Source organism: Protopterus annectens, chromosome 16.part0 (assembly GCF_019279795.1).
Source record: "Protopterus annectens isolate FY-2018-M chromosome 16.part0, PAN1.0, whole genome shotgun sequence".
Taxonomy (NCBI): domain Eukaryota; kingdom Metazoa; phylum Chordata; order Ceratodontiformes; family Protopteridae; genus Protopterus; species Protopterus annectens.
The window spans coordinates 213,412,763-213,556,941 of record NC_056750.1 but is presented as its reverse complement, the minus strand read 5'-3'; positions in this window follow the sequence as shown (position 1 = coordinate 213,556,941).

The following is a 144,179-nucleotide window of genomic DNA, read 5'->3' as shown; positions in this document are numbered from 1 at the left end:
CCCTTATTCTGCAATAGTTTAACCTTTGTCAGTCCCTCTAAATAAGTCTTGTTACTTCTTAATCATACCTCTATTTCTTTTATTTCCAGCTTAATTTTTAAACTCCACTTTCATTTTTCCCACTCCCTAGCTATATTTCCTGAAGAAATTTTTATCTTCCCTGATAACTCCTGAATAATTTCAGCTACCCATTCCTTAAATTCCTCTCTGTTTAACAGACAGGTGGGGAAGTGCCTCATTTTTATTTCATTACCCTGCATTTTACTTTAGTTATTATTGGCACATGATCTGAAATACTTATTGGATATGTTTCAAAACTTTCAATTAAACAAACATATTCCTGTGAAATTCTGTCTAACCTAGCCCAGTTTTTGTATGATGAGGAGTAATATGTAAATTCTCGCCAAGGCCCTACTACTGAATTCACATCTTCTACACTAAATATGTTCATAAATTTCTTTAAAAATCTACTCTCCTTTGTTATATTTTCCTTTCTGGGCCCCCCAGACACATCTTCACTGCTGCAAATCAGATGCCAATCCCCACCTATAAGTAATATTCCTTGCTGAAAGCTGATTATTTCTCCCAGGATTTTCTTAAGCTCCACTGTAGCAGTTTTAGGTGGAATATAAATGTATGTCAGCATAATCCTCCTCCCTTGCCTGTAGCACTTTACTACTACAAATCTACCATTATTATCTTTTCCCCTTTTCTATCAACATTGGAGCTCCTTTAGCAATTCATATAAATACTCCACTTTTCCTTTGTGCCAGATATTCCACTGAGTACCATCCTGAAATCCTTTCTTTATCAAATTGACATGCTCAGTTCTTTCCGAATGTGTGTCCTCTAGCATAGCTATTCACACTGTGCATTTCTTAATATAGTTTACTATTCTTTTCTTTTTTGCCTATACCTGTGAGACTATGCCAATTCAACAATAATATTGAATGTGTTACCGTTATGATAAGAAGTTACTATTCCCACCTGTTACGTATAACAGTTTTTTAAATGTCTAGCTGACAGGTTGATCTTTTATACAGTTGTTCCTTGTCATATCCATTTGAACTTGTGTCACATCTTAAAAGACTTTGCTTTAATGAAAAACCTCAAAAAAAAAAAACAGAATTATTATCTTAGTACAAGAACACAGAACTATGCACATCTTCAAACAATGAAGTTTAACCCCTGTAATAGGAACAATTGTCCCAGATTCACAACTGCACTCAAAGGCTTTAACTGACCTATAATTAAAGTTATCCACGCTAAGATGTATGGTACAGCCTGTTATTCTACTTACATGAAGTGCTGCTGGTTTTGTCTTTTCTTTATTCCTCTCCCAGGTGTAGAAAACAACTTGAATGCTTTCAGAAAACATTATCTTTCCGACATTGAAAGAACAAAAATATTCTTGTTTTTTATTGCCCTCTTACCAGCTTGCCTCCATAGAAACATGAGAACCAGATATACAGTTGCCTTCAACTACAAGCTTCTCATGTTGCACTGTGAACATTTAGTTGCTACAGGAAAACTTTTCATAACATTCAGTGTTATCTTATTTACTTGGTTCCACTTACAACTTGTTGTTAGATCAAGCCAAGGGCCTTAATTCAGTCATTCCCCTACACAAAAGTAAGAACAAGCATATCAATTTTACTTATATCATGATCTGCATAGTTTTGCAACCCTTCTCTCACCTCAACAACCCAAGATTACAGCCTATCTTAAACATGCTTTTGTCCAAGTTTTCTTCTCTTTTTACATTGCAGTGCCTACATTTTCTAAATCTAAACAATAAGAAAGAAGAAGAAGAAGAAAAAGAAAAAGTCCTGTTTACTTTAGTATCCCTATAACACCCAAAAATAACTGAAAATTATTTATTATATAGCAAGCAATGTATGTCATATTTTATAAAAATACTGTTATGAACAAAACTTGTTTTACTTACAGTTACACCGCTCCTTCCTCTTTTCCTCTCCTTAATGTTCTTCCAAACATTAATGACATGAAATAGGGCATATGCTTTGGAGTCCTCATCAAAAAGTCCAATATTTCCATGTTTTCTTGTTCACCCATATTTCACAAATGTGATTGTTGCTTTGTAATACCACATGTATTACTTAATTTCTGATTTGCTTGTTTTCTTCCTGTTGCTCTCCATCTCCCAGCTCCAGTCTCTGGTTCTTTTCTAATGTACTCCAGGTATTTCTAGTCAACTCCTGTGGGTTTCTCTGTCTCTCAAGAATTTTCATTTGGAACACTGGAAAAGGTTTCACTTGCAAAGTCTCTCTATGAGATTTATTATCAGAAGAACAAGAAGCAGAGTCCCATTCTGTTTAACAGCTCACTTTTTATTAAACAAATTTTTGTATTTCCTCCTTAGCATGTTGTGCATCAAAAATGACTGATCCTTCATGAAACAATATTCTGAAGATATCTGGGTACAGCAGCTTGAATTTCACACCTGCCTCTAGAAATTCATTGATTGCTAGAATACATTTACTCTTCTTCTGGCTGGTATACAGTGAGTAATCATTTTCCATAAAAACTCTACTGTCCCCAACTTGCAGTACTTTGCTATTCTGCAGAATTTTGTCAGAATCAACTTTTTCTGCTGGTAGGATTGCATCTTTGCCATCAGAGGTCTTGGCTGCTGTGTCATGGCCAAGTTTAAAGCATAAACACAATGTGCCCTTTCAACAACTCCTGTTGTGTAATACCATTCTATTTGCTTATTTGTGTTTTCACAAAATGAATAAAGTCAGTTCTTTCCAGTTTCTCTGGTAAAGCAGAAAATTTCAGGTTTTCCCTATGTGATCTGTCCTCTAATTCTACCTTTCTGAAACTTCTCTTCTTGAGCAGTCTCATACTCAGCCAGACTTTTCTTCATTTTGACCTCTCATTTTTTGCAGTTTGATCGGTTCAACTGTGTATCGGTGTAAAGCTTGTTTCATGTTTTCAAGCCTTTTGTTATTTGAATTGATACACTCCTTCAGTGATTCACTTCTTTTAATCAGCTCTGAGCACGTGTCTTACTTTTTCCTCTAGATTACTGGAAGTCATGTCTTGCACCAAACTGGAGCTTGAACTGATTTTTGATGAACAGCTGCATGATTCTTCCCAGTCAGTGTTTGCTCCTCACCTTTAGTGGTTGATTTTCTTTCAGGCTCTCTAATTTTTTTCTTTGCAGGCATCCAGTGCACTTACTAGCCAATAACTGAATTTACCCAAAAAGGCAGGCAAATTTCTCAGTTTCTGTTTTCACACTAGGAGAGATGAAATTAAGCTGTTACTCAGTACGCAGCTATCTTAGAAGTCAACTATATGAATAAATGTTGAAACATTTTTGCAACAGAGGCTATTGAATATAAAGAGCAAACATAGCCAAAGACAGCCAGTATTCTGGGGACAGATGTTCTGAAAACACTCTACTGCTAAGGGGGCTATAGGCCATCCTAAGTCCTGTCATATGATACAGACAATCAACCCTTTCTTGGTTCCACAGTTACCTATCAAACTGACAGCAGGCCACCAAATGGGTCCAAAACCTCTCTCCCTTACTGTCAACACAGATGTTCCCCAAGGGTCCATTTTAGGCCCCATTCTATTTATTATTTTCACAAATGACCTCATGTCAACAACCACATTAGCCACAATAATACAGTATGCTGATGACACTACGCTCATCGTATCTGCCCCATCCCCACTAGAATTTCAGAAAAAGACACAAAAAGCATTCCAGGAAAAAGAATAATTTCTTACTAGCCATCAACTCATTCTCAACCCAAAGCAAAGACTAAGATAATAAACTTTACAAACAAAGCTAAAAAGTATATCTCTCCCCCACCCCTATTCTATCCACAAATGGTACAAAAATTTAACCTACTAACCAGGCCAAACTACTAGGTGTTATCATAGACAGCCACTTAAAATATGACATTCATAAATCCCAATCAATCAAAAAGGTTCATGCAAATCATGGTGCTCTCTACAGAGCAAAACCATTCTTAACACCTCAAGCAAGACTAGCCACAGCTAGAGCTCAGCTTCTGTCTACACTGCTATAATGCTCAATTATTTTTACCAACTTACGTATAAATGGCCATCAAAACCTAGAATCCTAATACAACAAAATAACTAAGTTTGCAACCAATCTCCCTCATAAAGCTCATCACTGCACTGCTCTGAAACAATTGAACTGGCTAGAACTGTCTCTCCTCTTAACTTTAAATCAACCTGTCCTCACCCACAAAATTATTCGAAACCCTCCCGCCTGCCCTGTCATCTCGTCCCTTACTCAGCCTCAAACTTGTAACAGAGACCTCAGATCCTCCAACAGACCACTGCTCAAAGTTACTCACTCCCGAAACTCCCATGTAAACTCTCTCTATTCAAACAAAATTGCTAAGTACTGGAATTCTCTCCCCTTAATCTTACAAAGTACCCCATCCTCTCCTGATTTCAAATGCAGGCTAAAAGAACACTTCAGTAACAACTGGTTATGCCCATATTGCTCTCCTGGATAATATCCTTTACCTCCACTCACATGTTTTTTCTTAACCTCTTCCCAAAATATTTCTACTCCCTCATTCTCTACTTTTACTCACTATATCTCTCCCTCGCACTACCTCTTTTACCTACCTACTTTTACCTCTTTATCTCCTAAGTGCTATATTCTCCCCTCCCTTTCTGCCTGAATCCTCTCCCTTCTGCTCACCTCCCATAAAAATATGTAACTTACCAAATGACCCTTTACAATTTCTTACAACTATGTAATCTAATATCCTAAGGATGTACTACTCAGTCGATTCTTTGATCTTTGTTATGTAGCTATTTTTAGTGCTAATCAAACATCTAAGGATGGACTACCCTGTTGATTCTCTGTGTTGTATGTAACTATTTTAGTGCTAATCAAATATCTAATATTGGATTGTATATTAATGGAGCTTTTCTCTCCGGGTCTCCACTGAAAACGGGCTACCAAGCCCAGTCGGACACTACCCGGTAAACAAATGCAAATAAAATAAAGTAATAAATAAATAAATATGGCTCCCGATGCCTTTGCCATAACAATGGCACAGTCAGAGTTACAGCTGGCACTGTAAAAAGGCCATTACAGAAGCTGTAATGAGAATTTTTTTTTTTCTGAAGCCTCCTTGGTCCCAAATCCAGGAATGTTTTCCATTCCCCCAAAGTCTGGTCCCCTAACTAGGAATGCAATTGATATAAGAGAGACATATAAAGTCCTAAGATGGCAGACGGGAAAATGTTCATACCCACTCTATGGAACACTTTGGACTCCTTATCAAGAGGTAAGGTGGAACAGTGCTGTGATTTTGAAAGCTACAGTGGATCAAATAGATCATACAAGAATCTGGTTGATCTGCATATCAGTCCAATCAGTCCAAATCATCTGAAGTTTACAGAAGATTCTACGAATCCAAATGCTTCCAAACTGTAAACATGGTATTTGTCAGGAAATAAGTCACAGAGTTAATACCCCAAGGTGCTTCATACTTCCTAACCAGACTATTTGTTATTCTTTAGTGATTTCACTGGGCTTGACTGTTTGTGACCTCAAGGACTTTAGCGTACTAGGTCTGTCTATCAACAATTGCTTCTTTAAATTCTTACAAATTCACATCCATTACTTTGGTAAGGTTGTCCACCTCCACTTCTTTTGTTTTCCATTCTTCTCAACAACATTGTCTTCTCTATTGAATCCTATCTGCATAACGTAGCTGAAGAATCCAAATTTTAGTTTTACTATCAAACATTACAGAAAAACAATCTGGGAAAATATACTCAATTATTAAATGATTTGTTCTTCTTGTAATCCATATAACTGTTAAAATTCTATAAAAATGAAAGTTATGTACTCATAACTATGCAGCCATGGTGTCTGATTTTTGTCCACTTCAACCATGAGTTGCCAGATCCAATCAGATCCAACTTCAGAACCGATCCAGAAGGTTTTTGGTTTCAGGGCTCTGATTCCTTCCCTACCCATAGTTCCCTGAACTTTACCTCAGTACCTCAGATCGAGTCCCCCCCCCCCCCACACCAGTTAAGTATTATACCCATATGCAGAGCAATGAAATCATATAACTTCTATTCAAAACTAACACCAGTATGTATGACAGAAAAAATGGTCGGGTTATGGGAACTGGCAGTTAAGACTGCTCACAGACAGGGAATGCAGAGTCAACCCGGTCATCAGAATCCTATTTGTGACAATTTGGAAGGGGCCAGGTGGGAGGGGTGTTGAACTGGACAAAAATCAAACAACATGGATCTATCATTATGGTGAGTAAATAACTTTCATATCCAGTGTTGTCTATTTTTGTCCACTTTAACTGTGGGACAGATTCCCAAGCATACAAACCTGGGTGGTATCAAGGAAGGACATTTCTGAGGATGGTGGAGTCAAAGGAGGAACATAATCTTGATTGTTCCTCCAACTTACAATGAGATGCAAATGTTTATACTGTTCACCAAGTAGCTGCTGCACAAACATCATCACTAGGGAGCCTAATTGCAAAGGCTGTCGATGTGGCCACTGCCCTTGTGGAGTGAGCTTTAGGTTCAGATTGTAAAGACAAGCCCATCTTATTGTAAACAAAGGAAATGCACTCAGATAATCATCTAGTCACAGCCACTGCTTTGCTTAACTTGACCTTTGGTCTGATTTTCTGGTTCTATGAAGGTTGAATCTCAGCTGATGATGAACATTCAGCATATGAAATGTGTACTCACCTTTGTTTGAAAATCTCAGAAAAAGACTGGTAGATTTATTAACTGGTTCAGACTAGTTTCAGATGCCACCTTAGGAAGGAAAAATGCACTAGATACAATGTAAACTCTGTCTTTCTGAAAAAAAAAAACAAATATGGAGGTTTATATGAAAGTGCTTACATCTCAGAGATTCATCTGGCTGAAGTAACAGCCAACAGAAAAATGATTTCCAGGACAGAAATTTTAAAGCAGCCAATTCAAAGGATGGGAGGGTCAGTGCTTGTAACATGATGGTAAAATCCCATGGAGGCACAAGATCTCTGATAGGAGGTCCTAGCAGAAAAATTCCTTTTATAAAATCTTTAGAGATTCTTAAGGAGTCTATAAAATTATCATTCTGACCGTTGCCATTTGCACTTTGATCGTTGAAAAATTGGAGCCATTGTGGAAAAGTTCCTACAAGAATTCTAAAATGGAATAAATTGGTGCAGAGGAGTTCAAAGCTTTAGGCATGGCCCAAATAGGAAATCTCTTCCACTTCCTGTGGTATACTTTTGTAATGGTCTGTTTTTGAGATGCTGAAATGATCCACACAACCAAAGCGGGAAGCCTGGTGTCTCTAGCTAATGTTAGAAATGGAAGAACCAAGCAGTCAATCTTGTGGCTTTCTGGTCCGGAGGAAGAAGTCTCAATGAATGTGTTAGGAGATCTGGATTGTGGTCCAGTATCCATGCAGACTGTATTAGTAGAGGCCATAGGCAGGGAAACTAAGTTTTTTGAGACCAGAAAGTGGCAATGAGGATCACCCTGGCCCTTGCACATTCTCGCTTTCAGTATGAACTTGTTTATTAGTAGCAAAAAAAAAGGCGTAGAAGAGACCTGAGGGCAATTGTGGACTAGAGCATCACTCTGTAACTGTCCCTGTGGTGGTATCATGGCAAAGTAACTGCTGTATTTGTTATTTAGTTGGGAAGAAAACAGATCACAGCAAGACTGGCTCCAGTGACAGAAAACCAAGGCTGTCACTGCTGGACTGAGAGAACACAGTGAGGCATCAGGACAGATTTGCTCAACTTGCTCACCAGTACACTGGATGACCACGGGATATGCATTGCTATTAGAAAGCATGAGAAGACATCACCCATTGCCAAATGCTCACAGTTTCTCAACACAGGGGATAGCAGTGAGTTCCTCTCTGTCTGTTGATGCACCAAACCACTTGCATTTTGTCCATCTGTACTGATATCACAACACTGGGGTGGACTCCTGAAAGAGCTGCAATGCTAGAAGGACTGCTGTCATCTCCAGGACATCAACATGAAGACTGGCCTCTGTGTGTGACCAAGTGCCCTGGACTGTCTTCCCTTTGAAATGCCCACCCACCCTAGGAGGGATGCGTCCATTGTCACTATCGCCACAGGGAGGTTTGCAGGGAATGGATGTCCATGTACTACTGCATGAGACTTTATCCATCAGGATATGTACATCCTGCCAACTGGGTTAAGCTGAATCTTGGCATGAACTGGATGATACAATTGGGACCATTGCACCACTAGGGTCTACTGAAGCACTCTCATGGAAAATATGGCAAATGGTACCACAAAAATTGTGGATGACATCAGTCCCAGAAAATGCAATATTAGTCTCACTGATGGAGAAGGATGGTAAAGAGCCTAAGCAGCAGTAATGCGCAAGGAGAAAACCCTGGATTTGGGAAGTTAGGTGACCTGCAAGCTTGTATCTAAGTGCCATCTGATAAATTCTATCTGCTGAGCAGGTGTAAAATGACTTTTGGTGAGACTGACTGTGATGCCTAGGTTTTGCAACAGTTGAAACAGATGGCCACAATGATTCGCTAATATGTTGCTGGAAGTAATGGCCAGAAGCCAATTGTTGAGGTACAGGAAGACTTGGATCCCTCGCAGATGAAGGTGTGCTGCCACCACTGCCATTTCCTTGGTAAACACTCTGAGGGCTGTGGTGAAACTGAATGGCAGGGCTCTGAAGTGATTATGACTGGCTCCCAGGTAGAAATGGAGAAATCTCCTCAAATGCTTGTCTACCTTGACATGGTAGAAGTGTCCTTGAGATTTATGGAGCACATCTAATTGTCTTTCCTCAGTAGAGGCAAAATGGAGTAAAGTGTCACCTCCAGAACTTTGTTTGTGTTAAGTACTGATTCAGATGGCTCAGATCCAGGGCCTGAGGTCCCAGATTGGTTGGATGACTCTTTTTTTAGCAGCTTAGAGATCTCTGCTGCTGCAAGTTCCCATTGACTGGGTGAAACATCATGAAATTTCTTCTTTTTGATGGGAGGAAGGGAAATGGTATAGAGAATCCTCTAGAAATTATGCTAAGCACCAAAGAGTCTGTAGTTATGCTTTGCTATGCTTGCGAGTACGAAGAAAAGTACCCCTCCGACCCCCTCGACTGCCTCCAGGATGTAACAGTCAGACAAACCTTCAGGGGTGCTGAAAGGGTTTTTTGGTAAAGGGACCATGAAAGTCCTGGTATTATGGTCCACCTCTGCAGGTGACATCCATTACTGAAACCTTCTCTTCCTCTGAAATGAGGGGGGGGGTCTATTGCCAGGACTGTCCTGGTAGGAGCTCTGTGACTTCCGGAACCGCACCTTCTTACCAGCCCTCTGATTCCTAGAGTAGGACCTCTGAGGAGTGCAGAAATGGATTCCAACTGAAGAGAGTCTTACCATCCTGTTGACTCCTAGTCAATGTGTCTTTCACTTTAGGTCCAAAGAAGTTAGACTCATCAAACAGGGCATTAATGAAAGATGTCCTAAAGCTTTCTGTAAAGTCACAAAGATGCATCCAGGTGTGTCGATGGATGGTAATGCCAGGGTCTGTTGCTCTGGTTGTGTCATTAACTGCATTAGAAAGCAATCACATGGCTATGTTAGAAGTAGACTGGAAGGTTGAAAGCTGGGACTCCACCATCTTTTGGACATCTGCAGGCAAAATACCTGCATAATACTTGGAAATCTTCTTGGTCAGGTCTTTTTGAAATCAGGTGACATGAGTTAAGTAGTTTAGCACTCAAAAGACAAAAGTCACTAAAGCTACATCCACCTCCCAAAGCAATCCATGGCCCTAGACTCCCTGTTAGGGGAATGGACCAAGGAGCTTTCTTCAGACAGTTCCTTATTTGTGGCCACTGCTACTACCATAGTGTCCACCAGTGGACCTTTCCTCCAGTGTTTGTGGTCTGCTGGTGCTGCTAAAGTCTTATCTGGTTTCTTAAAGATAGGCTCTACCATGTCAAGGTCCTACCATGCCCGTTGAGCCATAAAATCAATGAGTGGGTCAACAGGAAGTACCACCCAGGACAAAACAAGCTGGCTCCAAAGGCTTCCAGGGACACGGACTCATATAGAGAAGGATTATCAGTGGACCATCTCCCTTTCTGCTTCAAGTCAAGGATTTGCCAAAAGTGATGTCTTCAGAGTGGGATCTAGGGGAACCTTTACCTCCATCCAAGTTTGTGTCTTTGGTGATAGACTCTGGGAACAATCTAAGTGTTTCCTCTAGCACACCTGCTCTCTATGGATTGATTCCAGAGGGAGGTAGGAAGGTTCTGAATCAGACTGGGAACTAATGTAGCAAGCAGCCTGTGAAAACTGTGGAGACGACCGTCCCTGTTTAATGGGAAGGTGAGAAGCAGAAGTAGATGCTAGTTGGGATTTGGATGGAGGCAACCTGGAGAGAAGTGCATTTTCCCTTGGCATAAAAAGGACCCACTCAAAAGCCTCAAAAGCCGAGAATGCTATCAGCCCTGTCAGAACCTTCCAGTCCCCTGAAAGGAGAGAAGGCTTGGAACTGAAAAACCTCTACCCAGAGACTGACCTCGGTGCCAAGCTGTTGAGAGCCGAGGCTCTGAGGGGAAGAGATGGTTCCAACAACTTTGGTCTCTACTCATCCCCAAGAGCTGACCAACTTGGGGTAAAAAGTGGAAGACAACCTGTTGGAGTCTAACTAACCTGCACTACCAGCTCTGGCAAAGATGCTCCAGGACAGATAGGATCCGAGATACCAGGGTTCTAGGGATGGACCAGGCCCAGATAAGTAAGAGTAGGAGGGGTAGATGGTCCAGCACTTGGTAGATTCCCAGAAGACAGTACCGGGAGAACCTCAAGCATAATCTGCATTTGAATAACTTCCTCATCATCCTGTTGACATCCTGCTCAGTCAGGCTTCTAGATGACTGGGAAGATGACGCCACTGAAGATGTTGTGGAGTACATCCTTTCCTGAAGGATCGGTAAGTGCAGTCTGGGACTCACAGGGTTCAGGGAAAATAGGGACCAAGAAAGTGATGGATAGATGCAATGAACTGACAGTTGTGAACATCTCAGAATCTTTGGATCTGAACCAAACATAAGTATTGGATCCAGCCATCTCTTGTGGGACTTGTCCAATTTCAATTTTTCTTTCTCTTTTGATTTTTCTCTATTTTTATTCTGCTGCTTACCTTTCTTGACTCCTTTGTCTTTCTCCCTTTCGTTCTGTTCGTTCTTAGCATTCTTGTCTTTCCCAGCGGGAGAGGAAGAGGAAGAAGAAGAGGAAGTGGATGGCATGGCAGACCCTGTCTGGGTGGGGGGAGAAGGCCCTTAACAATAAACTTTTACCTCCTGGTGTGAAGTGTCTGGGAGCTAAAGCAGGAGCAGGCCTGACACTGAGTGTCGAGATGGGCAGTGCCCAAGCAATAGACACATAAGGAGTGCAAGTCTTGGGGAGGGAGCTTGTTGCCACACTATGAACAAATTTTTAAACCCATGCCCATCAGCCATGACCCAAAATGCCAAGGAAAGAACACTAATTCAGCTACTAATACTAACTATAAATATTTATCTATCTAAGAAAAGTACAGCACACATTACAAGCTAACCCCATACTAAGACGCTAGCACTAAGACCATCTGTAATAGCTACAAACAGTTATATAGACACACAGCACACTATAAACAATCTTATCAAAAAACTAACTCTAACCCTACAATTCTAAGGCAAAAATCCTTATCCTATTAAACTAAGTCAACTAGAAATTAAATAAAACTTCTCTTGGTACAGGAGGAGAATGATGGCAGTGAAATTTGAGCAAAACTGCACAAACAGGATACAGTTCTCTGCAGCCCTCAAAAATGTGTCTGAATACATCAGGTGGCAGACAATATCTGGGGTACTGACGTGGAGTTTATGGAATTATGGGTAGTGGAGGGGAGGAGACAGAGCCCAGGAACCGAAAAGCTTCAGGATCTGTGATGAGGTCGGATCCAGTCGGAAGTGACAACCCACAGCTGAATCAGATGAAAATATTCAACACTGGATCCACTGTTCAAAATAATTTATTTTACAGCTCATACGCTTACTTCAGTCCAGCTCTCATAGATGTATGCCATTATTGAGAAAACCATAGCTTTGCGCATATGGACCTTCGCTGACAATGTCATGCCTTAGCTCAATGGAACTTTACCCAGATTTGCCATTGCATTAGTGTCTGAGCTCACAAAAATTATATATCACTACCACAACTTCTGTATTGATCTGCAAAGAACTAATAGGGCTAGATGAGATAGATAATTTTATTTTTCTGATGTTAATCAACAAGCCAGATTTTGTGTTCTGTTCATATTCCTAACACAGTTTTGTTATCATAGAAATTGTCCAGTTGTATACTTCTCTATCATAACCTCTCCTGGATGAAAATGAAATTGGTCCTGTATGATCAGTGCTCTACTCCAGCTAAAAACAATAAAATAAAGAGGTTCTTCAACTCTTTTCTTTTAGCCACCAGAGATGTATCACCTGAATACTGTTAATATTGTTGATACTTCTCCCTGTAATTTTGATTCCAGCATATTATTTGTCTAATGCAGCATTTTGTGTGGTATGTTCAGTGTATGAATTATGCATGGTAACAATATATGGCCTTATTGCACTCCTTTCCCAATTTTGGACCACTTAAGTTATTCCACATTTGATCCTAATTGTTGCTTCTTGTTCTGTATACAGATTCCTCAGGAGGCCAATAAGGTGATCCAGTATTCCAATTTTGCTAAGAACTTATCAGAATTTGTTATGGTCCACACAGTTAAAAGCTTTAGAGTAGGCTATAAAGAAGAAATTAGAAGTTATGTACCTACCATAACGTTCCATGTTAGTTGTCTTCTTCTCGCCTTCTTTCTTGCTGGATGGGTTCGGAGCCGATCCTCGGCTCCGACTCGGCCACTCTAAAAGCTCGAGAGCTAGTTCCACTGGCTCGAGGCTCCCCTATATCCCACAATGCTAGGCGGTAACTCCTCAGATCTCGTTTGAAAGCTAAGGCCAGCAAGAAAATTCCATAAGGAACAAGGAAAAAAACTCCTCTAGGTCTGTCCTGGCTAGGGGGAAGGAGGGTGGGGCCTTAAGAAAGAAGGAGAAGAAGACAACTAACATGGAACGTTATGGTAGGTACATAACTTCTAAATGTTAAGTTGTCAATCTCGCCTTCATTCTTGCTGGATGGGACCGCGTCCCTAGCACCTTGTCCCGGGTGGCCTATCGGAACAGACTCTTGAGTACAGTGGAACCAAAGTTGGCTCGGTCTCTAGAGGCCAAGTCCAACTTATAATGAGAAATGAAGGTATGGGGAGAAGCCCAAGTAGCTGCAGAACAAATCGAATCAATAGGCAGCCTATCTATGGAAGTGGCTAAAGCTCTAGTTGAATGAGCCCTGGATTTGGATGGCAACTGTTAATGTCTTATCTCATACACTAGGGTAATCAACGAAGTAAGCCATCTAGAGAGAGACACTTTAGAAACTGGAAGGCCTATTCTACCTTCTGCATAAGAAACAAACAGTTGGTCAGATTTCCTGAATTGTTTGGTCCTGTCTAAATAGTATCTAAGTTGGCGATGAACATCTAAACAGTGTAACTTTTGTTCTGACCTATTAGAATAATTTGGGAAGAAAACAGGAAGCTCAATGGTTTGATTCAAATTTGCCAGTGAAGCTACCTTGGGCAAAAAAGACGGGTTAGTACATAAGGACACCCTATCCTTATGAAAAACAAGATAAGGGGGTCGACTACACAGAGCATGGAGTTCAGAGACTCTTCTAGCTGAAGTGATAGCTACTAAAAAGAGTGTTTTCCAAGAAAGTAACTTTATTGAACATGAAGCCGCAGGTTCAAAGGGGGAAAGAATTAAGGACGTCAGAACCAAGTTGAGATCCCATTGGGGAGGAGGATCTCTGATGGGTGGTTTGAGGAGAAAAACTCCCTTTAAAAAGGCTTTGCAGAGTTTGTGAGACATAATGGAGGACTCTGAAACTCCAACATGAAAGTTCGAAATTGCTGCCAACTGAACTCTAATGGTAGATGGAGACGAACCTGAATGGAAAAGTTTGGCTAGAAAGTCTAGAACTGATTGAATGGAAGCAGTGAAAGGATCTATATTCTTTGACTGCGCCCAAATAGGAAAAACGTTTCCACTTGTTATGATAAATCTTCCGAGTGGAAGATTTATGGGAGGCTATCAAAATATCTCTAACTGAGTGAGATATCAGAGGAAGCCTGGCTAAAGTAGGAATTGGAGGAACCATGCTGTGAGGTTCAGAGAAGGAAGGGAGTGGTGCAACTGACCCGACTGATGGGTCAAGAGGTCTGGAACTGGGTCCAGATGCCAAGGTTGCTCCAACAGATAACGGTGGAGAAATGGGAACCAAACCTGTCGAGGCCAGTAAGGGGCAATGAGGATCATGGAAGCTTCCTGAGCGATGGCTTTCTGTATCAGCTGAGATATCAGTGGGAAGGGAGGAAAAGCATACAGAAGTCCCCGGGGCCAAACGTGCACTAGAGCATCTCAGCTGGGGTGGCCTGGTTGGGGAAAGAGGGTGAAAAAATCGTCGCACTTGCTGTTTTGGGGAGTAGCGAAAAGGTCGCAGGAAGGCCGGCCCCACTTTCGAAAAACTTTCTCCAACAATGAATTCTTCAGAGACCACTCGTGAGGCATGAGAATAGCTCTGCTCAATTTGTCTGCAATCACATTGGACTTCCCGGGGATGTGCGTTGCTAACAGAAATCGCTGAGAAGAAATCGCCCATTGCCACAGTCTGAGAGCCTCTCGACATAGGGGGTAAGATCTGGTTCCGCCTTGTTTGTTGATGTACCACACTACAGACCTGTTGTCTGTCTGAATTGCTATAGTTCCCTTGGGAAGACAGTCTTGTAAAGCTTGCAACGCTAGAAGCACTGCTCTCATCTCTAGGACGTTTATGTGCAAGTGGCACTCGAATGGTTGCCACATGCCCTGGACTGTCCTGCCCTGGTAATGCCCCCCCCACCCGATCAGGGAGGCGTCCATTGTCACTGTAGCAACTGGAGGGGGAGGGACGAAAGGTCTCCCTAGGAGGAGCTGGGGAGATGTGATCCACCAAGAGAGGTGATTCTTGCACGACTGAGTTATCCGAATAGGATAGGACATTGGAAGTCTTTGGAAAGACCATTGTGTGAAAAGCATCCATTGTAAAATTCTCATATGGAAGCGAGCTAATGGTAGAAGGGGGATGGCCGCTGCCATAATTCCTAAGACTTTCAGGATCAGTCTGGCTTTGACTTTGTTGCTCTGCAAGACAAGAGTGACCTGCCTGTGTATGTCTGCTATTCTCTGCTCTGTGAGTCTGGCTGACATATTGACTGTGTCTAGATTTGCGCCTATGAAGGTAATAACACAACAAGGTGACAAGACAGACTTTTCGTAGTTTATTGAAATGCCTAGTGCCTGACATGTGTGAAAGGTGTAGTCTCTGGTGAGAAGTAAAAGATGCTTGGTGGGGGCTGTAAGGAGCCAGTCGTCTAAATAAGGAAACACCTGGAATCCTTGTCATCTCAGATGAGAGGCTACCACTGCCATGCATTTGGTAAACACTCGGGGGGCTGTAGTGAGACCAAAGGGCAGGGCTCTGAATTGAAAATGACTGGTTCCCAGCCTGAAGCGGAGAAACCTCCTGGAGCGTCGACTCATCCTGATGTGATAGTACGCGTCCTGGAGATCTATCGAGCACATCCAGTTGTCCCACCCCAAAAGGGTTAGAATGGACTGCAGCGTGACCATCCGGAACTTTGTTTTCTTGACAAAGTTGTTCAAGTTGCTGAGATCCAGAATGGGTCTCCAGTCCCCTGTTTTCTTTGGAACCAAAGAGAATTTGGAGTAGATTCTGGATCCTGTTTGGTCTGCTGGAACTGGTTGAATGGCTCTTTTTGCGAGCAGCTTTGAAATTTCTAAAGCTGCTTGTTCCCTTTAACTGGGTGGAACGTCTAGAAGGGATTTTTTGGATTGCTTCGGAATGAAAAGGAAAGGGATTCTGTAGCCTTCGGAAATGATAGACTGTACCCACTTGTCTTGAGTATGGGATAGCCAGGCTTCTGGGTACAGTGACAACCTTCCCCCGACTGCCTCCGAAGGTGGACAGTCGGGCAACACCTCAGGGATGCTGAAAGGGCTTGTCGGAAAAGGATTCTCAACTGCCCTGATTCTGCAGGCCCCCTCTGCCTCTAGGACGGCGTCTACCATTATTGTTCCCTCCTCTGTCTCTAGAGGGGAATCGACTCTGTGCGTCAGGCAAATTTCCTTGAGATTGTTTGCGGAACCACATCTTTCCCCCCTTCTGGCCTTTGGGGTAAGGTCTAGAAGGAGTAGAAAAACGGACTCCGACGGCAGAGAGAGTTTTGCCATCAGTCTCGCACCTAGTCAGGGTTTCCTTCACTTGAGGACCAAAGAGGGATGATCCATCAAAGGGGGAATTAGTGAAGGACGCCTTGAAAGGGTCCGCAAAGTTACATAGCCGCATCCAGGCGTGCCTACGCAAGGCTACACCTGTATCTGCCGCCCTACTTGCTCCATCCGCCGCATATGAAAGGAGGCGCATGGAGGAGTTAGTTATAGAATTAAGGGTTGCCAGCTGAGAGTTCATCCTATCCTGAAAACCCGCAGCTGTTGGGTCCTTCAACATTTCACTTGCTTCCTTGAGCAAATCCCTCTGAAGACGAGTGAAATGACACAGGTAATTCAGCGATCTCATAGTAAAGGTCGCTGATGAGAACATCCGCTTCCCGTACCTGTCCATCGACCTAGACTCTTTGTTAGGAGGATGAACAGGCACCGAAGGATCAGCTAACTCCTTCTTGGTGGCCGCAGCCACCACCATAGCATCAACAGAGACGCCTTTGGTCAAAAATTCTTTGTCCTTGGGGGCCATAATAAATTTTGATGGTCTCCTGGGGGTGGGTTCCACTGAGTCAGGAGCCGCCCAAGCCTTCTTTGCCACCACTTGCATAAGGGGGTCAAAGGGAGGGGACACCCAGGAGGTGGAAGGGCGAGAACCAAATGCCTCAAGATACACTGATTCATCCTCTGAAGGGTTGAGGGATGGCCAATTCCCCCTCTGTTTTAAGATTTCAAGGATGTCTACAAAGGAGACATCTTCAGAGGGGGAACGAGGGGAACCTTCAGAATCCTCTAAATCAGTGTCAGAGGTGACAGACTCAGGGGAGTCAATGTGCTTCCTCTTGCACTGCCTCTTCCTAGGGGGCTCTCCTACAGGATCAGGAGAGGCCTCGGAAGAGGAGGAGATCCCCACTGGGGAAACTTGAGGAGCTGGCTCTCTACGGTCAGGGATGAGAGAGTGAGTAGAAATCACCGGAGGCACCATGGGGGGAAGGGCAGAAGGAGCCGACTGTGGAGTTGAACCTGGTTCTAACCCGCTCCTCATGACCTCGAAGGCACCCCTGTCAGGCAGAGCCGGAGGTCTCCGTTCAACTGAAAACCTCCCCCAGCACCGACAGTGATGGCTCCGAGGCCGATGTCGGAGCCGAACTCACCAGCGCCGAAGCACCCAGAGGGAGAGCGGGGTCGGACAAGGGTTCGATGCCACTTGCCCCCTCGGAGCCGACGAGGGAAGTCCGGCACCGGGATTCTTCCAAGGAAGACATCGGAGCAGACGATGGAACCGAAGACAAAGGTATTGGTTCCGACGCCACCACAGTCTCGGGTCTGAGCCGCCCCGGCTCTGAACTCAAAAGAGTCAGAGGAGGAACATTTTGAGTGATGGGAATCGTTCTCAACTGTTGAGTCGGACTTTGAAGCATCTGGGCTAGTGCCTCGGACTTAAGAAGTCGACTCACTACTCTCTGAAGGTCATGGTCCAATAACCTGGAAGACCTAGAAGAGTGGGATCTATGGCTCCGTTCAGACAGCAACGGAGATGCTGGAGCCGAATGAATGGAGCCGATAGATGGAGATCGGGACCGTTTTCTAGATGTCGGTTCTGACAACTTGATCGGAGCCGACTCAGCTATGTCTTCCTCGGCTCCAGCCGGAGCCGAGAACACCGTAGGGGCTTTTATTCGAGATTCATCGGCTCCGGCCGGAGCCGATGTTCGAATAGCCTTAGGACCTCCAGAAGACGGCTCAGAGGCTGGAGCCGAAGGTCTGGAAGGCTTCGAGGGTTTCCCCGATGATTGAATCGAGGGACCCTCAGGCTTCAATAAACCCCTTAAAATGAGTTTATTTTTTCGCTCCTGCAGGACTCTAGGGCTGAAGCCATGGCAAACAGCACATGAGTCCTGCAGGTGCAAAGGTCCCAGGCAATACACACAAGAAGTGTGACCGTCTGTCAGAGACATCTTCTGACAGCACGAGTCACACTTCTTAAAGCCTGAGACCTTTGATTCCTTAGACATATCTAAGGGGAAAGTGTAACCACACAACACACACACACACACACACACATTACACTTAAAAAATAATTAAACTAACTTAAATTAAGTTAAATTAATAAAATCCCTACAAAACACAGTCACTCACTACTAGGAAGGGAGGGACTGGCCCTAAGGCCCGAGGGAAAATTTCTATAGTTTTTTGGAAAAAGGGGGTGGAAATTAACAGGGAATGGATAAACTACTTTACAATAACTCTATATAAAAAACTAACTTAAAATAAGGGGAAAAAGGCTAAGAAAACTAGTTTCTATACCAAAACTAACCTGAGCCGGTAAGAACGCACCTCGATCGCTGTAGCGGCAAACGAGATCTGAGGAGTTACCACCTAGCATTGTGGGATATAGGGGAGCCTCGAGCCGGTGGAACTAGCTCTCGAGCTTTTAGAGTGGCCGAGTCCAACCCATCCAGCAAGAATGAAGGCAAGATTGACAACTTAACATTTACTATTTTTCTGAAAATTGCTTGCTGTCTCTATTATCCAGTAGATGCTGGCAAGTTGATCTGTGGTGCCTCTGCCTCCTTGTAAAACCAGCTTGCATATCTTGAAGTCATTTGCCTATATATTGTAGGAGTCCAGCTTGCAGGATCTTGAGCACTACCTTAATAATATGTGAAACGTGTAACTGTTCAGTACTTTGAGTTCCCTTTAACACTGCCTTCTTTTGGGGGGGGATTCAAATATACACTAACATCTTTCAGTCTTAAATCCAATGGCCACTGTGTGTTTTATGAATTTGCTGGCAAATTCCAGGAAATACTGTAAGAGTATAAGGATTTAAACAATTCAGTTAGGCTTCTACCACTTCATGCAGCCTTGTCATAAAAAGAAATTATGTACTCACCATAACGTTCCAGCTATGTTGTCGATCTTCATTTATCCTTGACCTACGGGACTCAGTTCCGAGTCTCAGAACCGGCTTGGCCGTTACAACAGCTCGTATGAACCAAACACTCGTGAGCCAAGTACTTACCCAGAATGCCTCTCTCTACATTACCTCAGATTGACTTAGCAACTATAGTACAAGACTAGAAAAAGGAAGTACTATAACCATTGAAGAGGCTATGTCTAAGGTCATACATGAGGAAACAGATTACCAGGACTAAGGTCCATTCCTCAAAGAGTCTGAAGGAGGGGGAAGGAGGGTGGGGCTGTCAAGGATAAATGAAAATTGACAACGCAGATGGAACTTTACGATGAGTAAATAACTTCTTTATCTGATGTTGTCAATCTTCATTTATCCGTGACCTATGGGACAGAGTCCCCAAATACCTTGTATTTTGGGAGGCCTTATGGAAAGATATTCCTGACCACCATAGAACCAAATAAAGCTCTTCCCCTGGAGACCAGATCCACTTTGTAATGAGTAATAAAGGTATGTGGAGAGGCTCACATCGCATCTGCACATATATCATCCTTAGAAGCCTTGGAGCAAAAAATAGCCGATGTGGCTATAGCTCTTATTGAGTGTGCACTAACTGGGGCTGCCAATTTGAGGTTTTTCCTGTTGTAGATAAAGGTAATGCATTCTCTTAACCACCTTTGAAACTGATTTACTTATGGAAGGACCTGAAAAGGAAAAAAATTACTGGTCTGACTTTCTAAAATCTTAAGTTCTGTCAAGATAAAAACGTAATTGTCTGTGAACATCCAATAAATGTAAGCAGTATTCTCCCTTACTGGAAAAATTAGGGAAGAATACAGGCAATTCAATGGATTGATTAATGTTATTTTCAGATACAACCTTTGGAAGAAAGGGTGAACTAGTTCCTGAGGGATGGGACAGGAGATCTGGAACTGGGTCCAAAGTCCATGGGCATCGAAGTATGTAAGGCCAAGGAAAGGGGAAACAAACTTTTCAAGGCCAAAATGGGGCTATGAGGATCATATTGCTCTTCAACCTTATGGCTTTCTTCAAGAAAAGGGGTATCAGAAGAACAGGGGGAAAGGCACAGAGTAGACCTGGGGGCCAGTCGTGAAGGACAGCATTTCATGGGGTCTCCCCTGAGGGGGATCAGGGTGAAGTAGCTGCTGATCTTGTTGTTCTGGGGGGATCCAAACAGATCACAGCAAGGCTGGTCCCAGTGACGGAAAATCTCCTTCACTACTCTGGGATTGAGAGACCACTCGTGAGGCAGGAGGATACATCTGCTCAGTTTGTCTGCTATTATGATGGAGCTCTTCGGTATGTGCATTGCTACCAGAAAGCGGTTTGAAGATATCAGCCATTGCCACACTCTGAGAGCTTCTCAACAGAGGGGATAAGACTTTGTTCCACATTGCTTGTTGATGTACCAGACTACTTACATGTTGTCTGACTGTATCACAATCGTTCTAGAAGGAGGACGGTTTGAAAGGCTTGCAACGCTAAGAGCACTGCACTCAGCTCCAGGACATTGATACGATTGCGGACAAAGTGCCTTGGACAGTCCTTCCCTAAAAATGCAACCTCCACCTAATCTGGGGGGCATCCATGGTCACTATGGCCTGGGGATGTGGTGAAACAAATGGCCAGCCCAAAAAATTTCCTCGGATTCCATCCACCAAGACAAATCCTTCTTGCAGCAGTTAGCAATCTGGATGTGATGAGACAGAGGATGAGTGAGGATAGACCACTGGGAGGATAGAAGTCACTGTAGGATTCTCATGTGGAATCTTGTCAGTGGTACTAATGTGATGGCCGCCACCATGGATCCCAGTGCCTGTAAAACTAGTGATGCAGGAAAATCTTTATTGGAGAAAATAGGGTAAACCTGTGATCTTATTTACTGTAATCTGTGAGTAGGAAGGGAAGCTATGTAAGAAGTCATGGGCAGGCTCCTATGAATTCCATCTGCTGGGTCGGACTTAATTGAGACTTGGCAAAATTCACCATTACACCTTGACAAGAACAAGTGTGTCGGTTTAAATCTCTTGTCTGTTCCAGTAGATGCCTTATGGGGGCAGTAAGGAGCCAGTCATCCAGATATGGAAACACTCAAAATCCATGCAGTCTCAGGTGAGCTACTACTGCTGCCATACATTTGGTGAATACCAGGGGGGTGGGGGCTGTGGTGAGACTGAAGGGCAGAGCTTGGAAATGATAATGACTGGCTCCCAGTTGGAAGCGGAGGAACCTCTTGGAGTGTTTATTCATTTTTATGTGGTAATATGCATCCTGAAGGTCTACAGAGCACATCTAATTGTTCTTCCATAACAAGGGATGAATAGACTGAACCGTGACCATCCGGAATTCTGTCTGTTGAACAAGCTTGTTCAGAACAGAGATCCAAAATTGGTCTCCAGTCCCCTGTCTTTTTTGGCACCAGAAAGAACCCTGAGTAGAATCTGGATCCTATCTGGACTGGCAGGACTTCTTGGATGTGTCTTTTTTCTAGCAACTTTGAATTTCCAGAGCTAACTGATCCCTCTAATTGGGTGGAATAATGGGAATCTTTCTTCCTAGTTTTGGGGTAAGGTCAAATGGAATATAATACCTCTGGTAATGATCCTTAGCACCCAAGAATCTGTGGTTATCTTTTGTCAGGCTAGTGGGTACAAGGATAGTCTTCCCCTGACTGCCTCCAGAGGCAAGCAATCGGAGTTCCTTTCAGGAGCGCTGGTAGGGTTTCCCTGAAAAGGAATCTCTGTAACCCTGATTTTGCAGCCCACCTCTGCTGCATGGTTGACATCTTCCATTACAGCTCCCCTCTCTGCCCTGGGGGGACTCATTACCATATGTGTCCTGGAAAGGCCTTTGGGTCTTCTTGAACCACATTTTCCTGCTTCTCTGATTCCTGGAATAGGAGCGTACGCCCATGGCAGACAGGGTTTTTCCATCTTTTTCATACCTGGCTAATGTATTTTTCACTTTGGGGTCAAATAGCGATGATACGTCAAATGGAGCATTGACGAACGAAGACTTGAATGGCTCCGCAAACTGACATAAGCACATCCAGGCATGCCTCATTATGGCTATGCCTGAATCCACTGCCCTAGTAGTCCCATCAACTGCATGTGCAATAAGCCTCATGGACGAGTTAGAAATAGACTCTAGGGTGGCAAGCTTATCTTGCACCTCATTAGACACAGCTCCCGCAAGGGTATTTAAGAGCTCCTTGATCAAATCCTTCTGAAGTCTAGTGAAATGAGCCAAGAAGTTCAATGACCACAAGGCAAAGGTCGAAGAAGCATAGACCCGCTTTCTAAATCTGTCCATCACCCTAGACTCATAGTTAGGGGGATGAACAGTGGAACTTTCTTCTACTAGTTCCTTCTTGGTGGCCACCTCCACCACCATAGCATCTATTACTAAACCTTTGGCCCAGTGTTGATGGTCCTCTGGAGCTGAAAAAATGTTATCTGGTCTCCTAGGGATTGGTCCTATAGAGTCAGGGGCCTTCCATTCCTGCTGGGCGATCAGCTTAATAAGTTCGTCAGCCTGTGAGTCACCCAAGAGGTAGATGGGCAAGCACCAAAGGTTTGCAAGTACACAGACTCCTCTGACGATGGGTTTTGGGACTTCCAGCCACCCCCTCTGTTTTAATATTTCAAGAATGTCTCCAAAGGAGACATCTTCAGTGGGTGACCTGAGGGAACCCTCCCCATCATTGAAGTTCGTGTCTTCTGTGACAGATTCTTCTGGGGAATCAAGGTGTTTCCTCTTACATGACCTCTTCCAAGGTACCTCCTCAGTGGGAGCATTTGTTGAAGAATTGGAAGGGGTGGGGCCCTGTAAGGGGGTGTCTTGCAGCCTTGGTGCTTGCTATCCTGGCAGGGAGGTTGGTTGGTGGAAGCTCTGGACCACAGGAGTCCCAGCAAAATGTTCCAATGGTGGAGAAAACAGCTGAGAGACTACAGAGGCCAAGGTCCTCTCCATAACTTGAAAACCAGGTCCCCAAAGAGGGATGGGAGCAAAGGACTGGGAAAGACAACCTTGGAACTGTGCTACTCTGAGGAAACCGCCATCAAGGCTAAAGCCAAGGAAGAGTCCACAAATGGCTTCATGAAGTTACAACCCTGGGAGTCCATTAGTTCTGAAGAAATTGAGGAGCTCACAGCAGAGACTGGGTCCAAAGACATGAGAGTTGCCAGCACCAGGACAGCTGGAATTGGGAAAGTCAGAGCCAAGGTCTCTAAAGCCACCTTTTTTAGAGGAGGAATGTCCGGTGGAGTCCTTGGAGAAAAATGCTCATCTTCAGAGGCGAGTGAAGCCTGGGAAGAAGTGGGAGGATCCCTCGCCACAAGGAGCTGATCCACCAACTTCACAATGTTGACTTCCATCAGAATCTTAGAGGAACGTACCAACAAGGCTGAAGGAGATTCCGGCCTCTCCAAAAAAGAAAGACTTGGAAGTTGCCCCACAAAGGGGTCTACAGAAGGAGAATACATGGTCCTAGGAATCAAAAGAAATCGTGGTTCCTGGGATATAGGTGCAGGTGACAGGACTCATGCCACAAAAATTGTTGGCACCATAGTAACCGTCACTGAGGAAGGAGAGGTAATATGATGGAGCAGCGTTGAGGTGGACGGTACTGAAACTTGAGGTACCAAGGTAGTCACTACTACTGAAACCGAAGGCATTGGTTCTGTAACTTTTGTGGTATCCATCTTCAGTTCCGCAGAAACAGTGGAAACTGAAGGTTTGATTTCTTATGTGCTGTAATCGTAGAGGATGCCTGCTCAGAGAGACTTCTCTTTTTTATGTGTTCAGTTTTAGTAGAAGAAGAGGAAGATGATGATGGAGAAGACACTTTGGATTTAGCGCCTCTAGGCTGACCAGACAAGGCCTCTTCAAAGGAAGTTTTTATTAAGCCTTTCAGAATGAGTTTATTTTTCCTCTCTACAAGGGCAAAATTACTAAAGGCTTGACAAATATTGCACTGTTGCTGAAGGTGCACTGGGCTCAAGCAATACACACAAGAAGCATGACCGTCTGAATTTGGCATTTTCCTCCCACAAAAAGAACACTGTTTAAAATCAGTAGTTCCCTTGCCCTTATCTGTCATGTTGAGTAAAAAGATCAACGGCACAAAACACTCATGCTAAAGCCATATACACATGCAAGAGAAGAGGGAAAGGAGAGAGAGAAGGGCTATGGTAAGCCAAAAACTACCAGAGGTAGAAGAAAGGGATAACATTGACAGCAATGGTAGGACAGATACCACATGCTAAGAAAGAGACAGGGATAGAACACTCACTCAAAGAAATGATAAAATTTAAGAGAGAGGGACTACTAGATGGGATACAAATAAAGCCAACTGGGTAGGATAAAAAAGGACTTTAGAAAACTCTTAAATAGAAGAAGAAGACATTTTTACTTAACTCAAGGAGAGTTCAGCTGATGTCGCTTTACTAAAAGAGCAGCAAATGAGATATGAGGTAATTTAGAGACAGGCATTCTGGGTAGGTACTTAGCTCAGGAGTTTTTGGTTCACACGAGCTGTTGTAACGGCTGTCAGTTCCGAGACTCGGAACAAAGTCCCATAAGTCAAGGATAAATGAAGATTGACAACATCGGATTCAAGGTTTTCCAGGGCCCATTTCACTTCATGCTGTAGATTAGACAGCATACCATTGTATCGATCACAGAATTTGGGGTTCTTCCTATATATTCCTGTCACCTCTTCTTAGTATTTTCTACTTCTGCCAAATACCTCCCATCCTTCTTCTTAATAGTGCACATTATTAAATGGAAGTTTCCCTTAATATCACATATCTTCTTAAGGAGATCTCTTGTCTTTTTCATTTCATCATCTTCTTCCAGTTATTTGCAATGCCTATTTAAATGGATCTGTTTATCAGTTTTTGATATTCTCTGAAACTCCACATTCAGTTTAACAAAGGTTCCTAGATCTTTCCTAAGACAGTGAGAGAAAGGAAGACCCTCACTTACTCCTAGCTTCAGTATGGAGTGGATTATACACACATAAGATATGAGGTAACAAGCGGGTGACAAATAAACACCAGAAACTGAGTTGTGGTCCCAGAATAAACAGCACTCTACAAAGGCTGTGCTGGTTCAATCACAGGCTGTGTAGGACCTGATACTGCTGTCCACCAAGGTTCTCTAATAGTAGGCTTTTGAACACACTTGTGAGGATAAGTTCATTCACTCATGCCAGACAAAACTTCACTGCACTGACCACTGTTTCTCCATCCAAGACCCCAAACTCTGGCAACCCCTACATGAAAATGTAGCTAAAACATCTGAATACTCTAATTTCCAGTGTTAAGTCAAACAATTTCTGCAGGAACAATTCAAACATAACTATCATAACACAGGTCTTTATCACATAACTAAGCAAATCTCATACTGCATCTATTACCTTACCCCTCTATCTTGACACCTCTATAGCGATCGCTTACACATGATACAAAAAAACTTCTTGTAAATATCTGTGTACTACTTTATTTATTTATTTTATTTGATTTGAAGTTTGTTATTTGAAGTTTGTTAACTCGGAAAGTCCATTGGGCCAAGGTGAGCCCTTTTTTCAATGGAGGCCCGGACAGAAAAGCTCCACAGTATATATGTATATACAAAAAATAAAAATAAACAATAAAACAGGTAGTTTATCCAGAAATGAATACAGTAATAGTTTAAAAATTTGTATGCAACAGATAATACAAGAATAATACCAGGATATAATACAGTATGTTTTAGATACAGACAATTGATGGTCAAGCAAAAAGTATAACAAACAGTAACAGTTACATCAGTAGAAGATTCACCCCCTTTGTCCCCCTTACCCCCCCCATATGTGGCAAGCAAAAAGCATAATTGAGCTAAGGTAGGGCAGTATAAGTAACAAGAGGAGGTGGGGGGGTTAGGATGGATGAGAGCAGGAGCATTCCAAGGAAGAGGAGAGATAAGAGTATAGCAATGCCTTAAAAGAGGATAGATTTTGTGTAGTATGGATATGGGGAGGGAGTGAGTTCCATTTGCGCGCAAAGGAGAAAGACCAAAGAAGTTGACCTGGGCTACGTGATGGTTTGTGTACAGCAAGAAGGTTTTGATTGTTAGATCTGGAGGTGTGGGTTGGAATATGCATAGTGAGGACGGAGGAGAGGGAGGGGCAATGAGAAGGGATGAAAATGAGTTTGTGGACAGTGGAGAGTTGAATGTAGGATAGGTAGTGAGGGAGTTCTAGCCAGTTCAGGGAGTAACAGTGGTGGTAGAGAGATTTAGAACTAGTAGCAAATTTGGCAATTTTATTGTAGCAGGATGCTAGTTTACCTTTCAGGGTTGCTTACAGGTTGGTGAGGAGAGGAGCCCCCATGCATGATGGAGGGGAGGAGGTATGTGGTCGAGAGGGTAAGCTTAGTCAATGGTGTGAGGAAGCGATTCTGCCGGTAGAGCATTCCTAGTATCTTATGGGTTTTCTTAATGTTGGCTTGGAGGTGAAGGTTGAATTTTAACTGTTCGTCTATAACTATGGAAAAAGTATTTGTGTCTGTTTTGGGGTTTTTAGAAGGGGTAAAGATCATGATTTTAGTCTTGGTGCATTAAGGGCTAAGTGATTCTTTTTCATCCAAAACTCTGTGCTGTCAAATGCTGCTTGTGTTAATTGAACAAGTTTAGGAAGGGAGTCTGCACAGCAAATAATGGCAGAGTTGTCTGCATATTGGATGAGTTTGGCAGTGGGGATGCATTTATGGAAGCCATTTATGAAGATATTGAATAGCAGAGGGCCCAGGATAGATCCTTAGGGTAAGGTGAGGTGGTATTAGTCCAGTTGGCGGCTTGCTGTCTATCAGAGAGATAACTGGAAAACCAATTCAGAGAGGAGGGAGAGAGATCAAGTTGGGTGAGCTTTGAAAGAACAGTGTGGGATATTGTATCAAAGGCTTTAGAAAGGTCTAAGAGAAGAGCAGATACAATATAACCAGAATCGCAGGGGTGGTTGATGTTTTCAAAAAAGGATAGGAGGGCTGTGGTGGTACTGTGGCCAGATCTAAATCCATGTTGTATAGAGGTAAGTAAGTGATTGTCTAGGAGGTATGGTAAAAGTTGAAGGTGAATACATTTTTTCAAGGATTTTTGAGACTGGGGAGAGGATGGCGATGGGGCGAATGTTAAGGATGTCAGTGTTCTTGCCTCATTTATGTAAGGGATTGATGTAGGCTTTTTTCCAGAGAAGGGGTACATATGATTCTTGGATAGAACAGTTGATTAATATGCAAATTTGGAGTGTATTGCCATCTGCAGCTATTTTGAGGAAGTTATTTGGAAGGTTGCCAGGGGAGTTTGAGCAGGGTTTTAGTTTTTGAAGGAGTTTTTTTTATAGTGGATACTGGAATGGGTTTAAAGGAGAAGAGAGAGGGGTAGAGAGAGTATAGTAAGAGAAGGGGGGTTATGAGAAGTAGGAGTTGATGGAATGATGGAGTTGTGGGGGAAGGATGTGGTGAGCTTAGTAATAGAGTCTATGAAGAAGTTGTTGAATTTGGTGTCAATGGAGTGGTCAGGGGAGTAGGGATCAGGGCAGGGATTAGTTTTTTTTTTTGCCAGGACTGAGGAGGTTGGTGATACTGCTACAGAACATTTCTGGATTGAATTTATGGCTGGATTGAAGTTGAGAGTAGTAGGATTTGCGGTGAGACACAATTAGTTTTATTTTTACTTTATTGCAAAGTTGTTGGCATTCGGCAAGAGTGTTGGGTGTTTTAAGTTTTTGGTGGAGTTTCCATGCTTTGCATGAGTATGCATGAGAGCTAGGGTGTCTATGGAAAGCCATGGGGCAGTAATGGATTTTGCTCTTAGTTCTAGGAGGGGCACAGGAGTTTAGAAGGTTGGTAAATGTAGTGTTAAAGTGAGCGACACCGTTGTCAAGAGGAAGAGTTTTCAGAGGGTTCCAGTTTATTAGTTTTAGGTTATCTGAAAAGGATTTGGGGTTGAAATTTTTGAGGTTGTGGGTTAAGATATAGTTATGCTGTAAGCATATGAGGGAGGGGGTGCAACGAATGAAGGCAGGCAAGTGGTCACTGAGAGAATCAGACAAAGTGCCACTATCTGAGATATTTTTAGGGTGGTAAACTAAAATCCAGTCTAGGATGCTTCCTGAGGTGTTGTCTTTATTGGGTCTAGTAGGAGTCTTAACTATTTGAGAAAAGTTGTGCAAACTGATAGTATGGGATGTAGTGGTTGATTGAATGGAAGTTCAGTTGAGAACCAAGAAAGTATGTTTTCCAGAAGGGGAATATTATTTTCAGGAGGGATGCATTGGGTGGCTATGACTATGTTTTTGTGGTTGTTGATTTTTAGGAGGGCTAGGGTCAACTCAGCTGTACTGAATTTTGGTATAGAGTTAGTATACGGTATTACTGTTAGGAAGGAGGAAAAGAGTAATGCTACTCCACCTCCTTTATTTTGGGTTCTGTAATTTCTAATAATTTTATAGTTGGGTGGGGGTGATTTTCAAGTCCTTCAGATGAGGTTTGAGTAATGTTTCGGTGACTACTATGTCAGGGAGGTTGTGAGACAGTCAGGCATGGAAGATAGGTAATTTTTTACATAGGCTTTAGGCATTAATGGTAGTGAAAAGAAGAGATCAGTGGTGGGTGGAAGTAGGGGTTGGAGGTTGATATGAATGTTGGTTTGTTGAAGGACCAGGGTTAAGGTGAATGTCTCCGGAGAGGAGGACAGAGATGAGTTTAAGAATGTAGTTACGAAGTTTAGAGCAACAGTTAAGTTGGGGCTGAAAGAAGGCATGCATGAGGTATAGGGATTGTGATGGATGGGGTGGATAGTTATATAGGTGAGAATCTTGATGGTGAAGAGCAGGGAGTTATTGGTATGGAAGATGTGAGGTGTAATATAAGAAGTGAAGCAGGGTTCTTTTGAGGAGTGTAGAGAAGTAGTGTGTAGGGGAGGGGAGTAGTGGAAGCTAGGCAGACAGGTTAGGTGAAATATGAGGCAGAGGGAGAGGAGAATGAGGATTTGCAGTAGGAGGGTTACAGGGGTGATGTGCATGGCCATGGTAGTGTGGGGTGGAGGAGAGGGGGTGTCAAGTTGTAAGTAAAGAGAAAGGATGAGGTATGGAGTGGTATGTTTAGTGTGGAGTAGGAGGGAGGGAGTTGATGTGTAGAGAATGAATATGTGGTTTATAAGGAGTAGATGGAGTAGGAAGGGTGTGGGAGGGAAGGAGTAGATGTGTATAGAGAGCATAGGTGGATTACAGAAGTAGATGGAGTAGGGAATGTTAGCCTAAGAAAGTGGGGGTGTGGACAGAGGGATTGATAGGGGTGGGATAGATGATGAGGGTGTTGGATGGAGTATTATAGGCTGATTAGGCAGTGGGAGTGGTAAAATAGGTATAAATGTAGAGGTGGTGGGGTCGGATGGGAAATGGGGGCATGGAGGGGGGCGGAGTGAGCCTGCACAGTGAATGGAGTGGGCAGAGCCAACTAGAAGTGATTTGTGAGACCAGAATGTCTGCAGAAACTATCAGTGAAAACACAACTGTTAATTGGGAGGAAAGATCACAGGTAAGCCTGGAGTTAATTCAGAGAGTGTGAGGTAATGGGTACCAGGGTAGGTATACAGTAGGAGAGGATTGAGGGATATAACAGAAATTAGAATGCTGAGAGAACCGGGAGCAGGGCAGTAGTGCACAGTAAATGACTGCACTTAGAAATGGGGTGTACTGTCATCTAGTGGCTAAAGTATGAACGGCTAAAAGTGAGTAGAATAAGCAACACTGCAGGCAGAAAAAGAGGTAGTGAAGCAGGGTTGCCAGACGTCCCTATTTGAGCGAGATTTCCTGGGATCAGCAGCCCAATCCCGAGTCCCGCACTGCCGGTTTAAATCCCGGCGAAACAGCCCTCTTTTTTTTTTGATTGGACCGTATACCGGCATACAGGTCAATCAAAAATCGCTAAATACAGAGCTGCTGGTGTTTAATGCGGAACATCAGGCAGTTCCGCATTAAACATAGCTCAGTTTATTGAGTTTTTTGATTGGCTCATACACCGGCATACGGGCCAATCAAAAATTGGTAAAGACGGAGTTACTTGTGTTTAATGCGGAACTGCTTGATGTTCTGTATTAAACAGAAGTAGCTCCATGTTTTTAAGCGTTGAAGACCTTTTTTTTTTTTTTTTTTATTTTTTATGGTCCTCACCTTGTCCCTACCCGGCCAGTCGGAAATCTGGCAACCCTGTAGTGAAGGGGGGAAAAGTAGGGGAAGGAGACTGCCTTTAAACAGCCTGTGTGCATGCTGTATGCTTAGGTAAAAAAAATTATGATTATAGACCTAAGAACCCCTACTAACCCATTTACATCAAATTTCCCTTACAATTTTACTTCCTTATACTTACCCACTATTGTACTGTTATGTTGTTTCATTTGACCTACTTGCAAAACCTCTGCCTATGGTGCATTCAGGTTCATAGGTGTGTACTAGGCTAATGGCCCTGGAGCCTTTATAAGCCTAGCCCATAAAAGTGTCCTGGCATCGTGCCATCCGACATTAGTTCCCAGTGCCTCTATCATGTACAGCCACTGTAGTGATCCCCGGGGTGAACTTTCTATTTCCCATCCACTCATCAAAATTTCTCTTGAAGAGGGCCAGTGAGGTGCTCTGCTTGACATCTATGGAAAGTCTGTTTCAGAGCATGGGCAGTCTCTGGGTTATGAACCTGTCCCTCTAGTATCTTCTGTTGATTGTGGTAATGAGGTTAAGGTCTCTGCAGCATGTGGTGCGGAGGGATTTGGATTTCCTTAGATGTAGCATTTCTAACAGAGCTGGATCAGACATGGCTTTGTAAGTCAAGTAGAGATCGCCTCTTAGTAGATGATATGCGACAGAGAATAGCTAAATTTTTTTGAGTCTGTCCATGTAGGACATGTGTTTAAGACCTAGGATGCACTTCATGAGGTACTTTTGTGGCCTTTTCAGCTGATGCATGCGTCTAGTGAGGTACATGCCAAAAGGGCATTATACTCGATGATTGGCCTAATGAGGGAAGAGTAGAGAGAAATGATGACGTCTTTCTTTCTGGATGCAAAACCCTTGATAATGAGATGTGCCACCATACCTCTCAACCGTACTGAAATCCTCGGTAAATACCGGTTTTGACGGCAAAATAATGGTGTGCCATGAATTCCCGAGTGGCCCCTTAAATTTCCAAATTTCCCAGGCTTTGTTTTATTTGAATTTTTTTTTTGAATGAATGACGTCATCACGTGCATGGTGCACGGTGCAGGGCATGTATGATGATGTGCAGGCAACCTGTCAGAGAATGCCCAAGCCATTACTTATTTTACTTTAACTTTTGCATTACACCAGTCTGCGTGTTATACTTAATTTAATTTAACTTAACTTTTGCATTTGACCAGTCCTCATGTTATATAGGCAGTGCCTTCTTTCCCCGGCTCCTCCAAGTAAGGTAAAAATTCTGTTACCAGGTCTTTTTGTTGCTTTATGTGTGAGAAGGGTTACCAGGTCACCAGGTCTTTTTGTTAACTTGTGTGCAAGAGAAATGGTAGTGGCAGTTACATTCTGCAAGTTAAGTTAAGCTGCATTCTGGTGTGGCCCAAAGTTTAAATAAAACAAAATTTGGAAGACAAGAAGTACGCTTTACTTTTCAATTGGTAACATTTTATATGCATTTACATAGGTTCATTTACGAACGTTAGACTGAGGTTTGAGAAAAGGTATGACCGTAAAATGGACTAGTAGATCCATTTTTATTATTCCACGGGTGGTTAAGGCTAGGATTTCAAAGAAGAGGATGCCTCCCCATAAAAATGGAAGATGTTATATGATGTGGTTGTGCTTTCAAGTATGCCTTACGAGGACCGTTATTTGTTTGAGTCACAAAAAGTCGATATTCCTCTCTGTTCCATGTTGAAAAGATTGTTGCACATTCCGTGTTAACTAATTACCATGATAAATAATACAAAATCATAGCAATTCATCAAATAACGTATTATACATGTAAAATAGGTTTGTGCCATCTTTGAGTCTCATAGTTGAAGTCGTTTGTAATCTGTTAACAAGCGTTCCATATTTTGCCCTTTTTTGTGAGAGAGAGTCTATAGAGTGCCACATTTTGGAGGTGAAATGTTGAAAGCTGTGGATGTGTCTGTCAAGATTATTTTCTGTTATTGATGCTTACTTTATAAGTTAGGTTCCCCACCTAATTGTCCACTTCTTAGTTAGTAATTCTGGGCAAATTGTACTGCATGCCATGTCTCTTAATGCTGTATTTATTTACTTTGAAGGTGAGATTGCTCCTTCTGCATCAAGTGTGAATTTCTTTAGACTATGCTGGAGAAAATTCAAATGTTTTTATTGAAGTAATTATCATACCTATTAAAGTGAAGGGGAAGATTTTTTTTTGTCAGAGGCAGAATAAAATGTAATGATGATGTTAATAATATAGTGATACTGTGCCCAGGACTGGAGGGAACACAGTGGCAAAATTAGTTTTTTTTGTGTGTGTGGGCCAGGGTGTGGGTGAGAAACGGAAGCAGCACTGTTCATCCTGTTGTGCGTGTATGCAAGAGAAATGGCAACAGCACTGTTTAAGTTAAGTTAAGCTGCATTCTGCGAGGAGAGATCAGGTGTGCGTGAGAAAAACATGGAAGCAGCACTGTTCATTCTGATTTTGCAAGGAGAAATCTGGCATCATCGGCAGCTACATTCTGCAAGGAGACTCTGTTAAGTTGCATTCTGGTGTGGGTGAGAAATGGAAGCAGCACTGTGGGTGTATGTGAGAGAAACACACTGAGCAGTTATGTCTCTAAGACTCATGAGGAACAGCTGCTGTGTGTGTGTGTGTGTGTGTGTGTGTGTGTGTGTGTGTGTGTGTGTGTGTGTGTGTGTGTGTGTGTGTGTGTGTGTGTGTGTGTGTGTGTGTGTGTTAAGTTAGCAAGAGAAACGCTATATTTATGAATATATTTGTGAACTTATTGGTACTTTATATGTCTTTGCAATCTTTACTTTTAGATGTTCAGGTAAAATTCTGTGATTGCAATAAACCAATTTAATGTGTGCACTGAGAAAGATATATCTTGATCATCAGCACTACCAAAGAGCAAACTTTGTGAGCACATTGCTACTTGCAATGTGGTTGCTGTCCATACGTTCATAAATTTGTAAAGATGTGCATTTAGCTGCCATTCTGTGAGCATATAACCCCTGATGTAATAGCCTTTCAGGAGTAGCATTCCATAAAATGTTGCATGCCAAGTAACAATGCAATATGCATGTCTGTATATCATAATGGTTTACCATATTAAAACAATGTGTAACTGTATACATCTCTTCTCTTGTGTTAGGAATTGTTAGTGTGCCATGTGCCAGAAAATGACACTTTAAAGCATCTGTATGTCCTATGTATTCTTTCTGTTTGGGAAATTGGAATTTTTCCTTTGAACATCCTTTCTAAAAAAAGAAATTTGTTAATGGGGGTTAAGTTTGTTATTAAATTGTAGTGTAAATAAAAATATCAGTGTTGTAATGGGGCAAGAATGTACGAAAGGTGATTAGATTGTAGCTACTTACTTGAAGTAACAGAACCAGGAATAGTAGCAGGCTGTGCCAGAATTTTATGTGTCTGTTAGGGACAGCATAACGTGATACTTGACTGTAGTGCACTGAAATTGAAAATAAGTGCGAGAAGCGGTGCAAGATGCCTATGGCTTACACTACTGTCATTTTATATATATATATATATATATATATATATATAGAGAGAGAGAGAGAGAGAGAGAGGGCAGTATGTCATTATTGGTTCATGCATTTTGTTTCATTGCCTAATGGAAAAATGTTCAAACAATAAATTTAAAACGCGCTTTGTCTAACAAGTGTGCTGTATTATACAAGGAATATAATTTAATAAAGTCAGAAAGGTGCACCAAAGAACACATGTATGTTTCTTGTTTTGTGTGCAAGGGGCCAATGATTTGAAAACAGCCCAAAGGTAATTTTTATCCACCACTGGCCAGATACATTTTCTTTGGATGTGGTGTGGGTTTCAATGCTGTTTTAATGAATGTTAGTTTCTAGGCAGAGAAGTTTTAATGCCAAGTCTATTTTCATTGTGAGACAGTATTGCTTTGTTTAGCAGATGTCTATTAGTGTTTGTATATTGTGCTGTAAAGTGTAAAAATAAAATCCAAATAATCATTGTAGAAGTATAGCAGTATGCACACATTAGTGTTTATGGTAAATGGGGCAAAATAGCCAGGTAATGGGACATTGGAATGGCTGCAGGGGGACACTGGTACCATATTTTGGCTGTCTGTTCTTCAGTTTGTGTTTGAAAGTTGGTATTCCACAATTACATTCGAGTGAGCGGGGTTACATAATTATATATGCAAATTTTATGTTAAACAGCATACAGATTTGTGCCTATTTTTCATGGGCCATGTCCAAATGTTTGATGTTTCCAGGTTGAGAGGGATGTGTGCCACATAGAAGGACTTTCTGACCACAGTGGCAATGTGGTGGTCAAAGGAGAGGTCCCCAGATCTCTTATAACGCCTTCAATGTTCAGTGAGCTCCCATCAATGTGGTAATAAGTAGGAACTGAGTTTTTCCCAAAGAGGATGACAACACATTTTTTTGGCATTAAGCTTAAGACCATGGTTTCAACACCAGTCATTGGTCTCAGTGAGACCTTTCTGTAGGATGTCTACATCACTTAGGGAGTTAATAATGGCTCCCAGCTTGCAGTCATCTGTGAACTTGGAGAGCAAGAGTCCCTCCGTGTTGGCCTGGACTTCTGAGAAGTAGATGGCAAACAGGATAGGACCCAGGACTGATCCCTGTGGGACTTCACTCTTGACTGGTTGGAAGTCTGACTTGGAGTCCGCTACTTTCATACTGTGGGTTCTAGCTGTGAGCCAATTTGCAACTCACCTATTGATACAGGGGTTGATGCCCAGTTTGATGAGTTTATCAATAATTCCTGCATGAGGAATGGTATTAAAGGCTTTGGCCAGATCAAGGTAGGCTGTATGAACTGCCTTGCCCTCATCCACAGCTCTGGTGAGTGACTCAGAGAAGTCAACTAGGCATGATCTACCTTTCACAAAACCAAATTGCATGGGATCTAGAGTTTTAAGATTCCCTATATCCTTGTTAATTAGGTCCATGATGATGTGTTAGAAAAATATGTATTAATGTATATGTTTAGTGCTTATTAGAAGCTAAAAGGGTTAACACATTTCATTCTATTTTATGTACAGCTTAGTTCTGTATGAAACTACAGATGCTTTTCAAACTGCAATATGCTTTCTAAAACTGCAAGATGCTCTCTGACCTAGTATTTGCTAGCACAGCAAAATTCATGTTTATGCCTTTTGGAAATTTACTGAGAAGCAGGTGATTATCTGCTAAGTCAGGAAAATAATGAATAGAACAATAATGTTTTCTATAATGCTATTGATCTTGAACAATCAGCTCTGTTCGTGTTATGAGAACATGCACAGCTGCAGAAAAGATAGATACAGTTGAACAAAGACTGCTTGAAGAAATGAACTATAATCTGTACTTGCTTTGTGCTCAAATTAGCCATAGTACCTTGAATGGTAACATTGCATAGTGAGAAGTTGTATCTGACCAGTGGTCATCAAGGCACCATTGTTTTTCTTAGGAAGTTTTTTTTTGTAAACTTGATATGCCAGCAGAAAATCATGGACAAACAGCTGCTATGAAATTATATTGAAAGAACTTGTTATTTATTACATCAGCTTAGTAGGCAATGTCTTGTAAGAAATGTATAAGAATAGCTTCACTTCCTGATTCTAGTTAGACAAACTCTGTATTAGCATGTTTTTGTCTCCTTGCTGCAAGATTAAAGTGCCTTAACCTGAACCTGCCGTTTGTTGATCTTTTTGAAGTTTTTTCCTTTGACATGATGCACTCCATAGCCTTACATGTCAGAGTCATCAGGCTAATGGGGTGATAATTTCCAGGATCTGTAGTTGCTCCCCCTTTATGGAGAGGGATGACTGTAGCAGTGCGCAATTTGATAGGGACAAATCCTGAGCTGAGGCTGTGATTGAACAGAGCACACAGATGTGGTGCCAATTCACTTTATTGCTGAATTACATTATTATCACAATTGATTTATTTATTCTATAGTAGAACCAACTGCTGTACTGCTACTTGTATTGTATTTTTTACTGTATTATCTATTTATTTTGTCTTCTTTGTATACTGTTGTAATGTTCACTACAACCCAGGATGAGCCTGCAATTGGTGACATTTTTCAGTTATCCTGGTAAATGAATGTAAATAAACAAATAAAAAATAAACAAATAAAAATAAAAATCCAGGTGTCACTCAAAATGCACACATCTAACATCTAGATTAGTATACAGGAATCTCAATGATCCTTGCTGATGAGTTTTGTTTGACTAGAGAGAAGCTCAGAGGATTAGACCCCAGTCCTGAGTACAGTGAAAATATTTCTTCATGAGTTGGTGAGGTGGAGTCATGTTTCAGGTGTTTGAATGCAGATGAGTTAGTACAGACCTCAAAGGATGCCCCACCAAGGTAGTTGAAGGGGGCACACTTCCTATGTGACTATGTCCCCTAACTGGTCAAGGGGAAGCTGGTTCCCAAAGAACATTTGGCCACGTCATGAGTACACATTACAAGAGGTTTTGACTGATGTTTATCCTATGATTATTCCATCTTCTCCCATACGCCCGGCAGAAGCCTGGGGTGGTGCAAAAGACCCTTCCTCTAGTCCCTCCTCTGAGATCCTAGATAGCTGTCATTTTCAAAAAGATGATGTACACTTCAAGTGCATTTCTGCATTTCCTGTTAATAGCCTGGAAGAAGTGCTGATATTTGTGGTAATGATTCACATTGTGCTCCTTTCCCAAACAGTTTAGGCAACGACAGTATGGGACCTGTCTTGAAATCAGATGACAACATTAACACTGGAAAAGTTTCAGTGTTTAAGCATAAAATGTAGAAATTTTCCTACTGTGAATTTTAGGATTAAGATCAAGACTATGGGAGTGGCACAAAAGAACTCTGGAGTGCACAGGCTGGGCACACCCTCCTAGTCCAGCACATGATATAATGACACATGCTGGCTACAGCTGCAAACGCCCCAAACTGTGGAAGTTGCAGAAGATTCTCAATTATGCTAAGAGAAGATTAACAGAAAAAGAACTATCAGAAGGCCTTTTGACATCAGATTAACATTCTACATGCAGTTTACATTATATATGGTTATGACTGCTCAAGTCTTTCATCCTACTGTGACCCCACTGTCATTGTCACGGCCCTTTATCTATTCACTGTATTCAAGCCAGAAGAAAAAAAAAATCTGAACTCACCACTGTAGGAGTTTTGTGGGCTGCTCTGAGATGATCGACTCCAAGAGGTCAATGGGGTCTGAAAAATAAGTAGTAAGAAATTGCTTAACAATATATATAAAACTAGGGCCTAGGAAATGTAATGAGAAAGCAACATGTTCAGTCAGCTAAAACCCTATAGGAAGTCAAAATTTCATTAACTTTTTTTTTGTCTTCAGATACAGCCTATGAAGCCTAGACCAAAACTACACTTAATGCACAATTTCCTAGGTGGGGAATAAGATCAAGACGATACAAGTAAACAAGCTCAAGACAGAAAAGCACCCCCTCTAAACACACACAAACACACACACACACACACACACACACACACACACACACACACACACACACACACACACACACACACACACACACACACACACAAAAGATGCCTGATGACAGGCAAACTTAAAATCCAGCAATTGTTTCTGAAAGAAAAAAGAGGAGGAACTGTAACTGTACTTTTATACAGGAAAAGTTCACTACTTCTGAGAATTAGATGCCTGTTTCAAAACATTCACAATGAAAACATTTTAACTGTCTCAACAGCAGTAATGCACATCATAATTATCACTACTTTGCTGCTTTTATTTCTTACTGACAAGTACTGTTCACACTTTTTATGTTTAACAGTAAGCATCTTGCCTGCCCCGTAGAGCTGAATGACAAGCAGCTATTTTTCTACCTTTTTTTGATTTCTCCAAGTCTTTTGGGTTTCTAATACCATGATGGGAATGGACCCCATTCCTAAGTCAGAGTACGATTAAAGTTCATGAAATTAGTATTATTTCACTCTTTGATGTTACCCAAAAGTGCTCTTCGCAGTACCCGTAATGTGCCCAGCAATGACTCCTTCTGCAATTCATACAGTGTTACATGAATTGGTAACATATCTAAACATGATTGTAAATTCTTTTTTATAAGACCAGTTGCTCCTACTACTATTGGAACTGTCTGGTAACTTTCTTCCACATGGCTCTCGTTTCTGCCTAAAGATCAAGATATTTTATGACTGTGTTTCTCTGTACTCAAGACACTATAGTCACAAGGTGTGGCAATTTCAATGATCAATGCTACTTTTGTCTTCTTTTCTTGGATCACTATGTCCGGTTTTCTAGCATCTATCTTTTGGACTGTTGGTATTGGGTGATCCCACGTGATGTAAACTTCATAATTTTCTATGATTCTCTGTGGCTCATGTTTCCAATGTTTTTCAGCCACTTCGATACCATAATGTTTGCACAATCTCCAGTGTAACAATCTCGCCACATTATTATGCCTTTCATTATACATTCCCTCTACCATTAGAGCATCGCAACCAGCAATAAGGTGTGTAACTGTTTCCAACTCAGTTCCACAAAACCTACATATGTCTGTTTCTCCCACTTGTTCAATGGACTTAGTAAACCAGTGTGTATGCAGCCCACTATCTTGGGCTGCCAATACTAACTTTTCATTTCTTGATGTAAATTCACCCCTCCTTAACCATTCCTGCATTCGTTCTTGATCAACATGAGGCTCTTCCAGAAGTTTTTATACTTGCAATTATATTTATGTTTTTTCCACATTTCTTGTCTTCTCATCTAATCCTTCACCTTATATTCTTTCTTTTCTTTTTTAGCACATTCAGTTGCTGCCTGGTTTTTATCCACTTCTGGTTTGATTTCCATTCCTGCTTGACGTTAATATGCTTCTGCTAAATTAAGCAGAGATGTCATCAGATTTATTCTCCTCATGTTTCAAAACTTTCACCACATTTGGATCTTGTGGGGTCAATAGATATGTGTGGAGTTCCACAATTACAGATCTATACATGTAATCAATTTCAAGGAGACCCATCCCTCCTTCAGAACGGGGGATATATAATCTTGGTATACACTGATTTTTATAAATCATTTGGTGAGCATGAAGCAACCTTCTTGTTTTGATATCCAATCTACCCAACACTTTTTGGGGCCAGTCAATCACTCCAAAACTATAAGGACAGGAAGAGCAAATTGATTTATAGCTTGAATCTTGTTCCTAGGTGTCAATGCTGTTTTCAGGATTAATTTAAGTCTTCTAAAGTGCTTTATTACTGATCCTTCATCAATTCCCAAGTATTTATACACCCCCTCTTGCTCAAGTTCTTTTATATCACATTCTTGTCCCAAACTGATGTTTTCCTGGTGCTGCAATTTTCCTTTTTTAAAGGTTGCTTTTGCACATTTATCAAGACCAAATGACATTCCGATATCATCTGAAAAAGTTTTGACAACCTGCAGCTGTGCTTTCAGTTCCTCATCTGATGAGCTATACAATTTTAAATCATCAACAAAGAGAAGATGAGAAGTCATTAGACTTTGTTGTTTTCTAGAAGCCAAATTGTAGCCATGGCCTAGGCTGTTAAGTAACTAGCTTAATGGGTTAATGGCAAGGCAGAATAACAAGGGTGACAGAGAGTCGCCCTGGAATATCCCCCTTTGAATTTTTATCCCTGGGATAATAATCTGTCCTTTATCATGGCTTAATTGCAAAGTGGTCTGCCACTGTTTCATGGTTACTGTAATGTAATCAATCAGTGTAGGGTGTATCTTATACATTTTTAAGCACTCTTTTATCCATGAATGTGGGATACTATCAAATGCTTTTTTGTAGTCAATCCATGACATACTTAGGTTCTTCCCCTTCTTACAATTCTCCACTATAACTTTGTTTAACAACAAATGGCCCTTTGTTCCATATGACTTTCTTTTATTGCCGTTTTGTTCTACTGCCATAATTGAGTTTTCTTCTAAATGACTATAAACTCTGTCAGCGTCAATTCCCGTGTATAGTTTGTATGTTGTCAGAAGACAAGTTATTGGTCTATAATTTTTAGGGTAGCTTACAGGTTCACTCTTAAGTAAGAGCATTGTTTTTCCTGTTGTTAACCAGTGCGGTGTATGTTCAGGGTGCATATATAAATAGTTCTTACTCATGGCTAAATCGTCATGCAAAGAAGTTAATACTTTAAGCCAAAAGATAGGTACTGCATCTGGGCCTGGGGTTTTCCAGTTAGAGGCTTTTCTCAACTTTATTTTAATCACTCTAGTTGTTATTTCACCCCATTTCATATCCTGTACCTTTAAACTTCTTATTCTCTCATTTACTTCTTCTATCCATTTAGCATCTTTGTTATGTTCCACAGGCTCTTCACAGATACTTCTCCAAAATGTATCTACTTCCTCTTTTTTTGGCGGTCTATCTATTCCTTTTACCTTATTTCCCAGTTCTCTATAAAACTTTTTTGGGTCATCAATAATTTGTTTATTTTGTGTTTTTCCCTTATATTTATCTTCGTATCTTCTAAGTCTTTCTGCTTGTTTTGTCATTTTTAGTTTGTTATCTCCAATAGTGCATAATAGATCCTCGTCTGTTCTAATACCACGCATTGCTTTTATCACATCTATCTTTCTTAATATTTTCATTGATCCTTCCCTCTTCTATAATCTTCTAACAATGATACTTCTTGTCCTAGCTGCTTTATAGTTTTCTTTATTCGATATTTCCATGATGGTATTCGTTGTTGCCCCCTCTTTTCCCTCGCTACCCTATGTTCCTGTGGTAGAAATTTATCAATTATTAATTTAGCAGCACAGTAATATATTCTGTTTACTTCTGTTATATCGCATGGGTCACTATGGACAGTGGTAATTACTGTGTTCATTTGTTTTATCAAGCTTCTAACTTTTGGGGTGTTTTTAACCTTCTGCAGTCTATTTCTCTCATTGATCTTGATATATCTATCTTTGTCTATTAAATCAAGCAACTCTTCTCTTAACTCCTTTTTTTCCATACTGAGGGAACATCCCTTGTTTTCCATTTCCTGTGGGCATTCTATAGAAATTTCTATAGCATCTTCCTGTAGCACATTCTCTTCAATTTCATCATGTGTCTTCTGTTGTTCTGTCATATGGGAACTCACTGGCCTATCACTCAACATTGACTGCATCAGAGTTTCCACAGTTTCCTGTTTCTTTCCTTGCTGTCTAACTTCAAATAAATGTTTATACTGGTTTCTTGTGGAAGGCTCTAAAATATCTTAATATGGCACCTGACCAGTTACTTCCTGTTCCACTGGTTTCCCCTTAATTTGGATATCCATTGCTTTATCCTGTTGTGGTGCTTTCTGCATTTGATTTTCTACACTGAATCCTTCTCTTTGCAGCCGTTCCATTACTTCAATTTCTATTTCTTTGACTTCTCCATTACTCATCTCTTTTTCTACTTTTCCTCTTAGTCTTCTTATTTTTTGTATTGTAAAGTTTTCCATATCTGGATTCCTTTGCCTATATTTTTCTTCAGATATCTTTGCTGCTGCTCTTTTTGTATTAATTAATTTTGCTTTCTCCTTTGCATAAATATTACACCATATTAATTATCTTTTCTTTTCCCCTGTCAATATTTCTTCTTCACATGTCTCCTGGTCTTCTTGCTTTTCCTTATTCTAGGGACATACTCCAGCATACTGTGATGTAGTCTGTCTTAGACCTTCTACATTAAATCCTTCACTTTGCAGGCACTCCATAACTTCACCTTCTATTTCTTTAACCTTTACTTTACTAATCGTCTTTTCTGCATTATGTTTTTGTGTTATTAATCTTTTTATTGTGAAATTTTCCATATCTGGATGCCTTTGCCTGCATTTCTCTTCAAATACTTTTGAGACTGCCTTCTCTATTTTAGTTAACTTAGCTTTCTCCTTTGCATAAATATCAAATTTCTCTTTCTTTCCCATGTCCATATCTCTTTTTTAGCTTTTTCAAATATCTCTAAGTTTTGTTGTTTATATTTTTCCACTTCCTCAAAGGCTTCTTTTTCCAAAGAGATCAAAGTTTCTTGATCTACATACTGTTTTTCAAAAATCTGTTGTAGTAATGAATGCAAATTTTTATCTGAAGCTTCTAACAGTTTTTCCTGCAAAAGTATTTTTCTTTCCTCTAATTTGTCTCTTAATCGTTTTGTATATCTCGTATCCTGAAATTATGAGCTTCTTGAATAATAATAACAATACATAATTTCTTTCTTATCCTCAACAGTCCACTGTATCATCTTTATGGCTCTTTTTTGGCCAATCAATTTTTGTCCTTTTTGTGGACTGCTGCTTCCTTCTACAACAGGGGGGCCATTCTCCTCCTGAGCCTGGCCTGGCCCCATTGTAGGAATATTTCCACATTTTGAGGATTCTACAATGTCATTTTTTCCAGTCCTGGCACCAGTGCACCTACCAGGATTGGGCACTTTTTTATCCTAGGTCTTGTGCCCCCAATTATCTTTTTCATTTTTGATTTACTTTTGTCCATGATATATGCTATATAAATACAGTCTATATATCAGTATCGCCTTGGTGAGATTTTGTGAAAAACAGGGTCCACCTCACAAAGGTACTCACTAAGACTTGAGGATGAATTTAATATCAGCACTACTATGCTCCTTTGCTTGCTGACTTTTCATCTCTCCATCATTTCTACCATAGTGAAACCATCAAAGTCCATCCAGTAAGTCATGCAGAATATGGCAATAAGGAAACTTTACTGGTTTCAAACTAGTATTTTGATGTATTCACTATACTGTTTTATTTATTTATTTATTTTTTACTGGAGGTGGTATGCATACTAACAGGGCACAGTGGAGCTTCCCCTGCTCTTTTTTCAATAAGTGCCACCTGAGCTACTATTAACTCAGACAGACAGAACCTTAGTTTAACATATACAAAAGATAGACTACTCAGATTGTAGCACCCCCTTATGATGTACTGCAGTGCCAATATTGGAAAATTAATCCAAGTGCTAGGTGTGGGAACAGAACTCACAGTGTTTTAATCTTCCAGCACCATAGGTTTATAGATGAATACTAGGTTAACTGCCCTGAAATGACATTTTAAGCTTAGCTAATAACCTCTTATCAGAATCAAACACTGTATCTTGTGCTTATGAAGCAAAGACCTTATCCATAATGCCAAACATACCCAAAGATTAGTCACAAAATGTATACATCAAATAACATGCTGGCAGCCAACAACACATTTACTAACTGAGCTAACATTTTTAGAACAGAGCACTAAAGGTGTACAATTTGCAACTATAAGCTAAACAAATTAAAGTTTTTCTGACAAGTTTGAAAAGATGTATGTATCTTATAAACTGACTTGCACAGTTATCTGTTTATTAATGAACAGTTTGTGGCTCACATTGGTGGGCTGATCCAGACAGTTCCTTTTCAATCATGACCTATGAATATAAGATGAAGACTACAGCTGTCTTGTGCATGCAAATTCAGGCAAAGTTAAATACAATTACAAACACATTTACAGACATGGCAAAGTAATAATCCTGATTCACATAAAACTATGAAAAAATCCCAACAAATTTGTAGACAAAGGTCATTAAGACTACTGAGTACAGTACACTAACATTTGCCATGTGTTTATCACTTGGGAAAGAGGTCATATGACCCCTTGAAACAGCATTTTCTTCAGTATTGGAGGAAACAGGGAGGTTTGATTGGAGAAATGTGGAGGAATCCCATGAAAATGAGGATGAAACTCCCACTGCCAACGGTAATCTTTTCCCTTGATTCTCAGAACCCGAGTATTTGAAGTGATCTGGTGTCAAAGGAAAAGTGAAGACCTAGACTTTGGGATAGTTCTACTAAAATGTCATTATGGTGGTGGTAAAAAAGGGCATATAGCCAGTCTGCTGTTTTTTAGACTGTCACTGCTCTCTGAAATTTTGTTCACCTGTTCCTTGCTGATACTGTTTATTCTGTTTCCTATAAATGGAAGCTGGACTGGAAGGAAAGTTTCTATTATATTTTTTTTGGGGGGGGTGTTGAAAATATGAGTGACCACCAAATTAACTTTTCCTTTTCAGCAAACCTTTTAAGGACCTCAGCAGAGAACGAGTCAAATAATATCTCTATCCAGGGAAGCATTCACAATCTCAGCTTTGCTATCCTCTGGTAAATTTTAGGAATGTAGCCAGGCAAATCTTCTCATCATTGACCCTATAGCAGAGACTCATGATACAACATCAGCAAAACCATAACAACATTTTAAACAGTATTTGGTTACCTGAAATCCAGAAAACATTAAATAATTCAGAGATGTTAAGTCTCCGAGGAAGGGAAATCAGCAATTAACTTTCTCATATTATCAAAAGAAGCCAGCAGAAACTTGGGCATCTAAGCCTGATAAGTCACTATCCTGATGGCTAAGGTACAGGAAGAATAAACTTTCTTCTTAAATCTGCTAAATGCTTTCCCCGCCTTATTAGAAGGAATAAGGTTAATTTCCAAAATACATTTGGCAGAAGATAGGTTTGACAAATAAATCACTGCAGAGTCTGATATGCAGGTTGAAAAGAGAAATTTTTGAGTCTGAGGAACTTCATATAATTTATCAGACTTTTTTGGAACAGGTGGTGGACAATCAGGAAAACTGCAGGCTGTCAAGAAAGCATCCTCTAATTCTGGTAAGGCAGCAGAAACAGCTGCAGGCTGAGGAAAATCAACATGTAGTACGTTGTAATATCTTTGCTGGGATTCTGGAATTTCTTTCTGATCCCACTGAAAACAAATCTTTTATTCTGGCTATAGTATTAGAAAAAAGGTAACTCTTGGGGAGGAGGGATCTGAAGAAAAGCTTTCTTCAGCATCTGATTCCCCTTCTGTGGCATAGACACTTCAGAAACACCTTCCAAATCCAACTCCAGAAAGAGTCAGAATTTTAAGAATGAAAGGCTTGATATAAACCCTTAGCAAAACCCAGACAATCTTCCCTGTCCATCCTAAATGAAATATGAGAAAATGCCTAATTTAATGATTCCTTTTCCTGGGAAAGCAGCCAGAAAAAGACCAATCCAAGGATAAGTCCCTTCCCTGAAAATCAAGATTAGGGCAGCTTTGCAGTAGAGTATGATTTGCTCCCTCCTCCAGAAGAAGGCAGATGCATAGCTGCAGAGGATGTGTCTTGTGGTCCTTAGTGGCTTCTTCAGGAGCAACACCAGAGGGATCAAGAGATGTGTGGTCCAATGTACCTGAAATAGTCACAGCACAGTCATTGATTAGCAGCTGAGAAAGACGGCTTAAAAACTGAAGACTTCTATACAATTTTCTTCTTTTTGCACACCAGGGTGGGAAGAAATGAATAGCCCAAAGCCTGGTACATGCTGTAATGAAAAAAAGTGTCTCACAAGCAAGTAGAGGAGCCTAAAAGAGTTGGTGAACCATCTGAATGGAACTTTTAAGTTCTGAGATAACATTTTAACAACATCCTGCCCCAAAACCACAAGTCCTTGCTCCTAGTTATAGTTTCTTTTTTTTTTAACTTTATTGAATTATCACTTGTGATACAGGCAAACTTTTAGTTATGTACTCACCATAACTTCAGATGTTTGGGATCCATCTCGCCTACATTCTGACTGATGGGTTCGGAGCCGATCCTCGGCTCCGACTCGGCACGCTTATGCCAAAGAGCGAAGTCTCTTATTGGCTGAGCTTACTATATCCCAGGATGCACCACTACCAATCCCCCAGATCTAGTTTGTCCGCATACATGCACACACGCATGCACTGCATATATAACATTGACAGATGATACAAGATAAAAAACAGTAGAACCCAAACCGTTCAATCTCTTCTGATCTCCAAGGCAGGGGGAAGGAGGGTGGGTATTAGGAATGTAGGCGAGATGGATCCCAAACATCTGAAGTTATGGTGAGTACATAACTAAAAGATGTTATGTGATCCTATCTCGCCTACATTCTGACTGATGGGACAGCGTCCCTAGCACCTAAATCCTGGGTGGCTCACTGGAAAACACTCCTGAGTACCGTGGAACCAAATGATGCTCGCCCTTTAGATGCCACATCCAATTTATAGTGGGAAATGAAAGTGTGTGGGTTGGACCAAGTAGCCGCAGCACAAATTTCAGAAATAGCGAGCTTGGAATGGAATGCAATAGAGGTAGCCATAGCTCTAGTAGAGTGGGCTTTGACAGATGTTGTAAGTTGCTTATTTGAAGAGGAATAAGCTTGAGTTATGCAATCTCTGATCCATTTGGCAATAGTAGCTTTAGTGATGGTTTTACCCAGTTTATTATCTGAAAAGGACACAAACAATTGATCTGTTTTCGAATTTGCTGAGTCCTATCTAGATACAAGCGCAATTGCCTGTGAACATCCAATTTATGGAAGGTGTATTCCGCTTTGTTTGAAAATTTTGGAAAGAAAACTGGTAGCTCTAAAGATTGTTGGAGACAGAGATTAGAGCAAACTTTGGGACAAAAGATGGATTAGGTCTAAGTGATACTCTAACCTTGTGAAAAATCAAGTACGGTGGTTTGATAGATAGGGGTTGAAGTTCTGAAACTCTTCTTGCAGAGGTAATTGCAATTAAGAAGGCAGTTTTCCAAGACAGATATTTCAACTCACATGTAGCAGCTGGTTCAAAGGCGGGAGATGTGAAGGCACGAAGTACCAAATCAAGATCCCACGGAGGCGCAGGATGAAAAACTGGGGTCTTAAAAGCACAGCACCTTTCATGAAAGTTTTACATAATCTGCTGCTCATCAACGGTGGGTCTATGGAATCGTGAAATTTGGAGATAGCTGCTAGTTGGACTTTAATACTAGAGACTGAAGATCCTTGATTAAACAAGGAAGTTAAAATTTCAAGACCTCTGGTATCGCAGCAGTAATAGGGTCTAAGCCTCTGAGTTGAGCCCAGATAGCAAACCTCTTCCACTTACTGTGATAAAATTTCTTAGTGGTGGGTTTGTGGGCTGAAGATAAAATGTGAATAACTTCCGGTCCAAGGTGTGATTTCTGACTAAAGTCGGAAGTGCAGGAGCCAAGCTGTTAATTTCAAAGTGTGAAGGGACTGGTGCTGTTGTCCCGACTGAAGAACCAGAAGGTCCGGAGTTAGATCCAAGAACCAAGGACCGTCCAGAGTATATTTCTTCAGGTAGGGAAACCATACCTGACGAGGCCAGTATGGAGCAATTAGAATCATTGTGGACCCCAATTGGGAAGCTTTTGGATGACTTTGGGGAGGAGTGGAATCGGAGGAAAGCATAAAGCAGTCCTGTTGGCCAAGGTTGGACTAGAGCATCCATAGCTGTCTCCCCTGACGTGGGTCAAGGAAAGAACCTTTGCACTTCGTGTTTCGTGGTGTTGCAAACAGGTCGCAGCACGGAATCCCCATCTTTTGAAAATCTGAGCTGCTACTGTTTCGCTCAGAGACCACTCGTGAGGAGAGAGAATAGTCCTGCTCAGTCTGTCTGCCAATACATTGATTTTCCTGGAATGTGGGTCGCTACCAGGAAGCGCTTGGTAGCCACTGCCCATTCCCACACCCTCATGGCCTCTCTGCAAAGGGGTAAGATCTGGTCCCTCCTTGTTTGTTTAGATACCAGACCACCGACATGTTGTCTGTGTGGATGGCGATAATGCCTGAGGGAGAAACTTGTGGAGGCTTGTAGGGACAGAAGTACAGCCCTCATTTCCAACACATTGATATGGAGAAATGTTTCGTCTGGAAGCCAAGAACCCTGAACTGACCTGCCCAGACAATGCCCCCCCCCACCCAGTCTGGGAGGCATCCGTTGTCAAGGTGGCCACTGGAGGGGTATAACAAAGGTCTTCCCTGATTCAGATTGGATGGCAGAAGCCACCAGCGGAGGTCCCGTTTGCATGTTTCTGTAATCAGTATGTGATGATTGAGGGGGAGATCCTGAAAAGACCATTGTGTCGATAACAGCCACTGAAGAATCCTCATGTGCAATCTTGCCAGAGGAACTAGGAGAACCGTGGCAGACATTGAACCTAAAAGTTGCAGGACCATCCTGGCTGGGGCTTTGGATCTTAGAAGCAGGGCTCGGACTTGATCTTGTAATGTTTGTATCCTTTCGGTAGGAAGGAAGATTCGCATTAATTTTGAGTCTATCTCTGCTCCTATGAATCTTATGCGCTGAGAAGGCAGCAAGACAGGCTTTGACCAGTTGAATGTAATTCCCAGGGAAGCACCCAGGGAGATGGTGGCTTGTAGGTTCTCTAGTAGTAGATGCCTGGTGGTGGCAGTCAGGAGCCAGTCGTCCAGATAGGGAAACACTTGGAATCCGAGACTCCTCAGGTGAGCAGTCACTACTGCCAAACACTTGGTGAACACCCTGGGGCTGTGGAGAGACCAAAGGGCAGTGCACAAAATTGGAAATGACTGTCTCCCAGGCTGAAGCGCAGATACCTCCTGGACGCCTGATGTATCGGTATGTGATAATAGGCGTCCTTGAGATCTATGGAGCACATCCAAACATCTTTCTCCAACAATGGGAGAATGGATTGTAAAGTGACCATTCGAATTTGGACTTCATGACGGACTGGTTTAGTTTGCTGAGATCCAAGATGGGTCTCAGGTCCCCTGTCTTTTGGCACTAAAAGAACCTTGAGTAATTTCGGATCCGATCTGGTCTGTGGGGACCGGTTGGATGACTCCTTTTCCTAGCAGCTTTGAAGCTTCTACGGCTGCAATTTCCCTTTGACTGGGTGGTGGGTCCGGGATTTTTTTGGACGGTGGGGGTGAGCATGTGAAGGAATGGTGTAACCTCCGGCAATACTCCGAAGCACCCATCTGTCCTGAGTAATAGACTCCCAGGCTTTTAGGTGCTTGGCAAAACGGCACCCGACTGGCTCTGGAGCAGCACAGCCGGGCAATCCCTCATGGAGTGTGGGAGGCTGAAGAGCCACGAAAGGACTCGCGGTCTCCAGTGTTGCGGGGGCCTCTGCCGCCTCTGGGAAGGCGTCTCCCAGAAAAATTTCCCGTCCTCTGCCTCTGGAAGGGGAATCCTCCTGCTGTTGAGGAAAGAATTTCTGTGATTTGCGGAACCACATCTTCCCTCCTCTTTTAGCCTTGGGATAAGGCCAAAAGGGAGTGGAATAACGATGCTACGGCAGATAAAGTCTTTCCCTCCTGCTCACAGCGGGTAAGAGTGTCTTTTACCTTGGGTCCAAACAAAGAGGACCCATCAAAGGGAGCGTCGGCAAAGGAAGACTTGAAGGCCTCCGCGAAATGACACAAACGGAGCCAGGCTTGTCTCCGTAGAGCCACGCCTGTGCCTGCCGCTCTGCCCGTCCCTTCAGCCGCATATGAAATGAGCCTCATGGACGAGTTAGAAATCGGGGTAAGGATAGCCAACTGATAGCTAACCGACTGGGCTAGCTGCTCAGGTAGGTTACCTGAGAGGGAATCTGAGAGCTCCTTGACCAGATCCCTCTGTAGTCTGGTGAAATGTGCCAAATAATTCAGGGACCTCAGAGTAAAGGCCGCTGAAGTCAGGGTGCGCTTCCGTGCGGTCCATGCTCCTAGACTCCTTATTAGGAGGATGGACGGATGTTGAAGCCTCTGCCACGTCCTGCTGGGTAGCAGATGCCACCACCATGGCATCTACAGCCACGCCTTTTGTTAAGAACTCCTTCTCGGGTGGGGCAGACAAAAATTTGTTAGGGCGAGAAGGCACTGGTTCCACAGTATCTGGATGTTCCCACGCCCTCCGACAAACCAAATCCAGGAGCTCGAAGGGCGGAGACACCCAGGAGGCGGAGGGCTGAGCCCCGAAGGCCTTGAGGAACACTGACTCATCAGCGGAGGGGGGTTTGGAATTCCAGCCGCCTCGTTGCTTGAGGATCTCTAGAATGTCTGCAAATGAGACATCATCTGAGGACGACTTTGGGGACCCCTCCGCATCATCAAGATCAGTGTCCGATGTAAGAGACTTGGGGGAGTCCACGTGCTTCCTCTTGCACAATCTCTTCCTTGGGGGCTCCTCTGAAGACAACTCGAAGAACCCTCAGGAGGAGGGGAACCCCAGTGGGGTAACCTCAGGCCCAGGGCTCCGCTGCCTAGAGACAGGGAACTGCCAAAGACCCAGTCTCCATGCCCAGGGAAGGTGCCGGTAAAGCCGAGAGATGGCGAAGAAGACTTGGCCAAGGCACTCCTCATAGCTCTGAAGGCCGGACCCCAGAATCCTGGGAGGGTCCAGTCTCGAGCCATGATAGCAGACGGAAGTCCCGGCGAAGCACCGAGAGGGAGGCTTGGAACCGACAGCATTGGTCCCAAACTTCACCCCGGTCCGGCCGAAGAAGTCCGTGTGCAAACTCGACCCGAAGGCCGGGTTGGAGTAAGGGTCGGAGCCGACCCTAGGATCTCCACTGGCTCCATCAGCACCTGCTCCGACGGAGCAAGCGGTCGGAGGAGGAATGGCAATAGAGTGGGCTATCGGCTCCGAAGCCAATTGGGTCAGAGCCAAAACAAATTTCTGAAAGACTGGGGACTGGAAAAGTCTTTGGAGCACCCTGTCTATGTCCGAATCTGACATCCTTGATGACCTGGAAGAGACCGAATGGGTCCGAGTAGGCCTCTCCAACGGCTCCAAGGGACTAGGGGACCGGCTCCGAATTGACTCGACAATTATCGGCGCCGAAGGAGTGTCCAAACCAATTTCCATCGGTGCCGAAGAGGGCTTCAGCGCCGAGGAGGAAGTGTCTGAGCGGACAACCTTCATCGGCTCCGAGATCAGTGGAGCCGATGAAGGTGACCCGCCTCTCGATGCCCCAGCTGTCGGCTCCGAACCCAGAGGAGTCGAGGCTGGAGGCATCGAGGCAGACCGTTCCGCCCTCGGCTCCGAAGTCCGTGGAGCCGAAGGAGAAGCCTGCCTATGTCTTTTGGCGGTCGGTTCCGACGGACTGGTCGGAGCCGACGCCCTTTTCTTTTTAGCAGGAGAAGGAGAGGAAGCTAATGCCTCTTCAAATGAGGGTTTAATAAGGCCTTTTAAAATAAGTTTATTTTTCCTCTCTTGGAGGACCCTCGAGGAAAACGCGTGACACACACTACAGGACTCCTGTAAATGTTTGGCACCCAAACAGTACACACAGAGAGAGTGGTCATCTGTAATAGACATTTTGAAGCTGCACTTAGTGCACTTCTTAAAACCTGAAGGCCTAGGAGCCTGAGACATTATGGCAACCAATCAAGTGTAACAGCCAAAAACAACACACTAACTACCACAGAGAAAAAACTTTTCTCTCACTTTTTTTTTTTTTTTTTTTTTTTTTTAACCAAGAACTGTCACAAAGAAGAAAAAAACTAGAAAGGATCCAAGAACCTTTAAATAAAAACGGAACTTGAAGACAAAGTGACTGACAGGGGAAGGCCCTTCAACTGAAAGGGAACCTCTAGTCAGAAAAAAAGGCGCAATCACCACACAAATACTTCACAAAAATATCCAGTCATACACAAAAAGACTAAATAGCCATTAAAACAGCTTTTTGTTCAAATTCTAGGAAATCCCTGACAGGAAAGTAAGTGAAAAACACTACTTAGCTCAGCCAGCTCGAGACCACGTCTTTGCTTGATAGCGGCAAACGAGATCTGGGGGATTGGTAGTGGTGCATCCTGGGATATAGTAAGCTCAGCCAATAAGAGACTTCGCTCTTTGGCATAAGCGTGCCGAGTCGGAGCCGAGGATCGGCTCCGAACCCATCAGTCAGAATGTAGGCGAGATAGGATCACATAACATCATATTTTATAAAAGTAATTAAACTCTATTAAATTCACATTTACAAACATATATCACATATATTGTTATATATCTTATATTCTAAGACACATTACATAAATTATTCAATTTCTACCTTCTCTTAAACTCATTCCTCCTCCAAAACATTTTTCTGCTTGTATTGTTCCCACACTTTCCATTTTTTATATAATTTATTCCTACCTCTCCTTGCTAGTTTATGAAAAAAAGAATAATATTTTTCTCACAAAAATTGATATTTTAAAAGGATTTTCCAAACAAGGAAGTATGACTAAAATTATAATTCAAGTAAAATTTTTTGTGGCAATCACTAAAAACACCAATGTTAGCCTTAAGTTCTGCCACAACTGGAAGACTAATCCTGTACAAGGAAATTTCTGGGCCAGTCAAGGGGGATCTGGTTGGTCAATAATACTCCTCCCCACACGTCTCAGCTGCGGACAGAGGAGGGTGCTATAGCGCTTCCTACCAATTACTGGGTGTATGGAGATACAATTTGGGAGCAGTGTGGGAGGAGACTTTATACTTGCCTTGAGTGCAAGAGGCCACTCCCTTTCTTCTTATGAAAGGGAATGTCAGATAGAAAGAAAAAAGAGGATATGCAAGAGGCCTCACCCTTTCTTCTTATGAAAGGGAATGTCAGATAGAAAGAAAAAAAGAGGATAGAGACTTTTCTGACACAGAATTCTGGAGAGATACACAAGAAGGAGCTTATACAGCATGACAGACTAAATATCATAGATCATGACCTCTAAAGTAGGAGAGAAACTGAACTGTGAGTTGTTTAGCTGAGCTGTATGTTGAGTCATCTACCTGAACCTAATTGTATGTACCCTGTATAATGTAGCTTTTGACCTGCACTTTACAAAATCAATGGAAGTATGAAACCAGTCTCCAGAGTGCTTGCTAATATATACAATATATGTGTATATCTATACATATATGTGTGTATGTATATAAATTTGATTCTTTAGTTTTTTTCTGAGAGGGCTCTTGATTCTCCTGAAGATCATCTAATGGTTCTCAGATTGAGTGATTCTCCTCATTAATTTTCTTAACTGATTCTCCAAACTAATTAGTGCAACTAAGTTATATTAGAATAACAGTCTTCTGATACAATTCATACATTACACAGTTGTGACAAATATTATATACTGATAGTCACCAAAGTGACAATATATATCATTCATATTACTGGAATTCAGTTATAAGGTCAAAATTGGTAAGCAAGTCTCCTATACAGATACATTATTTGTGGGAAGTACTTGTCACAACCACACATTTCTCTTACAAAATGTTTCATTTTAGATTAGCCACAAACCACAGCCTACTGTACTGATAACAATAGCAAAAAGTAACTGGAGATCTAGCCACGATGTGTTCCAATATATTCCAATGAAAAAACTCGAACACCAACTGGAATTAAAATCAATTTTAATTTTGTACAAAAACGAAGATGAGCGCTTTCGCGTAGTGTAGCCTACGCTTCATCAGATGATTTTAAATCAAGTACATTTCACTTAAATACTTGTATGCGCGGGAAAATATTCCAATTCTTGTTTCAATTTAACAATAAAACAATTAGTACTTAAAACAAACACAGATAGCTGATATCCTGCTTCTCGTTTAAAAAACAATACTAACTTTTTACTTGATATATTCAAATCAAACATTATAATATAAATAGCATATCTTAAATATATCAAAATATCCAAATATATAACCCTAAAATAATATCTAAGCTATCTAACTGAGAGGAATGTATGTATGTATATATGCTATAAATTTATAAATTTATAATAAATGTAGATATATTAAATACTTATCATTACTTACATATACTCAATATTTCTATGCTTAATGAACAATTCATGTATGCATGCTGCCTACCAGAATTTGTAACTAATTTGTATATGTATATATTTATTAAGATAACATGGGCTAGCTACATATAAATATATATAAGCATAAAATATATAGATATAAAACTTAACTAAAATTATATATAAATACCTATAAATGGTATGTGTGTATATACAATAGTGCATGTTAATTCCTAGCTTCAAGAACTGGTTTAATAGATAAATAGTTGTTTATCCCTGGGGGTATATGTGCACTAAGTCTCATATCCACCATAGTTCTGCTAGAGCCAATTCATTATCAGAATCTCCACCCCTATAGTTTTGCTGTACCACCTGAAGTGCTCTAAAAGAGAAACTATGTGAAGGATGTTCAAGTATGTGCTTCGCTAGTGCATTCGTTTCATTGCCTTTATGAATATCGTAAAGGTGATTGTAAATTCTGTCCTGTAATCTTCTTTTTGTTAAGCCCACATAAAAGGCTTGACATGATTTACAATTAGCAAGATAAACAAGGTTCCGTGTGTTACAGTTAGCATAGAACCTAGGAATGAAAACAAAATCAATATTAGGATGCTTATATATTTGCATGTCCGTAATAAGGTTGCATCTGTTACATTGATTACATGCAAAAGTACCATAAGTCTGTGATGTCAAATTATCAGGAACTTTCATATTACAATGGTCATTGCATAAAATTTGTTTAAGATTCCTGCAGTTTTTGTAAAGAAATCTTGGTCTACTACCTACTAGCTGTTTGATATGAGTGTCCATAGTTAGGGCATTCCAATTCTTATAGATCACTTCCTGTATTCTCTTAATGTCACTGGTGTATTTAATAATATATTTAATTGTATTATTATTTTCATATGCGTTGCTACTAGTACCATATCTACTATGTTTATTATATACATTAACATCATCATTATCTTGTAAGTCCATGTTATCCAAGACACTCCTTCGAATGTTCCTTACCATATTTGGTTCATAGCCTCTATTTATAAATAGGGATTCCATATGATCTGCCTCTACTAACAAGTTATCACGTTCTTTACATAATCTCTCAATCCTCACAAACTGACTCTTGACAATACCTTGAAAGGTATGTCTGGGATGCATACTGTCAAATGTGAGGATGGTGTTCTTCCATACTGGTTTTCTATATAAGGAAGAAACAATGGTACCACTTTGTGTGAACTTCAGAGATACATCTAAGAAGTGTATCTCACTGGATGAAACTTTGTTAGTGAATCTAAGGAAGGTGGTAGTAGTTTCTAAATATGTCAAACATTGATCAAATATTGTTGTGTGCCCTCCCAAATTATAAGAATATCGTCTACAAATCGTTCGTAAAACTTGACCAACTTGAACATATCATTATTAAACAAATATGTTTTCTCCCACCAGAAGACCACTAGATTTGCATAAGTATTGGCGCAGGGGGTGCCCATGGCAACCCCCCACTGTTGTAGAAAACATCTATCTCCAAATAGAGAAACATTATTGTTTAATATCAGTTCGAGTAATTGACATATTAGAATGATTCTATCATTGCTAAAAGATGTCTCATTTACTAACAGTTCTCGAACTGACTGTACGCCCAAGTCATTTGGTATAGCTGTAAATAAGTTTTTTACGTCTAGTGTAATAAGTAGATATTCATGTTTGGTTATATATAATGTTAGACTACTGAGACTGTCTAACAGGTGATATGTATCTTTCAAAATGGAAGGAAACTGATTAACAACTGGTCTCAATATATGTTCTAAAAAAGTAGAGATGTTAGATGTTATCCATTGATCTCCTGATACAATGGGTCTCATGGGGATGGGTAAAATATTTTTATGTATTTTAGGTATTCCTTTAATTATAGGTGTTACTGGATACTGTATTGAAAAATATTCAAAAATCTCTGGGCTAATCTGACGACATATTAAAAGATCGTATAAAGTGTCTGTTACATTGTGTATGATATTATCAATGTCACTATGTACAATTTCCTTATATGTGGCATCATCAGCTAGCATAGTTGACATATTTGTTACATAATCTGTTGTATTAAGTAATACTACCCCACCCCCTTTGTCTGCTGGCTTTACAGTTAATGCATTGTTATGTATAAGTTCATGAAGAGACTTAGATTCTTGTGGAGTTAGATTATAGAATCTCCCTTTTCTGTTGTTTTCAATAAAAAGACTATAAAAATCACATTCACACAATTTTAAGAAACATTCAACTTGAAAAGGCATAGCAGGTGTAAAAGAGCTATTACGCTTGTATTGAAATGAATATGAACTAATATCAGCCGTGCCAGAAAAAAATATCTTTAAACTGATTTGACGACAAAAGAGTCTCAGGTCTATAAGAGTCTCACAAAGTGTCGCTCGTGTAGCAGGGATAAAATTAAGTCCCCTATTCAGCAGACTGATACTCGGATCATCCAAAATGGAATGAGAAAAATTAAACACCAAAGAAGTCAATATCTTATTCTTCTGTTTTGTGTAAACTTTTCCCCTGAATATTTCCGTTTTCTCGGGCCTCTGCTGTTGGACCTCCCTCTCATTTGTGGAAAAGACTTTTTTTGGTAAGGCAAAAAAGAAGCTGCATTGTCCGTTTGTGCTGACTTAGGTATAGCTCCCGAGGCGTGAGTAGCTTGATGGTTAATAAACGCCTGCTGATTGGGAGGAGGCGTGTTTGTAGTAGAGTGTTCATTGTTATTACTAGCACCTGATGGTGATTTTAAAGGCAATTCATCAGCGCTTGTAAAAGGATGTATATTGAATGTAGGTAAAGCTGGTAACGATGGAATATTAGAATTTTCAGCATTTCGCTGTACTGACACAACTGTATTATTATGTGTTCCTGGTGCATTATGCGGAGCTGAAGCTTGTGGATGTTGAGACCTGGGCCAAACCAATACTTGGCCCCTAGAAAAATCATTATGGTCTCTAGCCAGTTTGCGTTGTTTAGTAAGTCTGAGTCTTTCACTATAAGCATTTACTTGTGCAAAAACATTACGTATCTTATTCAAACAAAAGTCTGAGACAAAGCGTTCAGTCAATTCTTTGTAGGTATTATCTACCTTATTACGCAAATCAGCTTCTAAAGGAGAAAAGTACTTTAATAGCAACTTGGCATAACTGAAACCTAATTCGATGTTCAGGTCTTGCCATTGTTTTAATAATACAGGATGTGAATCCCCATAGGTAGGCATGCAGAATATCCGCATGCCTCTGGGGACTATTTTGAAATGTAGGCAAGCCTCCAAGTGCAACCTTTGCCAAGCATAGCATTGCAGCAAATGTAGGTCATCCTCAAAAGATTTCAGTAGTTTGTAAAAATCATTTAAATTCTCACCAGTGTCATGAGAAGCTGTAGTACCAAGATTGTTACTGAAGTCCAGAGACAATAAAGGGTTAATATCCTGATAGAACAGTTCATTCCATAACGTATCAGTATCCCTCGACTCCGGGCCATGAAGTATTGCTGCAACTGTAGGTTCTATCATGTGCAGTAGGTAGCAACAAAAGCAGAACTGAATATAAAAGGTGAATGCTACCTCTCTGCTAGGTGGATCTCCCGTCAAACAAAAATAAAAATAGCAAAAAGTAACTGGAGATCTAGCCACGATGTATGCCAAAGTATTCCAATGAAGAATCTCGAACACCAACTGGAATAAAATCTAATTTAATGTTGTACAAAAACAGGAATAAGCGCTTTCGCGTAGTGCAACCTACGCTTCATCAGATAATTTTAAATCAAATACATTTCGCTTAAATACTTGTGTACACGGGAAAACATTCTAATTATTATGTCAATTTAACAATAAAACAATTAGTACTTAAAACAAACACAGATAGCTGATATCCTGCTTCTCGTTTAAAAAACAATACTAACTTTTTACTTGATATATTCAAATCAAACATTATAATATAAATAGCATATCTTAAATACATCAAAATATCCAAATATATAACCCTAAAATAATATCTAAACTATCTGAGAGGAATGTATGTATATATACTATAAATTTATAAATTGTAATTTTATGTGTGAAAACTTTTATCTCGTTTACTATGCTGCTTAATTAACTCATCTGTATTTAAAAGGTCAAGTCATGACTTTACAAACTACTTTTTTTTTTTAAACAGGCCACCCATACATCTTAACTGCATGCTAACCTTTACTGCCAGACACTCCCATAACACTTTTCTTGTGCAATATTAGGTAAAGAGGCTTGACAGACAAGGACTGCAATTCCGGAATCCACTTGCTAGAAGTTGTGGCCACCATGAAAGGGTCTTCCATTGTATAAACTTCAAGTAAACATAATTATCTTCATCAAAGGATGATGCAATCAGTTTCTCCAGCATTAACAAACTTCTTTTGGAGGAATGGGATCTCAAAAAGGAGGCCTAACGTAAAAGATACCACAGAAGAGGGCTTTATAGGCCTTACGTGAGACAAGGAAAGAGCAGTATAGCCCAGGCCAAAAGATGAAAATAGTAGCCAAGCTGAGATTAGCATCACAAATATCAGCCAAATGCAACAGGACCAAAGGAACAGCAGCTGAGTAGGGATCTATGGCTTTGCTGATGCTGAAATTTAAACTGCTTCCATCTATCTCTGTAAGTCTTGAGAAAAAGGCCCTTGAGAGAAGAAATAGCAGCAACTACCCTCTCTGAAAAGGCAAGATTCCCAGCTATTAAAGAAACTGGAAATTCTATGTTGTCACTTTAGGTAACATTTGGGTAGCATTTCCCTTAAGTGTGAGGCAGTAGCATCTTGAAAGGTCACAGACAATGGCATTGTGTCAACAACACATCTATTGATATTAAGCTGCTCCAACAAGGTCTGAAATATGAATCTATCTGGTATACTAAAAAGAGTTACAAATTAAATGCAGAAAAGTACAATATAGTAGCACTCGGCAAAAAAAAAAAAAAAAAATACTCCCACTAACAGATAAACAAGGAGGGATAGGTTCTTAACTCAAAATATTAATAAGTTTACATCAGGGGTTATCATGTACAGCCAAGCCCGATTTGAGAGGTGAGCAATATTAAGTACTCGTAAACACTGACAAGACATTTTAAGTTTGTCTACTTAAAGGTGTATATGGTTAAGAATTTTATGGATCCTATGGTCATTTGCCTCAAACGTTTCCTATGTCATCTCATTATGCCACTGGAGAAGTGGCATAAGCCTCAAAGGGTTCAGTCCTTTTGAGCTATTATATGATAGGTAGCTTTTGACAACTGTTAGATATTGCCAGGGATGCTTAGGAAGAATGAGAAAGTCACATTTAAATGGGCCATAGAACACTACATGAACATACAAGATTGGTGAAAAGTGGTGATGACTGTAGTAAGAACATGTGTAAAGAGATCAAGCTACACAACCAGTGGTGCATTAACAGAAATGTAAGGACAAGGGAATTTAAAGCTGAAGAGATGGCATTACTTTTGATCCCCTCAGCAAAAAATGCATTCTTGACTTAATGGAAGATTCATTTGAAATCAAAGAAAAGTTAAAAAAGATAAACTACAGAGTTAGGCAGACTAGTAAAAGACCAGCACAGATTATATCATATCAGTAGTCTGAAACCAGGGAAGAAAGTTCAAACCAATATAGTTAGTTTAGTGGCAGAAACTAGCGACTGTAATGAAAAAAGAAAACTGACACCTCTGGCTGCAGTTTTGCACAGATGATACACTGTTTAATTCACTGAACTAAGAGTTTCTGTTAATCAGCAAGAAAGTGATTTCTGAGGTGCATGGCAGAACAAATCTAATTCAACACAATATTCAAACACTTCCATCACATAAGCTTAACTTTACATCTTACAGTATGCCAGTGTCACAAATAAATGCTATGTTGTACAAGAAGTAATAAAGAGGGGGTACCAGAAAGTCAAATGGGGAATGCAACACCCCATAGCATAAAGCCACAAATTATAAAGAAATAATATGGGTTTGTAGCGATTTTAAGAGCACGAAAGTATAGTTGTGTATGTAAACTTACACTAAGAGTAGATGTTCCACTGCTGCTGTAGACTAAGGTATATGAGCCATATCTTGCTCTTCAGAGCTTTCATAAATTAAAATGGGAGGCTAGAGTCCTGGAAGAAGCCAGTTCTAGGTATATAAAAATCAGTACCCTCACCCTGGCAACAAAAGTCATACAAATATAAGGGGAATGGAGGAAGGGAGTAGCTCCTGCAGCAGAAATGCATTTGAATGTCTATCGCTATGGTAAGTTTATTTACACAGCTGTAGCATATTCATCATTAGATCACTGTTGCAGTAGTCTAGGATATATGGGTAGAATACCGAATACCAAATCTCGGAAAGAGTGTGAGGAAAAAAGTTCCAGGAGCCCCTGGAGAATGGTCCAAACAATTCTGCTGTGGAGCTGAAAGGGAGTCTTGACTGAAGTGCTTTGTAAAAGTACGTACAGAAGACAAACATTCACCATTTTCCAAAAGACCACTGAAGAAGCAAAGGTCATAGTACAATGTGCCTTGACCCTGCCTGGAATTGACTTAAGGCAGGAGTGATAAAAGGAAAGTGAATGGGACACACATTTGTAAATTGTCTTGTTTGACAATGGTTATCCTTTTTTCTTGCCTTCACAATAATTTTTCAAAGTTTTACTTCTGTCATAAGAATTTCTGAAGTTTTTACTTCTGCCATGATAGTATCTGAGCTGTCTGTGAGAGCCAGTGTATGAAGAATCCTTTCCTACTCATTTTAGATTCTTTAAAGAAGACAGGGAGATGAACACAGTGCCTCAAAGGGAACTCAGATACCACTTTAGGCATGAATTCTCAAAAAACAGCAAACCTAGCAAAAATATAACAGTTCTTTCAAAAAAGTATTGTTTTGCTAAAAAGTCAGCAAAACTGTACATGCTTTTCCACCAAGGGAACTAATCTGCTCAGCGATGGAGAAACACCAGGCAAGCATCAATGCTTGAAAGCCCATAAAAGAAGCCTTCACAATAATTTTTCAAAGTTTTACTTCTGTCATAAGAATTTCTGAAGTTTTTACTTCTGCCATGATAGTATCTGAGCTGTCTGTGAGAGCCAGTGTATGAAGAATCCTTTCCTACTCATTTTAGATTCTTTAAAGAAGACAGGGAGATGAACACAGTGCCTCAAAGGGAACTCAGATACCACTTTAGGCATGAATTCTCAAAAAACAGCAAACCTAGCAAAAATATAACAGTTCTTTCAAAAAAGTATTGTTTTGCTAAAAAGTCAGCAAAACTGTACATGCTTTTCCACCAAGGGAACTAATCTGCTCAGCGATGGAGAAACACCAGGCAAGCATCAATGCTTGAAAGCCCATAAAAGAAGCATTTTTAGTGGCAGGAAATCTCTAAAGGAATACATGTCCAGACCACTGCTTTTCTCCCTGCCTTTCAACAGTCTGGGTGCAAAAAAGGTGCCCTTAAGCTTTGGAAGCTGGCCAGCTGTTATATCCTGAGCAGGATATAACCCATATAGCTTAGACTACTGCAGCACAGATCTAGAAAGTTGCCCTATACCTTTAACAGAGGAAATGCTGAAAAGACTGCAAAAGGCAAAAACTGCATTATATGGACTACAGTCATTTGAAGTACAGCACTGGCTTTTGCTTGACCCACAATAATGCAGACAGTCTACTGAGGGCATACAGGCTCTCCAGTGGTCACAAAAACACAAGTTATGCTCTTCCTGGAATATTAGATTAGATTTTCTCTGGTCTCTTGTCCATTCTTTAGAACAGCAGGACTGGTGCCTTTGGTGCCCCCTAGTGATGACAACAAACTACTCACAAGTTTAAACTCCTTCCTACCCATAATCCCTCTTAGTTGCAGACTCCTCCAGATTGAGTTTTTATTGCAGATTTATTTTTTGTTGTTCCTAGTGCTGCCCTTTCAGGGCTCAGTCTTCCTCTCTCTGATGACAGGAAATCTCTGAAGGGCTTTGCTCCCAGACATGTAATTTAGTCAGCACAGTTTGTGCTGCTTAATAGTTTAGATGTGTGGAAGGTGCACTAAATCTTTGGAAGCTGGATGGATGTTACAGCCTTGGCAGGATAACCCACGCAGCTAAGGCTGCTGCAGCAGTAATGAGTATAATGAAGGGTGGCGCAGTGGTGCAGTGGTTATCACTGTTGCCTCACAGCAAGAGGTTCTCTGGTTCGATTCACAGCTGGGGTGCCTTCTGTGCAGAGTTTGCATGTTCTCCCTGCATTTGCGTGGGTTTTCTCCCACATTCTAACGACATGCATCTGGAGTGTTTCTCCCCAGGGCTCTGCTGAAAATAGGCTCTGTCCTAGTTGGACTTTCCCGGTCAACAAATGTTAAATAAATAAATACAGATGAAAATAAACAATACAAAACAGATTTTTTTCCTCAGAGGAGAAAATTAAAGCAAAAACATGCCCATACTTTCACAATTAGTCAGGATAAACTTTGAAACATGAGCTTGACAGCTTAGAATTCTAAAATCAAAGTTAGAGAAACACACATTTTTTTTCCCCAAATTACCAAATACTTTATCATTCTTATCAGAAAGAGAAGGATTAGAATTAAAAGAAAATGTTTGGCAACAGCTGGATTAACTAAAGCTATTGCTGTTAGGTCAGTTCCAGGATTAGTGAATAAAAACTTGAAAGACTGAGGTATTTTGTGCATTCTATCTGCTTTCTTAGGGGTAGCAGACTGGCTGACAGGGAAGCCACAGGCACTGGGGGATGGGGAGAGTTCTGGAAATTCCAGTTGTAACAAATCACAATATTTTCTAAGGGACTGAGGAACCTCAGTATTCTCCCACTGAAAACAATGGGGCATTCGAGAAACACACTCAAGAGAAGAGAATCCCTCATAGGAAGAATTTGACACCACACTCTCCTTAGTATCTAAATCAGAACCCTGATGAGAAAACACTGTATCACTCCATTCATATTCCCCTACAAATTCTACTTCATGAACCTCTTCAGGAAAAGAGGAATCCCTTTTTTTCTTTAACATAAACCGTCTTACAAGAAGGGTAAAGAGCCTGTACAAGACGCTGAGTCAAGCCCAATAAATTATTCCTGTCCAAAGTAACTGACACAGGAGATGCTAAATATTAAACTTTCTGTCTCTAACAGAAAAAATAGTGGAAAACAGACCGAGTACTGCCAGCAACAGCTTCCACAGGGATGCACACATTTTCGCTAGGCAGGGTGACATTTCCTTTCCCTACTTCCATGACCAACAAAAGTGTCTCTACCCTGCTTACTGAGGGGACCCCAACAGCCGGAGAGGACATAGCTAACCCTGAGTCCATGGTGGCTGTATGGACAACACCAGCTTAATCTGAACAAAAAGATAAGTGGACTGAGGAACTGGCTTTGGCCATAGCAGATTCACCTCCTGTAGCTGAAGTAAATTACCAGTCTGCTGTGGTGGCAAAGGCTATTTAACAGTATTTATCTTTTTGTGGCTGGAAGAAGATCTGATTGAGGGACCAGTAGTTTGTTCCATGGTGCAGCCAAAAAAGAAATTATGTACTCACCATAATGTTCCATCTGTGTTGTCCATTTTCATTCTTCCTCAAATGATGGGTTAGGATCAGATCCCTTGGATCCGATTCGGCCATTGCTAAAATGTTGGCAACCAAAAACTCTCCCTACCCATAATGCTCCAACACCAATTACCTCAGATCTTGTCTGCTGTCTTAGTAGTAAGTAAAAGATGGACATTATTATGGAGAAGCTATATTTGGAGGTTATATAAACACAAAGGCATATAGGTCCACTAAGCACTCGTTCTTTCAGAAACTTTAAGGATAGGGATTGGTGGAAGGGGAATTGAAGAAGAATGAAAATGGACAACACAGATGGAACATTACGGTGAGTACATAACTTCTTTATCTGATTTTTTTTTCATTCTGTCCTCAGCTGATGGGACAGAGTCTCCAGCTACCTAATTTCCAGGGCAGACTCAAGGAAGGATATTCCTGAGCACCACAGAACCAAAATATGCCCTTTCTCTGCAAACCAGATTTAATTTGTAATGAGTAATAAAGATATGGTAGTAGTCCAAGTAGCTGCTGCAGAAATGTCATCCATGGACACTCAGTACTGAAAAACTGAGAAAGCTGCCATGGATCTGTTGGAATGGGCTGAAACAGGTTTTGTCAGAGCAATGCTCAATTTGTTATATACAACGGAAATGCAGTGTGTTATCCATCTAGATAGAGTAACTTTGGTAACTGGTTTACCCAATGTTAATTCCGCATATGAAACAAATAACTGATCAGATTTCTTGATATTTTTATCCTATGTAAGTAAAAATGCAACTGTCTATGAACAAACAATAAATGTAATATGTATTCTCCTTTGTTAGAAAATTTGGGAAACAATACTGGCAAATTAATCGATTGATTTATGTTGGATTCTGATACAACCTTTGTAAGAAATGATGGGTTGGTATGTAAGGTAACTCAGTCTTTAAGGAAAATCAAGTATGGGGATTTTGAACACAATACTTGGATCTCAGAAATTCTTCTGGCTGAGGTAATGGCCACTAAGAAAATTGCCTTCCATGAAAGATATTTGAGTTTACATGTAGCTGAGGGTTCAAGGGGAGATTAAGTAAGAGACTGCAGCACAAGGTTTAGGTCCCAAAGGGGAGTAGGATCTTTAAAGAGGGGCCTTAAGAGCAGAGTGCCTTTCAAAAAAGCTTTGCTCAACTTATGGGACATTACAGAAGAACTATTTATTCCATCATGAAAATTTGAAATGGCTGCTAACTGTACTTTACCAGCAGAAGAACTAGCTCCTGTTTCAAAAAGATTTCCTAGAAATTCCAGGATATTATGAATGGGGGCTATGAAAGGTTCAATATTACATTTTCAGCCCAAAAAAACAAATCTCTTCCATTTGCTGGAGTATAGTTTCCTGGTGGACAGTTTATAGGAGGGCAAAAGAATATGATGGACAGGAGAAGAGTGCATAAATTGCCTGCTATTAATGGAACTGGAGGAACAAGGCAGTCAGCTTGAGATTTTCTATGCCTGGATGTATCATGCCTGTTGGGTAAGACAGAAGGTCCGGAGTTTGATCCAGAAACCAAGGTGGCTGAATCAGGTGAGGCAAAAAGAAGGGAAACCAAATTTGTCAAGGCCAGTAAGGGGCAATGAGGATGACCTTGCTCTTCAACCCTGCAGCTTTCTGAAGAAATTTGAGTATTAAAGGAGTTGGAGGGTACACATAAAGGAGACCAGGGGGGCACTCGTGAAGTAGAGGGTCCCTCAGGGATTCCCCCCTGGGGGATTATGGCAAAGTAGCTGCTGCACTTGTTCAGGGGGATGCAAATAGGCTGGCCCCATGTACAGAAGATTGTCTTTGCAATCATTTTGTTGAGGGACCATTTGTGAGGTAGAAGAATACACCTGCTCAATTTGTCTGCTATCACATTGAACTTCTCTGGAATGTGTGTTGCTAAAAGAAAGCAGTTGGAAGAGATCGCCCACAAACACACTCTTAGAGCTTCTTAACACAGTGGGTAATATTTCATTCCTCCCTGTTTGCTGATGTTCCAGATGACTGACATGTTGTCCAACTGTACTGCAGTTGTCCTCAGAGGGAGAGCATTCTGAAATGCCTGCAACACTAACAGCACTGTTCTCATCTCCAAGACATTTATATGCAAGCTGGCCTCTTCAGGGGACCAGATGCCTTGAACTGTCTTCTCTAGATAAAGTCCCCCCACTCTAGCTGGGAAGTGTCCATGGTTACTATGGCTTTGGGCTGAGGGAGGGAATGAATGGCCGACCTTATAGAACCTGGTTTGAATGAATCCTCCATTTCAGATCTCTCTTGCAGATGTGAGTGATACTTATCTTGTAAGACATTTGTTGGTAAAGAATTGACCATTGAGTAAATAACATCCATTGTAGAATTCTCATGTAAAACCTAGCGAGTGGTACTAAAGTTACTGCTGCCGCCATCGATCCCAGAGCTTGAAGGACCATTCAGGCTGAATCTGAAATGCTGCATATTATCTTTTTGATTTGAAATCTTATGCTCTGAACTCCCAGTAATAGAAGGGAAGTAATGGTTGCCTTTGTATTGAGAATGGCTCCTATAAACTCTAAAGTCTGATTCAGTTCTAGATGAGATTTGTCATAGTTTATGGTAATCCCCAGACGAGATCAAGTCTGGAGAACCTGGTCTTTTGTACATATGTGTTGATGCCTGGTCAGAACAGTAATAAGCCAGTCATCTAGATATGGAAACATCCAGCATCCTTGCAGTCTGAGGTGAGCTCCTGCCCTGCACTTGGTAAACACCCTGAGGGGTGTGATGAGTCCAAAGGGCAGTACTCTGAATTGATAATGACTGGCTCTCAGCCAGAAGCATAAGTACCTTCTGGACTGTCTGTTCATCTTTGTGTGGTAATACACAGCCTGAAGGTCTACAGAGTACATCCAGTCATCCTTGCCCAGAAATGGGAGAATGGACTGAACCATGACCATCCAAAACTTAGTTCTTTAAACTGTCTTGTTTAGTTTTGAGAGATGCGCTATCGGTCCCCAGTCCCCTGTTTTCTTTGGCACTAAAAAGAACCGTAAGTTCCAGATACTATCTGGTCTGGTAGGATCTTTTGGATGACACTTTTTTCTAGAAGCTTTTGTATTTGAACTGCTGTTTGTTCCCTCTGACTGAGTGGAACACCAGGGATTTTCTTTAGGATTTTGTGAGAAAGGAAAAAGGGTATAATATATCCTCTGAAAATGATCCTCTGTACCAAAGTATCTTTTGTTATATCTAGCCAGACTGTCTGGTGCAGGGGTAAGCATCCCCAACTGTCTCCAGAGGTGGATATCCGGGCCTCCTTTCAGGAGCGCTGGTAGGGTTTGTCAAAGAAGAATTCTCTGGAACCCTGGTTCTGCGGGCCTCCTCTGCCACAGGGATGTCTTCATCCATTTGAGTTCCCTCCTCTACCTGTGGAGGAATTCCCTCCATGTCTCTTAAAAAGGACCCTGAGACTTCTTGAGCCACATTTTTTGACCACTTTGTAGATTCCTGGAAAAGGTTTTTTGAGGAGTCAAAAAAATGCATGCCCATGGCAGACAGGGTCTTTCCATACTTTTCACACCTGGATAGAGTTTCTTTTATGTCGGGGTCAAATAAAGACGATCCATCAAAGGGAACATTGACAAAGGAAGACTTGAAAGGCTCCACAAACTCACAGAGGCACACCCAGGCATGTCTTCTTATGGAAAAGCCTAAAGTGCTGCCCTTAAGGTACATTCCAGTATATGTGAAATCAACCTCACTGATGAATTATATATGGACTGTAGGGTCGACAGCTGAGAAGTAACCGATGCCTGAACTTCATAATTCCTTGATCAAATCCCTCTGAAGCCTAGTAAAGTGTGCCAAATAATTCAGAGATGTCAAGGCGAGGGTCGCTGAAGCATAGACACCCTTCTCAAATCTGTCCATCGCCTGTGACTCTCTGTTGGGAGAATGGACAGTGGAACTTTCCTCTGCTAGTTCCTTTTTGGTGGCCACCACAATGACCATCCTATCAACAGGAAATACCTTCCTCCAGAACTGTCTATCCACTGGTGCTGGATTATCCTGCTGGCCTGCGAGGAATGGGCTCTGTGGTGTCAGGGTCCTTCCATGCCCACCATGCGATCAAGTCAATGAGCTCATTGGCAGGTGGAGTCACCAAGGAAGTAGAGGGTCCAGTACCAAAAGACTCCAGCTGAACAGATTCCTCAGACATAGGGTCACTGGACATCCAACCACCTCTCTGCTTAAGGATCTGCAGGATATCTCCAAAGGAGATATCTTTAGAAGGTTATGGGGACCCTTTGCCTTCACTGAAAATTGTGTTTTCAGTGATGGACTCCACCGGGGAGTCTAAGTGTTTCCTCTTACAAGTCCTCTTCTTAGGGACTTCCTCAATGGGATGTTCTGGGGAGGTATCAGAACAGGATATTACAATTCCCTGAGTGGCAGCCTTGGGTTTTGTACTGGCTGTCCTTGTGGAAGGAGATGGTGAAGATCTGAGTGCTGAGACATTATAGCAGGGGTCTTAGGATCCAAGGGGGAAAAATCTGTCAGACCTGTCAAGGCAGAAAATACTCTCTTTGCAGCTTTGAAGGCAGAGTGGCTTGGAGAGAGGCAGACAGAGAGAGAGACCATGAGATCTGAGAAGACAAGCTTCTGAATCGTAGGTCTCTCCTGCTCCAAGGGCAAAACCCCCAAGGTGGAAGCCAGAGTCAAGCTATCCAATGCTGAGGCTCCAAGGTGTAGCAATGGCTCCAAAAGCTTCTCAGTTGAATGCAACACGACGGATCTGACAGGTGGAGTTCTCTGGGTCTGATGAAATAGGAGTAATTAGAGAAGATCTCAGATCTGAGGATACAGTGATCCTCAGATCTGAGCAAGACGGATCTGGATGACTAGGATCCAAGAGCTCTGAAGCTACAGGAGTCAGAAGAGGAATCTGTAATGGGGGAGTAGCAGATGTACGGATCTCCTCTCCCAGAGGGGTAGGAGCCGAAGGAGCACCAATCTGACTATGTGCAAGAGAATCTTCTTCACCAGTTTTTCCACATCTTCTTCTGTGAGGCTTCTGGAAGAACAAGTGGAGTAAAAGCATGGCAACCTGGGTCTTTCCAAAAATGGGGAAGGTACCATGTCAGGAACTGGATCCAGAGACAGTTAGTACCTTTTTCTAGGCAGTAATTTTCCAGTTAACCTGGATCCGACAAAGTCGGATCTGAGAGCTTTGACTCCATCAGATCTGACTTAGGAGGTGTCAAATCTGACAATGTTCCTTTGACAGGGTCACAGATTTTAGCCTTTTTCAGGTGTTGGGGTGAGACTGGATCCTTATGAGACCTTGAGGAGTCTGAAGCTGAGGAGGAGGAAGATGACTTCAGAGAAGAGGATTTTTTTGAATTTTGTGTTTTTTGACTTAGAGGAGGAAGAAGCCTTTGATATAGCCTCAATACAGGATGAAGGAAGAAGACCTTTTAGAATCAATTTATTTTTTTTGCTCTACTAAAGCACAAAGGTTAAAACCATAACATATAGAGCAATCTTCTTGCAAATGGAGCGGGCCTAAATAATAAATGCATAATGTGTGGGCATCAGATAGAGGCTGCTTGTGCCCACACTTCATACATTTTTTTTAATCCTGTCGGTTTTTCTGCTATAGTTAAGAAAAAAAATCAATGAAACAGGATAGATAAGCAGAAGTTTTTTTTTTTTTTGTTAAGGGAAAAAGAGGAAAGGAAGAGAAGGAAATCCCAATCATAGTAAAAATAGAAATGACGATAGTGTTGTTGGGGAAGAGAGATACTAGCAGTACTGATATTAGTATCTGAGAGGTACAAAAAACTGTTCTAAAGACAGAATATAGAATAAGAAAATGTAAGAAATCACTAGAAATTTTTAAACCAAATGGTAAGGGAAATGATATAATGGCTTTTAATAAGGTTTGAATTCGAGAATGATGGAGGACCAAGTCTTTTGCTTGCAGCAGCAAATGAGATCGGGGTAACTGAGGTTGGATAATTATGGGTAAGGGAGAGGCTTGAGAGTTTTTGGATGCCACAAGCTTTAGTAATGGCAGAGTCGGATCCTAGGGATCGGATCCAAACCCATCAGTTGAGGACAGAATGAAAACTGACATCAGATCTAATGTTTGTTTCCTGGGGAAGCTTAACAGCAGTAGCTGGAAAACTTGAAAGTAGTAAACCAACAGCCTTTTCCAAAAAAAAAAAAAAACACACAGTAAAAGACACTTTAAAAATGTCCCCAGCTCCCAAAGTTAAAATAAAGTTTCTTTACAGGAAAAAAAGTAGTTTTAATCAACTTTTAATAACTTTTTGCCATAAAATTAAAACAAATGCACACCTGTTTAAAATTACATAAACATCATAAACATCAAGAGACAATAAAGGAAGCTACTTCTTCCCAGCTTAAAAGTACTTATTCCCCACAGAAAGGTTTGTTTAAACAAGTTTAATGTAAGGGGAAAGGCTTTTTTCCCAAAAGGGAAATTGTCTGCCCAGTAATGAACAACATCAACTGACTATCAATCCTCAGAAGCCTTGGAGCACTCTTCCCAGTGGCAAGAAAGTTCTGAAGGGCTTGACACACAAATTTTTCTTTTTAGTCATCTCAGCTTGAGCTAACTAATGGATAGGGCACATAGAAAGTGTCTGAAGATTTGAAAGCTGGCCAGATCTTATAGCCTATGCAGGATATAACCCCACAGAGCTCAGGAGCCTGCAGCAGCAATCAATATGAAGAATGTGAAGGAGTAGTTCCCTTCTGTGCTGTATAGTCCACTGAAATACCCAGGCCTTTTGGAACCAGTACTGATGGCAAAAATCCCTTTCAGAGCAGCACTCCCAGTCCCACCAAAGGTGTCAAAGACAGCATTCCCAGTCCAACCAAAGGTGCTGAAACCTCCAGTGCTGAAGCCAAATCAAGGACCTTTGGTACTGAGACTTACTGAGATCTCCAATACCAAGAACAGCTGTGATGGAATGGTTGCAGACAAACTTTGTACTGAAGGCTCAACACTGACCACTGAGAACACAATAACAGCCTGCTCCGAAGAAATCAGTGTTGAAGTTATCAGTGCCAAAGTAGCCAATGTTAGAGAAGTTAAATCAATCCACTTCAAGAAGACCAGTGCAACATTCAATGCTGAATCAAACACTACCAGTATAAAAACTGGGCCTGGCGGTGAAAAGGTAAATTGTGGAGCCTGAGTTAGATTTTGGCTCATGGTAGGAACTGTCAGAGCCAAGACGATACTGTATCAGAGCCTGGCCTTGACAAATGCCTACATCATACATTCCCAATCAAATTAAGTGGGTGTCCTGAGAAACCTGTGAGATATTACTGATCCAATGGAAATAGGTCTAGAAGAAATCAGTCTTCATAATTCCTTCTCCAAGGAGAAACGTCATGTCCTATGCCATGATCTAGAGTCAGGCTTGGTATGTGAGGATTTGTGGCATCAAGATATATTATCAGTAATAATACGAGCGAAAACCACCACGATGCTAAATAAACTTGACTTTTAAAATATACATTTATTAAAACTGCAAACAAATAATAATAAATTATAAAAATAAATAATGAAGGGCTCACATTTATTCCCTCCCAGGATAGTCGCCTGGGTGAACTGCTAGCAGATTTGAGAATATTTGGACGTTTAGTATATTTAAAATTGTTTTTCTCTAATAAACGGGACATGAAAGAGAAATCTTTAAATTGTTGCTTTAAGCGCAAACGTACTTTCACACCCGTGTTACCTGCACAAAATGAATGTTTCATTAATTTGTGTGAGCAAGATTTTTATACATATTTTTTTAAAGATAAACGGAAATGTTTGTATTTTAATGTATCTAATGATGAATGGTGTTCGTTGAAGAGGTTATGCAGCAATACTGAGCTGACTATCAAACCAGCTGAAAAGGGGGGGGGGGTTGTTTTACTTGATACTACAGAATACAATGAAATAATGTGTTTAATGTTAGAAGAAGCCATCACATACAGTGAGATAAATAGAAATACACTGAATGAGATAATTAGGAATATTCATGAAACAATTTATGATTCTACTCATGTGTAGACAAATTAATTATGAGTTATATGAGTTTTTCCTAGTTGAACATCCCTCAATACCTTATATTAAAGGACTCCCTAAAGTCCACAAGGAGGTTTATCCATTACCTATGCGGCCTATAGTTGTGGGGTGAAGGGTGGGCCACTGAAACAATATCTGCATATCTAGAGAAGGCTTTAAACCCCTTAGTTAGGGGTATTTCTACTATATTAAAAGATACTTATCAGTTAATTGACATTTTGGAACAGTTTTCTATTGATGGGAATGTAGACATCTGTATATTGGTCACTCTCGATGTGAAGAATCTATTTACTTCGATCCCTAATGATTATGGTATTGAAGCGATCAGGGAGTTGCTAAATCATAGCGACAACATAAGCAATGATCAACAAATACTCATATGTACACTGTTAGACACCGTTCTCTCTAATAATGTATTTATGTTCAATGATAAGCTATATTTACAAAAATGGGGTGTCGCCATGGGCACCCCATGTGCTAATACATATGCTAATCTTGTAGTATATTACTGGGAGAAGAATCACCTTTTTAACAGTATGTATTATGAGAAGATTTTGCTATACAGGAGATTTGTGGACAACATACTGATATTTTGGAAGGGGACTATAGAAGAAGTTAGGGAGTTTATAGTTTATCTAGAATCAACTACTAGTTTCTTAAGATTTACCATGGAATATTCCAGCTCCACTATTGATTTTTTAGACATTACTATTAACTTAGACACACAAGGATACATTTCTACTTCTCTTTATAGGAAACCATGCTGGAAGAATACTTTACTTCGCTTTGACAGCATGCATCCGAGATTTGTCTTACCAAATATAGTTAAAAGCCAGTTATTAGATTATCTAGATTGTGTAAAGAGACTCATGTATTAAATGAACAAGCTGATGCTATGTAGCACCTCTTTGTAGAAAGAGGTTATGGTAGAGACATGGTGAAAGATATAAGAACTTCGGTTCTTAAAGAACATAGATGCATAGATAAGAAAGGGTACGTTAGACAGAGAGATTTTATATATAGCAATGGTAATCATAATACGCGCAAGAAATGAGAGTTACGTTTACCACCAGGTTCACTAATGATAATAAAGAAATTATAAAAATTATACGAAAAAATTGGCATATATTAACAATAGATTCTTCTATAGCTAAAATAGTAGGGGAAACACCTAAATTTACTTATAAAAATAGCAAAAACTTGAAAAGGCTATTATGTATTGATCATGGACAAGAGGATAATAAACAGCATCTTGAACATAATGAGAAGGTAGGCACATATTCCTGTGGTAATTGCAATATGTGTAAGATGATTGTTGATACACAGGTATTTACACACCCTGACATGAATTATGTTTTTAAACCTAGATTCTTTGCTTCATGTGAGAGTACTAACCTTATTTATTTAGCCACTTATACGAATGCCAAGCATTTTATGCTGGCATGACGACAAGAAGGCTTAATGATAGGGTATACAACCATGTATATGAAATTAGAAAGCTTAACCAACAGAATGCCTTAGCTAGACATATAATGTCTAATGAGGGACATGAGTTTAGATTTAGGGTGTTACAGTTAATAACCCTTAGTAAGAGAGGGGGTAACAACAAGAACCATTTGGAGACATTGGAACTCCAATGGATATTTAAGCTATGAGCTCACCAAGAGCCTGGTCTTAATCAATCAATAACTATCAAGCCTATACTGGAGGCATGCAGCAATAAATGATATCATATTTCTCATTTGGGTTTAATATGTTGTCATTTTTTGTTGCTAGTGAATTTTGGATTACATCTAGAATTCATTAGGATGTTTTAACTCACATCTTATTATTATTATTTTTTAAGATAGGGCTTTGTAGTGTAATATTATATGTTATGCAGGTTCACATATTTATATTAACATATATACATTATATATGAGCTTGGCTTTATATATTTTGTCTAATGGCATTATTTTAGGTTTATACATTTCTTGTCAGGAAGAGATTATTATTAATGTCTATAATATTTTATTTTATTTCATTTTATTTTATAAAATTATTTTCATACTTTCATATTATATTTAGTTCACGTTTATAGATCTGCAGTAGTGTTAGAAATGCCCACGTATTATTCAGTGTACCTAAGATATTGCGAATACAATGTATACCTGTAGATTGCAACTGTGGCTAGAGTTCAGGTTCAATTACTGAATGTAACTAAGCAACAGTGATTCTAAGTAGTTGTTAGATCAATTGATTGATTGGATAATTTGAAACTATTGTATCACTTTGATATTTGTATAAAAGGAAGTTTAGAATGGATGTATTTTAAGATCTGATGAAGCGTACCTGGTAGTACGTGAAAGCGCTTATCTATTTTACTCGTCTTTTGTTTGCAGTTTTAATAAATGTATATTTTAAAAGTCAAGTTTATTTAGCATCGTGGTGGTTTTCGCTCGTATTATTACTGATAATATTAGCTTGTTCGTTTTGAATTTAAGAGTGGACCTTTGGATATTCAGCAGCACCTATTTTTCTCCGTTTTGGTATCACTGTTGTCACACGATGGATACTACATCTATAGAGTTGGACTAAAACCCTGAAGGAAGAGAAATAAACCAGAGATGGAATACAATTATTAATCAACGGAATAACCCCTTGCTTTCATTGGAGTTACAACAACCGGCAGCAGCTTCTAAAACAGGTAACATGGAAAACCTTAATGAATTTAACACGCTAAGTAGAGAGCTGGAGAATGACTTATATAAACTACAGAGATATATATGGCAAAGACGACACATGGAAGCGTGTTTGCATTTCCATGTTATTCCTCGTGGCTTGCGAGTCCTTTGCATGCCTTCATATGGTGATAGCCATCCGGAACTGTTAAAGAGATGGCAAGAGTTAAACATAGAACTTAGTAACAATTACATGAAGCTGCTTACTGATTATTTTTCTCCTTTGGAAGCAGACCTATTAGCAAAGGTAGAGACTCTGAACAGAGATCTGTGCACTCGTTTTAAAGGGGAAAACTATGTAAAGAGACTGGATAATTTATATTTGCAAATTACTACGTATAGTGACAAGTTACAACATATTAAATATCGCAAACTCCAGTGTGATTATAGGGATTTCACTCTGGGTCAGGTTTTTGTTTGGCCGAGGAACAACACACCTCAACAATCAAATATTGATGTAGTATCCAGGTCTTCCACTTTGCCTAACTGGGAATCTTTTATGGCTAATGGTGTCGCCTCACTCAGTAATGATATTCCTTCAACCATCCATGTAACGAATGTTGGTGAAGTTTTTACCACACCACCTGGCAGTAACAAAGTGTCAGAGGCTATAGTGAATGTAGACACTCCCCCACCAAACCAGCAGGGGTTTAAAGATAGACTGACAGAGAATATGCTGGGAGCCAGGTCTAAGTTTCCAATTGGTAGTATACAGCGGTTTTTACCACTTCCTGTGCAAAAGTGGACAGCATCGAGGAACCATTCCAACAGTCGAGGTCGCAGAAAGAGAAAATTTTCGGGTGGAAATCAGGGGCAGAGACATCGTATGAAGGAATGAAGGGATTAGTGTTCAACTATTCCAGGTCTGAACTCACATTCTCTGACTATTCACTATTAAATAAAGGGCTCACATTTATTCCCTCCCAGGATAGTCGCCTGGGTGAACTGCTAGCAGATTTGAGAATATTTGGACGTTTAGTATCTTTAAAATTGTTTTTCTCTAATAAACGGGACATGAAAGAGAAATCTTTAAATTGTTGCTTTAAGCGCAAAAGTGCTTTCACACCCGTGTTACCTGCACAAATTGAATGTTTCATTAATTTGTGTGAGCAAGATTTTTATACATATTTTTTGAAAGATAAATGGAAATGTTTGTATTTTAATGTATCTAATGATAAATGGTGTTCATTGAAGAGGTTATGCAGCAATACTGAGCTGACTATCAAACCATCTGATAAGGGGGGGGGATTGTTTTACTTGATACTACAGAATACAATGAAATAATGTGTTTAATGTTAGAAGAAGCCATCACATACAGTGAGATAAATAGAAATACACTGAATGAGATAATTAGGAATATTCATGAAACAATTTATGATCTACTCATGTGTAGACAAATTAATTATGAGTTATATGAGTTTTTCCTAGTTGAACATCCCTCGATACCTTATATTAAAGGACTCCCTAAAGTCCACAAGGAGGTTTATCCATTACCTATGCGGCCTATAGTTGCGGGTGAAGGGTGGGCCACTGAAACAATATCTGCATATCTAGAGAAGGCTTTAAACCCCTTAGTTAGGGGTATTTCTACTATATTAAAAGATACTTATCAGTTAATTGACATTTTGGAACAGTTTTCTATTGATGGGAATGTAGACATCTGTATATTGGTCACTCTCGATGTGAAGAATCTATTTACTTCGATCCCTAGTGATTATGGTATTGAAGCGATCAGGGAGTTGCTAAATCATAGCGACAACATAAGCAATGATCAACAAATACTCATATGTATACTGTTAGACACCGTCCGCTCTAATAATGTATTTATGTTCAATGATAAGCTATATTTACAAAAATGGGGTGTCGCCATGGGCACTCCATGTGCTAATACATATGCTAATCTTGTAGTATATTACTGGGAGAAGAATCACCTTTTTAACAGTATGTATTATGAGAAGATTTTGCTATACAGGAGATATGTGGATGATATACTGATATTTTGGAAGGGGACTATAGAAGAAGTTAGGGAGTTTATAGTTTATCTAGAATCAACTACTAGTTTCTTAAGATTTACCATGGAATATTCCAGCTCCACTATTGATTTTTTAAACATTACTATTAACTTAGACACACAAGGATACATTTCTACTTCTCTTTATAGAAAACCATGCTGGAAGAATACTTTACTTCGCTTTGACAGCATGCATCCGAGATTTGTCTTCCCCAATATAGTTAAAAGCCAGTTCATCAGATTATCTAGATTGTGTAAAGAGACTCATGTATTAAATGAACAAGCTGATGCTATGGAGCACCTCTTTGTAGAAAGAGGTTATGGTAGAGACATGGTGAAAGATATAAGAACTTCGGTTCTTAAAGAACATAGATGCATAGATAAGAAAGGGTACGTTAGACAGAGAGATTTTATATATAGCAATGGTAATCATAATAAGCAAGAAATGAGAGTTACTTTTACCACCAGGTTCACTAATGATAATAAAGAAATTATAAAAATTATACGAAAAAATTGGCATATATTAACAATAGATTCTTCTATAGCTAAAATAGTAGGGGAAACACCTACATTTACTTATAAAAATAGCAAAAACTTGAAAAGGCTATTATGTATTGATCATGGACAACAGGATAATAAACAGCATCTTGAACATAATGAGAAGGTAGGCACATATTCTTGTGGTAATTGCAATATGTGTAAGATGATTGTTGATACACAGGTATTTACACACCCTGACATGAATTATGTTTTTAAACCTAGATTCTTTGCTTCATGTGAGAGTACTAACCTTATTTATTTAGCCACTTATGAATGCCAAGCATTTTATGTTGGCATGACGACAAGAAGGCTTAAAGATAGGGTATACAACCATGTATATGAAATTAGAAAGCTTAACCAACAGAATTCCTTAGCTAGACATATAATGTCTAATGAGGGACATGAGTTTAGATTTAGGGTGTTACAGTTAGTAACCCCTAGTAAGAGAGGGGGTAACAACAAGAACCATTTGGAGACATTGGAACTCCAATGGATATTTAAGCTACGAGCTCACCAAGAGCCTGGTCTTCATCAATAACTATCAAGCCTATACTGGAGGCACGCAGCAATAAATGATATGATATTTCTCATTTGGGGTTAATATGTTGTCATTTTTTGTTGCTAGTGAATTTTGGATTACATCTGGAATTCATTAGGATGTTTTAACTCACGTCTTCTTATTATTATTTTTTAAGATAGGGCTTTGTAGTGTAATATTGTATGTTATGCAGGTTCACATATTTATATTAATATATATACATTATACATGAGCTTGGCTTTATATATTTTGTCTAATGGCATTATTTTAGGTTTATACATTTCTTGTCAGGAAGAGATGATTATTAATGTTTATAATATTTTATTTTATTTCATTTTATTTTATAAATGTATTTTCATATTTTCATATTATATTTAGTTCACGTTTATAGATCTGCAGTGGTTTTAGAAATGCCCACGTATTATTCAGTGTACCTAAGCTATTGCGAATACAATGTATACCTGTAGATTGCAACTGTGGCTAGAGTTCAGGTTCAATTACTGAATGTAACTAAGCAACAGTGATTCTAAGTAGTTGTTAGATCAATTGATTGATTGGATAATTTGAAACTATTGTATCACTTTGATATTTGTATAAAAGGAAGTTTAGAATGGATGTATTTTAAGATCTGATGAAGCGTACCTGGTAGTACGTGAAAGCGCTTATCTATTTTACTCGTCTTTTGTTTGCAGTTTTAATAAATGTATATTTTAAAAGTCAAGTTTATTTAGCATCGTGGTGGTTTTCGCTCGTATTATTACTGATAATATTAGCTTTTTCGTTTTGAATTTACGAGTGGACCTTTGGATATTCAGCGGCACCTATTTTTCTCGGCATCAAGATATAGATAAAATTGGTGCTAAAAGCCTGGGATGAGATAGAGAGAACCTAGAGGAAGAGACCCTGGGTACTGGATCTGACACTGAAGGAGAAGGACTGTCTACTGCAGGAGGAGTGGACCACTTTGGGGTTTTATCTGGAGAGAATTTCTTCAGTAGGGAGGATTCTTCTGCCTTCCTCTTATCTTTCTTTGTTTCAGAAGACATGCATCAGCACAAATAATCCCCTTGATCACCAACTAATTACAGCAGTCAGCCAGTGTACAAGTGTTAGAACCCTTATAAATCCAGTTCTTGCTTTAGACTGAACATCTAGCTTGTAATACTTGGTGAAGGTGTGGACAGTGGACCAAATGGTAGCCTCAATGAGTTTTAGAACCCACACCTTGCATGAAAGCCCATGAAGGAGCTACTGCTCTGGTACAGTGGGCCCTAAGATCTCCTGATAGGCTCATAGGTAAGTACTAGGCAATCAATCTAGATATCATTTAAGTCTAATGAAAAACCCCTCTTCAACAGTTTCCTCTAGCATCAAGGAGGGCAAGACAAGACAGACTGAGATAAAATTTGGTGCTGCCTATCCAAGTTTACTCTATTTTTCCACTGTCACAAAACTACCACAATCACTTCTCTATGAAATTGTTAAGGTGCTAGCACCTGTCAGAAAGATAAAAATGGAAGAAAAAGCCTTAGGCCCAAAAGAATGACTGGGTAGAAAGTGATACCACAATAAGAAAGCGCTGTAACCACAAAGAACCACGAAGCACAAAAAACAGCTAAACCAGTCCAGAGACCTCCACCACACGGTCGTAGCTCACAATCAGGTACCACAAAATCCAGCCAAATTTTATTTAAAGTCACAGTAAATAAGCAAAACACGTTTTCGTCGATAAAACGACTTCTTCAGATAAAATCATGTGTAAGTCTGCTGTTTAAATACAATCCATAATCAGCTGAGATAGCACAATTAGACAATTATCCAATGAAATAATTAAAATGTATATAATAAACCTTGTGCTGTATTTAAAACAACAATATCACTGGACTGAATTAATAACATATTAAATAGTAAACAATGTTCAAAAAAACACATATAACACAGGCATTAAGCATAAAAACATGAAACAGCTAAATAGCCTTACAATAAATAAAATTAATAATGTTAAAATTATATATATATGTATATGTATGATCATATTATATAATATAACTGTTATTTATATATTGAATCAATTGATAACTGATAATCATAATAATCTTGGATGTAAATTATTATATACATAAATAGTTGAACATGAATCACATTAAACTCAAACCCTACATTATATGCGTCCTGCCTTAAGTTTAAGGCAGGGAGCAATAGAAATGAAATCATTAAGACCCGGAAATTTGTTGGATTCTAAAAGAATCTGCCAAAAGGTCTCTCTGTGAGCTAATTGGGTAGAAAGTGGGAATAAGGTGAGATAGAAAGAGTCATGTGAGAAGAAAAATCAGAGGGAAATGAAAGTTATGTACTTATCATAATGCCAGATCAATGCTGTCTGCTTCTGTTGGTCTCAGTCTGTGGGTTGTTGGATCCAAGGCTGCCAACTCAGACTTTGTCTCAGAAGCTTGAGACTAGGTGACCAAAGGTCCCAGTTTTTCCAGGACAGTCCTGGTTTGGAAGTCCCTGTCCTGGAATCCCAAACATTGTCTTTTGGACACAGAAATGTCCCCAGTTTAGCCTGCTCAGTCTGAATGGTGAACTGGCTTCCTGGGGTGGCCAGTCCCCCTGCTTTCCCATCCTGAGCAGCTCTGGGGACTTTGTGATGTTTTGGGGATGCCATTGGGTATGGGGTAAGGCTGGATGCCTTTGCCCTGGCAGGAGCCTTCCAGTCAGTCGGTCCCTCAAGAACTTCTGTCGTGGGGGGGGGGGGGCTCTGCCTGACCGCACTCTCCCAGGCAGGAGTTCTCCAGGCCATGCACCCATCTGCCCAGTGCTCCCTTACTGACATCTGTCAGTGCTGACACCTACAGGCCTCCCCTTTGACCTAGCCAAGAGATCTTCCCTGTCCGTGCCCCCCCCCCCATGTCGGGGGACTCAGCTGCCTCCATGTCTCCTGCAGGCTGCAAATTGTGCCGAATCAGTCATGCCCTTGGACCTTCCCAGGGGAGCTTCCCTCAGATCCCATCCACCCCTCTGGAACTCTCCTTGGCTGCTGAGGAGCAGATCAACTCTCATGACAACTTCAGAGTCCCCCTGCTTTCTCATCCAGAGCAGCTCTGGAGATTTTTAGATTTTACAAGGATGCTATCAGTTATGGGGTGAAGTTAGATGTGTTCACCCTGGCAGGAACTCTCCAGGCCCCGACTCTGTCCACCCTGACACTTCCTCAAGGACTTCCATCATGAAAAGCTCTGCCTGACCCCACTCACCCAGGCAGGAGCTCTCCAGGCCTCACTGCTGTCCACCCCAGTGTTCCCTTAAGGACTTCCATTGTGGCGAGCTCTGCCTGATACCCCCCTCACCCAGGCAGGAGCTCACCCAGCCCTGCCACTATCTGCCTCTCTCCCCCTTCCAGACTTCCATCCCAGAGGAGGCATAGTCCATACTCCCTCACCCAGGTGGGAGCTGTCCTGTCCCATTCACTTTCTACCTCTCTCTCCCTTCCAGACTTCCATTGGGACAGACCCCCTCCAGGCTTCCACATCTACCCAGGAGAGACAGCTCTTTTCAGGGTTACATATTTCATAGCTGCTGCCAAATCATGCACTGTTACACGTGCCCTTGGAGCCTCTCAGGGGATCTTTGCAGCCTCATGGAACTCTGCTGGGCTGCGAAGCCTCAGATAGTCCCTCATCCAGACTTCCATGACACCAGGTTCTCCCCTTTGCCTTGCACCTAGGGCTTTCAATCTCGCAAGGGAGATGGCCCTGAGTCCCCCCATCCCTGCACTTTTTGTGGCATACCTCAGTCTCTCTCCCCCATGCTGCCAGGCACCAAGGAATGTGCATTGCTTCGAGCCTCCTGGCATGTGGCCTCTTACATCCTGGGTGGTGGTGTTCACAGAGTAGCATCCCCACAGTGCCGGGTGAAGGATGGGAGACCAACCTGCTGGCCCTGGTGTGAGATGACATGGTGCCTCTATCTCCACTCCCATGGGGGCCAGGAGAATGGGATTGCAGACCTGACTTCCCGGGGTGGCCCTCAAATGTCCTAGTTTAGGTCCTGTAACAAAAGGGTCACCTTGGCTTGAGCTCCTGTCCCATAATACATTACATCATCTAATCTTCTCAGACTAAGTTTGCCCCCCCCACACACACACACACACACACACATATCCACACTACAAGGGGTAATTATACGCAACAGACAGAGACTGATGAGATCCAACAAAGGAAAACGTCAGTACCATCCGCAATGTCCTTTAGAAGCAGTAATGAATGACATGCCAATTTGGAAGTGGAGGGATGGAAGGAGAGAATGTTGAAATGGACAGAAAATGACAAAACAGATCATGCACTTACGTACGTAATGCTCATATCCAATTATGTATTTTCATCTGCCTCAGACCTGTAGGACAGAGTCCCCAGTCAGTCTGATGGTGGAACAATGGAAGAATATTCCTAAGGATGGTAGAGTCAAATGCTGCCATCTACTCTGATTGCATATCAAACTTATAATATGTAAGAGAAGTATATTTCTTGGACCATAGTTGCTGAGCAGATATCATTCAATGATGTGTAAGAAAGAAAGCAGCAGAGGTAGATACTACTCTTGTGGAAAGAGCCATGGGTTTGGATGGCAAAAACAAGCCACTGATGTTATACACATGACAGTAAGCCATCTGGACAAGGTAATCTTAGATGCTCCCACTCCTAGTTTTGTTTTGCAAAATGAAACAAAGTTGGACAGACCTCCTGATAGCCATCAATCTATGCAAACAGAACCTTAACTGTATATGTAGATTCAGACACTGAAGCCTGTACTCCCCTTTGTTAGCAAATTTTGGAAAAAATACTACAAATGGAGTGGTTTAGGTTAGACTCAGAAGCCACATTAGATAAAAATGCTGGATTAGTCCATAAAGAAACTCTATCATGAAAAATTAGGTAAGGAGGTTTACATGACAAAGCCTGCAGTTCTGCGACTTGTTTAGCAGAAGTAAATGCTACCATGAAAAGGGTCTCTTATGACAGAGATTCTAAATCCACTGCGGCTGCAGGTTCAAAGGGAGCTCTAGTTAAAGCCTGTATCAAAACTATCAGAACCCAAGGAGGAACCAGCTTTCTCAATGACCTTAGGAGAAAAGTTTCCTTCAAGAAGGCCTTAGACCACCTCAGGGAAGCTAAAGGAGAATCACTGTGTCCAATATGAAAATTAGAAATGGTAACTTAAACTCTTTCACACCTAGCCTGAGTGGAATTTCACACCTCCTGACATCTGAAGAGTTCCTGTCTGGACAGCATTTGCCTGAGCTAAAATTTTGAGAATGCACTTTTCCAACCTAGCTATAAACAAATGTATATAGCTCAAAAACAATAAAAGTTAGAAAAAATAAAATACAAAAGTTATTTAGCGCACACTCCTCTTCACAACAGTGACATTAATATGTCAGTTAGACATACTAGTAATTTTGTACTGAACAAGTAATTTGATAATATATACATTTACTTATTTATAGTTATGCAAACAAATATTAATGTCTCTCTGTAGCCACAGTAGACAGACTCAATCATCAGTGTGATTTTTTGGGGGCAGATTTCATCTTTATTTGGCTGCAAACTAAATTTGTAAATGCCAACCATTTCTGAGATATTTGCATAATTATGAATAGTATGCATATCTGAATATTTAATGGACAAATAAATGTATCAGTATCAGTGTTAGTTGACAGCAAAAAGACTGTATGACTGTCTATCCATGCTGCTGCAAGCAATGGTGCACTCTAACTCTGAATAATGTCTCCTTTATTGAGATTGCATTGCCACCTTTCTTGATTGGTGGGCATTGCCCCACAACAGTACAGTCCATGTTGCAGTAACACACTAGCCATGCCAACAGATGTGAAGAAATTATTGAAATACACATGGTAATATGTATCATACAAACCCTCTGTGAGATCCATGACCACATGATATACAAGTCCTACCTTAGGTGTCTCTTTATTCCTTCCAGTATATATCAGGAAGTTACTGATGTAGTCATTGTGACTGTCAGCCTACAACCACACTTTGATACCATATTTTTGTGGTTTGGCTGGCATGTCTTGTTGGTAGCTGAAATTATCTTAAAATGCCACCATAGCCTCATCTGTATATGGTGCAATTTATCATGGCCTGGCTGACCCCTAGAGGGGTTGCTGGTGTTATCATTCTCAAATGTACATAGGGCATCACCTTTGTGATGGGATAACTAACATACAAAGGGACTGTATCCTAGTATTTTCTGTACTCAGGAAGAAGTAGAATGCTTAAATAGGTAGGCATTCCAAACAATGCATTAATGTCATCAGCAAGGACTGGTGTTCATCATATATTCATATTTTCTGAAGCCTGTTGACACTGCAAACTGTACCAGTTTTGTCTCTTTGGCAATGTGTTGAAACAGCAATGCTGAAAACATGAGGAAAAAAGTGAGCTTATTTTTCCATTAGATATAGGAGATGATGAGCCCATGGGCTGCACAAAATCATGGACACAGAAAAGATGCAGTATGGTATCCCAATGACCCATGGGTGTGGCCTTGCCACCCTTACAGTTCTTTTTGTCAGTACTATTATCGGGGGGGGGGGGGGGCTCCTTACTGAGACATGCTTGTAAATGGCTGCTTGCACATCATGGCTTTTTTGCCCTGACACCAGTTTTACACTGTCACCTGAACAGCATACACTGCATCACCTGTGACAGTAGTCCATCCCTTAGTGGGTATCATAAAGCATATGGGTTCATCAAATGGAATTGACAGGCATCCATTGTGTGTTGACTCCAGTTCATCACTTGGTACAGGGGATCTAATATGTGTCATAAGGTATATTGATTCATTACATGAAAGTGAAAGATGTTCACTATTTGCAGATTCTGAATCAGATTCACAGATACTGAAACCAATTCCACACTTACCTATTGGGAGCATGGTGTTTAGGTTGCTATTTCCAGCTGGCAAAGTTACATCTTGCAAGTTAGAAAGTACAGTTGCATAAGTAAACTTACCATGCACTAGATGTTTGAATGATCCTAATTTATATGGGGTTATATTCTGCAAAGATATAACATCTGGCCAGCTTCCATAGCTTCAGGGTACCTTCCGTGCACCCAAACTAAAAAGTGAGGTTTGGGCACCAAGCTCTTCAAAGCTTTCATGCCAACAAAGAGAGGAAGGCTGAGCCCTGAAAACACTATTCTAGGAACAAAAAAAAGTCCACACCCTGGCAAAAACATTATACCAAGAAACAAGGGGGTGGCTACTGCAACAGTGATCATTTGAACATTTACTATTATGGTAAGTTTACTAACACAGCTGTACTATGTTCTTCATATTGACTACTGCTGCATCACCTTAAGCTATAGTTGTAGATTACCATAGCTTACAAATGTTGAGAGGTGGAAGGAGAAGAGTCCAAGAGGCCCTGGAGAATGGACCTAGTAAAGCCTGATCTAGACCTAGAAAAAGAATCAAGCTTATAGTGTTTTGTAAAAGAATACAGTGAGGATCGAGTTGCTGCTTCTAGAATACTTCTAGAATCCAACCCCTTTCAAAAAGCCACAGAGAAAGCTGAGGTCCTAGTAGAATTGACCTTGCCCCTACCTGGAATATTTGGAAATAGTCTGCTGTGACACAGGTTGTCCCTTCCTCCTACCTTCACAAGAAATGAACAATTAATCCAAAGACCTGAAAGATGTAGTTTTGTTAGGAGGGTACCTGAGTTGTCTGTGGATATCCAAGATATGTAGTATCCTTTATCCTTCATTTTTAGGTTCAGGAAAGAAAACAGGGAGATAGATAGTTTGGCTTAAAGTAAACTTGAATACCACTTTTGGCATAAAAGGAGGATTAGTTCTCCAAGAAACCCGGGACTGACTCATCATAAGAGCTTTCAGCTCAGATATATTTCTTGCAAAGGTCAAAGCAATCAATAAAACTGTTTTCCATGTTAAGTACCTTAGGTCAGCCAGGTTAGCTGGTTCAAACAGAGCAAGTGTTAGCTTATATAACACAAAATTAAGATCCCAAGAAGGGGCCATCAGTTTTCTTGGAGGCCTCTTATGCAAAACACCTTTCAAAAACATTTTAACATGAGAAAGCATTGAAAGAGGAAGATCCATGGGAAGACATGCTGAAATGGCTAATAAATTAACCTTGATGGAAGAGTAAGAAAGACCAAAGGATAGTAACTCACACAATGATTGTAAAACCAGGGAACAACTAGCCTTGAATGAGTGCTGGTTATGTTGTTGGCACCAACTAGAAAACCATTTCCATTTGCCTCCATTAGTACCTGCTGCACATCCTCAGTAAACAGGTGCGTAAAAGGAATTAAAACCCTGTCATCCTGCCAGTTAATTGAATTTGATTGGGCTAGGGTATATCAAACACCACCGATCTTGTGGGAGTAGATCCACTCTGTGAGGAAGCTTGTGGTAATTGCCCTTGGCCATTTCTAGAAGAAGAGAGAACCACTGTTGCCTGGGCCAGAAGGGAATGACCCCAATGATCTTGACAGATTCCAAAATGGTGGAAAAACATACAGGAACATTCCTATCCATGGAAAATAAAAGGCATTTGTATTCCAGGCCTTCTTGCATGGAGTCCTAGAAAAGAATCTTGCCAGCTGATTGTTCAGAGATGAGGCAAATAGGTCTACTTGAGGAACTCCCTACACATGGATCAAATTATGGAAGATCTCTTAATCTAGTTTTCATTCCTGAGGGTCTGCCCTTGTCCTGTTCAGCTTGTTTTTCACACAATTTTGCTCTGATGGAATTTGAGAAGCTATATCCTATCTTCACATGGCTAGTCCACAGAGTGGGCTACAGTCTGGTTCCCCCTCACTTGTTGATATACCACATGACTGTGGTATTGTCTGTAGCAATCTGAAAAGATCCTTGAAACCAAAGATGATTCACAGATGTAAGTGCCTTGATCAGGGTATCTCTTATATATTTATATGCTTGCTTCTGTCCTTGTTGTTTCACAGCCTTACACTTTTATCCCTCATGAAACTACTCTCCAAGCAAAATCCAAGGCATCTGTGGTGACTGACTGCTTTGGAACAGAGATACAGAAGGGGCGACCTGGATTTAAGGATATTTGCTGTCTCCACTAAATTACTTCCCTTCTGGCAAATCCCAGAACTGGGATTTGAAGGGATAAAGAATGTTGATGCTGGGATCAGGGAGAACTCAGATACCATGTGGGGTCAATCCAGTTGTATCATGAGAATCACAGGTGCCATAAGAACCAAAATCCTCAGGTATTCCCTCACAGTGACCAAAGTTTGAGTGGAAAACCTCAAAAATAGATGTAGATATAGATCTATATTTTTCCTGTGGAAGAAAAGCTCTTTGAAATGAGGTGTCTAGCTGACACCCCAGGAGGACAATCGAGGGGGAATTAAAAAAGACTTTTGAATGTTCTCTTGGAATCCCATCTTGTGTACGAGATCTCTCGCCCAAGTGAAAGATTCTTTACACTTTGAAAAAGACTCTGCAAAGACAAGCGAGTCATTTATATATGAAAAAATGTGGATACCCTGTAGCCTGCAATAAGCTATAACTGGAGCTAGACACTTTGAGAACACTCTTGGTGCACTGGCTAGTCCAAAGAGTAAGACAAAGAACTGATAATGTGATCTAGACACACAAAACCTTAGCAGACACCTGAAGGCTGGATGAATAAGGATGTGATGATAAGCATCTTTTAAATATAGAGTTAATAGGAAACTTGAATGAGGAAAAAGAGAAAAATGGGTTGTGAAGTATCAGCATTTTGAGCCTGGACACTAACACAAACAGGTTTAAGAAAGAAAGATCCAGAACTAGTCTCCAGGCATTTTCTTTGTTTGGTACCGAAAACATCCCTGAGTAAAATCCTTTCCCTCTTGGGAAGGAGGAACCGGTTCTATCATTCCCTGGGACAATATGTGATAAAGGACAGGTGGAAATAAGAGTATGATCTGGTAGATGAAAGATTACCCAGATGGAAAGGAGGAATTTCCTCCCACTGCTATCTGTAACCTTGATAAATGATATTCAGAATGCATTTGTCTGAAGCTATCAGTTGCCAAAGAGAAAAGTGGAGATTTAGACTTTCTGGAAGGGAACAGGACTGCCAGGGTGGGGGTGGGGTGGGGGGACAAGGTTCCATGAATAATCATTCTGACTTTTTGGACTGTCCTTCGTTTTGGGGGGGACTCCAGAATTCTTTTTGGAACCCTCTTGCCATTTCTTCTTTACAAATGTTTACCTGCATTTTGTTTAGACTGTTTATTTTTTTTACCAAAATGGGATATGGGGTTAAAGAATCCCTTAGAAAAATTTTGAAAACATGGGTTGAAAAGTTTTAGGTATTCCCTGTAACAACTTCTCAACACACTTTTTGATCACTTCTGCAGCAGAGGGGCCAAAAACTAAATCTTTGTCCAATGGAGAATTTAAAATCTCATTTTTAACATCATCTCGCAGGTTCTGAGAATGCAGCCAAGCAAACCTCCTCAACATAGTACCAGCGGCCAAAACCCTTGAAGAAGTATTAACTGAATCCTATGCACACTATAAACAATGAGTAGTGATCTGTACAACAGAAGAAACTAAATGATTTAAAACAGATTTTTCCTCACAAGAAGAAACAGCAGACAAAATATTCCTAATACTTTCACAATTAGTATAAACCTTAACATATGAGCCTGATAATTAAAAATTCTGAAAATCAAAGTTGCAGAAGCATACACTTTTTTTACCATGCTTATCAATAATCTTCCCATCCTTATCAAAATGAGTGGAGTTGGAGTCATCTAAATGTTTAGCAGCAGTAGGATTAACTAAAAAGTAAAGTTATGTACTCATCATAACTATGCATCTGTGTTGTCCATTTTCGTTCTTCCTCAACTATTGGAGTATCGGATCTGACCTCGGATCCAACTCAGCCACATTTACTAGACTCAGAGATCCAACTCTTGAGTTCTTTCCTATACCTATAATGCCCCTGCCAACCTTGCTATACTTCAGATCAAGTTTGCTGCCTTATAAGCTATAGGAAGAACTAACCCTAGGTTAAGACAAAGTAAAAGTAGCAGTAGCAGATATGAGTCTCTAACCTGGAACAAAAGTTCCACAATAACCATAAAGTCACTCTAGGAGTAAATAGGAAGGGGGTGGAGGGTGGGGAGTTGAGGAAGAATGAAAATGGACAACAAAGATGCATAGTTATAGGTAGTACATAACTTTAATATCTAATGTCCTTTTCATTCGTTTCTCAACTATTGGGACAGAGTCCCCAACTACGTGGATATTGGGTGGCCCTCATGGAAGGATATTCCAGACTAATGCTAAAGCAAAGGCAGTCTGCTCCTGGAAGTCAAATTCAGTTTGTAATGGGCAATAATGGTATGAGCATTAGACCAGGTAGCTGCTGTACAAATGCTGTAATAGAAGTTCTAGACCAAAAAGCGGAAAATGTAGCCATGGACCTGGTGGAATATGCTTTAGGAGGCCTGGGTAGGGACAGACCTTGCTGACTGTAAACACAGGAAATGTGATTAGTAAGCCATCTGGCTAGGATAATTTTTAAAACTGATCAGCCCGATTTATTTGGGGAGAAAGAGACAAACAATTGCTAAGACTTCCTGAAATCTTTTATTTTATGGAGATAAAAATGCAGCTGCCTATGTACATCCAAAACACTAAGCATGTGTTCTCCTTTGTTAACAAGGTTGGGACAGAAAACAGGCAAATTAATGGCTTGATTAATATTAATTTCAAAAGAAAGATTGGTCCATAAGATAACCCTGTCTTTGTGAAAACTAAGATAAGGAGATTTGAAAGAGAGAGCCTGGAGTCCAGAAACTCATCTCACAGTTTTCCATTCAAAACTTTCTGAGGACTATCAAATCCCAGGGAGGGTTGGGTGCTTCACTTGGGACCTAAGAAAGAAAGTAGGTATCTATGTGAAAAGCCTTGCACAATTTTGAAGAAGGTAATGAGGAAGCATTTTCCCCCAAGTGAAAATCAGATATGTCTTCCAATTGCACGTTGGTAGTTGAGCACCTAGCTCCTTCTTGAAAAATAAATGCAAAAACTCTAGGACAGCAGAAGTAAGAGGAGTGAAGGGGTCCAGTTCTCTCTGTAGAGTCTAAGTAGAGAATCTTTTCCATTTCCTTTTGCAGACTGTCTTGGTACAGACCTTGTGGGAAGAAAGAAGTATCTGTCAAACTGGGGAAGAAAGCCTGGGCTGTCTAACTTATAAGTGGAACTGGAAAAAACATATGTTAACTTGAGGCCTGTAATGCCCAGATGATGCATGCCTGTGAGATGAGAGAGAAGGTCTGGATTGGAGTCCAGTTCCCAAGATGGTTAGTGAAGGTGAGACCACAGAAAGGGGAACCACACTTGACAAGGCCAAAAGGGAGCAATGAAGATTACTATGCTCTTCAACCGGTGTCTTCTGTAAAAATCTGCAAATTAGAGATATCAAGGGATAAGCTTAAAGGAGACTGGAGGGCCAAATATGGATTAAAGCATCTCTCAGTGACTCCTCCAGAGGAGGGATTAGTGCAAAGAACCTCCTGCGCTTGTTGTTGTTGGGAGATGCAAAAAGAGTGCAGCAAGGTTGACCACATCCATGGAAAATTGTCTCCGTCACTGATTAATTGAGAGACCAATCATGAAGCATCAGAATTTTCCTCCTGAATTTGTCCTCTAACATGTTGGATTTCCCTGGTATGTGCTATGCCACAAGAATTAGGTTGGATGAGATTGCCCACTGCCACACACTCACTGCCTCTGTACAAAGGGGATAAGATCAGGCCCCCACCTGTTTGTTGATGGACCAAACCAATAACATATTGTCAGTATAAATCACAATCATCCCAAGAGGAAGGACATCCTGGAAGGCCTGCAATGCAAGAAGAACAGCTCTGATCTCTAGGACACTGATGTGTGAATTGGTCTCTTCTCAGGACCACGTGCCTTGGATCATCCATCCCAAGAAATACCCCCACCCCAATTGGGAGGTGTCCATGGTTATCATGGCTACTTGTGTTGGAAGTTCAAGAGAAAGCCTTAGGCAACTTTATCTGACTGAATCCACCAATGTAGATGGAGTTTGGTTGGTAAGGACAAAGGATGGTGAAGAATTAACCACTGAACAGCTAGAGTCCATTGAAGAATGTGCATATAAAAATAGGACATAAGAACTAAGGATATGGCTTCTGCCATTGACACTACAGCCTGAATAATAAATATGGCGGGGGAGAAGGGTGTATGATAATCTGCTCCACTTGACACCTAATTATCCTTACTCGATGTGATGGAAGAGAGGCTATTTGACTGATAGTGTTCAGATGAGCAACTATGAACTCCAGACTCTGAACAGGTTGTAGATGAGTCTTGCAGATGCTGACTGAGATGCCTAGAGATTGACATAACTGGAGCAAGTAGGCCCTAGATATCTTTAGAAGATCAATGGAGCACATCCAATCATCCTTGTCTGGAAATGACAAAATGGAATTAACCATGACCATTCGGAACCTTGCTTTCTTCAAAATTGATTCAGCTTGCTTAGATCCAGAATTGGTCTCAGGTCTCCAATTACTTGGGCACTAAAAAGAATCTTGAGTAAGTTCCAAATACTTTCTGGTCTGGTGGGACCTCCTGGATTACTCTTTTGTCTAGCAGCTTTTGAATTTCTTGAGATGAGGGACGTCAATAGGTCTTTATCTTTTTGGTTGGGGAATCTGGGAAAATGGTAGAAAATAACCTCTGGATATAATTATTAGCACCCAAGAATATTTTATTTTTTTCCTAATAAACATCTTTATTAAATTATCACATATGACAGAGGCAATCTTACATTTATATAAATTAAAAACAAACAACACTGACACCACTTTAGTTGCAAATATTATACATCACAGACACAATTGAAAAAACTGTAGTTGCAAACATTATACACCACTTATAATCTAAACGATCATTGACAGTTAAGCATCATATGGCTCATTCAAATCCCGCCTATTAAACTTCATTCCTTCTCTGCATATATTGTTCCCAAAATCCCCATTTTTTCCTATGTAGTTTGCTCCTTCCCTTTTCTAAAGATCCCAATTCCAGTTGTTTTATCTTTGTTACTATATTCACTACTTCTAATAAAGTCGGTCTAGATTTTGATTTCCATTTTCTAGTAATTGCTTTTATGGCAGCCACCATAATTAGACTCAGCAAGGATTTACTATGTCTAGACATTTCTGATTCTGTAGCATAGAACAAAAAAAATCACCTACGCAGTCAGTCCAATCTACACACCCAGCATCTCCAACACAGTGGGCCGCAGGGAATCCCTAAGGTCTCTTTCCTGCCACCTCCAACATTTTCTATCCACCTGAGGAAAAATTCTTTGGCATCTCATTGGGGTATACAAATACCTATGTAAACACTTCCAGGCAATGAACCTAAATCTTCTAGACTTTGTTGCACATTTGGGAGATATACATATATCCCCAATTGTCTTTTTGTGAATTGCCTATCCAATCTCTCTTCCCAATCCTTTTTAAGCTCCTCTGATTGATTCTTATAGTTATCATGCTATGCTCTATTAATTATTCCTTTTTTAATGGCAGCTTCTGTTCTAGATTCTATTAAAAACTCTACCAGTGCTGGTCTTTCATTTAAGTGCCCCCTATTTATTTCTCTTTGTCTATACTCTGATATCAATCCTTGATAGGGAAGGCAGTCTCTAACCTGTGGTCCAAAAAAAACCTTGCCCTCTTCCCATTCTATTAACTTTTCCTTTCTAGCCATTTGTTCTCAATACCTTGGTTCCTTTGCCAGTTTTCTCCAATAAATTCCAGGCCTCTCTTGCCTATTATCTGCATCCCTAACCATGTCATTCCTATTGGCAGAACTTCCTTTCTCCAGTCTTATCCTGGTTTATTTCTTAGAATACTCACTATTATTTTATGAATATAATACACTGTATGATTTTTGTTGTTCTACTTAAGAGTCTGCGTCCAAAATCCCAATCGCTCTTTATTTCTTGAGCTCCCCCCCCCGTATCACCATCATTCCTTTCCACTTTGAATTATAGTTTTCTGCTTGTGTTATGTATAGGAACCTTAACTGTGTTGCTCTAAAATACCCCTTCAAACTGGGTAATCCTAATCCGCCTTGTTCTATTGGAAGAGTCAGCTTATCCTACTTGACCCTTGCTGTCTTCCCTTCCCAGATAAAATCATTCAACTTTTTTAATTGCTATCCACAGCTTCTCCTCTGGTTGATAAAAATATGCCTGACCTGTGTATAAAACTAAAGTGACTAAAAACATTTTATAATTGCTTGCATCTTAGTATCCATACCCATATCCATATAACAAAGCTTCCAGTTTCTCAGTTTTTGTAGTTTCTTCTGTTTAGTCTCTTCCCAAATATCCTTAGCTGCCATAACAGAGTAATTTCTAATCCATACTCCTAAATATGTCATTTTATCATGTCTCCGTAAATAAGGATATTGTTGGAAAAATTCATCTGTGGGTACATAATTTACTGCTCTTGCCTTTGTTTTAAATTAATATTTACCGCTATTACCTTTATTTTAGCTTCATTATTTTTTGTATCCCAGGAAGATGTGAAACTGTCTTAAAATATTCCACAGCACTGTAATGTCCCTTTCTGGTTTTGTCATGTGTAAAATAACATCATCTGCAAATAGACCCAGCTTTTCCTGACTACCATACCAATTATATCCTCGAATTTCCCCTTATTTTCTTTGCCAATGGTTCTAAATATAATGCAAACAAAAGCGGACAACCCTGCCTGGTTCTTCTACTCAAGCATAAATTATCAGAGAGGCCCCACCCACTTAAATTTTCACCTCTAATTCCTCACATATACTCACAGTCAACCTTATAGCTGTATCAGGGAAAGCAAATTCTTCCATTGCCCTGCTTACAAAGTCCCAGTGTACTCTGTCAAATGCTTTCCCTGTATCAAGGCCCACCAATAACAGTGGTATTTTCTTACATTCTGCTTCACTCTGGATCATCAATGTTCTGTTAATATTGTTAAATGTTTGTCTCCCCTCCACAAAACCGCATTGATCCATATCTATCAAGTCTGGTATCACTTTTGCCATTCTTTTAGCCATTATACACATAAAAACTTTATAATCATGGTCTAGTATTGAAACGGACCTGTATGAAACTGGATCCAATGGATCTTTATCCTCTTTAGGTATTGCTGTTACCACTGCTTTCTTCCGGGATGCTGGTACTTCTCCTTCTCTTCAAATACTGTTAAACAAAACCTTCCAGATCCTTATTAGTTTTTTCCCTCCTAGCTTCCAAACTTCAACAGGAATACCATCTGTTCTTGGGGACTTTCCTGTAGATTGGTTATATGTAGCCATTTTTAACTCCTCTCTTCCTATCCTGTTAGTAATTGAGCATCATCTACCTCTACCTTTGGCATATTTAATTCTTCCATAAACATTTCCATTTGTACCTTTTCTTGATTTCCATATTTCTCTGCTTTATACAAACTTTCATAAAATTTCTGAAATATTTCTAATACTTTTACAGGATCTCTTGTTATCTTCCTTTGTTATAAGTTCCCTAAGCTTGGTGACAGCCATTTCCACGTTCTGTTGCATAAGTCGTTATGCTAAAAGTATTTGTGCTTTAGAATTATTATCAAAAAACAGTTGCTTAACAGCAATCTTTCTAAATTCGTGCCTATTGTTGAGGTAATGTCTTATTTTCTGTTTAGCATTCTGCAGTTGCTCCTTTTCTTGTTCTGAGAGATTCCTCCTACTTTGCAATATTTTAACATTTGTATGTCCCTCTAAATAATTCTTGTTACTTCTTAACCACACCTCTCTTTCCTTTATATCCACTCTAGTTTTAAACTCCACTTTAATTTTATCCCACTCCCTATCTATATTTTCAAAAGAAATTTCTATCTTCTCTAGTAGCTCCTGAATCAATTCCAAAACCCATTCCTTAAATTCCTCTCTTTTCAATCAATAGGTGGGAAAGCGCCAGTGTCTCATTTTTATTTCATTACCTTGCATTTTTATTTTAGAAATCATTATTGGTGCATGATCTGAAATAGTTAGTGGGTGCATTTCAAGACCTTCAATTAAATACACATATTCCTATGAGATATAAATTCTATCTAGCCTAGCCCACTTTTTGTATCTTGGAGAGTAATATGTAAATTCACTCCGAACTCCTAGTACTGAATGCACATCTTCCATGCCAAACATTTTCATAATTTTCTTCAAATATCTACCCTCCTTTGTTATATTTTCCCTTCTAGGCCCCCAGACACATCTTCACTGTTGCAAACCAAATTCCAGTCTCCACCTATAAGTAATACTCCTTGCTAAAAGCTGATCATTTCTCCTAGAACTTTCTTAAGCTCCATTATAGCAGTTTTAGGTAGAATGTAATTGTATGCCAGTGTAATCTTCCTCCCTTGCCAGTAGCCCCTTAGTACTATATGTGAAGATATGTGAAGGCTGCCAGCCTAGCTAGATAGAATTTTGTAGATAGTTCTGTCATTTGTAAATATTAATATAAGCCACAGGCTTGTTCTCTTAAATGTGAAAAGACTGAATTGGATGTTGAATTGCAAAAATGTAACAACAGTGCACTCTGCTGTAAGAAAGCTGATAAGGCAAGCATTTTATCACTGTTTTGATCTCAGGGCTCGGAGCCATGGTTTCTGAACCAGCAGATTCTTTCTACTGTTTTGAGACTAGAGTTAATTGCTATATTTTACATATATAATGTCTTTAATTGCCGCAGATTCCTGACCAGGTGCAAGCTTACTAAGAAATGTTAATGTAGAGTTTCTGTTAGCCTGGGAAACCAGAGAATTGTTAAGAATTATGTAATTTAAAGGGCTTTCTCAGAGACAGAGAGAGAACATTTTGCATTTGTCTTCAGAACTGACCACTCACCAGCACTTGCTTTGCTCTGTCTGTATGTAAGTAGGATCTTAGACTTTAGTGTCTCTCCTAGAAATAGATAGAAAATAAAATAGTAGGTCTAGTCTAGCTATTTTTTATCTATTTCTAGGAGAGACACTAAAGTCTAAATATGTGATGCCCGTGCACTGGCCCAGTAATCAAGGAGCCTCAGTCCTCACCGCTAACACCAGTGAGGGGCATGCACATTGGGAAGGATAACAAATACACACACAGTAAAGTACAATTTCCCTTAAGGGCACACAGAGATCACAGGCAGTCTGAGTCTGGTTTCTCACTTTCTCTCCAGATCCCCGATAAGACTCCCCACTGGCACAGCTATAGAGTGGGGTCCTTAGCCAGGGTCCCAAACCAAGTCCTCCTAGCACCCTCTCTGTCCAGCCAGTGCTTCATGTCCCTGCCCAAGTAGCTGATACACACATACACACACACACACATACACACACACACACACACACACACACACACACACACACACACACACACACACACACACACATACACACACTTTGAGATATGATTTATATACAACAACACAGACACTCCTGGGGAAGTCTGGCACAGTTTCACTAGCTGTCTCCTTTCTATCCAGGCTATAAGGTAGTAATCACTGCCACCAGGACCCTTACTTATCAACTCCTAAAACGGCCTTTACCAAATGGTGTCCAATTATTACTGTGCAATATTATTATCCAAATGGTAAGTGTGACTGAGCAGCAAGGCTTATTTGGAGTGGCGTTGTACAGTATCACTATATACATGCAATGTACTCTAGAGCTAAAATTGCCTCTACATAAAGCAAAAAACAAGTAGAGCCAGCAGACGTTGATCTGGAAATCCAATTTTATTGTGAAAGGTTAAAAAACCTACACATTTATGTACAGACCGGTTTCGGTAGAAAAAACACAACCTTCTTCAGTGTATTTAAATATACCATAAATGTGATCAGCTTATATAGAAACAACTACCAGCCTATTGGTGGGTCATAAATTCTCATTGAGACCAGGTGGGAATAATCCCCCCAGTTTGATTATCCATTTTTTCTCCTTGGTATTAAGAATTGAGTGCCATCCTGTTTTGTTGATCCTGTTCCCTAATATAATATCAATAATAATAAAAGTAAATTTGGCAATATGGTGTTCCAAAAAATGTTTATACAATGCACTACTGTTTTTCTTATTATGAATATTGCTAAAATGCTCTGATATTCTGATTCTGAGTGGTCGTGAAGTTTGTCCTATGTAAAAAGCACCACAGTGACAGCTGGCCATGTAAATAATCCAATCACTGCTACAATTAGCAAAAAATTTTATGTCATATACCTGTGAGCAATTTCTGCTGGAAAATTGTTTGGATTTATTGATTTTGTCACAGTTGGTGCAATGTCCACAAGGAAAACAACCTATTAAGGGCTCCCCAGATAATGTGGTTTGTTTGAATTGTGTACCGATAGGCTTGTTACCATGTTTAAAGTGATTGAAAAAGCTCCCTGAGTTTTTGCCTTTTCTATATGAAAATTGACATTGGGTTGGAATAAAATTAGAAATATCTGGATCATATGCTAAAATGTTCCAATGTCTGTTGATACTGTCAATCAATTGGTTTGTATTCCGAGCATATGTAGTTGTAAATCTGATAGTGGTACAATCCTTGCGAGGGTGTTCTTTATGTTGTAAAAAATTAACTCTATGTATGGAATTTGTTATGTTGCTGGCAGTAATGACATCACCCATAGCATAGCCTCTCGACCTGAAGCGTTCTGTAAGGTCCTTCCTGTGATGTTGAAAAGCGGAATCTGTGGAACAAATCCATTTAATGCATATGAACTGTGATTTTGGGATGTTTCGTATTACATGGGGTGGATGAAAACTAGAGCCATGTAAAATTGTATTAAATTCAGGATGTTTCCTAAATACCTCTGTAGAGAGTGTATTATCAGACTGTTTAGTGATCGAAACATCCAAAAATGTGATGTTATTATAATCATAATGGACTGTAAACTCCATACCCCATTTGTTGTGATTCAAATATGATACAAAATCCATCAAGCCTGGTATGTCCCCTCTCCAAATCATCCAACAATCATCCAGATAACGTCGCCAGATATCAATGTTTTCTAAAAAGGTATTATTATTGCAATCATATATAAGGTGATGTTCAACAAAAGCCATAAAAAGATCTGCATATATGGAAGCAAAAGATGCTCCCATGGCTGTACCCTTTACTTGCCAATAACATTTATCCTTATAATAGAAAACATTGCTTGTTAAGACAAATTTGGCTAGTTCTACCAAAATGGATTTAAATAACGGTTCATATAAACCAGCTTTGTCTAGCCAAAAGGAAAGGGCCTCAAGCCCAGACTTGTGAGGGATGTTAGTATATAATGAACACACATCAAGAGTACACATAACCCAATCATCCTCCAACTGACTGTCTGATACAATATTCAGGAACATAGTGGTATCATGTATGCGTGATCTTATCAAACTGAGTAAAGGTTTCAAATGTAGGGTCAGAAACAATGAGAGAGGTTCCGTGATGTACCCTTTGCCAGAAACAATCGGTCTCCCCGGAGGGTTCACCAAATTTTTGTGTGTCTTAGGCAAAAAATATATATATTGTATAGCAGGGTCGTGTACCATAAGTTGTTATGCAGTTTAATTTGTGATAATAGACTCATCCCTGGCCCAAAGTACAAAATCTTCAATCTGCTTTTTGAACCTAAAAGTAGGATTGATGGTCATTGGTGAATAATATTTTGGATCAGAAAGCTGTCTCATAGCCTCCCTATCATAATCCAACCAATTCAAAATCACCACAGCACCCTTTTATCCGCTGAAATTATTACAATGTCTTCATTATTTTGTAAGTCAGAAATGGCCTGTTTTTCTGCTGAAGAGATGTTATTTAATGTAAATCGGACGTCTTGACCAAAAAAATTAAGATCTTTGAGAATGTTTCTCTGAAATTGAAGAACTAGAGGGTGCATGGGTGGATTGAATGTGGATTTGTGGTAAATGAATTTATCACTTTTAGAGAAGCTAGTATCACCAAACAACAGTTTTAAATTTAATAACCTACAAAATGAGAAAACATCCTGAGCCATATTGTCTTCTGAAATAATAAAACCAGGTACAAAAGACAACCCTTTATTCAAGACAGACAGTTGTATGGGTGAGGGTACATAATCAGATAAGTTCAAAACATTGTTGTCGATAGACACATTTATTTCTCCATTACCATTTGTAAAAGACCCTGAATATTGGTAATGTCTTCTGTGTTTCCTCCCTCCCCTGTGCTGCTTTGGCCTAAAGGGATGTGACATGTGTTCCTTTTGGGGGCCGGTGAACCAGTTGCTGACTGTGGCTCACTATCAGTACATGAGGAAACATCCTCAGTAGAGGAAGCAGAGGTTCTACTTGATCTTTTGAGAATAGACCTGGGTCGTTTTTTCCTAGATGATCTATTAAACATGGGAGTGAACCTAACTTGTTTTGTGTTATGTGCAAAAGGGTTGGAGGTTTGATAATCCCCTTGATCCCTTTGAAACTTCTTAAGTTTCCTGGTCCGCAATTGTTCTTCTAGTGTCTTAAGGTCCCCTGCTATTTTATTCAAATGGGTTTGGAAGGATGGTTCGCCTTCATAAGGTTTAATATCATCCACTAGCCTAGTAACCACCTGGATTTCAGAGTCTATAGTCCTGTCATAAAATTTTGACAAAGATTCTACAAAAGAGATGGTTGCCTGTTGCTGAATGGATGACCACTGTTCGAGGAGATCCTCATCAGCATTGGAAACTAGTGGCTGAATGCACACTCGAAGGCCCCTGGGTGTAATGCCTTTGGCCAAATAGGCCTTAAAAAGTTTTGAGTGCCAAATGTTCGATCTAAGAGTTTTAAGGTGTAAAAACAGATCATGAAAACATGAAGCACATTTAGAAGCAGAGTCAGATGTACCCAAAATATTGGTGTTGTCACCAATATTGCAACTCAGCCCAAAGGCTCTGAGGTCCTCTCTATCCGAAGATAGACCTGTGATGAAACTGGCAAAATCCATAAGGAAAAAAAAGGACTGACAATATAGTCTGAAAACTAAGTCAGCAAATATTAATATTAATTCAAGGACAATAACAGCCCAATACAATCGGCTGTGTCCTTATTAAATCTGCAATGACAACAGAGTACTTATAGTAATGGAAAACCCCAACAGTGGTCAATAATACAACAACAGGCAACCAATCCTGAAAAATAAATATCTAATCTTGACAGAGTTATAGACAATGGTAAAGGTGAAAATAACAATATATTTGTTATAGAAATAATGGCTTCCCAATTATTCCAAACTCATATTGAAAAATGTGAACAAATATGTTCTAAAGAGTGACAGTGAGCCACAACCCAATCAAAGAAATCCTGGAAAAACCATATGGTAATTCCAAATAGTTAGATTGTTATAATTGGAAAAAATGTATCTGATCCTTTGATATATACGGGATCAAAAAATGTTCAATAAGTCCAATTCTAAACCGAAAAAACAATCAGACTCAGGTTGAAAGACAGACAAGCAAGCCACAATAAAAAATGTTTATAACATAGTGATATCCCAAATGATAATTGTACCAAAAAGTCTGATATCTAATAGCAAAATACTGACTGTTAACATGTCAGAAAGTCAGACAATAGTGAATTCCTGGGCAATATTGAGAAACCATATGTGAAAACTGACTATTTATAATATGCTGTATACGGCAATGGTTAACCAAGGCCCTCTTAAACCAAAAAGATGTCAAGTTAGTCTCTCTTCACAGGAAGGGACAAATATAGACAATATTGTTCCCAAAGAATTGTATACAACCTGACATAGAGGTAAATGACAGTACTGCAGATATTGTACTAAAAAACTGTGAGCATAATATTACTAAAGAAGGCACATTTAAACGGTACAAGCCTATAGTAAAAGGCTATAGTAAAAGGACTAATACAAAAGTCCACTCAAAATGAAACAAAGAACAATAACAATGCCTAATCACCAAATCTGTTGAAATAGTCCAAAAATTGTAATTATGGAAGGCACTTGTACCCAATTTGTGAAAACGAATAACTCACAAAAAATGAGTCGTATTGAGTAAATTGGGAGTCCATTAATAGTTCTAGTCGCCAACCCAAAGGATGTATGATAAAAAAGTATCCGACTGCGAAGTGAATACAAATGTAAGTCATAAATTATAACCTTAATGAAGTAATGCAGAAAACGCTATATACGCAGCCATGGACCTTGATTATAAAACATAATCTCCCAAGTGAATTTGTGCAGCAAACAGGCACTTAAGAAAAATAAATGGCACCGACGCAAAAAATGCGTGATCTTGTTCAATAACAGTACCTGAAAAGTCCCATCTGTAGTACGATGATTAATCCTTTATGAAATACGAAGTTGATCCAACCTGGTCCAACTTACAAAAAGGTTGACCCCGTAGTGTAGCAAGACATACTCTTCAAAATGAAGAGCTTCAAAAGCACAGTGGATGAGATCGTAAGCCTTAGTTTAACAACAGAATTGCTTCTTGTTATGTATGTAGCTGCCAAATTCAAACTCACAGAAATTGGTCAAAAACAACGCCGCGTATAGCAAGCACGTGCATCTACATGTATCAAAAAAAGCCAAATGTACCGAAAACAACAAACTAGTCCTCCGTCAGCAAACATAGGATGTTTGATGTCCAAAATAAGAAAAACAATGGATAAAAATCAAAAAGACCCAAATGGTAGATCCAAAAGGTAAAAATTGTGGATATCCAACTGTGAACCAAAACAGTCAGCCCAGGATCAATGACCCCCAGCAGGAAATGAAAGAAGCGTCACCAAAAGATATGTTCCTGCACGTAGAGCAACTGCACAGCACTGAAGTAAACTGTGTAGCAAAAAACAAGTAGAGCCAGCAGACGTTGATCTGGAAATCCAATTTTATTGTGAAAGGTTAAAAAAACTACACATTTATGTACAGACCGGTTTCGGTAGAAAAAACACAACCTTCTTCAGTGTATTCAAACATACCATAAATGTGATCAGCTTATATAGAAACAACTACCAGCCTATTGGTGGGTCATAAATTCTCATTGAGACCAGGTGGGAATAATCCCCCCAGTTTGATTATCCATTTTTTCTCCTTGGTATTAAGAATTGAATGCCATCCTGTTTTGTTGATCCTGTTCCCTAATATAATATCAATAATAATAAAAGTAAATTTGGCAATATGGTGTTCCAAAAAATGTTTATACAATGCACTACTGTTTTTCTCTTATTTTACTTAAGTGCCTGTTTGCTGCACAAATTGACTTGGGAGATTATGTTTTATAATCAAGGTCCATGGCTGCGTATATAGCGTTTTCTGCATTACTTCATTAAGGTTATAATTTATGACTTACATTTGTATTCACTTCGCAGTCGGATACTTTTTTATCATACATCATTTGGGTTGGCGACTAGAACTATTAATGGACTCCCAATTTACTCAATACAACTCATTTTTTGTGAGTTATTCGTTTTCACAAATTGGGGACAAGTGCCTTCCATAATTACATTTTTTGGACTATTTCAACGGATTTGGTGATTAGACATTGTTATTGTTCTTTGTTTCATTTTGAGTGGACTTTTGTATTAGTCCTTTTACTATAGGCTTGTACCGTTTAAATATGCCTTCTTTAGTAATATTATGCTCACAGTTTTTTAGTACAATATCTGCAGTACTGTCATTTACCTCTATGTCAGGTTGTATACAATTCTTTGGGAACAATATTGTCTATATTTGCCCCTTCCTGTGAAGAGAGACTAACTTGACATCTTTTTGGTTTAAGAGGGCCTTGGTTAACTATTGCCGTATACAGCATATTATAAATAGTCAGTTTTCACATATGGTTTCTCAATATTGCCCAGGAATTCACTATTGTCTGCCTTTCTGACATGTTAACAGTCAGTAATTTGCTATTAGATATCAGACTTTTTGGTACAATTATCATTTGGGATATCACTATGTTATAAACATTTTTTATTGTGGCTTGCTTGTCTGTCTTTCAACCTGAGTCTGATTGTTTTTTCGGTTTAGAATTGGACTTATTGAACATTTATTGATCCCGTATATATCAAAGGATCAGATACATTTTTTCCAGTTATAACAATCTAACTATTTGGAATTACCATATGTTTTTTCCAGGATTTCTTTGATTGGGTTGTGGCTCACTGTCACTCTTTAGAACATATTTGTTCACATTTTTCAATATGAGTTTGGAATAATTGGGAAGCCATTATTTCTATAACAAATATATTGTTATTTTCACCTTTACCATTGTCTATAACTCTGTCAAGATTAGTTATTTATTTTTCAGGATTGGTTGCCTGTTGTTGTAATATTAACCACTGTTGGGGTTTTCCATTACTATAAGTACTCTGTTGTCATTGCAGATTTAATAAGGACACAGCCGATTGTATTGGGCTGTTATTGTCCTTGAATTAATATTAATATTTGCTGACTTAGTTTTCAGACTATATTGTCAGTCCTTTTTTTTCCTTATGGATTTTGCCAGTTTCATCACAGGTCTATCTTCGGATAGAGAGGACCTCAGAGCCTTTGGGCTGAGTTGCAATATTGGTGACAACACCAATATTTTGGGTACATCTGACTCTGCTTCTAAATGTGCTTCATGTTTTCATGATCTGTTTTTACACCTTAAAACTCTTAGATCGAACATTTGGCACTCAAAACTTTTTAAGGCCTATTTGGCCAAAGGCATTACACCCAGGGGCCTTCAACTGCGCATTCAGCCACTAGTTTCCAATGCTGATGAGGAACTTCTCGAACAGTGGTCATCCATTCAGCAACAGGCAACCATCTCTTTTGTAGAATCTTTGTCAAAATTTTATGACAGGACTATAGACTCTGAAATCCAGGTGGTTACTAGGCTAGTGGATGATATTAAACCTTATGAAGGCGAACCATCCTTCCAAACCCATTTGAATAAAATAGCAGGGGACCTTAAGACACTAGAAGAACAATTGCGGACCAGGAAACTTAAGAAGTTTCAAAGGGATCAAGGGGATTATCAAACCTCCAACCCTTTTGCACATAACACAAAACAAGTTAGGTTCACTCCCATGTTTAATAGATCATCTAGGAAAAAACGACCCAGGTCTATTCTCAAAAGATCAAGTAGAACCTCTGCTTCCTCTACTGAGGATGTTTCCTCATGTACTGATAGTGAGCCACAGTCAGCAACTGGTTCACCGGCCCCCAAAAGGAACACATGTCACATCCCTTTAGGCCAAAGCAGCACAGGGAGGGAGGAAACACAGAAGACATTACCAATATTCAGGGTCTTTTACAAATGGTAATGGAGAAATAAATGTGTCTATCGACAACAATGTTTTGAACTTATCTGATTATGTACCCTCACCCATACAACTGTTTGTCTTGAATAAAGGGTTGTCTTTTGTACCTGGTTTTATTATTTCAGAAGACAATATGGCTCAGGATGTTTTCTCATTTTGTAGGTTATTAAATTTAAAACTGTTGTTTGGTGATACTAGCTTCTCTAAAAGTGATAAATTCATTTACCACAAATCCACATTCAATCCACCCATGCACCCTCTAGTTCTTCAATTTCAGAGAAACATTCTCAAAGATCTTAATTTTTTTGGTCAAGACGTCCGATTTACATTAAATAACATCTCTTCAGCAGAAAAACAGGCCATTTCTGACTTACAAAATAATGAAGACATTGTAATAATTTCAGCGGATAAAGGGGGTGCTGTGGTGATTTTGAATTGGTTGGATTATGATAGGGAGGCTATGAGACAGCTTTCTGATCCAAAATATTATTCACCAATGACCATCAATCCTACTTTTAGGTTCAAAAAGTAGATTGAAGATTTTGTACTTTGGGCCAGGGATGAGTCTATTATCACAAATGAAACTGCACAACAACTTATGGTACATGACCCTGCTATACAATATATATATTTTTTGCCTAAGACACACAAAAATTTGGTGAACCCTCCGGGGAGACCGATTGTTTCTGGCAAAGGGTACATCACAGAACCTCTCTCATTGTTTCTGACCCTACATTTGAAACCTTTACTCAGTTTGGTAAGATCACGCATACATGATACCACTATGTTCCTGAATATTGTATCAGACAGTCAGTTGAAGGATGATTGGGTTATGTGTACTCTTGATGTGTGTTCATTATATACTAACATCCCTCACAAGTCTGGGCTTGAGGCCCTTTCCTTTTGGCTAGACAAAGCTGGTTTATATGAACCGTTATTTAATTCCTTTTTGGTAGAACTAGCCAAATTTGTCTTAACAAGCAATGTTTTCTATTATAAGGATAAATGTTATTGGCAAGTAAAGGGTACAGTCATGGGAGCATCTTTTGCTCCCATATATGCAGATCTTTTTATGGCTTTTGTTGAACATCACCTTATATATGATTGCAATAATAATACCTTTTTAGAAAACATTGATATCTGGCGACGTTATCTGGACGATTGTAGGATGATTTGGAGAGGGGACATACCAGGCTTGATGGATTTTGTATCATATTTGAATCACAACAAATGGGGTATGGAGTTTACAGTCCATTATGATTATAATAACATCACATTTTTGGATGTTTCGATCTCTAAACTGTCTGATAATACACTCTCTACAGAGGTATTTAGGAAACATCCTGAATTTAATACAATTTTACATGGCTCTAGTTTTCATCCACCCCATGTAATACGAAACATCCTGAAATCACAGTTCATACGCATTAAACGGATTTGTTCCACAGATTCCGCTTTTCAACATCACAGGAAGGACCTTACAGAACGCTTCAGGTCGAGAGGCTATGGTATGGGTGATGTTATTACTGCCAGCAACATAACAAATTCCACACATAGAGTTAATTTTTTACAATATAAAGAACACACTCGCAAGGATTGTACCACTATCAGATTTACTACTACATATGCTCGGAATACAAACCAATTGATTGACAGTATCAACAGACATTGGAACATTTTAGCATATGATCCAGATATTTCTAATTTTATTCCAACCCAATGTCAATTTTCATATAGAAAAGGCAAAAACTCAGGGAGCTTTTTCAATCACTTTAAACATGGTAACAAGCCTATCAGTACACAATTAAAACAAACCACATTAGCTGGGGAGCCCTTAATAGGTTGTTTTCTTTGTGGACATTGCACCAACTGTGACAAAATCAATAAATCCAAACAATTTTCCAGCAGAAATTGCTCACAGGTATATGACATAATTTTTTTTGCTAATTGTAGCAGTGATTGGATTATTTACATGGCCAGCTGTCACTGTGGTGCTTTTTACATAGGACAAACTTCACGACCACTCAGAATCAGAATATCAGAGCATTTTAGCAATATTCGTAATAAGAAAAACAGTAGTGCATTGTATAAACATTTTTTGGAACACCATATTGCCAAATTTACTTTTATTATTATTGATATTATATTAGGGAACAGGATCAACAAAACAGGATGGCACTCAATTCTTAATACCAAGGAGAAATAATGGATAATCAAACTGGGGGGATTATTCCCACCTGGTCTCAATGAGAATTTATGACCCACCAATAGGCTGGTAGTTGTTTCTATATAAGCTGATCACATTTATGGTATGTTTGAATACACTGAAGAAGGTTGTGTTTTTTCTACCGAAACCGGTCTGTACATAAATGTGTAGGTTTTTTAACCTTTCACAATAAAATTGGATTTCCAGATCAACGCCTGCTGGCTCTACTTGTTTTTTGCTACACAGTTTACTTCAGTGCTGTGCAGTTGCTCTACGTGCAGGAACATATCTTTTGGTGACGCTTCTACATAAAGCAGCCACAGTAGAAAGGTTTAAAATATTTAATAAATAATAAAAACACAAGACAAATATCCACAATTCAACACAGTGCTAGTCAAGAGTTCAGAGATCACAGGAAAATGCTTAAAATAATAATGTAGAATAGTCTGATATAAACATAGAAAATAGCTAGACTAGACCTACTATTTTCTATCTATTTCTAGGAGAGACACTAAAGTCTAAGATCCTACTTACATACAGACAGAGCAAATCAAGTGCTAGTGAGTGGTCAGTTCTGAAGACAAATGCAAATTGCTCTCTCTCTCTCTGTCTCTGAGAAAGTTCTTTAAATTGATAATACATCCTGCTGACTCATTTTGGATTACATCATTCTTAACAATTTTCTGGTTTCCCAGGCTAACAGAAAATAGAAGTTATGTACTTACCATAACGTTCCATGTGGAGTGTTCATCTCGCCTTTGTTCTTACACATGGGTTCGGAGCCGATCCTCGGCTCCGTGCCGGCCTCTTGCAAGCTCTGCATCGAGAAGAAGCTCGAGACAATCTAATACCCACAATCCCCCTCTGCCTTTACCTCAGATCTAGTTTGCAAGCAAACCAATCTACATAACAGTACATTCATGCCATACATCTATACATACATAACAGACACATATAAGTATATGTGTATACCAACTATGTACAGAGAATAAAGACAGTAGTAAAATGCTTCTGGCCAGGCATCAAAGAACGTTCCTCCTAAGGGTGGGAGGGTGGGACTGTAAGAACAAAGGCGAGATGAACACTCCACATGGAACGTTATGGTAAGTACATAACTTCTATATGTGATAGTGTTCAATCTCGCCGTTTGTTCTTACACATGGGTAGCGTCCTAGCTCCTAAATCCTGAGGAACTCACGGAGGACGTTCTTGAGCACAGTGGAACCAAAGGTTGCTCTGTCCCTAGAAACCTTATCTACTTTATAATGAGAAATAAATGTATGTGGCTTAGACCAGGTAGCAGCCGCACAAATAGCATCCAGAGGTAGGCGAGCTGCATGAGCCAAAGACGTAGATATTGATCTTGTGGAATGTCCCTTGGGTTTGTTTAGAAGGGGTTGATTTGCAGAATCGTATACATAGATTATACAATCAGATAACCACTTTGAAAGAGTTCTTTTGGTAACTGCAAGTCCTTTCCTGCTATCAGCAAAAGCCACAAAGAGTTGATCTGTTTTCCTGTGATCTTTTGTTCTATCCAAATAAAACCTTAGCTGTCTGTGAACATCCAATTTGTGCAACATATACTCCATTTTGTTGGAGTGGTTTTTGAAGAAAGTGGGTAATTCAATGGACTGATTAATGTTGTTAATAGAACACACTTTAGGGAGGAAGGATGAATTGGTACGAAGAGAAACTCTGTCAGAGTGAAAGATTAGATAAGGGTGCTTGATGGAGAGAGCCTGAAGTTCAGACACTCGTCTAGCAGAAGTAATGGCTACCAGAAAGAGAGTTTTCCAGGACAAAAATTTTAATGGGCAAGAAGAGGCAGGTTCAAAGGGGGCAACATTAATTTAGATAGTAACAAGTTTAGACTCCAAGGTGACGTAGGAGATCTGACCGGAGGTCTAATATGAAAAACTCCTTTTAAGAAGGCTTTACAAAGTCTGTGAGCCATGATAGGAGCTCCACACTCTTCCACATGGAAATTCGAAATGGCAGCCAATTGAACTCTTAGAGTAGCAGGAGAAGCACCCTGATGAAATAAGTCTGTCAAGAACTCTAAAATCTTATTCAAAGGAGCTGTAAAGGGATCAACGTGGTGTGTATTCGCCCAGAATACAAACCGTTTCCATTTGCTAGTATATGTTTTAGTAGTGGAAGCCTTATGCGAAGCCACTAATATATTCTGAACTGCTGGTGACAAGAGATCAGACCTGGCTAAGTTGGGAATTGGAGCAGCCAAGCTGCTAGATGGAGTGACAGGAGCGCGGGATGGGGAACCCCTGACGAGTGAGTCAACAGATCCGGCTCTGGGTCCAGAATCCAGGGTCCCCGAATGCAGTGAGTTTTCAGGGAGGGAAACCAAATTTGACGAGGCCAGAATGGAGCAATGAGAATTATCGTCCTGTGAAGGTTCCTGGCTTTCTGGAGAAATTTCGTATCAGAGGAAATGGAGGAAATGCGTGCAGGAGTCCCGGGGCCAATCAGAAACCAGTGCGTCCCTGAGGACTTCCCTGGAGGGGTAATAGGGCAAAGTAGCTCCTGCATTTGGCGTTCATTGGAGACGCAAACAGGTCGCAGGAAGGCTGGCCCCATGTGCGAAAAATCCTTTTCGCCACTGACTGTTTCAGAGACCACTCGTGTGGTAGCAGAATTGCTCTGCTCAGCTTGTCGGCTATGACGTTGGATGACCGCGGGATGTGCGTTGCTATTAGAAAGCGACCCGTGGACTCTGCCCACTGCCAAATTCTCATGGCCTCTCTGCATAGTTGATAGGACCTGGTTCCCCTTGTTTGTTTATGTACCAGACTACCGACATGTTGTCCGTCTGAACTGCAATAGTCCCTAGAGGAAGAAGGGGAGCAAAGTGTTGCAACGCTAGAAACACTGCCCTCAACTCTAGTACATTGATGTGCAGATTGTACTCCAAATTGGTCCATTCGCCTTGGACTGTCTGTCCCTGAAAGATGCCCCCCCACCCTATCAGGGAAGCGTCCGTGGTCACCGTAACTGTAGGCGTGGGTAGCACAAACGGCCTCCCCTGGGAAAGGTTGCACGTTTGGAGCCACCAGTTTAGGTCTGTTTTGCAAGTCTTTGTTATGAGAATCTCGTGTGTTAGAGGTAGCTGTTGAAATGACCATTGAGCAAACAGTAGCCATTGTAGAACTCTCATGTGCAGCCTTCCCAGGGGAATTGCAATAAGGGAGGCTGACATGAGGCCAACACCTTCAGAACTAGTTTTGCAGGAGATTTCCTTGACAAGAGCAGAAGACGTATGTGAGTCTGCAGCGATACTATCCTTTCTGTGGGAAGCCTCAGAATTAATTGCCGTGTGTTTAACTCTGCTCCTATGAACAAGATCTTTTGTGATGGCTGAAGTAAGGATTTTCCGAAATTTACGGAGATCCCTAGGTGAACACACAGTTGAAGAACATAGTCTCTGGCCTGCAGTAGTTGACGCCGGGTGGTGGCTGAAAGGAGCCAGTCGTCCAGATACGGAAACACCTGGAATCCCTGACGTCTCAAGTGAGACGCTACCACTGCCATGCATTTGGTGAAGACCCTGGGGGCTGAGGTCAGACCAAAGGGCAGGGCTCGAAATTGAAAGTGACTGGCTCCCAGTCCAAATGATCTCTGGATGCCCTGGCCATTTTGATGTGGTAGTATGCATCCTCTAGATCTATTGAGCACATCCACTCGTCCTTCTGTAGAAATGGAAGGATCGACTGAAGCGTGACCATTCGGAACTTTTCTTTCTTGACGAAAGTATTGAGGTAACTCAGGTCTAGAATGGGCCTCCAGTCCCCTGTTTTCTTTGGAACTAAAAAGAACCTTGAGTAAGTCCCGAATCCTTGCTGGTCCGCTGGGACTGGCTGGATGACTCTTTTGTCTAACAACTTTGAAATTTCTAAAGCTGCTGGCTCTCGCAGATGGGGCGGTACATCTGGGAGTCTTTTCTTTGGAATGGGATAAGATAGAAAGGGTATGGTGTAACCTCTGGTAACTACGCTTTTTACCCAATTGTCTGTAGTTATATCTTGCCAGGCCTGAGGGTAAAGGCTAAGCGACCCCCGACTGCCTCCAGAGCAGGACAGTCGGGCCTCCTCTCAGGAGTGCTGGAAAGGTTTACCAGGGAGTGTATCCCTGTCACCTTGATGTTGCGGACCCCCTCTGCCGCCAGGGCGGCGTCTTCCACCTCTGCGCCCTCCGCTGCCTCTAGAGGGGCATCACCCTGTGTGCCCGGAAAGACCCTTGATTTTGTTTCGAAACCACATTTTCCCACCGCGTTGCCCTTTGGGGTACGGTCTGGTTGGGGTGGAAAACGGACTCCGACAGCAGACAGAGTCTTTCCCTCTTGTTCACACCGGGTAAGGGTCTCCTTTACCTTGGGGCCAAAAGAGTGGCACCGTCAAATGGGGCGTTGTAAAGGAAGACTTGAAGGCTTCCAAAGGAGCATAGGCGCATCCAGGATTGTCTCGAAGAGCAATCGCTGAAGCTGCTGCCCTACTCGAACCTTCGCCGCGAGGAAATCAGCCTCATGGACGAGTTAACAATCGATGTTAGGGTATTAAGTTGCGCTGTCACTTTCTCTGAGACAGCTGCATCTGTAGAACCCTGGAGGGTATCTCCCAACTCTTTGACTAGATCCCTCTGCAGACGTGTAAAATGGGTCAAATAGTTCAGGGACCGCATGGAAAAAGCCGCTGAACTAAAAATGCGCTTCCCATATCTATCCATCGTCCTAGAATCTTTATTAGGCGGATGGACAGACGAAGAAGACTCCGACATCTCCTTTTTCGTGGCTGCAGCCACCACCATAGCGTCTACTGGAACTCCTTTAGTAAGGTAGGACTTATCCTGAGGTGCTGTGATGTACTTGTTCGGTTTCCTAGGAACAGGTTCCACTGTGTCAGGAGTTCCTCACGCCCTTCGAGCAATAAGTTCCATTAGTTCGTCGAAGGGCGGAGTGACCCAGGAGGAGGAAGGGCGAGCACCAAATGCCTTCAGCAGAACTGACTCATCCTCAGAAGGGGGAAGGGACTGCCAGTCACCTCTCTGCTTCAGGATCTCCAAAATGTCTGAAAAAGAGACATCTTCTGAAGGTGACTTAGGGGACCCTTCTGACTCATCTAAGTCAGTATCAGATGTTATGGATTCTCAATAAAATACAACAAAAAGTTATATCTTAGCTTAGAAAACCCTCGAGCTAGCTCCCAATGATGCGAATGCAGCAGCGGCAAACTAGATCTGAGGTAAAGGCAGAGGGGGATTGTGGGTATTAGATTGTCTCGAGCTTCTTCTCGATGCAGAGCTTGCAAAAGGCCGGCACGGAGCCGAGGATCGGCTCCGAACCCATGTGTAAGAACAAACGGCGAGATTGAACACTATCACATCTCTACATTAACATTTCTTAGTAAGCTTGCACCTGGTCAAGAAACTACAGCAATTAAAGACATTATATATGCAAAATCTTGCAATTAACTCTAGTCTCAAAACAATAGAAAGAATCTGCTGGTTTAGACACCATGGCTTTGAGCCCTGAGATCAAAACAGTCATAAAATGCTTGACTTAGCTTTCTTACAGCAGAGTGCACTGTTGTTATATTTTTGCAGTTCAGCATTCAATACAGTCTTTTCACATTTAAGAGAACAAGCCTGTGGCTTATATTAATATTTACAAATGACAGAATTATCTACAAAATTCTATCTAGCTAGGCTATAAGTACTCCTCTTTTCCTTTGGCCCAGATATTCCTCTGAATAACCATCCTGAAAACCTTTCTTTATCAAATTCACATGTTCAGTTCTTTCCAGGTGTGTCTCCTGTAGCATGGCTATTTGCACTATACATTTTTAATATAGATCACTACTCTTTCTTTTTTATACTTATCTCTAAGACCATTCAGATTGAAAGACATAACAGAAAGCATCATTTTATATCGTTATTGCTACTACCTTTTATGTATAACTGCTTTTTTGTTAAATGTCTATTTCCAACTTCTATGTTACGTGCATATACTGTTCAGCAGGTTGGTCTTTTATACAGTTGTTTCTTGTCACATCCAGTTCAGCCTATGCCACATCTTACTATTTTTTTGTTTTTTGAATGGTCTCAAACAGAACAAACAACCCTCCAACCCCTCCCCCCCAAAAAACTATCAGCTTAATAATAACACACAAAACTATGTACAGCTTCAAAAATTGAAGTTATTCCTTCCTAATAAGAACAAAAGTTCTAAGTTGATAGCCACACAGACAGGCTAGATTTAACCAAAAAGAAAGGTTAGACATGCTAAGAAGCATAGTACTGATTGTGCTATTAGTACATGCTATCTGATTTTGTCTATATAGCTCTCCCAGCTGAGAAAACACTTGAATGCTTTCAGTAAACACTTTCTCCAAGCCATTTCTCTTTATCAAATTGTCTTCTAGTGGCATGCAGACCAGACACAAAGCTGCTAAGGATACCTTGTTTACCAGAAAAAAGTTATAATATTCAGTATTCTTTTTCAATTACATGCTTTGTGATAAACTTGTTAGTTGATAAAGCCTAGGGTCTTAACCCAGTCATTTCCTTTTGTAAGCATGAGGAAAAGCACACTGATTTTTCTTTTGTTATATTCTCTTAACCAGACCTTTCCTCTCTCCTCCTTCTCCACAAAGGGCCACTACCTTTTTTTTACATTGCAATACCTACATTTCTTAAAAGATGAATAAAGAAAAAGAGAGAATGGTGAAAAATAAAAAACAAAAGCTCCTGTTTATATTAGTATTCTCACTGATTTTCCAAAAAAAAAAAAAACTAAGAGAACGTTAAGTCTAATTAGGTTTGGCTTATCTTTAAGTCTCTCCCAGCTGAGAAAACCCTAGATTGCTTTCAAGAGAGCATTATGTCCTAGCCAATTTCTATTTTCTTTTTCCCTCAGCCAATCCCCTGTCTCCAGTTTCTCTTTATCAGATTACCTCCATGAAGACATGAGAACCAGACATCCAGTTTCTCTTTATCAGATTGTTTCATGGAAACATGAAGACCAGCTGCAGAACTGCTACTAAGTATACATGCAATTGCTAGAAAAAAGACATCAGAATATTCTTTTTCATTTACTTTCTCTGTCTTAAAACTAATCAATCTAAGGTTTTTAATCCAGTCATTTTCTCATGAAAGAATGAGAAAAAGCACATTAATTTTAACTTTGTCATGCCTTTTTAATCAAGTTCTTTTTTTTTTTTACATTGCATTGCCTATATTCCTCAAAACTGTATAAAAGAGGGGAGAAAAAAATAAAACAGCAGCACCTGTTTATAATCCCCGTTAAACTTAAAAATAGCAATCAAAGAAAATCATACACTACAAATACAGTACTATTAAGAAAAGAAAATGTTTTCTTTACTTAAAGTTAGCTTTCTCCCCTCTCTTCCCCTCCCCAAAGCATTTTCCAAACATTAATGACTTGAAGATACTTTACAGTTCCCCACAACTCCAACAAATTTTGAAAAAGTCCAATACTCCAGATTTTCTTGTTCTGTCATATTTTAGAAATGCAATTATTTACATTGCAATCCCACAGAAAGTCACTGTTTTTATTACTGTTCTTCTCCATCACCCAAATGTGGTCTCTGCTTTTTTTCAAACATACTCTCAATTCTTCTTGTCATCTATTGTAATCCCTTCCTTCTCTCCAACATTTTCCATTGACATACTGGAAAAGGTTTCACAGGTACAGTCTCTCTGTGGTCTTTATTACCAGAAGAACAAGAAGCAGAATTTTATTTTTCACAGCTCACTTTTTGCTGGACAAACTTTCGTATTTCCTATTTAGCATGCACTTCATCAAAAATGATTAAGACAGCTGGATACAGGCTTCCCTATTATATAACCGAACGTTCAAAATTCTGAACGTGCTTTTATCGACAGCTTAATGTCGAAAATGCCAAATTCTGAACACACGGAACAGTGAATTTTTTTCCAAAAAAAATAAAAAATAAAAAAAATAAAGTCCCCCCTACTTAAATATATCTAGTCTGAGATTGCACCACAGTGGAGGAAATGGCAAAGTCCCAAAAACGGCCCAGTGATTTTTTTTCTCTAGGAAAAAACATCGCTTTTCCGTGTCTTCAGGATTTGGCCTTTTCAACATTAGGCTGTCGATAACACAACGTTCGGAATTCTGAACGTTTGCATAAACAATAGGGACCCAGATACAGCACTTTGAATCTCATACCTGTTTCTCAGCATTCCCTGAATAGTGGAATGAATTTACTCCTCTTCTGCCTGGTTTACAATGAGTAATCATTCTCCACTTTTAGTATTTTGTCCTTATGCCACAATTTTGTCAGAATCAACATCTGCTGGTAGGATTGCATCTTTACTATTAATTGTCTAGGTTGCTTTCTTATAGCTAGGTTTGGAGCATACACACATTGTGCCTTTCAACTAACAACTCCTGCTGTGGAATACCAGTCCAGTTGCTTATTTGTGCTTTCATAAAATTAATATAGTCTCTTCCTTCCAGCTTCTCTGGTATAGCTGAAAATCTCAAGTTTTCCCTAAATGCTCAGTCCTCTAATTCTATTTTTTTGAAACAACTCTTCCTGAGCAATTTCATACTCAGCAAGCCTTTTCTTAATTTTGACCTCTGATTTTTGCAGTTTTATCATCTCATCTAGATATCTGTTTAAAGCTTTTCCCATTTTTTCCAGCCTTTTGTTGTTTGTATTAATATACTCCCATTAGTTTTTTGTTTATTTTAACCAGGTCTGTATGAAATTGTCTTACATCTTCCTGTAGATTACTGGAAGTCATGTTTTTAAAGATGCATAGCTTTTTGCTGAACAGCTGCAGAACTTGCCCCAGTAAGTGTTTGTTCCTCACTTTTTGTAGCTGATTTTTTTCTAGGTCTTCTGTATTTCTTTATTCCTAGCATTCAGACAATGCACTTACTAGCCAGTTACTGAAATTTACCTATAAGCACAAGTCTACTGGCCTTCTCTGCTGAGTTTCTGTTTTCATATTGGGTGAACTAGAAACAAGCTGTTACTCAATGTGCATCCATCTTGGAAGTCCAAAAATCTTTTGTTACTGATACCTAGGCATCTAGGTGCAGAGGCAAGTATCCTCCAACTTCCCCCAGAAAGTGGGCAGTCAGGCAACCTTTCAGACGTGCTGAAAAGGTTTATCCATATAGGAATCTTAGAAACCCTGGTTCTGCAGGGCCTCCCATGCCACCAAGGACAGCATTTTCCATTAGACCCCCCCCCCGCCTCTCAGGGAGCTATCCCTGTGTGAATCCTGGAAATGACCCTAGGACTTACAGAACCACATTTTCTTACTTCCTCACTGATTTCTGAAAAAGGATTAGTGAGGAGAAAAAAAGCGTATCCCTGTGGCAGACAAGGTCTTTCCATCCTGTTCACTCCAGAAAAGCATTTCTGTAATGGCAGGGCCAAACAAAGATGATGCATCAAAGGAAGCATTGACGAAAGAAGACCTGAAAGGCTCCACAAAGTCACACAAGTGCATCCAGGCATGTCTCCTAACGGCTATGCCTGAATCAGCTGCCCATGAGGTAGCATGCAGCACAGGAAATTTTCCTCATGGATGCATTAGAAATGTATAAGACACTTGCCAGTTATGAAGAAGACTACCAGTAGTCTTCCACAGACATGGAGTTGGAGAGAGATTTAGAAATCTCTTTAGTCAAATCTTGCTGTAGTTTAGTGAAATGTGCCAGGTAATTCAGAAACCATAAGGCAAAGTTTGCTGAGGCAAAATATGTGCTTCCTGAATCTGTCCAACACCCTGGACTTTTTGTTAGGGGGATGTATAGGAATGCTCTCTTCCAGCTCCTTCTTTGTAGCTGCTGCCACAACTGTAGCATCAACAGGAACTCTCTTGCTCCATTGTGGCCTGTCCTTTGAAGGGGGGCAATAAATGTATTATGATGACATGGGATGGGTTCTAAAGTATCCAGTTCCTTCCACATCTGGCAAGAGATTACAACTTTTAACTGCATCTTCTGGGTGAGCCACCCAAGATGTAGATAATCTGGACCCAAAAGCTTCCAGGAACAATGACTCCTCCTGGGATGTCATGTCAGAGGACCAATCGCCTTTTTGCTTCAGAACTTCTAAGATGTTTGAGAAGAAGATGTCAGCTCGTGGAGATCTGGGGTGCTCCTCCCCTTCATTGAAATCTGTGTCTTCAGTGAGAGATGCTTGAGGGGAGTCTATGTGCCTCCTTTTGCACATTTAATTACAGGGAGGCTCCTCAGTGGGATGGCCTAGAGAGGTATCCGAAGAGAGGGGAACGACTCTCTGGATGTTTGAAGGAGCCAGCTGCCCTGTGTGTTAGTTCTTAAAGGATCATAACTCAGACCCAAAGGAGGCAGAGCTGTACAATTCAAACAGGAAAGAGTAGTTGAATCTCTCAGATGAGAGAAGACCCACTCCACTACTTCAAAAGCAAAAAGATACATGTTTATTATTTTAACAGGAATAATGGGGCTAACAGTGTTATTAATGGCAACAAGTGTTTCCCAAGAGATGGGCACAGCATTCTGAAAAAAAAAACATGTTAGCATTCCCTGTTCCATCTCTCAGAACCAACAAGAATGACTCTCTCTTACCCGCTTAGGACACACCAACAGCTGCAGAGGATGTGGCTAACCTTCGGCCCATAGTGGCTGTAGGTGCTATATCAGAGGGATCTGGGGTAAAAGATAAATGTTCTAAGATACAACTAATGGCTACAGCAGTGTCACACACCTGCAGCTGAGGCACATTGCTAGCCTGTTGTGTTATGGTGGCAAACACTGTTTGCTTAGCTTTTTCATTTTGTGGCTGAAAGGACTCACCATGAGACCAGTAGTTTTTTTTCCATGGTCAAACCAAAAATGGTGCCTCTTTCCCCAGACAAAACAAGCAGAAAAAAGGGACTGTAAAAAGTTAAAATCTTTAAAAGTCACTTTTCACAGAAAAACACAGTGAAAATCACTTTAAAAAACATTTGCCAGCCCCAGAAATTAAACTAACAAAAAGTTATGTACTCACCATAATGTTATGTCTGTGTTGTCCATTTTCATTCTTCCTCAACTGTTGGATTTGGATTTGATCCTTGGATCTGACTCAGCCACTTATACCAGGACGTAGAACATTGTAACTCTCAAGCTCCTCCCTTTACTCATAATGCCCTGGTCACCATTACATACCTCAGATTCCTGCCCATAGACCTAGAGAGTAATGGAGAATCAGGAAATAATGGAATATGGGGCTCAAAAAAGGAATAGTGGTTGCTCCAATATCCTTCGATCTTTCCAGGAGTAAAATGGACACCACAGATGGAATGTTATGGTGAGTACATAACTTCTTTATCTGATGTTGTCAATTTTCATTCTATCCTCATCTGTTGGGACAGAGTCCCCAGCTATCTAAAATCCTGGGTAGACTATAAGTAAGGATATTCCTGAGCACAGTTGAGGCAAAGGCTGCTCCTCCCCTCAAGACCAGATCTAGTTTGTAATGAGTGATAAAGATATGATGGTTTGCCCAAGTAGCAGCTGCACATATATCATCAATGGAAGCTTTAGTTAGAAATACTAAAGAGGTTGCCGTGGACCTAGCTGAGTGAGCTTTTAGAGGTTTCGTCAAGGTTAGATCCAACTTGTTATAGATAAATTAAATGCAATCCATCAGCCGATTACCTTTGCAACTGATTTGCCCAATTTCAATTCTGCAAAGGACACAAATAATTGATCTGTCTTCCTAATTTCTAGTGTCCTATGTAAATAAAAACATAATTGCCTGTGAACTTCCAATAAATGCAACATATATTCACCTTTGTTAGTAAATTTAGGAAAGAATACTGGCAAATTAATGGATGATTGATACTGGATTCTGACACCATCTCAGGAAGGAAAGATGCATTAGCACGTAATGTGAATCTATCCTTGTGAAAAATCAAGTAGGGAGGCTTAGATGACAATGCCTGACACTCTGAAATTCTTCTAGCAGAGGTAATGGCCACTAGAATAGTTTTACAGGTCAAAAACTTAAAAGTTTAAATCCCACAGTACAGTAGGATCCTTATACAGGGGTCTGAGCAGGAGTGTGCCTCTCAAGAAAACTTTAAAAAGTTTAGAAGAGGCCAGAGAAGAATTTTTAAATCCAGTATGAATGTTAGCTATTGCTGCTAATTGAACTTTAATCATTGAGGAGCGAGCCCCCTCAATAAAAACTGTTGCCAAAAATTCAAACATAATATATATCGGAGCTGAGAAGGGGTCAATGTCTTTTTGGTGCTTCCAGCAAATTAACCATTTCTATTTACTTGTATAAAGTTTTCTTGTGGAGGGCTTATGGAAAGATAAAAGAATATGAGCGATGGGAAGACAGCATTGGCGGTCTGGCTATTAATGGAAATGGAGAAACCACGCTTAAGGTTTGAGATATCCATATGAATCATACCTCTCAGGTGTGACAGGAGGTCTGGCAACAGATCCAGAATCCAATGTTGGTAAAGTAGATTAGGCCAAAGGAAGGTGAACTAAATCTGTTGAGGCCAGTAAGGTGCAATGAGGATGACTTGCTCTTCAAACTGGTAGCCTTCTGCAGGAATTTTGGAATTAGGGGAATTGACGGGTAAGCATAAAGTAGACAGGGGGACCAATCACGAAGTATAGCATCCCTTGATGATTCCCCTAGAGGGGGGGGGTTAGGGCAAAGTATCTGGTGCATTTGTTGTTTAGGGGAAAAGCAAAAAGATCGCAGATAGGCTGGCCCCATTGAGAGAAAATAATTTCTATCACTTTCATGTTGAGAGATCACATGTGAAGTAGGAGAATGGACCTGCTCAATTTGTCTGCTATCACACTGGACTTTCCCAGGATGTGCACTGCTATGATAAAGTGGATGGATGAGACTGCCCGATGCCACACTCTCGGTGCTTCTTGACACAAGAGGTAAGATCTGGTTCCTCCCTACTTGTTCTTGTACCAAACTATTGACGTACTGTCTGTTTGAATCACAATTGTCCCTAAAGGGAGAGCATCCTTGAATGCCTGCAACTCTAAGAGCACTGCTCACATCTCTAGGGCATTGATATGCAAACTAGCCTCTTCGGGGGGACCAAGTGCCTTGGACTGTTTTCCCCAAGAAGTGCCCTCCCACCCAATCTGGAAAGTGTCCATAGTCACTGTGGCCTTAGGTTAGGAAGAATGAAAGGGGGGCCTTCCAGAACCTGATCTGAATGAGTTCACCACCAGAGGTATCTCTCGTATGCCTGAGTGATCCTTATTTGTGTTGACATGCGCTAGTAGAGAATCAACCACTGAGTTGCTAGTATCCATTGAAGAATTCTCATATGAAATCTTGCTAGAGGAATTAAAATTATAGCAACTGCCATTGACCCCAAAGCTTGAAGGATCAACCGGGCTGAAATCTTGGTATTGCAAATTATTTTCATGACCTAGAATCTGACAGTCAGAAAGGCTGTCACTGATATCATACTGAAGACTGCTGCTACAAATTCCAAAGGTTGATTAGGCTGTAACTGCGATGTCTTGTAATTTATGGTTCTCTCCAGATGAGAACAGATCTGAAGTACCTGATCTCTTGCTGTTGTTAGTAGATGCCTGGGGGTCTATATCAAAATTCCGAAGAGGTACAAAGGAAAACATCTAACCCAGAATATCAAATGGTGAAAATAGCTAAGCCCCGGAACATTGAAATCTTACCTAGGGCAAGATTTTGGTGGTCCATTCCGTGGCTTCGCTATTTTCCTCCACTGTGGTGCGAGAGTTACAGACCTTAGGGTTAGGGTGCAGGTTAAGGTAAGTGGATAGTTAGTAATGTATGTATGGTGTAGTGTAGGGTTGTGTTTTGTTAACTGTATGTGTGTGTATTAATTAGTTTGTGTATAGATTTGTGGGGTATGTGTGCGATAGTTACGGACCTTAGGGTTAGGGTGCGGGTTAAGGTAAGTGGATAGTTAGTAATGTATGTGTGGTTTAGTGTGGGGTTGGGTTTTGTTAAATGTATGTGTGTGGTTTATTTATTTCGGTGTGCTGTGTTGGGTGTATGTTTCTCGGAACAGCAAATTTTTTCCCTGGGAAAGAATTCGCTATTCTGAGCGTTTGATGTTTTCAATATTCAAAATTCCAAGTTCGAACATATGGTGTTCGACATTTTGGAATTTCGAATATATGATATAGACCTGGTGCATGGTTGGGGTGGTAATGAGCCAGTCATCTAGATATGGAAACCCTCTGAATCCTTGCAGTGTCAACTGAGCTGCTACCACTGACATGCATTTGGTGAACACCCTGGGGGCTGTGGTGAGGCCAATAGGCAGTGTTCTGAACTGATAGTGCCTGGCTCCAGCCAGAAGTGTAAATACCTTTTGGACTGTTTATTCAGTTTTATGTTATAGTACACATCCTGAAGGTCTGTCGAGCAAATCCAGCCATCCTTGCCCGGGAAGGGTAGAATGGACTGAACCATGACCATCCAAAACTTTGTAAGTGGAACCAACTTATTCAAAGTGCTGAAATTCAAAATTGGTCTCCAGTCCCCTGTTTTCTTTGGCACTAAAAAGAATTTTGAGTAAGTTCCAGATTCTGTCTGGTCTGGTTGGATGACAAATTTTTTCTAGTGGCTTTTTTTATTTCTAGTGCTGATACTTTCCTCTGAATGGGTGGAATATTGGAAATTTTGTATGCAGTTGGAGTTGGGGATGGAAGGGAAAAGGGAATTATATAACCTCTGGTAATAATCCTCTGCACCCAAGTATCTCTTGTTATATCTAGCCAGACTCTCTGCTGCAGGGATAGTCAACCCCTGATTGTCTCCAGAGGGGGACAATCAGGCCTCCTTTCAGGAGTGCAGATAGCATCTATCAGAGAAAGAATCTCTGGAACCCTTTTTGCAGGCCTCCTCTGCTGCGAAGGTGTCGTCGTCCATTAGAGTTCCCCCAATGCCCCTAGGGGAACTATCTCCAAGTGTATCCTGGAAAGGACACTGAGACTTTCTGAACCACATCTTCCAACCACTTCGTTTAGTCCTACAGTAGGATCTTTGAGGGGTCAAAAAATGTACTCCCACTGCAGAGAGGGTCTTTCCATCCTTTTCACACCTGGATAATGTGTCCTTCACTTTTGGACCAAACAAGGAATTGTCGTCAAAGGGAGCATTGATGAACGAGGACTTGAAAGGCTCCACAAAATCATATAAGCACATCCAGGCATATCACCTAATGGATATGCCTGAACTCACTGCCCTTGAAATTCCTTCAGCTGCATGCGAGATAAGTCTCATGGATGAATTCGGAAGTGATTGGAGTGTAGCCAGCTGAGAGGCTACAGATGATTGAGCCTCAGCAGTAATGGTCTTGGAAAGGGATTTTGGTAGTTCCTTGATCAAGTCACTTAGTCTAGCAAAATGTGCCAAATAGTTCAGTGACCCAAGGGCAAAGGTCACTGAGGCATACACATGCTTCCCAAACCCGTCCATCAACCTAGGCTCCCTGTTAGGGGGATGAACAGAGGAACTTTGTTCATCAAGTTCCTTCTTGGTGGCCACTTCCATGACCTTGGCATCCATGGTCCCCCGTATTCTAGAATTTCTTGCCAACAGGTGGAGGCAGAATCTGGTCAGGCCTATTAGAGATTGGCTCAACTGAGTCAGGCTCCTTCCTCACCATGAGACTAAATCAATAAGCTCACAGGTGGGTGGAATAACTCAGGAGATAGACTGGCCAACTCCAAAGGCCTCCAGAAATACTGATTCCTCTGATGAAGGGTTGATGGAAGACCAACTGCCTCTCTGCTTAAGGACCTCAATGATGTCTCCAAATGAGATGTCTTTCAGAGGTGATCATGGGGTCTCTTCTCTTTCATCAAAATCAGTATCCAAATGACTGTCTCTTGTTGAGAGTCCAAATGCCTCCTCTTGCATTTTCTCTTCCTAGGGACTTCCTTGGTGGGATGTTCCAGTGAAGTGTTGGAAGAGATCGTAAAACCTTGCTGGGTGGTCTGGGGGTCTTGAGCTGGCTGTCCCTTTGGTGTAGAATGATGTGGCTCCAAGTGCAGAGACATTTGGGAAATAGATTGGAGATCTGAGGGGGTAGGATATGTCCATCCTGTCAGAGCAGAAATACTCTCTTCACTACCTCAAAGGCAGACCACACCAGAGAGAAGGAAGACATCTGCCCAGAGAAGGCAGGCTTCTGGACTGCTGCCTCCCTCTGCCCTGAAAGCAATCTCCCCAAGGAGGAAGTCAGAGCCAAGCTGTCCAATGCCAAAGCTTCAATGGTTCCAAAAACCTCTGAGTCGACTCCAACACTCGGGAGCCAAAAGGAAGCTTCAGCTACGAGTGTCATCCGAATTTGAACATGTCAGAGCCAGTGCACTCACAGCAAGCTTCAGATAAGGTTATCTTCAGATCTGGACCAGAGGGACAAGAAGGTTCGGATCCAGGGACTCTGAAGGTACTGGAGGGATCAGAGAAGGAGCAAGAACAGTAGTGGTAGTGTGGTAGATGGACAGGCTTCCTGACTCAAGGGGGCAGGAGACAGTAAAACACCCATCTGTACCTGTGCTAAGAGAAACTCCCTCATCATTCTGACCACATCTTCTTCAGTCAAACTCCTGGCAGAATGAGACGAGGCAAGGGACGGTGAGGGAACCCTGGAAGGCATTGGGTCATATATAGAACACCTAGTCCTAGGAAGGCTTATCAGATCTGAAACAGTTGGATCCACAGAATTCTTCAACGAATTTGAGACTGATGGAGCCATTGATTTCTTCTTAGGATCCCAAGGAGAGTGGCCTTGAACTGATTTCAGATCCGTTTTTGGTCTTTTCTTTGGCAGCTCCAAAGATGGAGTCAAGGAGGTAAAGGGCTTAGGAGACTTAGACAATAACTTCTAAGATTTTATTTTGTGAGACTGAGCCCCAGGAGTAGCTTCACCAAAGGAATACAGAAGCAGTCCTTTAAGACTCAACTTATTCTTTCTATCGGCAACTGCCCTGGGAATATAGTTTTTGCATTTTGTACAATCCTCCTGCAGATGTTCAGAGTCCAAACAGTAAACACAAAAAGTATGAATATATGAAAGGGGCAATTTGTGCCCACATTTTTAACATTTCTTGAAACCAGACGGTCCTTTTTCAGACATTATAAGAAAGCACTTCAGGAGGTACAATAAGATATTCAAACCACAATTTAATAGTAATACATAAAAAAGAATAAAATACAAGAACGCTTAATGTTTCCACGAGTTTTCATCTTACACAGAAACTTCATCAGATATGAGTGTACCATTCTCCCAGACCATATTTAAATACATGAAATTCCTCAATAAATCAATTAATCAATCAATACTACTTCCGATCTCCACCCAAACAGACAATCACCCCAAAATAAAGTAACTGCATTTAAAAATGTTAAGAAAGTATATGTATATATAAGCACAGTGACAACTTTAAATATTCATCCCATAATGAATAAATATATTAAAAACACTGCAATGGAAGGTAAAAAAAAAAATAACAAGAAAAATGTTAAAAAAATGTATAAATCTATTCTTACCTAATTTATAACTGTTTCCACGGTGGTGGTGCTGCGGTAGCATTGTTACCTCGAAGTAAAACGCTGTCCGGTTCGATTCTCAGCTACAGCGTCTTCTGCGTGGAGACATGCATGAATGGGCGTACCTTCGTTGAAGGTTGTGCATCAGGGCTGGTAACTCGGCACGTAAAAATCAACTACCAATCATTAGCGGACCGGAGTTCCGCTGTGGCGACCCCTAACTGGGAAAAGCTGAAAAGACACAACAACCTATTTTATAACTGTTATGTTGAAATATAGTGCAACACTACCATCTACTGGCCATATTATAAAAGTGCTAGAGTTTAGCTGCCCTTAACTTAATACAGTTCCCTGTATTCCAATCTATTCTCCCATGGCCCACCTCTTATATCCAAGGGAACTGTTTCAACTACAAAAAATTGAAAATCCGCACCTACTCATCCCAAGGTGTGCTTATATAATGCATTAGTTAAGTTCTTTTTCTTTATATCATATCTATTCTCATAAATTCTTAATTTAAATTTTCATTAAATGCATATACTTTCTTAACATTTTTAAATACAGTTACTTTATTTTGGGGTGATTGTCTGGGTGGAGATCAGAAGTAGTATTAATTGATTAATTGATTTATTGGAAAATCTCATGTATTTAAATATGGTCTGGGAGAATGGTATGCTCATATGTGTAAGACGAAAACGTGGTGAAACATTAAGCATTCTTGTATTTTATTATTTTTTATGTATTACTATTAAAGTGTGGTTAGAATATTGTGTTGTACCTCCTGGAGTGCTTTCTTATACTGTTTATTCGTTTTGGAATTTTTGGGCACATCATCCACTTCATGTTTATCCTTTTTCAGACATACTGACGAGTAAAAGGAGACAGTGAGAAAGACTTTTTTTTTAATAATAGGAAAGGAAATACCAACAATAGTAAGAAAGATTACACTATCATGTAGAAGAAGGAGAAATAGGGAACAAGTTACCAGCAATGGTAAACAAGAATTACAGAAAATGTAAGAAGTGTAAGGAAGAAATACGATTTATAAGAAAAGAGGAAAAAAATTTAAGGATATACAAAAAACACACTTACCTGAAGAATAACTCCAGAGTTAAGGTTACCCACATCTTTTCATGGCAAACAAGATCTGGGGTATGTTAGGGGTTGATGTGTTACGGGTAAGGGAGAAGCTCAAGAGCTTTTTAGTTACCATGAGCTTTATTAACAGCCGAGGCAGATCCAAGGATCAGATCTGAACCCATCAGTTGAGGACAGAATGAAAACAGACAACATCAGATCATATATTTTCCTTTGTTTGAGAAATTTGGAAAGAAGATTGGAAGGTTGATAACCTAATTAATATTAGATTCTGTCACCACCTTAAGTAGAAAGGAAGGAAGGACTGGCCCATACAGATATCCTATCCTTGTGAAAAATAAGAAAAGAGCCTGAAGTTCGGACACTCTTCTAGCAGAAGTAATAGCAACTAAGAGAATAGTCTTCCAGGTCAAAAATCTTAGTTCAGACTTTGCTAATGAAAGGGGGGGGGGTTGGTTTAAGGCCTGAAGAACATTTAAATCCCAAGGAAGAGTAGACTCGTTTAGAGGCGGTCTAAGCAAATATGTTCCCCTTAGAAAAGCTTGGAGCAGAGCCTGGGCTGTCTAGTAATCAGTGGAACTGGAGAAACCATGTGGTCAACCTGAGGCCTGAAATGTCCGGATGAGTCATGTCTGTTGGGTGTGACAGTAGGTAAGCAGTTGGACCCGGAATCCAGGATGGATGTAGAAGATGAGGCCAAAAAAAGGGAAACCAGATCTGATGAGGCCAGAAAGGGGCAATGAGGATAACTGTGCTCTTCAATCAAGATGCTTTCTGTAGAAATTTGTGTATTAAGGGTAAGCATAAAGGAGACTGGAGAGTCAAACGTGAAGTAGAGCATCCCTCAGGGACTCCCCACTTAGGGGATCAGGGCAAAGAACTTACTGCACTTGTTGTTGAGAGGAGATGCAAAAAGATCACAGCATGGTTGGCCTCATAGATAGAAAATCCTCTCAGCCAACTTCCTGTTGAGATACCACTCATGAAGCAATAGAATACACCTGCTTAACTTGTCTGCAATTACACTGGACTTCCCAGGAATGTGCATAGCTATTAGAAAATGATTGGATGAAATTACCCACTGCCAAACTCTTGTAGCATCTTGACAAAGAGGGTAAGATCTGGGTCCCCCTTGTTTTTTGATAAACAAGACCACCTACATACTGTCCATCTGAATCACAATAGTCCCAGTTGGGTGAGTGTCTTGGAAGGCCAGCAATGCTAGAAGGGCAGCTCTCATCTCCAGGACATTGATATGTGTGTTGGCTTCTTCATGGGACCATGTGCCTTGAACCTTCCTTCTCAAGAAGTGCCCCCCAATCCAATCTGATAGGCGTCTGTGGTCACTGTGACCTTGGGTTGATGGAGAACAAAGGGACAGCCTTCTTTTATTTGTTTGGAATGGATCTACCATAGAAAGTAATTTCTGCATTATTTTAACTTGACTGGACAATGGTTGTTGGAGAACAGACCACTGAGCTACATGTGTCTACTGAAAGATCCTCATATGGTACCTTACCAGTGGGACAACAGTGATTGCTGCTAACATGCATCCCAATGCTTGGAGTATCAGATGAGAAGAGCTTTTATTTGATCTTTTTGACCTGGAACTGAATTGCTGAATCCAGGACAGAGTGAAAGAAGCTATTTGAGTGACTGTATTGAAAACAGCGCCAATGTATTCCAAAATCTGAGTTGGTTTGAGCTGAGATTTATTAGAATTGACAGAAATCCCTAGACGAAAGCACAACTGCAGTAAGTAGTCCCGAGCTTGAATTAGTTGATGCCTGGTCTGAGTAGTTAGGAGCCAGTTGTCCAGATATGGGAACATTCAGAATCCCAGCAGTCTCAAGTGACCTGTAACTACTGCCATACACTTGATAAATACTCTGGTGGCTGTGGTGAGACCAAAGGGCAGTGCTCTGAATTGGTAATGACTGGCTCCCAGATGGAAGCATAGATATCTCCTGGATTGTCTTTTCATTTTTATGTGATGGTACACATCCTGAAGATATCAATCACATCCAGTCATCCTTGTGAAGAAAAAGCAGAATGGACTGAACCATGACCATTTGGAACTTTGTATAGATTTAATTTGCTGAGATCTGAGATTGGTCTCCAGTCCATTATCTTTTTAGCACTAAAAATAATCTTGAATAAGTTCTCAACTCTTTCTGGTCTGGGAGGAAACTACTGCTTCCCTGTGACTGGATGGAAGATCAGGTATTTTGTGTGATACTAGAGGGGGTGAATGGGAAAATGGTATTGTATGACCACCAGATAGTATCCTCTGTACTCATGAATCTTTTGTAAGTTCTAGCCAGGCTCTCTGGTACAGGGATAAATGACCCCTGACTGCCTCCACAGATGGACAGTTGGGCTTCCTTTCAGGAGTGCTGATAGGATCTGTCAGAGGAAGTATCCCTAGATCCCTGGTTATGCAGACCACCTCTGCTGCAAGGATGGCATCTTCCATTTGAGTTCCCTTCTCTGCTCCTGGGGGAACTGTCTCCACATGGATCTTGGAAGGGACCCTGGGATTTTTTGAACCACATTCTCTGTCCATCTCATTGGTTCCTATAAAACGTCAATTGAGGGGTCAAAAAATGTATGCCCATAGTAGACAGGGTTTCCCTTCCTGCTCACACCTAGAGAGTAAGTCTTTTACTTTGGTGCCAAATAAGAAGGTTCCGTCAAAGGCAGCATAGATGAAAAAAGATTTGAAGGGTTCCGCAAAGTCACATAAGCACATCCAGGCATGTCTTCTGATTGAAATGCCTGAATCCATTGCCCATGAGGTAACTTCAGCCACACAGGAGATAAGCCTCATGCTCAAATTTGAAATAGGCTGAAGGGTATCCAACTGCAAGGAAATAGTCCTCTCTACCTCAAAGGATATGGTCCCAGAGAGAAATTTGGAAAGGTGTTTGATCATATCCCTCTGAAGTCTCCTAAAATGTGCCAAATAATTAAGTGACCTAAGGGCAAAGGATGCTGAAGCACAGACACACTTCCTGAACCTGGTCAGTGCCCCAGACATCTTGTTAGGGGGTGGACAGAAGAACTTTATGCCAATTCCTTCTTAGTGGCCACCGCTATGGCCATGGCATTGGGTACTCCTTTACTCCAGTGTGGTCTATCCTTAGGTGGTGCCAGGATCCTATCTGGTCTGTTAGGGATTGGCTCAGTTGTGTCTGGCTCCTTCCACACCTATTAAGACACTAAATCAATGAGCTCATTGGCAGGGGTGGAGTTACCCAGGAGGTAGACAGTCTAGTGCCAGAGGCCTCCAGGAACACCGACTCCTTTTGGGAAGGGATATCAGGGCAACCAACTACCCCTTTGTTTTAGGAGTACTGAAATGTCTCCAAATGAGACATCATCGGTTGGTGATCTGGGGGACCCTTCCCCTTCATCAAAGTCAGTGTCCTCAGTGGCAGACTCTTGTGGAGAGTCTAAGTGACTCCTTTTGCACTTCCTCTTCCAAGGAACCTCCTCAGTGGAATGTTCCGAGTAGGTATCAGTAGGGATATCTATACCCTGTTGGGTGGTCTGGAGAATGGTTCAACCTGGCTGCCCCAGTGGAATGGATGACTGAAGCTCTGGACACAGAATCAAATGGGATTAGGGAGTCTGAGTTGAAGAGGGTAGAGAAGTCTGAACTCTAGGAATAGAAAAGGCTCTCTACACTACCTCAAAGGCAGAACACCTGAGAGAAAGAGAAACCGACAGATCTGACAAGTAGGCTTACAGACCATCAGCTCCCTTCACCCCGGAGGCAAACCACTCGTGGAAGGAGTCAGAACCAAGCTGTCCAGTGTTAAAGGTCAAAGGGTAGAGATGGTTCTGACAACTTTGGAGTCAAACCTAACACCCCAGAGCCAGCACTGGCACTATAGCTCCAAAGTATTCATCACTGGACAACCCAGAGACACCACTGGAGTCGAACATATCAGCATCTTCGGATCCGAGGCAGACGATTCCAGGACTTTCAGATCAGATGGCTCTGAAACAAAAGGAGCTTGAGAGTTTCATTGTTCTACAATCGGGAAGAAATGGCCAAGTTGGATTCAAACCCAACAGTTGAGGAATGAATAAAAATGACACTATCAGATCAGAAGTTCTCCACAGAAAAATTATTTTTAAATACTTTTAAACTGACAGGAAAAAAAGAGTTCTCCCATTTATAAGTACAATGCAGTCTTGTGATAGTCCATTAAAACACAAATTCCTAGTTTAAAATAAATTTCCTGAACAGGAAAGTGTTATCAAACAAACAATTTTTTAAAAAGGATTTTTTTCCCCTGAAGTGAATTTATCTGCCCTAAGCTAATTAGAAGTTATGTACTTACCATAACGTTCCATCTGAGTAGGTGGATTCATTTGTCTGCAACCTGTGGGTATGGATCCGATATCGGATCCGAACCGGCATGGTTTATCCAGCTATGAATCCGAGCTCCTAGCTCCTCCCCTCACCCATAATGCCCTGCTCTCCCTACATGACCTCAGATCGAGTTTGCCCTGCACCAACTACCCTAACCAAAGGGTAGCACACCCTATGCAGGAAACTGACAAGGCCAGGGGGATAGGAGGGCAGGATGGTTGCAGACAAATGAATCCACCTACTCAGATGGAACGTTATGGTAAGTACATAACTTCTAAATCTGAAGTAGGAGAATTCATTTGTCAGCAACCTGTGGGACAGAGTCCCCAGGTACCTGAATCTTGGGTGGCCATCATGGAAGGATATTCCGGAGCACCGCGGAGCCAAAGGATGCTCTACCTCTAGAAGTGACGTCCAGCTTGTAATGAGTAATAAAGGTATGAGATGAAGCCCAAGTGGCTGCTGAATAAATGTCATCCAGAGGAACCCTAGACTTAAAGGCCGCTGAAGTAGAGACAGACCGGGTCGAATGAGCATGGACTCCCTCCGGTGCGGGCCTCCCAGAGGCTTGGTACACCAACAGAATACACTGAGAAATCCAGCGTGACAAAGAAACTTTGGAAATTGGTTTACCCAGATTGAATTTGGCAAAAGAAATGAACAACTGGTCTGATTGCCTATGACCAGCTGTCCTATGAAGGTAAAAATGAAGCTGCCTGTGAACATCCAAGGAATGCAGCTTGTATTCGCCTTTGTTTTGATACTTAGGGAAGAAAACAGGGAGGTTGATGGACTGATTAATGTTAGCTTCCGAAGCTACTTTAGGAAGAAAGGAGGGATTAATCCTGAGGCACACCCGGTCCGGATGAAAGATCAAATAAGGCATTTTCATGGACAGGGCCTGAAGCTCAGAAACTCTCTTAGCCGAAGTAATGGCTACCAAAAAAGCAGTCTTAAAGGACAAGAATTTAAGATCGACTGTGGCTGCAGGTTCGAAGGGAGGAGCGGTCAAGTCCTGAAGTACCAAGGAAAGATCCCACGGGGGAACCGTTTCTTTGACAGGGGGTCTGAGCAAAAAGGTGCCTTTTAGGAAGGTTTTGCATAACTTAGCTGACATAAGAGACCCTGAGTCATGACCAACATGGTAATGAGATATGGCCGCCAGCTGAACTTTGACCGTGGAACTACTGGCGCCATCATTTAAGAGAGTAGTAAGGAAATCTAGAACCAAAGGAAGGGGAACCGTGAAAGGATCTAGGCCCTGCCGCTCTGCCCAAATGGAGAAACGCTTCCATTTACTGCGGTAAATTTTTCTGGTAGAGGGCTTGTGGGCCGCCACCAGAATGGCCTTAACTGGGGACGAGATACCGGGAGTCCTGATTGGGAGTGGAACTGGAGCAGCCAAGCAGTCAACTTCAGGTTGTCCAGGTTCGGAGTTGGTAGGTTCGATGGGTGTGATATCAGATCCGGAATGGGATCTAGAATCCAAGGTGGATTCACTGAATGAGACCTTAGGTAAGGGAACCAGATCTGTCCAGGCCAGAACGGGGCAATGAGGATCATTTTGCACCCCAACCGAGAGGCTTTCTGAAGTACTTGAAGCATCAGAGGTAGAGGGGGGTATGCGTAAAGAAGACTGGGAGGCCAAACATGCACTAGAGCGTCTCTCGGAGAATCCCCTGGAGGGGGGATTAGAGCGAAAAAACTGTCGCACTTGGCGTTTAAGGGAGAAGCAAAGAGATCGCAACAGGGAGTCCCCCACTGTGCGAAGATATGTTTCACTACTTGAAAATTGAGAGACCACTCGTACGGGGAGAGAATGGTGCGACTGAGCTTGTCCGCTAGGATGTTGGTCCGACCCGGAATATGCGTTGCGATGAGAAAGCGGTTGGTGGAGATCGCCCATTCCCACACTCTCATGGCTTCTCGACATAAAGGGTAAGACCTGGTTCCCCCCTGTTTGTTGATGTACCAGACCACCAACATGTTGTCTGATTGAATCGCAAATGTTCCCAGGGGAAGGAGGGCTTGAAGTGCTTGCAACGCCAAAAGCACCGGCCTCATTTCCAGAACATTGTTATGCAGGGAGGTCTCTGAATCGCTCCATGTGCCTTGGACCGTCCGGCCCGCAAAATGCCCCCCCACCCGAGGCGGGAAGCGTCCGTGGTCACTGTGGTGAGAGGGGGAGATGCACAAAAGGGGCGGCCCCTGTGGAGGTCCGGGGAATGGAGCCACCACAAGAGAGACCACTTGCAAGCCTTGCTGATTGCAATGGGATGATACAGGGGGAGAGAGAGAAATGACCATTGCACCTGAAGTGTCCACTGAAGTACCCACATGTTCAAGCGGGCGAGCGGAAGAAGAGTAATCGCTGCCGCCATAGACCCTAGCGCCCTCAGGATCAATTCTGCAGGTGTTGAGCTGGAGTGAAGGATGGCCCGCACCTGGAGTCATAGATTCCGAACTCTGTCGGTTGTGAGAAAGGCTCTTAAATTTGTCGTGTCTAACCTGGCTCCTATAAAATCTATTATCTGAGTAGGGACCAGGTTGGACTTTTCTATGTTTACCGTGATGCCTAGCCAGGGAGCTAGACGAAGAAAGGAGTCTCTTGCCAAAGAGAGTAGATGCCTTGTTGGGGCGGTGAGAAGCCAGTCGTCTAGGTACGGAAAGACCTGCACCCCCTGAAGCCTCAGGTGGGCCGCAACCACTGGTAATACTTTGGTGAACACCCTGGGGGCTGTGGTGAGACCAAAGGGAAGGACCCTGAACTGGTAGTGACTGGCTCCCAGCCGGAAGCGAAGAAACCTCCTGGATCGTCTGTCCATCAGAATGTGGTAGTACGCATCCTTGAGGTCTATAGAGCAAATCCAGTGATTCTCCCCTAGAAGGGGGAGGATGGATTGCAAAGTGACCATCCGGAACTTCTCCTTGGGAACTGCCAGGTTCAATAGGGACAGGTCCAGTATGGGTCTTAGGTCCCCCGTCTTTTTTGGCACTAAAAAGAACCTGGAGTAGAACCCTGATCCGATCTGGTCTGGGGGGACGGGCTGGATGGCTCATTTTCTCAGCAGATGGCCAATTTCTGCTGAAGCGGCCTCCCTCTGATCGGGTGGAACATCAGGGAGGGTTTTTAACTTTAGGACATGAAGAAAGGGGATCTTGTAACCTCTGGATATAATCTGGAGCACCCAGCGGTCCAATGTAATGGACTCCCATGCTGCTAGATGCTCCGAGAAACGTCCCCCGACTGCCTCCAGAGTGGAGCAGTCGGGCAACCCCTCAGGGTTGCTGCGTGGGCCGTTCAGAGAAAGGTTCCCTGGACCCAAAGTTCCTGGGAGCCCCTCTGCCCCTAGGGCAGCGTCCTCCCTGTCCTCCTCTGCCACGGAAGGACTGGTTGTCCGGAGCGGGTTGGGAGTGCTGCTACTTCCGGAACCACATCTTCTTCTGGCCCTTTTGGTTCCTAGAGTAGGACCTCTGGGGCACAGAGAAGTGGACTCCGACGGCAGACAGCGTCTTCCCGTCCTTCTCGCTCTGAACCAAGGTGTCGCGAACAGTCTTGCCAAAAAGGGCAGAACCGTCAAAGGGGGCGTTCACAAATGACGCCTTGAAGGGCTCCGTAAAATCGCAGTGGCAGAGCCACGCCTGCCGTCGTGTGACTAGGCCCGCTCCTGCAGCTCTAGCGGCTCCCTCGGTAGCATGGGAAAGTAACCGCATAGAGGTGTTGGTCACAGAACGAAGAGTGGCCATACGGGTGGAGTGCATAAGTTTGTCCTCCTCCGACATGGACTCTGGGGGGGATGCAGCATATTCCTTGATAAGATCTCGCTGCATCCTAATGACATGTGCCAAATAGTTGAGCGCCCTCACTGAGAAGGTCGCTAAACTAAACATTCGCTTCCCCAAATGGTCCATCATCCGAGACTCCTTGCTCGGGGGATGGACTGAGGGACTCTCCTGGGCGAGTTCCCTCTTAGTGGCTGCTGCCGACAACATGGCATCTACTGGGGGTCCCTTGCTCCAGTGGACACGGTCAGCAGGGGGGCTAAGGATCCCATCGGGCCTCTTGGGGATTGGTTCCACGGTGTCTGGTTCCTTTCACGCCCTGCTGGTAATAAGGTCCACCAGGGGGTCGGCAGGAGGGGACACCCAAGAGGTAGATGGGCCCGCTTCAAATGTCTCCAAGAACATGGACTCATCCGAGGAAGACTTTGGGGCAGACCACCCACCTCTGATCCGTAATATTTCCATGATGTCTCCAAAGGAGACATCCTCAGGGGGTGATCTTGGGGAGCCTTCCCCTTCCTCCAAGTCAGTGTCTTCAGTTAAAGACTCGGGGGAGTCTATGTGCCTCCTCTTACACGTATGCTTGCGAGGTGCTTCCTCGGGGGGGCTGTCCGAGGAGTCCTCACCAGCAATGTCCAGATCCAAGGGGACTGCTTGGGGCAGTGAAGCGGGCTGTCCCAGTGGCCGGGTGATGGAAGCCTGGCCCAGAGCAGATGGAGTGCGGGACGGAGCCAAAGCAAGGGCCGGGGGTCCGGATGCCCTCAACAGAGCCCTCTCCACCACATCAAAAGCCAAGGGGGAGCCAGCCTCGACAATAGGATCCAAAAGTCGGCTCCCCCTCGGATCCGATGAGTGGATCGGAGCTGGCGCCGAGCCCCTCGGATCCGAGGGAACAGTGCGCTCCGACAGGGATGGCGCCGAAGGCACACTGAGTCCCTCGGATCCGAAGCTCGGGCCAAGGCTCCGAGAGGTCGGATCCGACAAACTCGAGGGCAGGGTCAGATCCGAAGTACCCAGTACTGTCGGCGCCGACCCACCCCCGGCTCCGAGGCTGCCCGGCTCCGAGCGCTCCGAACCCGTGTAGCGGGTGAGAGAAGGAGCTATGGGCTTGAAAAATGGGGTCGAGCTCCCCTCCAGAGGGGTGGGAGGCAGGAGCACTCCCATCTGCATCTGGGCCTGGATGAACCTTCGCATCATTCGGTCCAAATCAGCATCGGAGAGTCTGTAGGTAGACCTCGACGAGGCCACTGAGGTAGGCCTTGAGTGCCGCCTCGATAGCCTCGAAGGAGGTCGGGTCTCCTCATCCTCAGGCTCCAGTGAAAAACAAGGAGACCGGAGCCAAGGAGGAGGAGAGCCAGCAGCCAGAGAGGCCGGAGGAGAAGCCCGCTTAGCCGGCGGGGCCGAGACGGAGGTCTCGGCCTGCCGCTTGTGGTGCTTCTCTCTCCGGTCCTTCTTCCTGGCTTCCCTCTCCTCCAAACCCTTAGAGGGAGTTTGAATCCCGGGAGGAGGAGGGGGAGCAGGCAAGGCAAGAACTGCCGGAGCAGTAACCACCAATGGGGCAGGGGCCGAAGCCGAGTCCGGGGGCAAGAGTCCCGCCAAGACCAGCTTCGACCTCCGCTCCTTCAATGCCCTGGGGTTGAACCCTGCACAGATTGAACACCCAGAGGTGAGGTGTTCAACCCCAAGGCATCGAACGCACCGAGTGTGGCCATCAGCAGGGGATAGCTTATGGCCACACTCGGAGCATTTAGAGAAAATAGGCTTTGGGGCCTCCGACATACTGCTGTTTGTTTTGTTTTTTTTTTTTTTTTTTTTTTTAACAACAAAACAAAAAGTAAAGCAAAGTACAAAAAAAAAACTACACACTCACACAAGGCCCCAAAGACAACTCACACACACTACTACGCACCAGCGAGGGGAGGGTAAAAAAAGTAAAGTAAATTAAGCCCAAAAATATAAAATATATAGGAAACCTAAAACTTTCACACAGATATTAAATTTAAACTAACAAAAATCTATTTTTCACAAGAAAAATCACTTAGCTCAGGAGCTCAGGAAAATCCAGCTGTCACCATGCGTGGCAAACTAGATCTGAGGTCATGTAGGGAGAGCAGGGCATTATGGGTGAGGGGAGGAGCTAGGAGCTCGGATCCATAGCTGGATAAACCATGCCGGTTCGGATCCGATATCGGATCCATACCCACAGGTTGCTGACAAATGAATTCTCCTACTTCAGATCTAACAGTTTAGGCATGTGGAAGGCACCCTGAATTTTTGGAAGCTGGATGGCTGTTATACCCTTACAAGATATAATAAGATACAACCCATATAGCTTAAGCTACTCCAGCAGTGATCAATATAAAGAGCATCTACTGTAGTCCTGTGAGCTTGCTAACTGCAAACCATTGCACTTTGCAGCACCTGAATGCATTGAGTTGCTAATGGATGCACTGGGTCACTGTCATTGTAACAGAGATGTTTTCTACTGCTTGGTAGTGACCCACTTTTGTTCCTGTCACTCCTAGATTGTAGACATTTTTCAATTGCTGCATGCAAGGCTCTATTTATGCTGGCCATGGATTGCAACAACTTTCTCAAGTGAGGGGATGTGAGACTACCCTCTTGCCAACTGAGTGGCTCAAGCACTGCATCCATGACTCAGGTGAGTCGCCCTCATCATTCACTCTCTGACGTGTCCTCAGAACTGATTGCATTGTTGTCACTATCCTCCAAGTTAAAGGCAAATTGGGCACAGTGTATTCTTCTTCTTCATTTTTCACAATTTCATCCTCAGTTTCTTTTGAAAAGTCGTCATCCTCCTGACAATGGTTGAATTCAGCAGCCATCCTTACATTGTGGGATTCCATTACTGGTGGATACACAGGTACACAATATTTTGAGATCTCTAAGGTTGCTTAAATAAACACTGCAAAGGTACCTGTGAATTATTATGCACAACTGTTTGTACACAGGATTTCTGAGATAAACTTGTCAAATCACTGTCCATAAAAGTATCATTGCTGAAGCCATGTGGGAACATTTTTACAGATGCAGGCATTAATACACAAAATTGTGTAATAATGAAATAAAATTACTGGAAGTATTCTTATACAAAATTAATGATAACAGCAGAGACCTGAACCTGTACACAGTCATCTTCTTCAGACAGCAAGACTTGAGCCTGAACACAGATGCCTCCCCCTAGACAGCAAGAACAAAGCCTGGACACAGCTGCCTCCTTCCAGAGAGCAGAACATGAGCCTGGATACAGACACACTATATATTAGTTTGTCCACAAATTAGTAGTTCTTTTGAAAGGATTAATGATCATAAATTTTGGCTAGTAGCAGGGTATACGTGTAGTACTATGGGTGTAGTATATGCACGTAAGTGTTCCTGCAACCTTTTTTACACTGGTGAAAGTAAAAGGTCTTTTAGAGTTACGCTGCAGGAACACATTCTTGATATCAGGAATAAGAGAGAAGAAAGTCCTACTGCATGTCATTTTAATTCTGTGCATGGGGGAGTTAATACTGATTTAAGGGGCTGCATCTTGGAACAAATACAAGCTGCTAATGTCATCTGTTTGAAAAACAGATTATTATGTAAAGAAACTGTTTTTATTTTAAAGCATGAAACTATGACACCTGTTGGCTTAAACCAAGAATGCAAATGGAAATATCTGTTGTTATGTAAGTTTTATTTGCTTTAATTGAATAATTGTTTTATGAATTAATTGCTGTTGTTATATAAGGTGTGTTGTTTTTTTCATTGTTATTATCTCCTGGAAGGCTGATTGCCAAGGCGCTAGAGGTTTGGTGTTTTTAATAAAAGAGGTACCTATACTGGTCTTTGTCATTTATTCTTCTGTTCCTTTTGGTGTCTGGTGATTCTGGATTTATGATGGCCAGTTGTACTTCTTCTTTTTCACAACTACCCCGTGTATTTCGAGAGGATGAGATAGAAAGAAGTCAGAGGACTATGGAACAATATGTTGTGCAGTCTAGAGAGACACAACAGGGAGGTAATTCATCTTCCAGAGTTACTGAAGCTGCGAAACCATGGGAGAGAGTTTTGTTGGAGGGGGCCAATAAGAGACCACCTAACCCCTTCCAATGTGTGGGTCAATTGGATTCTAAATAAATCAGAGCCAGCACAAAGTGTGGTTTAACAGTATTTAATACACCAAAACATATAACAACATGGGTGAAGGGAAAAAGATATCCCATCCCCCAGACCAAACCGGTTTTGGCTTAATAGCCTTCTTCAGTGTAAGACAGACAAAATACAAACATTAGGACCAAAAAGTCCTTCTTATATAACTATAGGCAGATGCTAAGAAACTTCCTATTGGTCACTTTATAGATATTCATTTAAACCAGGAGGGAAAAGCCCCCCCCCCAGTATAATTATCCATTTCCTTTCCTTAACATTCAAAATATTGTGCCAACCAACTTTATCCCTGCAATTACCTATAATATGGTCAATGATAGTAAATCTGAATACTGCAATGTTATGTTTGCAAGTATGTTTAAAAAGAGTATTGGATTGCTTTTTGTGCCTTATGTCACGCATGTACTCCCCAATTCTAAATTTGAGAGGTCTGGAAGTCTGGCCAATGTAAAATGCGGAGCATGTACAAGTGGCCAAATAAATCACCCAACCTGTACTGCAATTAGCCAAGAAAGAGATGTTGTAGACCATGGATGTATTTTACTGCTGAATTATTTGGTTTTATTTACCCTGTGATAGTGCGAACAATGACCGCAAGGGACACATCCCACCAATATGTCTCCTGTTAGTGTTCTTTGGGTTAAAGCAGTTCCCCTATAGTCAAACCTTTTGTAGTGACTAAACAGGGAGGCCAAAGTCCGGCCCCTGCAGAAAGAAAAAGAGCATCTGTTCCACAAATGTCAGACAGTCTGTTTTCCGCCAACAAAATATTCAAGTGCCTGTTGATTGTCTGTATGAATGATTTGGTATTCCTACCAAAAGTAGTAACAAGTCTTATTTTAGACTTGGTGTCTGATGATTTTACCTGGTACTCCAGTAACTTGGTCCTATCTTGATTGGAAGCATATTGACAAGCCCTGTTAATGTCATATGATTTGTATCCCCTATCCTTAAATCGATTAATTCGATCTTGTTTGTAATGATTAAATGTGGAGGAGTTGGAACAAATCCTTTTCACCCTCAGAAACTTAGATTTAGGGATATTTCTGATGATATGTTGTGGGTGGCAGCTGGTGGCATGCAGGAGAGAGTTGTACTGATGAAATTTCCTATATATCTTAGTATCCAAGGTGTGATCCGGATTCCTACTAACAAGGACATCCAAAAAGGTAATCTCAGCCCTGCTGAAATTAACCTTAAACTCTATGCCCCATTTGTTCTCATTAAGATAGTCAACAAACTCCTGCAAAAAAGTCTCATCAGACTTCCACACCAACCAACAATGATCGAGGTAATGCCTCCAGATATCAAACTCATTAATGTACAGATTATGACAGGGATCATAAATCAACTCCTCCTCCAGATACGCCATAAACAAATCGGCATAAATGGTGCAAAAGAAGCCCCCATGGCTGTTCCTTGTACTTGCCAAAAACATCGATCTTGAAAGTAGAACACGTTTTTTGTTAACACGTATTCAGTGAGGCAGACAAGAAAAGTATTGAGACCTGGTTCATATAGTTTAGATCTCTCCAGCCAATACTGTAGGGCTATCAACCCTGCCCAATGTGGGATATTGGTATACAAAGAGGTGACATCCAGGGTACATAGCAGACAATTTGGTTCCAATTGCATTTCTGAGATGATACCCAAAAACTGGGTAGTATCTTGAATTCGGGCACACACACAAGACAACAATGATTTCAGATATAATGTTAGAACTTCTGAAAGGGGATCCATAAGGGAACCCCTACCTGCCACTATTGGCCTTCACGGTGGATTTTTGGGGTCTTTGTGGATTTTAGGTAGAAGATACAGGTATTGTTGCTTAGTGTCACATATCTTCAGATGGAAATTGTCAGCATTAGTGATGATACTTGCTCTTGAGCTTCATCCAAGAAGGTATCAAGTTCTCCTTGAACCTCCTGGTGGGATCCGATGGCATAACCATATAGTACCTGCCATCTTCTAACTGTTTCTGTGCTTCCCTACAATACGAAACCCAATCTTGTATGACAACAGCCCCTCTTTTGTCAGCAGGTAGGATCACAATGTCCCTGTTATGCCTCAAATAAATTATCAATGCATTCCATCTCAACCTTAGTAAGAATATTGTGAAAGTTATTATACTCACAAGGGTTTAACTGTAGATCTTTAAGAATGTTACCTTGAAAGATTGACACAATTGGTGACATAGGAGGCATAAACGTAGATCCATGAAATCTAAAGCCTCTCTGTGTATTATCTGAGGTATTATCAAAACACAGCCTTAGATTTAGCAAATGGCAAAAATCCATCACATCCTAAGCCAAGGAATGTTCAGGAACAAAACAAATGGGCATAAAACACAAACCATTGTTCAAAATCTTTATTAGAGTTTCAGAAAGACTTACAGAAGAAATGTTATGCACTTTCATGCAGGTGTCTACCTTTGTATCATCAATTTGAGAAGCCCTTCCAAATCGTTTGTTGCCCTTGTGTCTCCTCCCACCCCTCCTGACCCTGACCCTAAAGGGTGTGACAAGCTGTTGTGTTTGGGGTCCGGTGACATTTCTGTGTGGCCATCATCATCCCTGGTACTGGATGATGATTCATCCCCTGAGGTAAAGGAATCCCTGTTCCTTTTAAGTATAGATTTTGGTCTCTTCCATTTAGGAGTAAATGATTTTCTATCAGAGATCATAAATTTGACATTTTTTGGAACTCTCAAATGGACGACCTTTATCATAATCTCCTACATCCCTATTGAATTTTTTCATCTTTTTTTCCTTAAGTATTTTTTCCAAATCAAGTAAATCACTGCTCAGCTGATTCACGCAGGGTGTATAACAAGGTAGAGTCTCAAACACATTAAGATTCTGACATAAAGCTTTAACCTCCTGAATATTTTGTTGAACCATGCATTCATAGTAAGCAGCTAAGGCATCCACAAAACCCATGGAGGCCTGTTGTACCTGTGCCCATTGTTCTGAAAGTAATTGGTCAACGCTATGTACCAGGGGTTGCAGCTTGACTCTAAGTCCCCTAGGTGTAATCTGTTTACATTGGTAGGCTTTAAAAAGGCGTAAATGCCAGACATTAGTTCTCAATTTTTTCATATTTTTGGTCAATTTAGAAAAGGCCACCTTGCATTGATTGGATGGATCATTCTCTGTAAAATTCGCTCTATTGGTTAAACTGGCAGATCCTAGGCTAAATAACTCCAAATCATCTGTATCGGATGACATACCCTTAATAAGGGAGGCCAAATCCATATCAAACATATATATTACTCAGGAGGAGTCAGAATATAAACTGGCCAGACCAGCATCCAATAGTGGGGAAAAGCAAATGTCCTAAAGTGTGCCCTACCAAAGGGCAAAAAAGAACATATATATAATACTAATAATGAGTTGCACTATGTCCCAAGCCAAAAGGTCCGCAATCGTCCCACTATTTCAGAGCATAATATATCCACACTGACAACTATACAGGCCAACATACACAAAGGTTTCAGCAATGAATGGTCCCCACAATAATAGGGTATTCACCCGCTAGAGACATATTGTATAGTGATAAAATAAAAAGCCCTTGCTGTGAATGACCATTCCGGGCCTCATCAACTAGTTAAGTACTCACATGCAATGCTACTTATCACTAAATTCAAAAACACCAAGACTAGAAATAAACTTCCTAATATACTGGACCCAGCTAATTAGATCCAACTGAAGTCGGCTGGAACATCTCAAAACATGTATAAAAAAGAAATATTTCCAACCATAATGAATCTCAAGGCTGGGACAAAAAGTGTAACCAAATAAATACTAAACCAAAAGACTAATGGCAATTCGCCACCAAGTAATGAAGGTCTAGCTATCATCACTTATTAGAAATATCATAAGAAATCATAAGAATTCAAGGTGGACCTTCTAAATCATCATACAAACCTTATAATCTAGTAATCAAAACTTCAATGAAAAGCATGAGGCATCAGTTGTTCTTGCAAAAAAATAGCAAGAACTAGTCCTATATGTACCCATAAAAATGAATCAAAACTGATCCAAAAACCATATATTTATAGTCTGTCTCTGCAACCCAATATAGTGATATCCAGTTTGGAAGATAGATTCAAATGGCTATAATTACCTTAACATAGTGTTATAATTACCTTAACATAGTGTTATATATGCATGACCATATGGATTCCCATATCCAATTATTTGAAAAAAATGGCAGAAAGACATTAATTCTTCAGAAACATTCCCATACTGTCATATAGAATCATCCGGCCCACATAAACAATCTTATTGGTCATACATTTCAAATGCAAAGGTTCATGTTAAACAAAAATAAAAAATCCAGAGAGATGCAAGTTAAACAGAGCAAACAAATAGTTATAAAACCAAAGCTACATACAAAATTGGGTAGCTCTAAAAGTCAATATTTCCTGCGTTCATATTGATGCCTGGATAGCTGTAATCCCCATTCAGTCTCCATAGATGTATAGATGTAGAAAACCTGATGAAAAACATGTGTTATGTGTTCCAGTCCTTCACAGTGTTTAGGGTAGTTGACATCACATATGTTATGACAACCACATCCTCCATCTGATCTTGTGCTTAAGAAAAACACAAAATCATGCCAGTTCGTAACAGCAGTGTAGATATCAATACACAATTAGTATCCAAAACGTTCTGAACATGGCATATTGTCAAATATAGCAAGAACTAGTCCTATATGTACCCATAAAAATGAATCAAAACTGATCCAAAAACCATATATTTATAGTCTGTCTCTGCAACCCAATATAGTGATATCCAATTTGGAAGATAGATTCAAATGGCTATAATTACCTTAACATAGTGTTATAATTACCTTAACATAGTGTTATATATGCATGACCATATGGATTCCCATATCCAATTATTTGAAAAAAATGGCAGAAAGACATTAATTCTTCAGAAACATTCCCATACTGTCATATAGAATCATCCGGCCCACATAAACAATCTTATTGGTCATACATTTCAAATGCAAAGGTTCATGTTAAGCAAAAATAAAAAATCCAGAGAGATGCAAGTTAAACAGAGCAAACAAATAGTTATAAAACCAAAGCTACATACAAAACTTGGGTAGCTCTAAAAGTCAATATTTCCTGCGTTCATATTGATGCCTGGATAGCTGTAATCCCCATTCAGTCTCCATAGATGTATAGATGTAGAAAACCTGATGAAAAACATGTGTTATGTGTTCCAGTCCTTCACAGTGTTTAGGGTAGTTGACATCACATATGTTATGACAACCACATCCTCCATCTGATCTTGTGCTTAAGAAAAACACAAAATCATGCCAGTTCGTAACAGCAGTGTAGATATCAATACACAATTAGTATCCCACAAAAATCGATGGTCCAAAAACTGAACCATGTACATATAGTCAAAGAATCATGAGGCATGCACCCACTAATATCAATAATAATCACACAATGCCCCAACAATCAAAAAGAAAAATACCAAAAAATGTAGACGACCAAAATAAACCCCACAATACAGTACGTCAATGTATCTAGTCCTGTTCTTTTGAGGTCCTACGCCCAAATACCATTCGATCACTGACAGACATATGCAATTGCAAAAAATAGCCACAATTTGAGTAGGTAAATGGCTAGGACCAGTTAGCAAAGTATATTGCAGATGCCAATCCCTCAATACAGCCATTATGCTTTAGGATGGATAAATAATTAGGACCAATTATCAATGTGTATCATGGCAGCCGGTCCCTCCATTCAACTGTTATACCTGGAGAAAACTATGTATCCCCAAAGAACCATGAAACTTGTATCCATTGCTGACAATAGCGTGCAAAACACTGACACTCGAATGGGACAGATAGAGTAATCCAAAAATGGAAATAAGATATTCAAGTCACACAGCGTAATGTATCAATACACCACGCCTTACACCGTTATACCCCTAGGCCAAATAAACCTATGTACCATCATCTAGTTACCAGAAAAATATAAAGGGTAACCAAAGTGACCAAATCATCCGCATTATCAAATGGGTAAGTCAAATGAACCATTCATATGCAGAAACAGTACCTTCATCCAATTGTAAGCCATAAAAAAATGGCATAACCTGGCCGTTGTTGTTTTGGACCAAATATCAGCAAAAAAGAAATACTCTCCACGAAATCCAATGCCCTTATACCAAAACAAATGTAAACAGGATCCAGTTAGCTGAGCACAAATACGATAAGGATTCAAAAGTAAGCTTCTGCTGTTGTAAATAATGGCCATACAGAGTGTCAACAGCAGGAACCCAACAAGGCAAGCTCAGAGTCACTCCAACCCACACGTACAGCAAGTGCAGAGGCTCTATAATCCAAAACAAATTCAAAATAAATCAGAGCCAGCACAAAGAGTGGTTTAACAGTATTTAATACACCAAAACGTATAACAACATGGGTGAAGAGAAAAAGATACCCCAAGCCCCAAACCAAACCGGTTTCAGCTTAATAGCCTTCTTCAGTGGAAGACAGATAAAATACAAACATTAGGACCAAAAACTCTTTCTCATATAACTATAGGCAGATGCCAAGAAACTTCCTATTGGTCAGTTTATAGATATTCATTTAAACCAGGAGGGAAAAGCCCCCCCTTGTTTAATTATCCATTTCTTTTCCTTAACATTCAAAATATAGTGCCAACCAACTTTATCCCTGCAATTACCTATAATATGGTCAATGGCAGTAAATCTGAATACTGCAGTGTTATGTTTGTAAGTATGTTTGAAAAGGGATTGGAT